The following is a 144,179-nucleotide window of genomic DNA, read 5'->3' on the forward strand; positions in this document are numbered from 1 at the left end:
GCTTTGCTTCATAATGTATCCACCAAATCCAAGTAAATACCTCAAGTTAGTCTGCAGTCTTTACAGCTCTGGATATAGTGAAAGCCTAGAAATTCTGTTAGAATACACCTTATTCTGAGTCTGTGCCTGCTCTGCATGGGGAATCAACTGAATTATGGTATACATGAACATGACCAGATATTCAATTTCGTGCCCTGGATAAACAACATACATTATAGATTAAAAGGACCACTGCTTTTCATTAAGCCCATCACTGGCTTTGAGGATATCCTCCAGGTTTATGTAGGCTGTATTGAGATCAAGAGACACAATATTTCTTTCCTTATTGGACTCGCAGGCACGTTGGAAATCCTGGATCTTGTTTCATAAACTCCGGTATTTTCATCGCTCTACACAAGTAAGTTGGGTTACTGTCTGTGTTTTTGTGCATGTTCCCATGTGAATTTCTTCTTGGATACGAGGTTTCTTCATACGAGGTGGAATCAAAAAGTTTCCAGACCAGCCGTTTACAAGAAAGTACTTTATCTACTGTTACATTTGCCTCTAGCATACCTCGTCTAGGCCTAGGAGAGTGTAGGCTCATTTAGATAACAATAATATGGAACCTGAGGTTAGAGTGGTTATTGCTTTAAATGGTTAATTGGAATAATTGTTAACAAACAAAATGGCACACAGTTCAAGGGTGACAAGAAGACTGGACTCATTGTCAGAAAAATACAAGGGGTGGCACCTGCCCTCTAACCTAGGGTGTTTAAACAATTATGAGACCATCATGGTACGTGCATGTACATCTCATTCTCTGTTCTCAAACCAAGTAATCTAGTATGTCAGTGAGCTAATATAATAGCAAATCTAGCGTAACCTTCTCGCCTTCCTCTTTCTTCCACTAGGACAGGTCTTCAGGTTGCTGCTTTTAGACCTTAGGTGCCGCCTCCTCTGGTCAGGTTCTTGCCCTTTTTTTCCAGCAACCACTTATACTTAACAGGTGACTCCACCTGTGACTCCAGCATAGACACGTAACACTACGTTTACACACTATTACATTCAAAATAGTCCACAGCAAAAAAAAGCGCTACCAGCATTCCTTACACTTTTGGAATATGTCCTGGAAGTCTTTTTTTCGAAGCACCTTCTGCAATTCGCACTGGATCCCCACAATGGTATCAAAACGGCGTCCTTTGAGGCAGATCTTCATCTTCGGGAAGAGGGCGAAGTCCGCAGGAGCCAAATCTGGCGATGAGAGTGGGGAGAGCTCAGTGACAGGGAGCACAAGTGACCAGAATAGCAGACGTGGTAACGAATGTGGTCAGAATAGGACCAGTTGCGTAGCTTCTGATGTACACAGGACAATGTCTTTTGGCACACTGACTTATGAAGGTCGGTGATCGCTGTGACTGTGCGTGCAGCCTTGTGCTGATATTTGTTGCCGTTTTACAAAACTGCTCTCAAAACATTTTGAAACCACATCGTACTTGCCCTGAACATGCCAGTAAGTGGATTAACCTTGGGGGCAAATGTGTTTTTTACTGTGTGGTAGGTTGCAATAGGGTGAGAAATTGTAGCTGGTGGTTGAGATATTCTGACTGGAGGATGTTCAAGTCTGCCAAGTGCTCTAAATGTAATGTAATTAAGTAATTGACCTCTATCAGACCAGCTGACATACGGCACTCTTTCAGGATTACTGAGCCTAAAGTACCTCTACTGGCAGCATTTCCACTGGTTCCAACTGTGGTTTCAGAGTTTCTGACTCAAGAGTGTCGTCATCAGCGTCATCATCATCATCATCATCATCATCACACTGGTGTTCCACTAGGCTTTATTTTGCGGTTTCTTCTTTTTTAGTTTAAAGCTGTTTGGGATTAAGAGGAAGTGAGTGCAATGTGGCACAGGTTTAAATACCTTCAGGTACAGGTCTCTGAGGTATTCCTGCCAGTGTGCCAGAAATGGCACATGGCTCTAATTCACACATTGGGTTCTAATACACAGACCAAGCAGTTAAAATTGAATAAAACATTAATGCATTCACTGAGTGAGCTGGTTTACCTGCTTGTCCAAGTCGTGCTGGCCAAGGTACACTTTGTGCTAGTTTGTGCTAACCCTAGATATGCCAAAGGCCTCTGTGAGGTATTATGTTATGCTAAAAGAGGCTTCCACAATTGGTGCTGTTATTTGACTTCTTTGTCAGACATGATGTCAGTTGTCTTTTTGCTCTACCCAGACTATAAACTGTGCTGCGTTGTTTTCTTGATTAGCATCAGCCACATGGTTACACATGATTAGCATCAGCCACAATTTTGTGCATAATTTCAGATCATATCAGAACTGGTATCTCGCAGGTTTAGACAAGTGTAAGCAACTTTTTACTTGCGTGGGGAGTCTGATACGAAGTTCTATTGTTAATTAATGGTCAATTTTACACTTTTCTTGTAACTAGTCTCATCATTTTTAGTTAGTTTGACGTCTTTTCCTTGTGTAGCCCTTGTCTTTATGTATCGTCTTTTTCTGAAGTCTTACATGTAAGAAGGAATGAAACAGGACACTAGTTATACATGTAACTGCTGTATGAATTTTCACTGACACCCAAGCTGTCATTCATGTTTTTTTCCAGGGGTTATTTTCTGAGTAAGTGGATTACTTGTACAATTCGCTCCATCATGTCATGTCAGTATGTGAATATTGATCCAAGGTCTCAAGTTATCCACAAAATTCTAAGTGTCCTCCAAGTAACCTCATCTGGAATTCATAGAACCACGTTTAATTGAATAACTACTGTTTAGCTTTCTAACATGTTCAGTCTGTTGGTGTAAAAGAACAGCTTGACATCGCTGAATTCACAGCTAGCTTGAAAGGGGTACAATACTTACAAAAGTTTAAACAATTTATTGTTTTATCTCGTTGATATCTAACGAGAATCCACACTTTCAATTTGTTTTGTTTTTTTGTTTACAAGATGTTCATGCTGCTTTTAGGACAAGAAGGGTTTTATGTGATTTGGCAGACTGAGGCCAGTAGCATCAACCAAGGTTTTCTTTTCTGTAGATGTATTCTGTTACCGCATCAACCAAAGTTACAGACATCCCGTAACTTAAGTGGGTTGCTCGAATGAGAAGAAAAAAAAAATCAATTTTTGTCCTCCTAATATTTTGAGTAGGATTTTTGCCTATGTTTTTTTGCTAAAGCTGTGGAATTACATGGTGAACAAAATAAATAGAAATGAAAAAGTAGAGGGTTTTTTTATTAGGGGTTTGGATGGAAGAGAAATTTCAATGTGGTGCAATTTAATGCAATTACTGATTTGGCAATAGTTAAAAACAAGTATTATGTGACTGAATATATTTTGAGGATATTAATCTAAAGTAGGCCAAGTTTCAATCTGAGCCTTTGAGGAACAAGTTAAGAAGAATTTACCCTTACAACTATTCACATGGGAAGTCATATGGGTGGTGCACAGGTTTGATAATAAGAAAAATATCTACACCTGCACATTCATGCAGCTCTCTAATCAGCAAACCGAGTGACTGGGGTTGGGGGGATACCAGTGCGGTTCTGCACCAGATGGGCTGCTTTGAGTATTTCAGTGACTGACGATCTTCCGTCTCTAAAGGTCTCTGAAGCTTGAAACAGAATGGCAAATCACTGAAAGTGACAGTTCTATGGGTGCGTCTTGTTGATAACATTTTAAAGGAAAATGACCAGATTGGTTCAAGTTACTGGGAAGCAGATAGTAACGTATATATAGTGGTGAACGAAGTGCAAAAACCATGTTCTTCAGTAGTAAAGATACCTCACCACACCTCGCACTGCACCACGCTGTCTGAGATCCTCCAGCACTGCTCAACTGGTACCACCTTCTCTCAGAATAAGAGGTAAGTATACTTCAAGGCTCTTTTCTGTTCTGGCACCGAGGTGGTGGAATGAACTTCCCCTAGATGTCCAAACAGCGGAGTCCCTGGATATCTTCAAGCGATGGTTGAAGACCTACCTCTTCCTGAAACACTTAAATTAACACTTAAAAGCACTTTCCAAATTTGCTTTGTAGAATTCAAGAGTTATATTTACATTAAGTTTGTAATCTAACGTACCAGTGTATATTTATTCATTGCTAGAGACTCGAAGCATTTTTGTACGTCGCTGTGGATAAGGGCGTCTGCTAAATGTCGCAAATGTAAATGTAAGATACACAAGGTAAAATATTAGTCTAGTAAAAGTGCTGCCTTTACACTTTCACTTAAGTATAAGTAAAAAAAAAAAGTATTTGCCTTTAAATGTATTCAAGTATCCAAAATACCCATGAGCCCAAAACCTTCTTTTCAAATACAAAAAACAAAAAACAAACACAGTGCGCAAATAAGGCCACGGGTGTTGTGGCAAGTTACATTCTGAACTGAACTGTGTGTTGGCGATAAGTAGATTCCAACATGCGGCAATCAAAACCAATTCAAAACAGAGCTCGCCCTCGACCCTGATTGGTGGCTTGCAGTGTGCTTGTCCAGTTATGTTTTTATTCACTCATAAATAAAAAGGAACGATGATTTCGCAAAATGTAGTTGAGTAAAAAGTCAGATATTTGACTTTAAAATGAAGTCAAGTTAAAGTAAAAATCTCCAGAAAATGGAAATATTTTAGTAAAGTACAGATACAAAAAAAGCTGCTTAAGTACAGCAACAAATTACATTTACTTCCTTACCGTCCACCACTGCTCATATACTCCCTTACTGCAATCGTGTTCAGCTGTGTAGTTTGGGTGAGTCAGTTAAATGAGATGATGGCCTCAGATTCCTCTTTTTGGCTGACAGGAGTTGAACCTGATGTGGTCTTCTGCTGTTGTATATAATCCAGCTAAAGGTTTGCTATTTTGTGCATGCTGAGATGCTTTTAAATCTCACCATGGTTGTAAAGAGTAATTACTTTAGTTACTGTATCCTTCCTGGCAACTCAAACCAACCTAGGCATAACAGCACATCCTGTTGTGTTTTATGGCAAAACATGTTAATTACTGTTCTTACTTATGCAGCTACTGCTGAGCAGTAAGTATTCCCTCACCAGTGACTTTTTTTCTGTCCTAAATTGTATTTTATTAAGTTCTACAATGTTAAACATACATGCTTTTCCTCTGTTATAAAGTATTAACGCTGCAGACTCCTTGGAAAAAAAATTCAATAAATGTCTCATGTTTCTGTGAGGGAATTGGTAGCTCAGTGGTTAAGAGGTTGATAAGATGGTCGGGAGTCAAATCACAGCACCACCAAGCTGGGCCCTTAAACAAAGGCCCTTAGCCATCAACTGCTCAGTTGTATAAATGAGATCATTATAAATTGCTTTGGATAAGGGAGTCTTGCGGTAAACAACTAGAAAATGAACAGAGCTTCTCAGTTCGAAGCACATTTGACGTATTTGCTAATTGTAATTATGAATACACTTTTTTACTTATTTAAGAATGAAATGCAGAAGAGATGATCCAAGATCGCTAAGATGGTCCATCCCATTACAAATGGTTAAATACATGTTTTATGGGATTAAAGAGATTATTTAGGAATGAAGTCCCTCGTTAACTTGCTCTCTGAGTACTTCCTGAAACATGGTGGTACAACACCCTGGCTTTGACTGTTCTAACAAATCAGTGCTGAAAGGGGCATCAGGGGCCTTAAAGAGGACTTGAGGACCAGGCTGGGGTTTGATTCTCTTGTTGTCCAGAGCGCAGACCATGGTTTCCAGGAACAATGCAGCTGATGAGCTGCTCTCCAAGGAAAATATGGGTCTGACATCATGGGTTCTTAAATCTCACAGCTGAGCCAACACACTCTTGCCACAATCAGCACTCAGTGAATTTCCACTGCTAAAGGGGAAAGAGGGACCGAAAAAGGGGAAAGGGGTGTGAATATTACCTTGGAACCTAATATCTGATTGTGTTATGTTGGGGGAAAAAAGATCTCATATAATCTCAAATATTAATCTGTAATTTCTGGTTGCAGTATAGAGGTCAGGATTTGAGGACGATTCTTATGAAGTGATATTAATGAATGTATAATTTGCAATGCATGCAATTTGTAGAAGTGCAAGTGAAGCTGTACATCTGCTCTCTGGCATTCAATAGCAATGAAAATATAACCTTGTTGGTGTAACACTAATTCTTTTCCCCTCCTAAAATGACTGTGGGGAAATGAGAGAGAGAGAAAGAGAAAGAGCACTGAAATAGACCACAAAGTTGTTTAAAAGACAAGAGTGCATGTAAGTAGTAGAGGCTTGGAGCTTCAGTTTCAGGGTTAGGTCCAGGAACAGTGTCCTCAAATGCACTCAATGCTCGCAGTACTACCCTAGACTGCCTCTGGAGAGGAACATGGGAGGCTGTTATATGAATCCTTTGTCTCCTGTATACACACTGCATTGCCCAAATTGCTGCTTCTAATCAGGGTTACCTGAATTTCAAAAGCAACAAATAACCACCATGATCGATTAGTAGTGAAGTGTAGTTCAAGATACAACCACAAATACTGAATTCAATTCCAGCTTTCAGGCTGTAATTTGCCTAATTGGAGCTAATAATTGATTTAGTAATAGTCACAGGAGAAGATGGATGAAATAAGATTCGGAATAGCTGGAGCGGGTTCCTGCCTGCTGCCTGCTCCACGTTTATAAACCATTATGTCTGCTGAAACCGAGCCAGGTGGCCAATTTATCTTTTAAAAAGGCTTGGTTGTTCCACTATATATCCATTAAAAAGTGCTGACAGCATACAAGAGCTTTGACCTGTCACTGTAGCCTTTTCTCCAAGTAGCTGAACGCGCACTTTTCTCCTCGGTAGACCCACATTCTGATTTGTTTGCTTTGGCGCAAAGCGCTCTGTTTTAGGAAGTATCACTTTGTCATGCCATGAAAGTTTGTGCATGATCACGGGATTCATAGCCAAATTAGGCGCAAAACAAACTCAGGGCTGTGTGCTTATAATGAATACATGTAGAAATGTTTGTCTCATTGTAAGTTACAGTGAGACGGAATCAGTTTACAACGATGCCTTAGAAAGCGGTTCTTGGTGCATCCCGCAGTAATACAATGCCACATTCGTTATCCGTGTTTAGCTTTCAACTCAAAAATGGCGTGGCATGAAACAGATGCTTTCAGATGAAATATAAATCATACAATGCCCCTAGAAGCAGCAGATAACACTAGGGGGAGAAGGGGGAGAAATTTCAGCATGGTGTATGAATTCTGGCTCTGACAGTTCCTCAACCTCAGCTACATCATTTCAGTTCATGCCCAGTCACAAATAAAGATGCGGGTTTAATTTTTTTTTTTTTTGCACAATTATTATCAAATTATTTTTTTTTTAAACCTGCCTGCAATATTTTATACGTATTAAATTTCTTCTATTTCCCAAAACATAAACAGATTAATTTCCCAAACAGGCAGGTACTAAAGATGAATGGGAAACACTATCAATGCACTATCACTACTCGTTTTATTAATGCGACCATTGGGTTTGTCTTGTAAGCTTCGAATCAGAACGTTTGCTTGTATCCAGTGGTTTTTTTGTTTCTTTTTTCCTCAGTCAATTTAGTCAATGACTAACCCTAAACCAACTGCTAATACTAGCCTTAATACTTTAGGTGCTCTGAAACAAAATGTCTTGGGAACCAGCTTTGACATTACAATTTTTATATGATTGGTATATTCCTGAATCCTTAATTTTGCTATAAGAGAGAGCTCTGGTTCAGTTCTTTATATGTTTAATTCAGAAAATCCTGAATACGCTGAGGAACTAGGTCAGCTTTTCAAAGTTATCTAGTTTCTAATGTAAACATGTAAATGTACAATGTAACCTTCCCTCAACTCCATCATCAAAGTAACTAACTCATTGAGAATTTTGAATATTGGCAAGTGGTTTATTCAGCAGGAATGGTGAACAATCTGTCAGTTATTTCCATATTGTCCAGATAAGATAACAAATCACCAGTCATAGAAGCGTTGCTACAAATGAAACACAAACAATTGTAAATGTGGGGGAAAAAAATTGATTTTACAAAAGTTTTAATATTAAGTGTTTCTTTTTTTCCTGTGGAGTGAAACAAACTATACAAACAACTATAACCTACTTACTGGTAACATGTGCAAAGTAAATTTATACACATTTATATAAACATTTGTATCAGTATATAGCAGGAGTGTTGGTGGTGGTTAGCATGAAATAATATAAATATAGCCTGGAAATGTCTAGGGCTGTAAAATAACTTTTTGAATGTCAGCATACGATTGATAAACGTGCACGTATTTACTTCTGTGATCTATCTGAGGTGGCACAACCCTTCATTTACATTAGCAATTCACTTAGCTTCACTTCAGCAACCACTGCTGCCTTTTTCGGGGCTTTTTTGTCTTGCAATCCAGTAAGAAATGGTAATGAATGAAATGTACAGCCTATAGCTAACAAATAACTGGTGTGACACCCTGAAATAAATGTTTATTTTAATGTGCTTAGCTTCATTGTAGCTCTCTTGGCAGATTTGTGAAGCAAGCTAACTGTACTGGCTGTGTAGACACTCACCAGAAGGAACAACAATCTCTTCACCTTTTCTTCCCAAGTTTTAAACATCCGTATACACTAAAGAAAACTCGTATGACTAATGGTAGGCAATAAGGAAGTATTTTTACAATGTACATTTTTATGTACCTGTCGTTTATCATGTTGGGGAAACTTTTACTTCAATGCTACTTTTTTCTCCACTACACTGAACTACTTTGAATTGGAGCCAAACACATAAACAGTGTTAAATGAAAAGCTGTGGCAAAAGCACAAGCATAACCCTACGGTTTTATGTGTGGACTAAGGGTTCTTTCACTGTAAAACTGTAACTTTATAAAATAAAAAATAAAATAAAAAACCTGTGCAGGAGAATGGAACACTGAACTGCATTCAGAGTTCTCATAGGTCACTATTTTCAAAATTCAAAAGCATGTCTACTTAAGTAGACGTGTAAGTAGTTTACTTTTGCTGGTTGCATATTAAAGCAAAGGATAAGTATTTTATTTTAAACTTTTATTTAAGAACAGGAGTGTTTATGTTGGTAGTGGGGTATCCAAAGGAGGTGGTAGCTCAGTGATTAAGATGTTGGACTTTGGATCAGAAGGTTGTGAGTTTAAATCCCAGCACCACCAAACTACCATTACTGCATCCTTAAGCAAGACCCTTAAACCTCAATTGTTTAATTGTATAAATAAGATAAATGTAAGTCACTTTGGGTTTCTGCCAAATGGTTTCTGCCTAATAATGTAAATAGTGGTTTTATTCTTTTTTTTTTTTAGACAGTAAACAGGAACTATTTGTGATCTGAAGAAATTGATGCCACCATAGGATTAGTAAAAAAAATGTTCAAGCCCAACTGTCTGGATTTGTACCAAATTTGCATACAAATCGTAAAATTCTGTCACAGTGTTGCTGAAATCGCGGGTTCTGTGTCACAAACTCACCCAGTGTGAACATAGGGTTACATTCTCAGCAGTTACATTATACATTTATACATCATAGTGCTGCATACAGTTCATGTGTAACTACACAGTTAGTTGACACTTAATATAAAACAGGACCCAAAAACATTCCATATATCGTAAAAAAAAAAAAAAAAGTTTGTGAGACGTGTTAAAGCATGATGATTAAAATAACCATGTAATGTCCAAGTCCATCACTGAGAATTTTCATCTAAAATAGCAACATTGGAAGTAACATTTCATCTTATCCAAACAGCTTGAAACATTTAATCAGCTTATTTTGTTTATATATTTAACATTTAAAAAATGTGGGATGAAATTCATTTGGTAACAAACCAGGATGCACAAGATCATTCCTGGCTGTTTAAAATCTTTGGTCTTTTGTTGCTCAACACATTTTCATTGTTTGTTTGTTTTTTTGTATGTAAGATATAGATATTGAAATAGATATTGTGATCGAGTTGAATTTTTGTGCTATGATTATTATTGGGGGAAAAAAATAACAATGGAAAAAAGAAACTAAATGTAATTTAAGTTCATACAGTTTGGTCTTTATACTAAATTATAATGGTAAGCCATTTTATTGCAAAACATTCAAAGTTCATTATTGTCAAATGTTTTCTAAAACATTTTCAAGCAGAGTTTTTAGCTTTTTCCCCAAAAATTCCCAAGCAAAATGCTGGCTGGAACCTACATTTCACTGCTTGGGTAATAAGGTTTTTATGAGCAAATAGAAACTGATTTGAGGAGATTAAAGTGAAATTCCAAAATGACGGAATTATCATTTGTTGCCATTTTTGCGAATCAGCGCCAAAACTATTATTCCTAACCTAAGAAATGGTTTCTGAATATTTTTGTCGACTTGGTCTTGACTTATTGGGCTTCGGACCCCATTTAAACCCTGTATTTGACTAGATCTCGGATTGTCATGGATTTGACAACAATGAGGTTAAATGCATCCCTCAATCAGGATTATTGCTTACAGACAAAAGACTACGTCTCCCATCAGCCACTGCGCCTCACCATGTCATGTGATTGATTGTGCACCTGATTAACACTCACTAGCAATTAACACTTGTATAGCCTTACATCTCACAGTACTCTCTTTCTTTGATTCTGTCATTTAACGCGGTGGAAGTGGACGCAGATCATATTTATTTAAATGGTGCAAAAGTACAAATGAAAGACATGAAAACATGAATTACAGAATGCATGAGCGAGAAAACCAGAAACAAGGGAAACCGTGGACTAAGTAAAACAAAGAGTGCAGTGAAAGTGATTATATACACCTGCCAATTACAAAGCGGTGAAGTGGTCATGTGACATCTCAGGATGTGAAGTGGCTCCTGGGAACCGTAATTCATATCCATAATCCTGGCATAAAAATTAATATTTTATTAATGACATTTAGATGACGTTTTAAAAGATGGAACTCGCTGAAAAAATTTTTTTGAGTAACACAATAGGAAAAATAGCCATTTCTTGATTGGGGTGGGAATTATCAGATGATGTAAATAGTGAAATAGTGAGAAAACAGGAGCGGAAGCTACTGATTCAAAAGATACATTTGGCATGTCTGTAACTTCGGATCAAACTGCATGCATACAAACGGAGATTGTCTACAAACCAGCCCATTCTAGGATACGTTAAAAACAGTTCATCTGGAAAATCGGAGTGAACTAGTGAAAGCCTTTGCAAGTAAACACAGCTGCTGTTTGGAACTTTAATAGGACCTGGAAGTTCATAGTTCACAGTGTTTTCTCTATAGTTATTTGGCATAGGGATCTCGGATTAAGTTCAAATATCAATAACTTAAAATGGTTAAAAGAAAAAACAAAACATAATAATAATAGCAATAATAATAATAAATTGCAGGACCGCAACATGTTTTTTTTCCCCATCCATGCATTTACAGATCTCACAATGCATTACCTTGCATACAGCGTTACCTTCCATTTTAAAAGAACATTATGAACAGATTGGTGCCCACAAGGCTGTGCAAAAAAAACAAAACAAAACAAGGAAGACCTCCACATCCAAAAAGTCTGGTTCATATTCCATGCCCCCAATCCCAATCACTCACAGCCCTGCTCCCAAATCACGTTTTGCCACAACTCTTACACTATACTACAAAATAGCACCAATATATAGTGGGTAGACTTCTTTTTATATTGTTCTGTTATAAGACATCATCACATATGACTGTAAAGTAAAGAAAAAAAAAGAAATGAGATGGTTAACATAAATTGGATGAGTGAATACAGAGAGTGGCTACACAGAGGACAGTGTGATTGTTAAATCTTGGATTTGGAAAGTGAATCAATAAAAAAAAAAAAAAAATGTCACAGTCCGGATTTTTTTCCCCAAAGCAGTCCATTGGATTAGAAGAATGCTCCAGAAGAATGTTGGGATCCATATGGAACCAGGTGGAGAAGTGGTCTTTTTTTATAGGGATGGACAAATCGTAGAAGTCTTTCAGTTTGCTTGTGATGAGCTTTCCAATCCCTACTTTAATGGATGTAATGCTTGAAAAAATGCAATGTGGGTTTCTTGCTCATTAAATTGCATTGATATAGACTAAGAATAACAGATTATTTTTGTCTTCGGTGAAAGGTCAGGTGGTACTGTAAACGTTCAGTGGGAGCTCATCGGTTAAAATGGTGGACTGATCAAAAGGTTGGCAGTGGAGGGATTTGAACTCAAAACCATCTGATCAGTCCACCATTTTAACCGCTGAGCTCCCAATGAGAATGGCCTTTAACAAGATCATTGTTAGTCGCTCTGGACAAATGCCGCAAATGTAAACTAGGGCCTCCTATTTATATATTGCATGTGTAAGATTTTAGTCTAACTAATGCGTTTTAAAAGCATGTACCAGCGATGAGAATTAAAATGGTTTTGGTTCAATTGTTTTTTGCTACACAAACATAAAAGCTACATGACTTGTTAAACACTGTATGTAGTGCAGGTGATTTTGGCATTTGCAAGCTTGTGCTAAAGTTACAGCATTGAAGTTTGTCTAAGTGGTAACTCAGTGATTAAGATGATGGACTTCTGGTTGGAAGGTTAGAAGTTTAAACCCCAACACCACCATGCTGCTGAGATCATAGGAAGTCGCGCTGGATAGGGGCATCTGCCAAATGCTGTAAATATAAATGTTGTCACATGATACACATTAAATTTAAGCATAGCTACATCCCAAATATTGAGCTTTTGTGGAAAAATTACTATGGAATATAAAAAAGAAAACAAGCTACAGATTTGTCCACCCCTGCATTTAGCAAAACATATTGGTTTGTGGGTAGTGTCATAATTATTGTTTTTTTAATATACAGTGAAAACACTTACTGTTGTATGTGGTGTACATGCTTTGGTGGTCATTTAAAAAAAAAAAAATTGTTTGAACCAATCATGCAGTCTGTTGTTATTACAATCGAAAGCAACAATGCTTCGTAAAGCTGAACACATCGATCTCGTGAGCCGCCTTAATCTCAGAGATTTCAGTCTCGTAGAACTTTTGCAGAAAAACAAACTAACAAGAAAAAGACTAAATAAGATCGTCCTATGTAGCCATGTTCTCGTTCCTTCATGTAACCGGATTCTGTCTGAAAAGGCTCCTGGCTCGCTCTGATAAAGCAAAATTGAAAAGAAAGACGTTCCTCGCCAGTGCTTGTGTAGCGTCTTTGACTTAAGCTTCATCGGAAACGGTGCTGAAATTCTCCCGAATTGCATTTCGCACTGGATTGCAGCAATCTGGAATTAATTGCCAAAGCATGGCTGAGTGTTTGTTTGTGTGTGTTTGTGTGTGTGGGAGGGACCGCTGCAACATTCACTTCACCCATGACACATAAAAACCTTCACCTCTCCTCCAGTGACCCGCTGCCTCCATCCCACCCATCAGGAAGTGGTGCATAGAAACAGTTTGGGTCAATTAAAGTTTCCAGTGGCTCTCTCTTCTACAGGAGGTTTCCCACTGCCATAATATGTAGCAGCAGCTATTATATTACCAGCTATATTAATGTTGCTGTTTGGACAGATGTTGTCCCTCCCCTGTCCAATATGGAATGGTGCAATGTCTCTAAAATAGCCAGTCGAAAGGGGTGTATGTACATAGAGATGGTCCATTATCCTTGCTTTTCTTTTATTATTATTATTATTACTTTTTTTGCTGTTAGAGTAAAACCCCTCCTCTTGACAACCAGGTTAAGGTTGTACAAGTTCTTGTGTCTCTTCTTGGCACTGTTCGTTAAATCCACTTGTCCTCCTAACTACATCCGGTAGTTCCTGCCCCCGGTGTTCCCCCGGCTTGAGTTCTTCTGGTGGACCTCCTGAAATGCAAAGAAAAGCAACTTAAGTAAAGGAATAAACCACTTGAGGGGAGTAGGCTCTTCTAGGAAAGTAATCAACAACGGAGTTACCGCGCTGAAATTATTTTCCTACAACGCTACCTCCCAAAGTGTTCTATTCCTCTTATACCGCACAAAATTCTCAATTTTATTTGATTAAAAACATTTTTTTGATCCATTTATAGATCCATTTTAGGTTGAAATGTAATGACACTATGGAATTACATGTGTGCCAAAAGAATTTAGTATAATGTTTCGAAATATGAACAAGAATATACAATTAGAGAGAAGATATGCAATCAAAAACCTGATATTTTTCCCGGTCTTCAAATAAAAAGCAATCGTGGTTACATTTTACTCCACGTTCTTGCACAAACCTTTGTTCTCTCATTGGCTATTCAGATTTGGATGGACTGCTTCCTGGAAACAGAGTGGCATGTAATGCAAGATAGCGGAGGGGAATGCAAGGGCAAAGTAAGAACGCTTGATTGTTATTATATAAACCGGCGAACAAATCCAAATTTGCTGATGGAATCAAAGTGTAAAACAGGCTAAGGTCAGGCACTTGGCAGACAACAGCGCAAGGACAAAAGGAGAAACAAGAAACCGAAGATCAGAACTGTGGAATCGAGAAACGTAAACCGATGACTGAAATGTCTGTACACTGAATGAGGTACTTTGCACAATAAACACAAACTAATCAACGCAGAAGTGGAAAAGGACCAATCATTAAAGGGCATTACATGAATGAAAATACAAAAACGTGACGATCACTTATGGTACATGAATCAAACCAGAAGAACATCGAGGAAAATTCCATATTCCATGCACATCGAGCCTCCAGTGAATTTTGCAGGACGTTCTCGATTTGGTTTATTTAATTGTCCATTCTTTGAGTAATTAATCATGAAACTCAAACATAAAAATAATATAAGTATACCATGTCCAAATACTATATAACTATATAATATAACTAATCAGAAAACCTCATCCAGAATGTTCTCCAAAAAATTCACTGCAGGCTCTACATTCCCAGGAGCGGTCCATACAAATCTCACTAGCCAATGAAAGTTAACGCGTTCCTAATCCCGGACTAATTCTTTCTTATTGTATGTTTTTGTTCAATTATTTGATGTATATTTTCAATATTTTTTTGCACAAATGTAATTCCATATGAAACCTCCACAAAGTTGGTTCCTGTTATCACTTACGTTTTAGCGGCTATAAACTGACGTTCCCTCATCATCCTCTTTCTTTTCTCTCTCTTAAAGACAAGAAAACGCAGCTTGTCATGTTACAGTTAAACCGCAAAAAAAATGTAAATCTTTACAAAAGAGAAGTAAAGCAAACACTGACACTGAAGACTCCTTTTATAAATGTTGATCATTTAAATAGGCATCCTCACTTTAAAAACAGATTTTCTCTTAATTTTATAGACAAAAATGATTCTGCGCTTTTTGAAATGTCAGGTTTGAGAAATGGACAGCGCCGAGCTGTGTAACGTGGCACGCGACGCACGTTTTCATTGAAAGAGTTACAGATTGTCATTTCCTCAAGGCGGAGAGGAGGAACAAAACCTAGTTCGGTATTTGATTTTGCAAACGGAGTGTCTCAGTGCTGAGAGATTAGGATGTAAAATTGATGAAGAAGAGGGAGGAGTGTGAGCCTCGGTGTACTTCCTGTTCACACACGGACAGTGAGAGGTCTACCGCAAAAACCACTTAGCCACGTCTCCTGCTAATGGTTTCCTTTTATATACCGAGCGCTATAAAGAAAGAACGCATTCTACATTTAAAGGGGAAAAGATTTCATTTTTTAGGAAAAGTAAGGCGTCAGAATTATTCACAATGGCAATAAAATAAACCTGGGGGTATTTAATCCTTTTTTCTTTGCCCCTGTGCGATTTTTTTGCATTCCATTGCAATTAGCTCAACAGTAAGCACTTTTTGGAGTTCAGTACTGGTTGATATGGTAACCAGCAGGGAAGAAGGTAGAAGTACACTCAGGATGGGAAACCAGTCCATCACAGGGACACACACATACACTTACAATCACACAAGGGGCAATTTACACTTATAAACCTACTAGAATGTTTTATGAGCTAAGAGGAACCTAAAGAACACAAAGAAAACCAGTGAAGGTAACCCCAGAGCTGTGAGGTGGCAACGATACCACTACATGCACCACCAGACCTCTCCTAAACACCGGACCACAAATTAAATGCGTTTTCCAGAAACAAAATCTGGCTATATGTGTTTGCGAATAAATTGCATAATATGCATGTAATTTAAAACGAAAAGCCTGGAAGCTTGGATGATTTTTTCAGGATAAATAAAACACTCGAAGTATGCAGCCAATTCACCAGCACCACAAATCACACCACATCTGGAACTACAGGAAGGAAACAATACGTGGCACAGGGGGAAACAAACTTACGTCGCAAGAAAATGTTCCAGAGATATCGCGAGCGATCGTAAAATACTTAACATCGTGATGTGTTCTGTTTAAAGGCAGTTAATCTAAAAAGATTTTTACCTTTAATATTGTAAAATGTTTGTTTATTATGTTTTAGTAGTGAAATTCTAACTTTTTAAAATAGTTTTTTTAGTTTAAAACGATTTTCTTTTTATAGACTGTGTTGGCATAAAAGTTTTTCATAATTTCTCTTTATTTATTTATTTATTTATTTAGTTGTTTAATTTTTTTTTTTATCAGTTTCAGTATAAATGTGTTTAATTTTTGTAATTTTTTTATTAATAATTAAAAAAATAAATTTTATTAATGAACTTTTTATTAATAGTTTTAATAGATTTATTTGTTTCCTTTAAAGTGATTTATCTGTCTATTTATCTATCCATCCATCTATACAGACTACAAACAAGAACTCATGGTGGACACCTGACCATAATATTTCGCTGTTTTAAAAACCTCCACTCTTCTGGGAAGATGTTCTAGATTTTGGAGTGTGCTTGTGAAGATTTGTGCTTATTTAGACACAAGGTGTTAGTAAAATCAGGTACTGATGTAGGTGAGAAGGGATGAGGTCAGAGCTCTACAGAGCAGGAAATCTTCCAATCCAATCCATGTAAACTCTCCCATCCAAGATGGAGCAGGTTTGTGTCTCAAGCTCCAGTGAAGCTCCTATACAATTGTGCGCCTTTAACTTTGTGGTAACAGTTTGGGAAGAACCTCATATGACTGAAAAGGTCAGGTGCCCCAGTACTTTGGTCCATATAGTATATATATCTATATATCACTTCAGCAGCTGGACAAAGAGAGAGCTAATTTTTTTTTATAAATGCTAGCAACTGAATGCTAGTTTTAAACTCCCTGTTGAGCTGAAGCCCAGTGAGGAGGCTAAAATATACATAGAGAGTGAGGTACAATCAATGATGAATAAAAAGACTTTCACACTGCAAATAAGAATGGGAGTTTCCAAATCAAAATTAATACTATGACCAATGTCAGCTGTAATAAATGTGAAAGCAGCTCAATTCTACATCTTTGCTACAATTTTTTTAATACCTCTACGATATTAGCTAATCTATTCTTAGCTTTTTTTTACATTGTCAAATATACGTTTACAATATTTAGGCTTTTGCCATAACCCGAGATTTTAGGAGTGAAACTAAACACACACTAAAAGTAGTGATTTGTCGAAAGATAAAACCGAAATCAATACTATTTATTTTGTTGATAAAACTAATGGAGATAAAAATCGTAACCGAAAATAAACTAGTAATATAAAACTAGTAATATTTAAAAACTACCTATAGTAACATTTTAAAACTAGAACAATCCTGAAGGAGAATGAAAGCTTTAATAAATACATTTTAATAATAATCATAATAAATCAAAAAAATGCTGAAGTCACATAGATCTTCACTGTTTGGACACTAAATTGAAATTAAAAAGTGTGTTGAAAAGTTAATTTATTTTGTTTTGAAATGCACTTTAATGTATATCAATGTATAACCCTGCAATTTTTAACATCACAAATTATCAATAATAAATAAAACAAAACCAACATACCTTACAAGATGTATGGCTGTGACCAGCTACAGGTTTCTGTGAAAAGCAAAGAAAATCACAAACATCTGGAACCAGTGACATCATCAAAACCTTTGATTTCATGAAATGTAGTTTATAGTGAGCTAGCTAGACAGGGTGTATTGATCCTGAAGGTGTGTGTACTGCATGTAAATATATATAAAACGGTTTTCCAGCAACTGCATAGCTAAAAAAAAAACATAAGCTAGCAGTAAATTGGTCATGTGACTTGTCAATTAATGAGCGAACCTCCGATTCCTGGAACCGGTAGAACTAAAGCTCACCTTTGGCGTTTTGGGCGTGTCTGTGTGCCGTTGCTCTCGTACCGATCGGGGTGCTTTGCCAGATTTGACTGGAGCGCAGTACATCTCGAGTCGTTTCAGCTCGCAGCTCTGGAAGCAGCATTCGTCTACGATGCCACGGTTGTGAGCGCGCCGTGAGTTGGGGCCGTAGCCTGTTGGCTTGCCTGTGGGGCAGAAAACAAATAAATATACAAATGAGTACATTTACAGCTTTTAGAAGACGCCCTTATCTAGAGCAACAAACAACTGAGCAGCTGAGCATTAAGGGACTTGCTTAAGGGCCCAGCAGTGGCAGCTTGCTGGTGCTGGGATTTGAACTTGTGACCTTTCAATCTAGAGTCCAATGCTTTTTTCTCTAAACCACCACAGAATGACCCTGAATCAAACAAGATGAACATCCCATTCACCAATAGCCTTGATAATGTATTGTATACTCTAAACCAGTTGCAGATGTAAGTTAATGGACAGGGGTTCGTTCTCCAGATTTTCATGGTGCGAAATTGGAGCGTCACGTGACGTGTTCTATGAGCCAGACAATAACAATCAGCATGACTACAGCAGCAATTCCTATGAGATTAGATATGAAGCTGGAAGGTCACAGTAAATGACAGAGGCACTACAAGTTTCTCAGCCAGGTTTTGCAAAAGGTCATAGGTGCAACAAGACGGCAGCCTGATTCGAGACAAGTAGTGCCCTGTATTCGTGCATTTCGATGAGTGAATCTGATCTAACAATGATCGGTCTGAGGATCAGATGCTACTGGATGCTAATGATACACTCATACAATGAAAGAGCTTAGTCATTAAATATTCATGGATATCAAATTGACAAGGGAATAGAATTTACGAGCGCAGCCAACATGTTAAGTGATTGTGAACATCAGCTTGTGCTGCTAAGAACCGCCCAAAGATGCTGAAAGATACCTCAGATGACTGGGCATGGTAATCACTTAGAAACCATGAGGACGGCTTTACGGACAGTTGATACAGACAGTTTTGCTTTCAAGTCTCCATTATTTGTTGTGTATTGTATATACATATGTATATTTATGTTATTAGATTTATTTCTTTATACCAGTGTGCTGAGAGTCACATTAGAATCTTTTCACATAAACAAAATTATAAGAACATTATAGCCATAGTAAATCATAGTACTTGGGATACTTTAATGTTTATAGGACGGTGGTGAGACCTGCGATGTTGTATGTTTTAGAGACAGTGGCATTGAGTAAAAGACAGGAGGTGGAGCTGGAGGTAGCAGAGCTGAAGATGTTGAGGTTTTCGTTGGGAGTGATGATGATGGACAGGATTAGAAATGAGTTTATTAGAGGGACAGCACGTGTAAGACAAGGTGAGGGAGGCGAGATTGAGATGGTTTGGACATGTGCAGAGGAGGGACATGGGGTATATCGGTAGGAGAATGCTGAGTATGGAGCCGCCAGGAAGAAGGAAAAAGAGGAAGACCAAGGAGGAGGTTTATGGATGTGGTGAAGGAAGACATGCAGGTAGTTGGTTTGAAAGAGGCAGATGTAGAGGACAGGGAGTATGGAGACGGATGATCCGCTGTGGCGCCCCCTAATGGGAGAAGCTGAAAGAAGAAGAAGACAAGACTTTGGATACATTAGTACATTTGAAGACAAATACTTTTGTACTTTGACTCATGTGCAAATTTACAGTTAGCGCTTTTACTTGAGTAATATTTTACAGTGTGTATCTCTGAAATACATGGTCCACCACTGTCCATCACTGTCCACAATCTAATAATATCAGGACTTGATGAACTATAATGAATTTGCAGGATATGCAATTAGCACCGCATACTACACAGTTGTAGAGGGGAATTATTTACAATCTGCTGTCTACATGAGGATGGGCTGGTTCCTCTCCAGGTTTCCTCCTGGGAGTTTTTCCTCACCAACGTCACCACTGGCTTGCTCATTAGGGATCAGTGTATTCATTTAAAACCTATATATCCTGGTAGTTCTAAAAAGCTGCTTTATGACAAGGTCCATCTGTCTTGAACTGAATTGAGAGACAGAATTGTGCAGACTATGTAGAAATGGTAGCAAAAGAAAGCGAATCTTTTTAATTACTGTTATGTATGAGGTCCCGTAAGGCATCTGAGTGACGCAGGAGCTATTTCTTCTCCGGTCTTCTCTTTCCAAGACACACACACACACACACACACACACACACACACACACACACACACACACACACACAGGCAAACACACTCTGTATCCCAATCTCCCCCTTCCGGTGGCCTTTATAAAGTCTCCCAGTCTCCACTAACTATTCCCTGCTCACATAGAGCAAGGCAGCTCTGATAGGCTTTTTCCCTGTTACCAAATAAAATAATAATTTAATATGGCATTTACAAGAAGGAAATGCCTTTCCCTTTCAGAGTTAATAGCTCTTGGCTCGCCGGGGTTGCCAGTGCTGACAGAGTGCATTAACTTCTGCTCTGGATTTGCTCCACACTGACAATGGTGCTTTGGGGAAGAGAGGGGGGGCTCTCATTAGGAAACACGTGTGTCCCTGAAGATCTCCGAGCCCACGGGTACACCAACATTGCGTCCACGATGAATCAGACGATGAAAAAAATTGTTTGGGGAGAAAAATTAAAAACATAAAGACAAAATTCATGTGGTTTATCATTAACTTGTAGTTGAACGCAAAGGTTTTATACGCCCTTGCTGTTAAAAAAAATGTAAAATGTCCTAGAAAAATGTATAAAAGTTTGTTTTCTGGATATGATTTAAATGTGTAATAATGCTGCTCAATTCTGATTGGGCAGAAGGTGTTCATTCGTTTGCTGACAGTCGTGCAGCTTCAAATCACAGGGTATATGAATATATACAGACCCTTCCCACTTTACGAACATTCACTTTCCGCAGATACGAACAAATCTGTCCTCAAAGTGAAATTTGTTTGGATTCGAAGAAAAAAAAAACAGAGGAAAGCTTTATTCATTTTTTTATTGCTTAATACAAAATATTAGAGTATTTTGATTATTTCGATTTGTTTTAGTATATTTTGTTTATTTTATAGTATTTATAGCTCTTACATCGGAGATATGTGTAGTCAATAACAAACACAGTAACAACTTACGAACAAATTCATGGTACGAACGGTCGTTCGGAACGTAACTCGTTCGTAAGGTGGGGGGGGAGTGTCTGTATTAAGTTCAAGAGAAAGTCAAAGATGATCATTTTCTAGCTGCTGTAATGTAAGTGACAATAGGAACTAACTAAAAATTTAGTTATAAATGGATAAAAAAAAAGCTCTGATGTCCAACTTCAATAAATAAAAATGATAGTAACAAGTAAATTACAGTGAAATTTAAAAATAAATAAGTAAATAAATAAATGTGACATAACTGCGACTTCGTTGTTGATTATTTTCCTATAAAAACTCGACACCACATTCTTTATCCCTTACGTATTTGTAGTGAAATGTGCAAGATATTTATCTTCCGATTTACTCGGAAAAACAGCAGGGACGCAAACTTTTGTACTCAACGCTCCTAGCTCATCCTCTTTCATTGGTCGTCTGCCCTGGCTCCACCCCCCTGCTGCTTGTAGTCATATTCGTTTGCGTATGTGTTTACTTGCAGCGCGTAGCTACGTTTCCGTTCCCCTGAAAGACTAAAGCGACTGAGGTCATAAAAATTGTATAACCGTTCGCCGTACCGCCCTAAATGTCCCAATGCGTCAGACGTGTTTTTACACTAGCGTACGCTCGGGGATTACAAATAAAAGTTCTCTGTTTTTGCTGAAGATGCCGTTCGCGTGCGAAAGAAAGAGACTTTAAGCCCAAGTTTGTGATTACACATTCGCACAGGTTGTCAGAAGACAGCGGATTTGCTTTCTGGATGATTTTCCAAACATTAAAAAGAAAAAAAAGAAAAAAAAAAGAAATGAAGGCCTCCCAAATTAACATCCGCTGTTTTTCCCTGCCATTGCCTAAGCATCATAAACAAAAACGAGTAAACAACCTTTTATGCTTATAATCATAGTCAATTGTAGTAATGACACACAGTATGGTTGGATGGAGCTGTTTTGATGTTTTTCTTGTTTTCAGTTGCCGACATGTGGCCCACATTAGACTTCTTTTTGTGTGTTCCTTTCACTTGTGTTTTTCTTTTTTTTTCTTTTTTTTTTTTTTTATTGACCCAAGATTTAAATTTCTTTTTAGGTGGATCCTCGTATGGATTGCATGCTGCTTGATTGAATAAGTCTGGGACATAAACTTGGCTGTACATGGAATCAGTTGTTCTGTAAACCCTAAGTTAAGGTAGAACATATACTCTAAGAAAACAAGAAGGTTCTTCAAAGGTTATACGGGTTCACTGAATACTTTAAGGTTCTACTAGAAAATGCTAACACCTTTACTGTTTTCCTATTTTCTCTTAAATTTTCATACCCTGCAGTTAAGGGTTCTTGAGTTGTTTCTTTGAGGAACCCCCTCCAGACATGTCTTTGGCTGCTAAGAACCACTAATTATACATTAAACCCTTCAAGAACCCTTGAATAGTGTAGGCATTAAGAGGAAAAATGTTTAGATAGGAGATAAAAACTCCTAAGTCTTCCATTCTACAACACTTAGAATCTGTTTAAGAAGCTAATCCATGTATGTACTGTGATGATCTCTTCAAATGTTCTCGAAAGATTCACCAGATAATCCTAAACACATACTATAGTGTTTTCCTGTTAAAAAGTCTTTTTTTAAGGCTAAAATCCAAGAATTGGCAATTGATCCCATATTGAACCTATAAAAACCATTGTGGCATGTGGTAAAAAGAGCAAGTTATTGCTAATTACTTTCTTCTTAATACTCTATCTCTTGGTTTTGGTCGTTGAAACTTTTCCTGTCAGAAAGCATGCAGCGATTCCAAAACCCTTGAGGAAGAATTGGGGTACATGGAAGAAATGCTAAGTTGTTGCATCCTAAAGGTTGACCAAGAAGGACAACAAATGCACCCTTAAGATTATACTGGCTAGGACTAGTTCGAACTGTTCAAAAGTTATTTTGTTATAGCAACAGCTCTGACTGCAGTAAAGCTTCAAAACACAAGTGCTCGTTCTAATTTGTTATTGTTACTATAGTAACAACCTTTTTAAAGGGGCTACTGCATAAACTTGTATAATCCACATTAGGTGGCTAACTGATTCCTTCTCTTGTTCCGATTAGTTAGATTAATCAGTTTAGTTTTAAGCATCCAGCATAGTAAAACTGGCTTTCTTGTCATTTGCGCCTTGAAACTTTTTAACATTTGATCATTAAGATCATTGAGGCTCAATCGTGGTCCAGGATGACCATCGCCTTACACACTCTTGTGTAACTCATCCGATCTAATCTTCTTAATTAGCTGAATCAGTAAGCTAGGATCAAGAAAAACACCACAGTGTGAGACTGCTGTAGATGAAGCCCTTCTGCATAAGAGAGCTGGAACGCCACAACTGGGATCCACACCAGAGGTCCAGATGTGTTGTATGGCGTCAGGTTTGCTGATTCATTGTAACCAGTGTAGCAGTCAATCAAGGGCATCTGTTACTGAGGCGGTTTGTGTTCCACTCCAAGAACACAGAGCAGTTCGAGAAGACATGTGCAGCCTTTCAGTCTTCCAGATTTGCGGTGCTCGCGTGCAGCCGACCTACAACGGCATTTAGCTTCAGGGTGACCTCGGCAGTATGATTTGTGAAACTCGCTCCAACGCCAAAACATTTCATACGATCGCTTTCCTGGTCGAGTCATTTCACGCTCCTAACATGGCTGGTGGCCACCGTGCAGTAGCCTTAGCGTTCAGCTGACTGTGCATAACTCCCACTGCTCCAGGGGGCCGGCAAAGAGCAGCGTCTTCCAGAGTGGCACGTTTGGGACCTGACTTTTACTGCCTCACTGTGGTTATTAATAATAATAAGGAGAACAACATTCTAGACTCCAGAAAAAGTCATGAGCACAGTGATTGAGTAGTGTCAGAGTGTTTACCGAGCACTGGGGACCGCAAAAAGCAGCTCAAACCCTGGAAACAACCTCATCACCAGCATGACAAATGCTCGCAGCCAAACCAAATTCTTTACACTTTCTGTTGGCTGAGCTTTCCTTATGCAATTCAGAGCTTAGACACGCTTAAAGAACCACTCAGCACGTGAATCAGAGAAGACGTGAAGCTTTCCGAGAAAAGCCAAGAATACCACTGAATGGTGATTGTCTTATCTGTAAAGTAGCAAAGACATAGCTAATTAGCTGAAAGTTGCCTCTGTAGGTTGACGTATTTTCTTCTGAATAAGGGGTTTCCATAGATGGAGAGTGGATTTTTTTTTTTACTGATACCACACCAACCAATCTAAAACACAACAGGATCTTAGCTATCTAGTTAAATATGGAGAACAACAGAGATTAATGAACACCTGTCGACTAAGGCATGCCTCCATGGGTTAGACTTGCTATACACCCTAGAGAGCATTTAATTGGACAATCACAAGTAATAACACTAAAGAAACAAGTACCAAAACCATTAGTGACTTTAGTGGCTTGTTTATTGTTATTCAACTACTATCTTCTACAACCTGGGTACAATTTGGTGCTTGAGTCAAGTCTGATGACCCGTGTGTTCGCTTTTCATTTTGTTCATTACTGAAAAACCAACAGCTTTCATCATGGCACTGAAATACACCCAGGAGGCCTTTATGTGCGCATTTGGCATGGGTCCAGGGAGGGAGAACATCCTAATCATCCTGTAATCCCTCGTAATCCTTTGCTGCTCTGGGATCAGATCTGTGTGTGTGTGTGTGTGTGTGTGTGTGTGTGTGTGTGTGTGTGTGTGTGTGTGTGTGTGAACTGTGTTGATTTGGTACTGCTACAGCTGCTTACAACAATTAGCATGCAAGCTTAAAGAAATGATGTGTATTCGCATCTCAACAATAGCATAGCTCAGTGGTGATGATTATGAATGGGGGGATGCATCATTAGCCATGTACAATAAGATCAGTAAGGGAAATATCATGGATGTATTATGCATTATGAATCATTTTCCTTTCGGAGGAAATATTTCATACTTGGAAATGCAAAATGGACTTTTGGCGCTTGCTTCATTATTATTGTCTTGGCAATAGACACGAACACCCTGGAGCATTTGTCTAGCACTCACAGTCTCTAACTTATGCTAATCTAACCTTGTTTTTGTCCCATTTTTGTGTACATTTTGCCATTACTAATTTCAGACTATATACTCTTTAAAAGTTAGAAAGCATCCATGACAGCGTTGTTTGCAAAACAAAACGGGTTTTGTGGAAGCTGGGAATTCTCATGAAACCTTCGTGGAGGTGTGTAAAATTTAGAACGTGTAAATTGTTTAAAGAGCTAAATGGCCTTAGTACTTAATACTCTCTTTACTGGTTCTGCAAGGGTTTACTGGATAATGCTAATATACCCATATGAAATGGTGTCCTGTCAAAAAATGAGCAATTATCCAATGCCCCCCCCCTATAGAACCCTTAAACAACGATTGCTAATTACTATTTTTTGTCTGTTCTGGTCTTGGGTTTGTAGGTTCAAGGCTTCTTGGTCCCCTAAAAGTGTTCTGTTTGAAGAGTTTACTTGTTTTGGGGTTCTACTGTACATAGTACTTTTAAGGGTTTCTGCAGACTATTACCACTAATGTGGTTGCCTTCTTGATAGCTGTGAATTGAGACTTAGGCTAATCTGATTAAACAAGTGGTATAAGGTGGAAGATCCTGTAGCCACATCAGTCCTTTGTGGTTAAAATAAAAGACCCATGATTTAAGGGTTTGCCCAGAGGGAACCTTTGAATTGTGAACCAAATACGAATATCATTCATACACTTTAAACTACTGACAGGTATTAGATTTAAAAAAAATGAAAATAGTATTAATTTGGATGGAGTTCTGTACCACAAATGCTTAAAGGATATCTAAGCGTCTTGGTATTTGGCGCACTCTTGAAGGGTTCTTGCATTTACGGCATTTGGCAGATAACATTATCCAGGGCAACTTACAATTATCTTATTTATTCAACTGGCAAATGAGGGTTATTGGCCTTGCTCAAGGACCCAGCAGTGGCAGCTTGGCAGAGCTGGGATTTAAACTCATGACTATTGGTTCAGAGTCTTAACCACTGAGCAACCACTTTCCTTCTTCAAGCTTCTTAAAAGGTTTACTAGATAAAGGGCTCTTAGCCTCTGGAAATGGTTGTACCGAAGGGGGTGAGTTTACACCCTGGGCACATCAAGCTGCCCCCTTCTGGGCACATCAAGCTGCCCCCTTCTGGGCACATCAAGCTGCCCCCTCCTGGGCCCCATAAGCTGCTCCGTTGTATGAATGACATTAATGTAAATCACTTGGATTAGAACGTCTACCAAATGCTGTAAATGTAAATGTTGCTATATTGTCAAGATAAGGACATCTTCACAATTGCTCAATTGGTGGTTGGCTCATTATCGCAGATTTGATTTGCTTTTGCAGCACATAACTTTTACACTGTTTGCAACATGGTCTGTTTATAGCAAGCCCCAAACCAGCATTTTGAAAAGGAACAGGGAACGGTTCTCTGGACTACTTTTTGAGCTAGAAAGTAGCTTTTACACTTCATCAAACGAATCAAACTCTTATACGCAAATTAGAAAAAATGACAGGAAACTTAACTCTGGATGAGAAAATTTAGTTTTAGAGAGCCTAACTGTAACAAAAACAAGAAAAAGATCTGATAATGCGAGTCGTTAGCGGCGACGTGGCACTAGTATATAAGCTGGCTGATTATTTGTTGAGATAGCTGTGGTAACTCCGTGGTTATGGCTCTGCGGTAGTGACCAGAAGGTTATGAGTTCAGAACCCACTATTGCCAGAAATTCTCTGTCGGTTCACTTTGGGTAAAGGCACCTGATGAAAGAAAAACGAAGTCTACTGTATAATCTAACATCCAGATTAGCTGATTACTAAAATATTCTTCCCTGTGTAATAAAAGTGGACATGCAGTGTCCTAATAATTTCCACTTAACAACTCAAACCTCTGAGTATATATGCACTGTACCCGGCCAGTCCTATTCCACTTTCAGCATGCGGTAATGATGCAACAGTTTCACAGAAAGTTCATATTACCGTAAATGTGTTTGCTTTGGACTCGGTTCAGAGAAAAAACAAACCCTCGGTCACCAAAAGGCCATAAAGGATCTGGCCAACTCCTCTCTTTTTGACCACTGAACAGCCTCGTGGCTGTTGACAGGAAAAGTAACTTTCCGTCTCAGTTTGAGCTTCATTCAGGTTCGACTTACTTTTTACACAACGTGTGTGAAATGAATCTTTTCAGTGCCAGCATACATCCACTCGTCAGAGCTCAATGCCTTATGTCAGTGCAGGCAGCCCAAGACGTTCACACCTCCTTGAATCATTCAGCGAAGAAATTTCTCATCAGTACTTAACGACTTTTCTAGAAAACGTTAGCATTTGTTTTTTCTTATTACCAAGCTAACTGAGAGGCTTTACGGGTTCAGGTTTTGTTCAGTTTGTAAAATATTTGCTCAAACAAAGATCAGCTTCGAAAGTGTTTACTAGCAAGCTATCAAACTCCTTTACGGTATTATTTACTTTGATTTTTAACGAACCCAATCTATGGGATTAACTGCATTGCAAATTACGAAAATGACAAAAATGAATATGCAAATTGCATTTGGAAAAACTTCAACAACAAAAAAATGTATAGGGAGCATTATTTCATTTTCTAAAACGTACTTGGTGCAGGACGTGCACAGAAAATTATTCGCCTTCTGAGATTTCAACCTCCTAGAACATTGATCCTAGCGAGTGATAAGGTTCTCCTCTCATTTGTTGTTCCTCTGTTGTGGGTGTGGCCTGCGTAGTGTTGATGTTTAGCTAAGTAGTTTGTGTGATTTACATGTATGCAATGTAGGATCACCAGAGGTACCACCGATCTCTTGTATTTTTTGTTTGGTCTGAGGAATCACTCAAGTGAGTTGTTTGGATTTCTCACTGAATTCGCATTGTACTGAGAAAAGCCAGATTAATAATCGTTGTTATATTGTTTTACATTGCTGTAATCACAGGTCTGACAGTAAATCGTTGTTTAGTGTTTCGCTGCTTGCTAACGTTGATTTCACTATGTTGACTTTTTCTCTTTCACTCATTGAAACCATTTCCGAATGGTTTTCGTTGCTAAGTGTGTTTGTATCAGTCATTAAATCATTATCATTAAAACAAAGAAGCCATTGTAGAAACTTTTGGAGGGCCTTCTAACGGTCCCTAATGGTGCCTTCTAGTAAATAACAAAAGTTGATCAAGTGGCCAAAGTTGATCTATTAATCAGTATTACTATCTTGAGCTTTTACTAAAGTAATCCTAAATTGTCACTTTCACTGCAAATCATGATTAGATTTCCTGTAGTCTGTTAGAAAGTGTTATTTAACGTCAGAACGCAGCTTTCGCATCTCTTCACAACACAAATTATTTATGGCCGTCTTACTTTATAAGGCTCTCAAGGCTGCAGAGTATCTCTTTTAACAGGAGAACACCTTGTGCCTTGGTTCATTTCAGCGCATGATTTAAGTATCACAGGGGAAGGAAAAAACGGATTTACTAGGGTGCTCCGTGTTCTCAATCAGAAAAATGTTCAGCACTATGGTGGTTTCCTCTGTCTTTTCTCTTTCACTAAACTGCAGCCAAACTCTGGAGCGATGTCGTACTGTAAACAGATCAGGGATGCACTTCATTTCTCTGTCAGCATTCATCTCTGCTCCTGATAGATCGTCCAGACCACTGGAGCTCGAGTTTCTCCAGAGCGCTGTGGTGTCCGGTTAGCTTGACATGCTCACACAAAGGTCAGCACTTTTTCAATAAGACAATAAGATTACATTGAGCTCATTCACACATTTGATTCTTCACATGCTCATTCACACATTCATTCATTCATACACTCATTTACTTGCTCATTGATTCAACACTTATTCACACGCTCATTTAATCACTCATTTACACATTCACAGATTCTCATTCCTTTACATGCTCTTTCACACGTTCACTCAATCACACCCTTTTTTACACGCTCATTCATTCACACAGTCATTCCTACGCGTATTCGCATTCTCATTAATTCATGCATTCATTCATTCATCCATTCATTCATCCATTCATTCACAAACTCAATTACATGGTCTTTTATTTACACAGTCATTCCCAAACTCATTCTTTCACACACTCATTCAGTCAAACACTCGTTGACATGCCCATTATTCACACATTCATTAATTCACATTGATTTACCCACTCATTCATTCACACACTTATTCCCCTACTCATTTACATGCTCAATATTCACACACACTAATTAATTGGGCTGAAACGATTCCTGAGGTAACTCGAATAATCCGAATACAAAAATGCATCGATTCAGATTATTTCCCTCGATGCTTCGTTTAGTCCATTTAACTACACGCAGAGAACTGTTTCCCCACGGACTATTATTACTGACGCACCACCCGCTTCAATTCTGGAGCGCTCTGGACAGGTAAACACTACGCAAGCCCGTTTCCGCCACATAAAAAAAAGGCTGCCTAATTCTGATTTTATTTCTCGCAATCACGAGAATATTTGAATGAAAGATGGAGGAACGCGGAGAAAACAGCGAGGGGCGAGGAGAAGATTCAGGTAAAAGAAGAAAAGTTTCCAAATTTCAGGATCATTTCGAACTGGAACATAACGAAATCTCTGTACAGAGCGTTTAACCTTTTAAAAGTATATTTTTATTTAGGGATTTTTTGTATTTATATATGTTTGTATTTACTTTGACTTGTAATATGGCAATTAAATGCACTAAATAGTTTAGTTTTCACAGATATTCTTGTGTGCAATTTCAGCAATAGAAATTTAAATTTTTTAACAAAGGAACTAAATTACTTATTCAATTTTAGCGACCCATCTTATTTTCTCTCGTATATTTAGTGTTGCTCTTTAATAAAGAAAAAAGTGCTTCTTACCTGATTACTCGAATAATCGATGGAATAATCGGTAGAAAACTTAATTACTAAAACACGCCCTAATTCATTAAAATCCTAATTTATTCAAACAGTCATTTACATGCTCATTATTTACACATTCATTCACGGTCATTCATTCACACACTTATTCACTCGTGTGCATTCATTCACACTCATGTACATGCTCATTCATCTACATTCAATTCTTCTCTCTCTCTCTCTCTCTCTCTCTCTCTCACTCATTCAAATTCACACACTGATTTATTCACACACATTCACATGCCTATTTATAGACATTCTTCAACTCATTTATTCACTCGTTTGCATGCTCATTATACACACACGTTTTCACACTCATTCATTCATACTTATTCATTCAAACGCTCATTTGCATGATCATTATTCACACACTCATTCATACACTCATTCATAACCACACTCATTCCCACTTTCATTCACATACTTATTAATACATACATTCGCACACTTATTCACATACACTCATGCATTCATTAATTCATTCATTCATTTATTCAACACGTTCATATACACATGCGCATTCATTTACGCACTCCCGTATTGCTCATTTATATGCTTATTCATTCACACTTGTTCACACACTTATTCACACATTCATTCACACACTCATTCATATGACTTTCACATTATCATTCATTCACACACACATTCACATTTATTCACATCCATGTGCTCATTCACACACTTATTTACACATTCATTCACATACCTATTCACACACACACTGATTCACACACATTCACATGCTCATTAGTTCACCCACTCATGTACATGCTTATTCACACACTCATTTGTTCACAAGCTCATTCATTCACTCACACACACACACACACACACACACACACACACACACACACACATCCATGTGCTCATTCACACATTCATTCATACACTCATTTATTTACACACTCATGTACACTCACTCACACACTGGTTTGTTCACACACTCATTCACAGATTAATTCATACATTTACATATTCAAATAAATTCACATCCATGTACTTATTCACACACTCATTTACAAACGTAGTGTTTTTTCGGGAGACTGGAGAAAACTGGAGAACCCAGAGATAAAACCTGGACAGAAATTCATCACAAATTTGAGCGCAGTCTCTGTGACCTTCTACCTATAATTTATGTATTTAATAAATAAATAAATAATAAATAAATGAACGATTCACTTATTTTGTTTGTTTGTTTATTTATTTGTAGCTATTATTATAAAAAATAGACACCAGGTGGTACTCGGTATCGGTATCGGAGTCCTACAATAGTATTGAACCAGCCCTACACACAACACACGTCCCATGGAGCATTTGAAGTGAACTGAAAGAGAAGCTTGTGCGTTTTTTTTTTTATTATTCATTTATTTATGAGGAGCACATTAGCACTTTCTTCTGTCAGCAATGTGAAAGAAAGAAAGAAAGAAGAGCAGCCGCAGCAAAGGAAGGCTTTATGAATAAATCAAAAAGTTGCACTTACTGAAATAAAAGCCGCGGTCCCCGCACACAAACTGCAGCGTGTCCACCAGCTCCGCCCCGCACAGGGTCTCCGGCCCCGCCCTCGCCGTCACCGGCGTCAACGCGAACGCGCACAGCAGCAGCAGCAGCCGGGCGAGCGCGCGGCCGCGGTAAACACAGCGCATGGTCCACTGCATCCGGGAGAGAGAGAGAGAGAGAGAGAGAGAGAGAGAGAGATATTCAAAGTGAAACCGATCCCGAGACTGCACGCGTTTTATCACTTCATTATCACATGCAAGACATCTACCTCCATCAAATAACCGGGGCTCGTGCGTCCTAACAAGTGGAATGATGTCATAAATTACAGAAAACTTTTATTTGTTGGTTTCTTTGTCCATCCATCCATCCATCCATCTATCACAGATGGATCCATCCATCCATCCATCCATCCATCCATTCATTCATTCATGTGCCCCATGAATTAAGACTGCTGGACCGCGCGTGCACTGGGACCAGTAGCAAAAATTGCATCTTTTTTTATCTTAGTAATAAACACGATCTCTATGAAATCTAAATGTAAAACCCTGATCCTGTCTCCTCCATGATTCTTTCAGTCTTCCCTTTCTGTCCTTCCTTTCCTTTGCTTTATTTGATCTACCAGCGATGGAGATCCGCGCCCGGATACAGAGCAAACAAACAAACAAACAAACAAACAAACGAACAAATTGTGTGACAGGAAAAGCTGAAAATGAACTCGAGTTGGGGTCTGGTGTGGAGCTGCGTTCTCCAGACATGTGCGCACTCAGCAATACGGGATTCCCGCACAACTTGCGCGCTCGAGCGGAGCGATGCGCGTTCCGTGCGTTTTTGCGCGTGTCTGCGCCTTTTTTACAACACTTTAAATCTAATCCCAAATAACGATTAAATAAAATGTAAAAAAAAAAATGTGCACAAAGTTTGTCAGGACGCAAGGTTTAATAAATGATGCAAAAAGCAAGAAGGATCACAGTGAATTAATGAAGCATCTTTTCCACATCCAATGAAACAGATGCACGCTTTAAAGTTCAATTTAAAGGATGCAAAATATTTTTGTTGTTGTTTAAAAATAAAAAATAAACAAATGAATATAACTTATGTATAAAAGATGAGAAGTTACCTTTAGGACATCACCCAAATGTCTAGACATCCCAGCGTCTGTCCGGTGAAAACACTCGTTCCAAAGTCATTAAAATATTAAGAGAAAAAAAATAGAAATAATAATATTAATAGTAATAATAATAAATTAAATGAAAGAAGCCGTGAGGAGGAAATGCACACGGTGCCGATGTCACGTCTCGATATTCCGACTTTGTTCCATTGCGCAGGCTCGGTTCGGACGCGGAGACGTGTGGTTTCGCGGACAGGAGACGGTTTTCAGTGGAGAAAATCCCTCACATTTATCTACATTACGAAGACATTTTCAACAGGAAACAGCTGGGGCAGCACTCGCACCGCTACCTCGTGTGCGCTAAATTATTCGCTGAGGATTTTTGGGCCCGAGTTCAAATTACGTCATCCCTCCCACCAAACCACCCTCCTCTCTTCCAATCCCTCGTTTTCTTAGAACATGACTGAATTTTGATCTGTCCTCTGCGTGGAAGAATATTTATGCGACGTGCGCTTTTACGCGTCCTTTTTCTCTCCAGCCTGGTTTACGCACTTTATATATCATTCAGCACTTTCTTATTGTCTAATTCACATTAAGACTCGTGGGCATTTACACTGCTAAGAAATAAAACTGCTATTAATATTTGAAATATATTTGTCGTTTTATGTATCCTTGTTGATGTGCCATGCACCTTCTGTACACCTTATAGTATCCATGTTTACACCTTTTTTGGTACCTAAATGTATCTCTGATGTACCTTCAAATCTTCACAGATATCTAAGATCCATATCAGCACCTCAGATCCTACAGAAGAAGTACAGTCTGGTACCTTGGAGTGTACTGGTGAGAACAATGTAGGTGTTACCTTCATCACAGGTGTTAATGTGATGGTGGAGACAGAGATGCTTCTCTTCTGTGCATGTAACCTGGATGAAAAGGAAAGAGAGAGAGAGAGAGAGAGAGAGAGAGAGAGAGAGAGAGAGGATTTATTTGCATGGGATCATCTGCTCGTGAGTGATGGATGCTTTGTCTGGCTGCACTACTGACTTTTGTTCATGTCGGTCTGGCTGACCGTGGTGGAATGAGCTCTCTCTTTTTTTGTCTCTCTCTTTTTCTCGGCTCTCTCACGGAACACACAGCACATTCAGGAGAGCTAGAGATGGTTCCTAGAAAGGTTTTGCTCCGCTGGCGCACACTGGAGCGGAGTGAGGCATGACTCAAAGCCACAGCGAGGGGAAAAAGGGCCACCGTGTACATTTCATAGATGAGAGAGAGAGAGAGAGAGAGAGAGAGAGAGAGGTGGTCAGGCTTTGAGTCATGAATACATTTCACATTTACTCACAGTTTACTCTCTCTGAAGAAAACATCAACCTGTTTCAAATAAACAACTAATTAAAAACAAATTTTAAACAAACTGCAACACATTTACCCACTCCAACTCACTGTAAATGCTCCCATCTCACTGTAACTGCACCCCATATAAACATAACTGTACCTTATCTCACTGTAAATGTGACCCATTTCACTGTGATGGCATCTCATCTCTATGTAACTGCACCACATCTTACTAAACTGCATCTCATTTCACTGTAACTGCACCTCATTTCACTGTAACTGCACCTCGGCTTACTGTAACTGCACCTCGGCTCACGGTAACTGCACCTCTGCCCACAATAACTGCACCTCAGCTCACTGTAACTGCCCCAATTTACTGTAATGGCGACACATCTAACTGTAACAGCCCATATCTCGCTGTAACTGCACCCCATATCACTATACAGTAACTGCACCTTATGTCACTATAACTGGAAATTATCTTACTGTATCTGTACCAAAGTTTACAGTAACTTCCACATCTTGCTGTAACGGCACCCCATCTCACTGTAACTGCACCCAAACCACAGTAAATGCAACCCATCTCACTGTAACTGCATCTCATCTCACTGTACCTGCCCCATTACACTGTAACATGCTCCTAATTTCACTTTAACCGCACCCCAGCTGACTATAACTGCATGTCATCTCACTGTAAATGTGACTCATCTCCATGTAACTGCCCCATCTCCCTCCATCCCACTGTAATTGCACCCCATCTGACGATAACTGCCCAATTTCACGAAACTGCACCCATCTCACTGTACCTTCACTCTATCCCACTGTAATTGCACCCCATCTGACTATAACTGCCCCAACTCACTTTAACTACCCCATCTAACTGTAATTGCACTTATATCACTATAACTGCACCTCATCTTTCTATAACTGCACCTCATCTCACTGTAACTGTATCATTTCACTATAACTGCAACTATCCTCACTGTAAAGGTGACTCATCTAACTGCAACTGCCCCATTTCACTGTACCAGCCCTACATCCAAATGTAACTGCACTTATATGACTATAACTGTCCCCATCTCACTATAACCGCATCTTATTTCACTGTAATTGCCCCCATTTTACAATAACTGCACCTGTTCTCACTATACTGTAACTGCACCTTATATCACTGTAACTGCACCTTATATCACTGTAACTGCCCCATCTGACTGTTACTGCACCTCATCTTATTATAACTACAAAAGAACCCTTTGAAGAACCCTTGAATTTTTGCTATTTTTTTTGAGAATGTAGGCAAATGTTATATTCTTTTAGGAAAACTGGTTCAAGCTTTGTAACGGGACCTTAGCCACCACTGTATGGTTTGGAATATTCCAGCAGGAAGTTGCATCATCATCAAGATTTACAGAAAATTCTGAGAATATCAGAATGAGTTCTCTGATTCTTCTTTCTCTCTTTTTCAATGATGTTGTGATGCTGATATTGAAAGTGACACCATTTTGGAGATTTTTTATTAGAGGAGTCTCCAGTTTCTTTCTTTCTTTCTTTCTTTCTTTCTTTCTTTCTTTCTTTCTTTCTTTCTTTCTTTCTTTCTTTCTTTCTTTCTTCTTGCTGTCCTTTTCTTTTTTGACCTTCACACCATCTTGCCATTCCTGCTTTCTTCCTATTTCTTTTTCAATTTTTTTCTAAAAATAAACAGACAAACAAGAAGAACAAACAAACAGATGAAAGACTTTACTAGAAGTGGGTCAGTGTGACTTTCTCTCCTTCAGCACATGAGCGGATGAAAGGATGCATGCGATGGATCTTCACAGCGGTGTCAAAACGGTGACCTTTGAGCTGGATCTTCATCTTCAGGAAGAGGGTGAAGTCCACATGAGCCAAATCTGGCAAGTAGGTTGGGTGTGGAAGTGAGATCATGTGGATTGAGCTCAGGGTAGAGCTCGCTGAAGGTCTTCCTGATCCCATCATCTTCCAGTAATGTTATTCTGCTCTTGCGTGCGTGACACTCAAAACACAACTCAACTCATTGCAACTCATTGCAGCATCGCTGTATGTCAAACATATGTCATGTCAAACGTCTCTGTGGCGTTTTGCCCAGTTTCACGCAGAGTTACACGTTTGCTCTTTGCTCTAACACGCTGTCCATGAAGAAATCGCAAACACGGTAATGCAAAGAGTCAGAACAGCAACAGTTAGCACTATTAGTCTCTTCATGTATTTGTACTTTCAGTGGATTTGAATTTTTTTCCTGAAACGTTTACTTCGATACATTTCAATGTGTAAAATGTTTCTTTTTACTTCAGAATGTTTGAAAAACATGCCGTTCCTCGCCACTTTGAATTTAAAGTGTAGCATAAAGAGCATTAAATGAAAAACTGTGGTGAGAGCACATGCGTAACCCTACGTTTCTGCTGAGAATGTGTATGGAATAAGGGTTTCTCTAATGATGTGTCCTTGAAAAGAGTTTCCAACAGATCACTACTTTCACTTTTCGTACTTGAGAAGTTTTGTTCTTTTTCTTAAGTTAATATGAAAAAGGAGTCATATATAAGCTGGGATAAGTACTTTTCCTCGAGTACAGGAAGTACTTTGTGCACCACTGGTATTATGATATTGAGATGCAGTCTTGCTGCAGTATTTTCCTTATGAATTTAAAGCAGTAGCAGATTCTCAGGTTCTTACAGGTGCCTGGCGCCCGAAGCGTGCATTAAATCCGGGCAGTAGTCTAGTCGGCGACTTGAGTCGAGTGTCTGTCTGTGTTCGATCGACATGTGTGACCTGACCTTCCTTGCTCCGCTGTGCGCTAGCCGTCTCTCTGCCAGCAATGTGTTCTCCCTCCCACGGGAGGCTCTCGCTGACCGCTGTGAACCCACTGACCAGGAGGAGAGGCTTCTCTCTCTCTCTCTCTCTCTCTCTCTCTCTCTCTTTCTCTTTTCCTCTCTTTCCAGAAGCCAGACAGGCGAGACTAGACTGCTGAGCACAGGGTGAGGCTGAGGGTGAGGGTAAGCCAGAGGTTCTTGCATCATTTCAGACCTTGTGATATGCTTCAGTGTGAAATCTTTCCAGGGAAAGCCTGTAACAGATCCCCCCCGAACACGCCAGACACACACATGTCAGTTCATGGTGAACTATAATTGCTCACGTTCTCCTCACATCACGATACAAAACCAGTGACTTCTACAGCGGTAGCTTCCAGACCGTTCTTTCCTCTTCATAAATCTTGCATAGACATTTGAAACCCATTAAACACATGTTTAATATTGGACACTGTACTGAGCTCATCACGTCGATACTGCACGGACACTTAGTTTTCCGGTGCAAATCCGGGAATCGGAAGCTTTAACTTGCGTGCTTGTGTTATTCGTCTCAAGTCGCTGTAGCTTAACTGGAAATTGGTAAAAGAGTAGGTTACATTAGACACACAAACTCCGGATCCCATTTCAGTGTGTGTATTGTGTGTTGCTGAGGCACCAGCCAGACCCTGGTGCAAAAGGTTCATCCAGGGTTAATTTTATTGCGATTCTTGCATCAATAAACAGCTAATAATTTTTCTAGAATTTTTTTTTTTTTTTCAAAAGAAACATACAGGTTCAAGGCCAAAAGATTTATACATTTTATGGATATAAGTACACCTGACTTTTCCAGCCATATGTGGTCCTTCCCCACCACAAAGTTGAAGCACACAAATGTATAGGATGTCTTTGGTTGTGCTTGCATTATATTTTCCCTTCACTTGAACTAGGAGAGCCAAACCTGTTCCAGCATGACAATGCTCAGATACACAAAACCAGCTCCATGATCTTCAGCAACCTGCTTTAGAGCTTTGACCTCAACTCTATCAAACACCTTTGGGATGAATAGGAATGGTGATTGCACCTCATCTCTCCTCACCTTACATCAGAACCCACAATTTTATCTAAAATCACTTGTTTATTCCATATTTAATAAAAGCCAGACTTTGAAATAATATTTGATGATAATAAAACAAATGAAAAGGGCAAGAGAGAGGTATTTAGAGCTCAGTGAAAGCTACTGATAATGCTTGTTTGAGGTGATTGCATCTAAAGGTTTCATTCATGCCATTTTCATTTGGTTTATTATTTAAAATATTCTGTTGAATCAAAAAGCAAAAGCAAAGTCAGATTTTTTTGTAAATATGGAATAAACAGTGATGGATGCCAATTTTCCTGAGTTTAAAGCTATTTCAGAGAAAACTGTGGAGGGGTACCAGTATATATATATATCGTATATTAGGACAATATTACACGTCAACGCAAATTCATTTTAACGGCACTAATTTTATTGACGCGTGATTATTGTATCGCTAATTTCTGTTTGACCATTTAAAAAAATATATATAAACAAATAAATAAACATAAAAGAGGCAAAATGAAAACCTTCAAACACAACTCATATTTATTGCTTTCTTTACTCAGATAAAAATTAGGCAAAAAAAATATAATTCGACCATGATCCACACATCCAGTAATTAACCCTCTAGGGTCGACAAATGCACCGGCGTGTTTTGTGGCATTTTTTCCTCATAATGCAGAAACAAACTTTTTTGATCATACAGATAAGAACAATACATTATTCGAATCTGTAAAGGGTCTACTTTTATATTTGTATAAACTCATAATAACAACAAAATGCTTTTGTAAAATAAAGAAAACCTACATGGTGCGCTTTCTGCAGTCTCTGTCATCTCTCTTCACAGACATAAATAAAACAACCTGAATACTCAGTGAAGACAAGTTGGTCGTTCCAAATCTGTGATTTCAAGAATATTAAATCTTTACAACATCACAAACTCATTCAAGTCCGCCAAGAAGGCTGGTCGTCCTCGGAAGACAAATACAAGAGAGGACAGGATACTGCGGAGGATCTCAATGGGAAATCGTTTCCACACTGCAGCTGGAATTGCTCACCAGTTCAGCGCTGAACAGGGTAAGGATCTGTCTCGTCATACAGTGTCTCGACGTTTAAGAGCAAAGTTATTTAAGACAAAGTTATGGCCAAGAAACCCACTACAGTCACCGAACTGTGGAGAAGACTGGAAGAAGAGTGGACCAAAATCACACCAAAGCAGTGTAAGAGACTAGTGCTGTCCTGTGGCTGCAGATGTGCTGAAGTCATTCAGAGCAGAGGCCTGTACACTTCCTACTAATTGCTGACTGTTGTAACCTTCAGAAAATTTTGTTGTAATATTTTTCCATGCTACAGTCATTGTTGTTCTTTAATTTTGATCAGTGTGTTTTCCGCAAAATATTGTTTTTTTTAAACGCCTTAGTTATTTTGTGGAAAAGGTGTTCTGGTAGCATGGTATAGACAGGACAAAAACTCCTTCAACTGTTGAGCAGTGAGAATGACATTATTTCAGAATTGTTCAATTGTTTATCAATTGTTCTCTAATTTTGATCTTCAGTGTATATATAGAATATATAGAGAGAAATAACAGAATTATCTATAAAGAATGGAGAACAACTGCATATGCATCATCTTCAATCCTAATGGTGTAGTGTAAAGTGCAGTGGGGTGATGGATTTGGGGAAGAAGCTGGCCCTAAACCTGCTGGTCCTGCTGGTCCAACAGGAGGACAACCATGCAGGTGGAAGACATGTTGGAGCAGGAGCTGGGCAGTTTCTTTGGCAAATGGAAGTTTGGGTAGGGGAATAAAGTGACCCATCTCAGAGAACCTATCGACTATGGTGAGGATGGCTGTATAACCGGCGGAGGGGGGAAGACCGGTGATGAAATCAACCGCAATGTCCGACCAAGGGCGTCGGGGTACGGTAAGTGGATGAAGGAGACCTTCAGGGCGCCCCTTCTGGTTCTTGTGTTGGTTACACTTGGGGCAGGCTGCAACAAACTCGCGAACGTCCATGCGGACAGATGGCCACCAAGAAGCACGGCCAATGTACGAGGAGCGCCTGGGTGACAAAAAAAGGAAAACTGTGGCACCACTGGAGGACCTCAGACCAGAGGTAAGTAGGCACATAAAGCCCCTGAGGCAGGCAGCCCTCAGGGACAGGGTGGCCAACAGTGGCCCACTGGACATTCTTCTCGATTCAGGGAGAATGGAATCAGGTGGTGGCTCTTTCTCGTTGAGGGATTGCAAGTAGGACAAGGCGTCAGGATCCTCATTTCGAGACCTGGCCAGTAGGTCAGGGAGAAGTTGAACCGTCCAAAGAACAGTCCCCGATGTGCTTGACGTGGGTTTAGGTGCTTGGCTGTCCGCAAATATTCCAAATTCCGATGATCGGTCCAAACAAGGAATGGAACTTCGGACCTCTCCATCTAGTGATGCCACTCCTTCAGGGCCAACTTGACCGCCAAGAGCTCTTGCTCCCCAGATCAGAGGCATCCACCTCCATCATGAATTGGCGGGTTGGATCCAGAAGAGCCAGTACTGGGGCTGAGGTGAAGAGACTCTTAAGTTTGGTAAAGGCCTGTTCAGCCTCTGGGATTCAGTTCCTCAATATATTCCTCCATGACCTTGGTTACAGTTGCAGAGAGGGGATATACTCGTCATCAAGGAGGCACTATGTTGGGAAGAAGTTAAATAGCACAATCCCATGGTCAGTGAGGACATATTTTTGTAGCTCTTGCTTTGTTCAAGCTTTGTCAGGTCCTTATATTCCACAGGAACCTAGGTAGGTGTGGTGCATTCGGAACTTTCGACCGATATAGAACAGCAACGTAGTTTGATATGATTGTATATGCATTATGTGATACAATTCGGCGCCCACTGACATAGTTCATTGTGGAACCATGAGATCACAGGGTAATGCTTTTGGAGCCAGAGAAATCCAAGTATAATAATAAAAGTAGCTCCTCCTCATGAATGATGAGTGATGTAGCTGCTGCTTATAGGGCTATTGTACTGATTGCTACTGCAGTGATCCTTATTGGCATGGTGCATGGTTTGATAGGGAGCTCAAGATCTTTGATCACCTGGCTGTGGATGAGGTTGACGGCAGATCCAGAATCCATGATTGTGCAGTCCATTAAGAAGTTGTAATTGCACTGATACCATGAGACTAAGTGAGCACCTTAGCAATTCGGAAACTAGGTTTTTCTGGGCAGTAATTAAAAAAAATTGTCTGGAAATGTCCAGCCCAAGTGCCAGGCACTTGAATACTGCCAGATACTCGAAATGCAATGTATTATGCCTTCTAATGCTAGATTAATTTATTATTTTGTTATGCACTTTACAGACAAATAAGCATAAGAGATATATTGCTCTATATATTTAAAGAGCATTATTACTATCGTAATGACATTTTTCCATATTCATTACTATTGAAATCAAAACATTTACATTTGCGTTAAATGTAAATTATGTTGGTAGATTAGGTTGAATGTACCTTTCTGTTGGTTGGTGGGTGTATCTGACAAATAATTAGGCTATGTTAATAATTAAGAGTAATTTTTATTTTAACTTTATCAAATACAGATATGATATGAGTAAAAAAAATGACATTTTCAACATATGTCCCTGGCATCGTTCTGAGAGCGGGCGGCCATATTCTGCCTGCGGGTCATAGTTTGGGGACCCCTGATCTGGACTATTTTAAAATAGAGTGGCAGACAGGGACCAATTGTTTTCTTAGATTTTGTTGCTAGCTGAGATTAAACAGTAGACACTATTTTAAATAATTTGATGAACATTACAGGACTGTGTTCAAATCAAATGGCTAATCACACAAATATATAGCAAGGATAGACAGAGTAGATTTAAGTACTTCAGTTAGCTTTTTCAGGTGCCAATCATGCCTTGTTCCATTACTTTTCAGCTTAGCTCAATGTAACCAAAAATCTACTGATCCACATGGGCAATAAGCCTTTAGGGGGCCAAGCATTTCAATTCATGGCCAAAGGTGTACTCAGATGGAAGCACTCAAGATATGCTATGACTCATATTACTAGAGAGCGAGTTTGCGTGTTAATATTCAATGTTGCCCCAGTAACAGTGGGACAATACAGTAAGCAAACACACACACAAAGACACCCGCTCCTGATTGATGATCATGCTCGCTTTCCGCATTAGAAGGTCGCCAAATTAACTTGGTTCTGATTCATCCTAATGAAGCCTGACTGGAAACTGGTGTAAGAGTTACATAAGAGACACAAAGACTGACTGTGGATCCCATTTTGGTGAATCACGGTGTTAAATGTTAAATAGTTTCAAGACCCCAAGGCTAAACTGCAGTTATGTTCAAAACAGCTGCCTGCTTCTTTTATAGGCAGTCGGGAATCTTGAAGACTAGAGTTAAAGCCAGGAGATAAATAATGTAGTTTGAGATTCGAAATAAAAAAATCAAACAGCTTGACCTGTTCACAGAGACCGAGGCAATGCCAATGTCAACTTGTATGGCCCAAAAAAGGATTTAAGCAGGCTTTTGCTGGGGTTTCACAGATATCTTATGAGAAATGATTGTTTTCAATTGCTGTATGTATGGAAAACTGAAAAGAGAGAGGAACATTTGGGAATTCTGACCTGCTAAAAGTGCAAATCACAGATGAATCAAAGCTTTGTGTGAAAGGTTGGGCTAATACTGATTTGTGGCAAGAATGGATGCTAAATGTCAAAGTGACACAAACGAAGTTAAAGCAACAAATGTGCAGAATAGAACCGTAGTGTTGTGATGATAAGGTGCCAAAAGCATGCGCCTCAATTGTGTTTCGAATTTTTAAGTAAAATAACAAGGATCATAAAAATGTCAGGACTGGCTAGTACTGTGCACGTCACCACCGCATCTTCAGCCACATGAGCGTTTGAAGTTCAGTCATTTCCAAAGCCGGTGATGGGATCGGGGGTTCTTCTCCCCGCTGCCTGGCACGAGGTAAGTGGGTGGGGTGCCTCTCTCTACCCACTGTCTGGCTGTGTCCAAGGAGCCACGCTTTTGCCAGGCCTCAATTATGGGGGAGTCATCCAGAACACGCTGAAGCAATTACGGCCCCATATAAATCAATAAACTGCTGCTGCTGCTGCTTTAAAAACGTGATCCGATCCCTGCACGAGTAGAATTCAGCCACATTCAGGTTCAGATTTGATTTCTTTTCTCTCCCTTTTTTCTTGGGGTGAATCTGCAAAGTTCGTAATTATATTTATTAGCTGCATTATTACATATAGTCAAAATATACCTTTCAAAAATCATTTTACGTAACGAAGCATACGTTGATTAAGGACAAATATAACTCAAAGACTACAGGCTAAAGTAGGTGAAATTCGATTTGTTTATTAAGCCTCCAATTTGAAGTCTATTGAAAGGCTCAAAGAACAGGGAAATCAGAATGGGTTCTGCAGTAAAGAATGAGCTTCAATCCTTTATAAGGATAACTAAAAACAAGTATGTTTACTCCTATAAGTATGTTTACTCCTATGTAAGACCTATATGCTTCATATATATATATATATATATATATATATATATATATATATATATATATATATATATATATATATATACACACACACACACACACACACACACACACACACACACACACACACTTTAAAAATTGCATTCATGTGGATGCTACTCTGACACATATCACCTACCAAAAAATTATTAAAAATGGTTGCAGACCAGTTTACACCTGTCATGGCAGTGGATGTGAAGGAAGCTTTCACCAGGTTGATGCTCCCTTTTTACATCCACCCTGTAATATTGTTCACAAAGGGTTTGAGGAGCAAAAATATTAACTTGACCTTTAAATTCCTTGCATCTCAATCCGGTTAAACATCAGTATGATGTGCTGGACAGATAAGTCCAACCCATATTGTAGTACTTAAAGGATCTTGTGGAATTAAGGCCTCAAAGGGTCAGAGCTGATTTGATGCCACAAACTGGAATCTACACAATATTAGGCAGGTGGATTTAATGTCTATCCTTCACAATTTAGCTCTCACAATCCTCACGCTTGCCCATTTTCCACTCATATCAACTTCAAATACTGACTGTGTACTTGCTGTGTAATACATCCCACCTCTTGACAGATAGCTAGATAATCAGAGCCATTCATTTCACCTGTTAGTAGATGTATTGTCATGGCAGATGAGTTTATGTTTCAATCGCATGCTTCATATTACAAACTTGAGGATTGGGTTTAAAGCACACTGATGAGAATGTAAAGAAGCTTCACAATGCCTTCGAAGGACAAACAGACCACAACTCACTACAAGCAAGAAGTTAATCACAAGAATTGATGTATGGCAACAAAAGTTGTGTAATAATACTCAATTAAATTGAATTTACATTTATTTGTATAGCACTTTTACCAATGAGAATTGTACCAAAGAAGCTTTACAGAAATAAATAGATTGCAATTAGACATTTGAATCCGACTTTTATCCCAATGAATGTGCCAATGGTGAAGGTGGCAAGGAAAACCTCCCTGAGACAGTATGAGGACAAAAGCTTGAAAGAAACCGGGCTCAGAAGAGAACCCATCCTTCTCTGGCTGACAGCGAACATCCATTTATATGAGATTTATGAATGTTAAGGGGAAATTAACGGTTCATTGATGGAGACTTGAGTGTGAAACTCTTCATGGTGTTTGCAGTCATATGCCATTGTAGCAATCTGTTTATATTAATTACAGTCCAAATCCATTTTCTTGTTTAAACATTCTTGTTAATAGCACATGCAGATTTAAATAACATTGGTAGGACCATGGGGAACTGGATATGTAGTGCTGATGCCCTACAGAACCTGAGCTCATGCTCCAGTTTGTGTAAAGCTTTGCATGTTCTCTCTGTGTCAATGAGGGCTTCCAAAACATCTCATAAGTGGACTGGATGCACTGAGCAGATACAATAAGTGCCCTTTGTGTGTCTGATGGATTCATTTCCAGGGCCAAGATGAGACGTTGACTGAAGATAAACAATGAAGCAAATGAAACAGTCCATCTCATCGCTCTTCACCTGCTACACGGTGCATGATCATGTATTAACTATTAGACGTCGCCATCTTGTGTTTAAAACAAAATAATGCCAGAGCACCATGTTGCCAGATGCAATAAATCTCCATCTTTTAATTTTGCATTGGTGCTCAAATAACGTAGGGTTGAAAATGTGGCACAAATTTGAGTATTATATTTAAAAATAAATTAAATTAATTACTAACTTGCCAGTTAAACAGTTCATTGTTTGTATGGCAATCGACAAGTTTTCAAAAATTAAGTAATGTCCAAAACTACATTGAATTAAGCAAAATAAAATGATACAAAACTAATAGAGTAATAAAGGAAAGCACAGGATGATAAAAACAAAAACAAAAGACAGAGTGAAGAACAATTTGGTAAGTACAGAAAATGACGTCTTATGTTCGCAAGTGAAGATTCGAATATACCAACCTGGCAACCCGGACGAGTGGGCGTTTACTGTGCCGCAATGTTCCCATAGCAACAAGACGCAAACTTGGACTGACGCTGTAATCGGAAACATGGTAAGGAAGTAAGGCTAGTAAATATAATGAAATACATTGAGATTATTGTTGATAATTAATTAAGTTAAATTAGCAGTAATGCCACAGAGTATAATAATGACTTTTTTAACTTATTTTTTGTAGGTCACAATTTTAGATTTGTACAATAGTATGCTAAAAGAAATGAGCCAAATAAAAAATGTAAAAGTAATCAATAAATAAATAAATAAATACAAATAATAATAATAATAATAATAATAATAATAATAATAATAATAATAATCATCATCATCATCATCATCATCATCAAACAAAATAGTTTTTTTAACAATCCATCAAAAATAATCAGGGAACAAATATTAGACAACATTTAAATTAAATTAAATACATTTTTATTTGTATAGCACTTTTAACAATGAACATTGTCTCGAAGCAGCTTTACACAGATAATGTGGTGATAAAAAATAAATAAGACGTTCTTTATAAGTGTAAGTTTGTCTCTGATGAGCGAGCCGGTGGCGACTGTGGCAAGGAAAAACTCCCTGAGATGGCATAAGGAAGAAACCTTGAGAGGAACCAGATTCAAGAGGAAACCCATCCTCATCTGGGTTGCACCGAATGTCCATTTATTGCCGATAAACAATGTTGCGGGGTGCAGTGATGATGATCAGAAGCAACCTGTAGTCCTGAGTCCTGACATTAACTACAGTCCAAATGCATCCTCCTCTGTTACTGCGTAATTTCATGGATCCCCAGGGCGTTGATGAGAAACCGTCCCCAGCTGCACAGAGTGGCCTCCAATCGAAGAGTACACTATCCAAAGGCAGGCCTGGACGAAGTGGGAAGATCCGAGGAGGGATGAGGGGCAGGAACAGTGGTCACTGGAACCTCAGGAGCATGTTTAACGAGAGAGAGAGAGAGAGAGAGAGAGAGAGAGAGAGAGAGAGAAGAGGGGTGACAGGAAGAGACGGATATATATTATTATGTGTCCTTATTGTTGTATGAAAGTTAAGGTCACTGTACAGTTGGGACTCCTGAAAGACTTGCTATGGCAGTGTAACTAAAAGAGAGAAACATTTAAACATTTACTACACACAGGGGATTCTTATCATTTCCTAATGACGAGCCCTGAAAAGTAAAGCTGCATAACATGACTCTGAATACCAAGAACTTTTACTGTCAATTACAGGCATTAGTGACTAGCAACATAATTACCTGGAAGTAAAAAATGTTTATGAACAAAATAAGTGAGAATGAAACGCTTGTAAATATTATAGAAATATTATTTCCAAACCCGAGTTTAAAGTCAGTCCATTTTTCTGGTCTTTACTGGTGTACTTTTTTCTTTGCTATGTCTGAGAATGATTTAACAGATCTTCATTCATACTATCACTGTGAACTTATGACAAATCTGATTGTGTTTTCCTATAACATCTCCTCCTGTGGATGAAGCCTGCCAAGAAGAAACAAAGCAAGATCAGTAAAGCTGAGAAAGCGAGGTTGAAGAAAGAGGAAGAAGAACGGAGACTCAAGGAGGAAGGTATAACTGTATTTTTATTGCTTCCATTTATTTTATAAAAGATTAATTTTCAGGGTTCCTACACAATTTGAAAAAGTATATATATTGTGACATATATTACAGTTGGAATTTATCATCGTCATTATTTCAGATGTTAAATATGGTCTTAAAAATTAAGAAAGTCTGCATAATTGAGTCTGAGGAACGTATGGATTTTTGAAATGGAAAAATTTTAAACAGCCTGTCAGGTCAATACAACTTAAGCTTTATTTCCAAACCAGACCTTCAAAAATGGCCATCCTGGACTACAACCTCCAATACACACTTGCACATTCACAGTCACCCTTACACTAATCATTTCCACCTATTTACTGACTAATAACAGCTACAGGAGGACTTTCAAAAGGACTTTCACTCGTTAAGATCACTGCGAAATAATTCATTCAGCTGGCTCAGGCTACGTCTACACTAATCACAGATAGATTTTAAAACTTGGTTTTAAAAGATGGTTTAACAGGATTTTGGAAGGTGAGAGGATGCCTGAGGAATGAAGGAAGAGTGTGCTGGTATGGATTTATAGGAATAAGGGAGATGTGCAGACCTGCAGTAACTACAGGGGAATAAAGTTGATCAGTCACGCAATGAAGTTATGGGAAAGAGTAGTGGAAGCCAGGCTGAGAGAAGAAGTGACCATCTGTGAGCAACAGTATGGTTACATGCGAGGAAGAGCACAATGGACGCATTATTTGCTTTGAGAATGTTGATAGAGAAGTATAGAGAACGTCAGAAGGAGTTGCATTGTGTGTTTGTGGATTTAGAGAAAGCGTACGACAGGGTGGAAAGAGGAGTTGTGGTATTGTATGAGGAAGTCAGGTGTATCAGAGAAGTATGTGGGGGTGCTGCAGGACATTGAGGACATTATGAGGACAGTGTGACAGCAGTGAAGTGTGCAGTATGAACAACAGACTGGTTCTAGGTAAAGGTTGGTCAAGGATCGGCCTTGAGCCCTTTCCTGTTTGCAGTAGTAATGGACAGGTTGACAGACAAGGTCAGACAAGAGTCTCCATGGACTATGATCTTTCCGGATGATATTGTGACTTGTTTTGAGAGTAGGGAGAAGGTTGAGAAAAGCCTGGAGAGGAAGATGATTTTAGGTCACCTGGGGTCAACAGTGCAAAGTAATAAGGAATGTGTTAGAGAAGTGAAGAGAAAAGTGCAGGCAGGGTGGAGTGGGTGGAGAAGAGTGATAGCAGAAGTGATTTGTGATGGAAGATTATCTGCAGGAGTGTAGGGGAAAGTTTATTGGACTGTGGTGTGACCTGCGATGTAGTATGGTTTAGAGAATAATAATTATTAATATAATAAATCATACTTTTGTACTTGTACTCAAGTAAAAGTTTAAAGGGAGCATTTTTGCTTACACTTTTACCTAGTAACACTCTACTTAACTCAATTACCTGTTTTGTGTACTTGTGTACCGTGTACCACTGATTAGGGTGAAGACGGGCTTAGTTCTCTTCTTGTTCTTATATCTGGTTTTGGCTCCACAGCCTCGTTCGCATGCATTCCTATTTTGCCCAGTTTATGCTGCCCTGCTGATCGATTGACCCATGCCTCTTCTATGTTAATGGCTTTGGATCAAGATTTGGATTTATCGGCCTGTTTATTTAATAAACGTCAACTTAATCTGCATTTGCATCCCCTTCCTGCTTCATTCACACAGCTCAATATCTCTGTATCAACTTTCCCATCTTTTTTTCCATTCAGGAAAACTGTAATATGATATTCTGCAGTGCTAGCTTGTGAAAGACGATCCAAAATCAAAACAAACCCCTTCCCCCTTGTTAGCTCATATTCTTGATAAATAAATTATCCATACACTAGGGACTCTATATATTACCAGATAGAACATTTAATGTCCATCTTTGATGCATGTTAATCAATGTATGTATCCGTGTGGCAGAGGAAGCTCGGCTGATTGCTGAGAAAGAAGATCAGGAGAGGCTGGAGAGAGAACAAAGGGAAGAGGAAGAACGACTGAGGCTCGAATTAAAGGTCTGGTTATGTTGTCAAATTTTATTAGTGAAAAACAAAACTGCAAACCTTTACATCATGGTATGGGATAACTGAGTTAATGTATTATCTGTAACAGGACAGGGAACGCAGAGAAGATGAGTTGAATGAACTGCGCCACATACTGGAAAGAAACCTGAAGAAAGTGAACATGTGGAAAGATGCAGTCAGGGAGAAAGTAGAAGTATGATGGTTTCCTTAAATGTTTGTTTTATTTACCACATTGAGAATTAATGTGGTGGGCCTCAGGGCTCCACTCTTAGTTTTATTTCCTCAAATAAAATAAATTAGGTTCTTCCAATTTAAGTAGTTAGGAACAACTTTCAGCCTGAAATGCACCACCATGCTACCTTTCCTGTAATTCTGTAAAATATGACAAAGCAATAATATTTGAACTAACAAGCCCCGCCTCATCCCAAACATTTCTAATATTTCTATTTGTTCATATAATAGATATAACATCATAAAGTGCCCTCTAGGCTGTCTGTATGGTAGACATAATGTGCCCTTTAGGGTCTTCCAGTCATAAATATAATGCGACAAAGTGTCCTTTAAGGTGTCTCAAATATATGTATTATGTGATAAAGAGCCCTCTAGGGTGACCCTGTGATAAACATAATGTGATATAGTGCCCTTTAGGGTGACCCTGTGATAGACAAAGTGATAATATGCTCTCTAGAGTGCCCTAATGGTAAAAATGTCCTTTAGACCAGCAGTCCCCAACCTTTATTGCGCCGCAGACCGGTTTAATGTTAGACAATATTTTCACGGACCAGCCTTTAAGGTGTGGCGGATAAATACAACAAAATAAAATGATACGATGGGCATAAAAACTGGTATTTTCTAAATATAATAATAAACGTGAATCCACTGTGTTGTTTTTTGTTCTTTTTGCTAGCATGGGGGTTTGAATTTAGCGGTAATGTATTATGTGTTAGCGGCCGGGGCCCCTTTAAGAAGGTAGCGGATGGAGGTGAGACATGTGACCGAGGCATCATGACATGCATCAAGACTGAGTCATAGACAGATGTGGCGGAGAGAATCCAGTAATTTTCCAAATAAAAAACGTTCAGAATCAGAGAATAAATAAAACGGAAATAATGTAAGTTATGTATTCTTTCTGTGCGGCCCGGTACCAATTGACCCACGGACCGGTGACCCCCCGGTCCCCCACTGCTTTAGACTGCCACTGAAGTGCTTGTGCAATGCCCTATAAGCTTCTTGTATGTGCGAGGAAACATGATAAAGTGCCATAAGACGTGCATTTCACTGGAGATATCAAGATGCTGTGCACTATAGGCTTCCCATGTCTAATTGTTTTGTTCCTATTTTTAGTCTCTTTTTGTCATCTAAACAGTGTTAGACATACGACAAACACCAGCTCTTTATCTCTGTAGTGGGAACGGTACATGATTTGCGATGGCAGTCCAAACCCTGCAGTTCAACCAGAGCTCAATACCTTCATCACTCTGTGGAAAGAGGACCCAGAAGTGGACATTCAGGTCGTCTTAGAACAATGCGCTTTGGCCTTGCGAGTATGAACTATGACCATTTGGCTTGAGACAAAGTACACTATACTGGGGTGGAGTGGGGTGGGGGGATGGTATATATTTAATTTCTGTGTTTAGCTTACAGAAGATCTGGAGCTTCTTTTGAGCATTGTGACCGAACCTGAGGTTATAAAGGTGTATCAGGATATACTCCAGTCTCTGCAGAGTCTCATGCACACCAAACACCAGATGGCTGCTGAGGAGATCCTAAGGGTAAAAGTGCAGTATTCAATAATAATAATTAATATATATATATATAATAATATTTTACAAAAATAAAAAAGAATCAACCTAATTCATGCAATACACTTTTTATTATATTAATTGAATTTAGTAATCAATTAAAATGGGTCAAATTATATTGATTAAATTATATTAAATAAATGGAAAAATTGTATTATATAGTTTACATTTGTTAGACCTCGTTTGGGTAATACAGCTGTGTATATAGGTGTGTGTGTGCTTTACATTTAATATAACATTTTCTAAAGATATGATCTAAACTGTTCTACTTATTTCACCATACTTGGATACTATGGATTCTGCTGGCTGTGAAACAAATTGCCCCTCGGGGATAATAAAGTTGACCTAACCTAACCTAACCTAACCTACTTAAACAAATGTCTTCATTTTTTCCATCCTTCATTCATTCACTCCCTCGACATGGGAAGTTGTCAGGAGTTTATTCTTTTAAGAGAAAACAACAAATGAAAAGGAAATAGTGCTAGCGTTAGCCGCTAGCCACTTTCTGGTTAGCGGCTAGCGTAATGGATTCGTAAGCATTTATATGCATGCGCAAAACAAACCTTATTTCCAGGATGGAGTGAGTAGCCACAGTGACACTGTGCTAACTCTAGTTTCTTTTTTATACCCCTGGCATTGTTCTGCATGTTTTCAAGTTTAATGATTAATAAATTGCACTCAAAGTGCGAGTCTGAAACTAAACAAACTTGCAATCCGCCACTTAATATGTTCATGAGGGAATTCAGATTTTAACTATGTTCCGCAGGTAGTTGCATTCGGTAAACGTGTATGGTACATTTTGGTACAAGATTTTTCGGTACAGGGCTTCGGTTCGGTACACATGTTGCAATCCTTTTTACTTGCGGAAAATAGTTACAGTCTGAGTTACTACAGGATCGTATTAAGTGGCAGACTTTGCATTTTTTTTCCATACTGGATATAAAATCTGTGGCTAGCGGCTAATAGATTATGGATTCGTTAGAGTTTTATGTCCAGCTTCAAGAATTTCTCTTAAAAGGAGAAAATACTGACAATTCCAAATATTGAGGGAGTGATTAAATGGAGGAAGGAAGGAATGACTGATGTCTTCTCATTCTCATATGCTGAAATAAGATCATGTATTAAGAAATGTAAATATCACACACCCACATACACATCTGTATGACCCAAATGGGGTCTCACAAATGTAAACGATTTAATTTCTTTAAATATTTGTTCAATTTTATTAAAACAATTTAATTTGTGCTAATTTAATTCATTTCCTAATTGATTCAATATAATAAAAAGTGTATTGAATGAATTGTATTTATTTTTATTTTATCTTCTATTTAAATTTTATTAAATCTTATTTTATATATTATTTATATTTATATGTAAGTAGGCATTTTATTTAAAACATTTGTAAATTTTTAAAACTATTTTAAATTAAAAAAAAAAAAATATATATATATATATATATATATATATATATATATATATATATATATATATATATATATATATATATATCATTATTATTATTATTATTATTTATTTGTGTATGTATGTTTTCAGTCCGCTAAGAAATGTGCAGACATTGACACAGGGAACATGCAGATGATAAAACGAGATGATAACATCACACTGTGCTTGTGGGCCAACCTCAACAAAAATCCCAGGTTAGTGTGTCTTTGCTTCTAATTGATTTTATTTATTTCATTTTCTTACATTTTTGTCTTTCTAAACGTGATTGTGAAAATGTGCAAGATGTTTGGCTTCTTTTCTTGTGCTTGAGTGTGTATTCCATGTTGATTTTCATTGTAGATTTAAAGGCTTCCATTTCGAAGAGGTGGGGATGAGCTTCGAGCTTCCTAAACAGCTGGCTTTGAGTGACATTAGTGTGCGGATCCTTCATACCCGCTACGACCACCTGAGCCACCTGAGCCTCCGGACGCAAACTCAGAATAAAAGACGTGCCGCAGCTGAAGAAGCTGAAGAAGCTGAAGCGGCCGCTAAGGCTTTAATTGAGATGAAGGATAGAGAGGTGGAGGATGAGGAGCTGAAAAAAGAAGACGATGGGGGAGAAAGCGCACAGCAAGAAAAGGAGGATCTTCAGTCACAAAAATCATCTGAAGGCAAGAAGGTGAAGAGATAATGACGTACTTAAGGACCTTTACTGGAAAGTTGTTGATACTGATATTAGTGTGTATGTGCTTGCATGTGTGTGTTTAAGAGAAGGGTTAGTGTGCGTTCAGCTAAAAAGCGGAAGCAAAGATCTTCAATGAAGAAGGAGCTAGGGGATCATTCAGAAAGCCATTTGGAAGGAGTGATCTCGTCTGAAGAAGCAGAAGGTCAGAAATTCACCGAATTGTTCAAAAAGACATAAACAATCTTTTGGTTGTAGCTTATTTTATATTAATTTTAAAAAATGCACAAGGTTCTTTTTGGATTAAAATGCTACCCTCATGATATTGGGGATGTTTTCATACTTTAAGATACAAGGAGATCCCAGGTCTTGTTTGGGGCTGAAGGTACCCCTTCTTTCAAAAAAGGTCTATTAAATGTGTGGTATGTTTTGAAACTAGTTCTGTTTACAAGAAAGTACTTTGCGGCAGTGGAATGGATGATTGGGCAACTACTGCAGAAGTGATGAGGGAGACAGCTGGAAGGATTCTTGGTGTAACATCTGGAAATAGAAAGGAAGACAAGGAGACGTGGTGGTGGAATGAGGAAGTGCAGGAGAGCAGAAGGAGAAAGAGGTTGACAAAACAGAATTGGGATTGACAGAGTGATGAGAAAAGTAGGCAGGAGTACAAGGAGATGCGGCAGCAGGTAAAAAGGGATGTGGCGAAGGCCAAGGAAAAGGCATATGAGGAGCTGTATGAGAAGTTGGACACTAAGTAAGGAGAAAAGGTTGGCCAGGCAGAGGGACCGAGCTGGGAAGGATGTGCTGCAAGTTAGAGCAATAAAGGATGGAGATGGAAATTAGTTGACTAGTGAGGAGAGTGTGTTGAGAAGATGGAGGGAGTATTTTGAGCAGCTGATGAATGAGGAAAATGAGAGAGAGGGAAGGTTGGATGATGTGGAGATGGTGAAGCAGGAATTGAATAGGATTAGTAAGGAGGAAGTGAGAGCAGCGATTAAGAGGATGAAGAGTGGAAAGTCGGTGATGACATACCGGTAGAAGTACAGAGATGTTTAACTTCCTGATCTCTTGTCGTCTTCCAGTGATGTTCTTCCGTTCTTGAAGCAGGTGTGCTACTCGAACCACCTCAAACAACTCATTGCAGCATCGCAATATGTCAAACGTATGCCATGTCAAACTCTTTGAGGCAGATTTGGCCAGTTTCACACAGAATTTCACGTTTGCTCTTTGTTCTAACTTGCTGTCCATGATGAAATCACAGATGTGGTAACCATTAGTCTCGAAACGTTTCATTTCCACAATAACAATACAAGCATGAAAAATACATAATTTGCTTTTCTTCTGTATTACTTTTATTTATTATTTTTTATAGAATTAATCTATGATCTTTTTTTGTATCTTTGGCATCTATATTTTATGCATAAAGTTTGTGGACACCTGACCATACGAACATCTTATTACACATTGACTCCCAAATTGCTCTTATAAAAACCTCCACTCCTTTGGGAAGATGTTTCACTAGATTTTGGAGTGTGCTTGTGGAGATTTTTGTTCATTCAGACACAATGGTGTTAGCAAAGTCAGTAACGGATGTAGGTGAGGTGAGAAGGGTTTAGGTGCAGTCGGTGTCTATCCCTAAGATGTTCAACAGGGTTGAGCTCTATTGCTGGCCACTCAAGATTTTCCACTTCAACCCATGTAAAGCAGATCTTCATAGAGCTGGCTTTGTGCACAGGGGCATTGTCATCCTAGAGCAGGTTTAGGTCTCCAAGTTGAAATGAAGGGAATTTTTAATCCTACTGCATCCAAAGACATCCTCTATACATACTCTCAAAAAATATGGTGTACCAATATTTTTGTCCATATAATGTACATTAAAAACTTATACTAAAATATTCTCTCTAAAAGATCTTGCCGTAGAGGAGCCATCGGCCGAAAGCTACATCGTGGATCTGCATCAGTACACACCCCTGGGTGGAGTCTACTACTTTGACGTGTTCCGACTAACACCCCAGTCTCTTACCATCAATGGCTGGGATTTGACAGAGGTGCCAGATGTTCAAAATGACCTCCTTGAACATATAAGACATCCGGGGAATACATTTGTTTATCTGTTTGTGTGCTTGTGTTGTCACAGATTTTGGATACAGGTCTCCAGGACTTCCCGTATCCCTCAGAGCAGCCTCAGAGCTCCGAGTCAGACAAGCAGGAGGACACCAGTACATACTCTTCCCCTCCAGTAGGGGTCACTGTGGTTTTGCCCGAGTCTGTGAACTTCATTCAAGAGCCACAGGTGGCACGATGGGACCCTGTTGGTAATTTGATACTATACATAATTAAACCGCTCTTAAATTCTGATTGGTCAGAAGGTGTTGATTGAAGAGCCACTCTAACAAGTTCGAAAAATCTAGCATTTTCGTTAATAACAACTTACACAATGGACTTCATGATAAATGATAATGTATGGAAGGAGGCTTCAGTGTCTGTACTTTTTTTTATTTATAAGATAGAGAATAAGGAGCTCTTGTACAAGAATTAATATTTAAAACTGCTATAACATGAGAAAAGGAAATAAATTGTTTCACAACATTAAGTGAAACCATATACAGGTCAAAAGTATGATGCATTGCTATTTAATAAATGTTGGCAAAATCTCTATAAAATCTGTTGTAGGAAAATAATTATTTACAGATTTGAGTTTGATTTACTCCACATACAGAAACCCAACAGTGTTCTGAATAATCAATTTTAATACTCCATTTGTTCATGCTGACTGAAAATGTCTAATAGATCAATTATAACATTCACATTTATGCCGTTTACATTTACGACATTCAGCAGACGCACTTATCCAGAGTGACGTACAAAAGTGCTTCAAGTCTCTGTCAATGAATAAATTAAGATATGGCATTTTCCAGACTCCAGAGCAACTTACAGTTATTTCATTTATACAACTGAGCAATTGAGAGCTTTGCTCAAGTGCCGTGGCAGTTTGGTGGTGGATTTGAACTCCTCACCTTCTGAGCCAAAGTCTAACACTACCAATATTTAACAACATATTTATTTCTCTTAAATACATATTTCTTTCTTGCTACTCCATCATGTAATCTGGTCACAGAGCAGCACTGGAGGACAGACTGCATCACAGAGACTTCATACAACAGCGAGACTCGCAGCATCTCCATCAAGATGGACTCTTTCTATGCCTTCACTTTGCTACAGGAGACGCACCTCCATATGCCGTTTCAGTCCTGGGAGCTTCTACCTCGGGGTTTGAACTCAGCAACGCTTACCATCACTACACCGTTCACTCAAGTCAGCATCAGTGTTCAGGTAAGTGTGCAGGGATTGGCTACATCATTGGTCCTCAACCCCTGGGCGGCAAAATATATATAAATATATTTAAAATTCAGCCTGTTTTGAAATGATTGCCACCTTTCAAGATTAGAGGTAATTTGAGTAACACGTTTTAAAATTTCCATTAAAAAACTGAAAATGACTCAACAATAACAAAAAACCCCACTAATAAAATAGAATAAATATATACTAAAAATAAAAGTATAAAAATTATCTAATGTTAAAACCAATAAAAATACGAACAATGTGACAAAAATGTTTTCATTAAAATTAAAATATATTAAAGATATGTAGCAAAATTATTGGCACCCTGTAAGAATACAATGCAAATAACTTACCATCCTATTGGGAAATAAAATGAAAAAATGTATGGATATCATAAAAATAGATGAATGATTGTTGAGTCCTGACGCTGATGGTCATGTAGCAAATAAATGCATTTAAAATGTATTTTAAAAACATATTCGAATTGGTGTATATTGCATTTTTTGATAACTGGTGCCAATACTTCTGGAGTTGCAAATATTTTGCTAATATCCTTTAATAACATTTGTGTTTAGCTTGTAAATGAGTGAGATGGGGATATTTTGTTTCAGGGGAATCTGTGTATGCTTCATATGGACCAGACTCCTGGCCTGAACCATGTGCTGGATAAATGGATGAGTCTTCCTGTGCTACAGATTGCCATGAGACGTGCTGGGGTTAACATATTTGTTAACGAGTATTCTGATAAGTACGTCGCAGTCAGTGCCAAGGTAAAGACACTAACTTGTTTGTATTCACAAATATGTTCCTGTACTGAAAGTCTAGTCATGAAGAATTCCTGTGATGGTACTGAGAGGCTTTGAATTGTTTAGGATCTGCTGGTAGAGCATGCAGTGTACGAGCAGATGGCCTTGGTGTCCTCAACTTTTGCTTTTTCTCGAAGTCAGTGGAACGCCAAGTGCGGACAGGAGCATATCGTCTTTCAGGTATATACACACACTAAAGAAGATTTTCAGAAGACATGTATGAGGTGGTATCAAAAAGTTTTGAGACTAGCTCTGTTTACAGGAAACTACTTCATTTACATATATTTACACACGATCACCTTTAAAATAGTCCCCTTGCACAGCGCTACAGCGCTCCCAGCATTCCTGCCACTTCTGTAATATGTCCTGGAAGTCTTTTTTCTAAGCGTGTCAAACTCCTTTTGTGATTCGCTCTGGATCACTGCAATGGTGTCAAAACAGCAACCTTTAAAGTTTATCTTCGAGAAGAGGGTGAAGTCCGCAGGAACCAAATCTGGCGAGTAGGGCGGGTGTGGAAGTGAGATTATGTGGATTGTTCTCTCCGACGATCATCATGCACAAGTTGTCGAAGGTCTTCCTGATCGCTCATCTTCCGCTCTTGAAGCATGCGTGCCGTTAAAAACACCTCGAACGACTCATTGCATCATCGCCGTATATCAAACATCTCTGTGGCAGATTTGCCCAGTTTCACACAGAATTTTTACATTTGCTTATTGTTCTAAATTGCTGTCCATGATGAAATCGCAGACAGTGGTAACACACATGGTCAGAATAGCACCAGTTAGCACCATTAGTCTCCAAACTTTGTGATACCATCTCATAATCAGCAATAAATCTCCTCCTGTATGATATTGTTATCCAGCTAGTTAACATGGTCATGTTGGAATTTAGGAGGTTTCTGAAAGCCCTGATTTCCAAATCCAAACCAAGAAGTGAGGCGAATGTGTACATAAGCTTGGTCTCAGTAGAATAGTATCTACAGGTAAAAAATTATTCAACTAATACTACCACTATCTACTATTAAGCAAAGATCGTAAAGTGGTAATGTTCAACAGGAACACTGCTAATGCTAGTTAATGATGGATTTGAAAAAAGTCAACGTGATAGTCATGATTGTAACTGAACCATGGCATATTGGCTAGAAATTTACTCTAGGTACCCTTAGACTTCAAAAATTTGTGGCAGCAGAGGTAAAATTCCTGCAAGTAGGACAAGAACACTATTATTATTAGCTAATAGATGCTAATGTTAGCTTGTTAGCTGAAAGAATAAACGTTCTTTGAAGCCACTTGCCTGTGAATCGGCCTCCTAGATACATTAGATCATCTCTAGATTACCGCATTTTTCGGACTATAAGCCGCTACTTTTTTCCCCACGTTTTGAACCCCGCGGCTTAAACAACAAAGCGGCTTATTTATGAATTTTTCCTGGGTTTTTCCTGGTTTCACAAACTTTAAGCCAAAAAACTGAACCCCATAACATTAGACCAATGACATTTCCGAACGGAAACGAAAAAAAAAAAAAAAAACGCACCTCACCTGTGCTCTGAGCTGCATGGCATCGGGAGAAAAAACGTTTTTTTTTAAACGCACAACGATGCGGAAAGATAAACTCCCGAGAGAAATAGCTGTGAAAGGAAGGAGGAAGACAGTGAACAATGACATACTTGGTCGGCTACTGTTCACTGTACTACTCCACCAATCTTTCCGAAGCTTTGTCTTTAACCCATACACACCATCCATTTTAAAATGACTTCTGTCCAAAGTGAATTAGTAAGGACTCTACAGCAATACTAACATGTATTTCCTCATTAATAGGCATGTGAACACCCGGAGGAGGGGCCTGTGCCGGAGGAGGCGTGGTCTCTTTACTTGCTTGGTGCTCAGAGGAGCCAGCGTTTGAAAATGACCGAAACAAGTGACACATTCTCACCAGAGCTGGCCGAGAATTCTGAGTTCCACTCCACTTTTCTGCACATGCTCAGAGACGTAGTCAGCCCGACAGGAAAGGCCAGACTAGACCACGACCACTACCTTCTTGCTGATACAGTGCAGACACTGCTGTGTTCCACCCGCTTACTAACATTCTCCTGATCACACACTCACACAGAAATAGTTTACCGAATTAATCACACATCTATTTATTTTTTTTTAGCGTAATCATTGTTGAGTAATTTTCCAACTAGTTTGTGAGACTTCTTCCTATTATCTTTCCCTGCATACTGTAATGATGTTGCAACTGTCAAATCTTTATGAAAGATGCCTACGTATGTACAGAGAACTGTACAAAAAAACTACGGCCTTCAGCAATGTTTTTGTACATCATGGACTGATGTGCAACGCCACGGTCTCATAGTCGTCACGGAGGTCTATACATGCAGTCTATCTGTCCAATAAATCTTTCATGCAGCTCTTGGTGTCTATGTGATTAATATCCCCAGGCCTGCAAAAGTGAGTAAGAACGAGTGAAACAAGACTTTAAACGTGCTAGCTCCGAGATCCAAACAGTTATTTACAGTAAATATTAAATATAAGAAATCCTGTCACATTAACAACTATTTCAATGTGAAAAAAAAAAAAAATTATAAACACACACACACACACACACACCTGTAACCAGACAAAGCTCAACATTTCACGGTGGCACACAAGCAAGGGTTTTTTTTACAGGTGTGTTTATACTAAATAGGTACAGGACAGAGTTAAAAACAGCTACAGAGCTCCTTAACAAATGAAAAGGAATACACTATTTAATAATGAAATTATTTGCATTTACTTAAAACCTTACTTGGGGCTTTTGATATCAAATGCTAACAATTTTAAATTGCATGTACAGCTCATCATGCCAATATGAAGTGGTATCAAAAAGGTTTCAAAACTAGTTTTGTAACATGCCAATAGATGGCAGCACAAGGGTGCACACACAGTCAAAGGGAGCACAGACTCCCATTAATCAGTGGGTCAAAAGACATCGTCCTGTGCACATCGGGATCTACTAGTGCTATTGCGACAACGTGCGTTACCACGTGACATTCTCAACACAATATTCTGGTCACCGAGTTCTCCTCACATGGGAGTTTCTCCCCGGAAACAGCATAATTGTCTCTAGGTTACGACCGTAACCCCAGTTCCCCCCGAAGGGAACGAGACGCAACTCGAGTTCCCAAAGGGGAACTCATTTCCACACCCACCCCACTTAACAGATATGAACTGTGAACTTTACCCTCTTCCTGAAAATGAAGATCTGACATGTGTGAGGGAGATAGTTTTGACAACATTGTGGAGATCCGGTGCGAATTGCAGAAGGAGCAAAAAGTAGACGTCCAGAAGTGGCGGTTTATTAACACGCCTTTAATCAAAAAGCGTCACTCTTCGGCAAACAGCTAATTTGCTTGACTTGTTTTTAATCCCGCCTGAAAGATACTAGCGAGTGCAAAAATGTACATCCCTCCAATACTTCTGTTTTCTCAAAAATATAAACCTCAATGTAATATGGGCGCATCCTGCAACATATGTAGTATGTAGGTAGCATCATCTGAAAATAGTCATTAAAAGAAAACAAGGTAAAGTATTTATATTGGCATCAGAGAAGATTTTTTTTTATAATTATTGTCACTTGTGATAATCTAGAAAACATGAACATAAATTTAATTAGTCTATGGTCTTTAGGGTGTGCAAACTTCTGCACTCAAGCAAAAGTTTTTTTGTAAAAAACATTTTGAAGATAAATATATATATATTTTTATATTTAACACAAATCTCTCAAAGTTAGGAACATTGCTACTAGTAATATTGAAACATTAAGGTTATTAACAAGTATTTCCTAAATGATGCACTTCTAGAACTGAAGAAATTGGGATTATTTAATTCAAGATCCCTCACCATCCAGGTTTAAACCCACATCTGGATAAAACTGAGGAACTTGGTCCTATTTTAGGCTTTCAGAAAAATTCTAATTTACTTGTTTGAATTTATCCCGAAAACAAAAACACTGAGTAAATAGAAAGAAACGTGTAGCTGAAAATGGGTGGAAAAGTAACAACAAAATCCAGTACATATAATATTCCCAGTTGAGGATGTGATAGCAATCGGGTTAGTAACTTTATTGTGTCAAAGCTTGTTTTTCCTCCCAATCTTTGGAACATCTGAAAGTGTATAAATCCATAACAGTGCACACAAAATGTAATATTAATAAAAAAACACGTGTCTGAAACTCTAATGATGAATAAAAACCTATCTGCTTGGATAGTATTTACACCCCACACTCAGGCTAAAGCTATAAACATTAAAATAATAAGTTATAATTTCATACGTGTCTTTAAAAAGAAAAATGGCTGTTCGTTATTCCTTCACATATCAGTAAAATCATGAAAATCAGCAGGCTGTTAAAAACAAAGCCCCTTCAATCTGCGTCCAGAGACTCTGCACTGAAAGCCGGATGTAAAGCAGAGAGTTTGATGTCCTGTTTAATTAAAAACAGAACAATGGTGTTCAAGGTTTCAATAAAAAAAAAAGTGTACTTGGTCATACCATTCCTCAATGCTGTTTGTTTAAAAAAAAAAAAAAAAAAAAAAAAAAAAGAGAAAAAAGTGCTTCATAATCTCCGATTGCTGCGCCCAGCTTTCCCACCTCTAGGGGGCGAAATCAAACAGGAGGCTGTCCGTTGTGCCGAAGCCCAGTGTAGGGCCACAGAATCTGCTGGATGGCCATCCAGGAGTCCCCGGTACCCACAGGGGCCGCGTCCGCAGCTGGTTGGATCAGCATCTTTCCCAGCACCGCTACGAAGGCGGCCAGCACCACCATCAACGCCGCCCAGGTGCAGACGCCCTTAGGAGCTTCAGGGAGCTCAGAGGGTTGTGCTTTCGCTGCAAAGGGTGAGGCCAGTTCTGTCGTAGGACTCGTATTGTTGCTTGGTGTGGGACTTGGATTGCTGTTTTGGAAATAAATAAATGGCGTTAAAAAATTATACTATTTACGCCGTTTCTTTATAACCAATCGCATGATGTTTAGTGTTCATCCAACAGTTTTTGCTCTATGTAGTCTTCACTGTAATGCAATGAACTAATACTAATACCTCATCAATGGTTGATTCAAGAAATGTTCAGTATATCTTAAAATACAATTTACCTACAATTGTTTTTTGTGGGTGTGTCAGAACAGGTAGTGATTGACGATAGTTTTTCCCCCCAAGCGACAAACAACTTTTAAAATGCTAGTGCTGGAAAAACATGTAGGAAGGCTAGAAAAGAAAAGCTGTTTAACACCGTATACACAGGGTTTTGAGTGAGATTGCACCTCTTAGGGGAGGAGCCACTCGCATATTTGCAGCAGCGGTCCCTCGGCCCCGCCCAATTCTCTCACGTTTTTGCTATGGGTCGTCCTTGAGTTACGATGGTTCAGCTTAAAATTTTTCGATCTTACGATGACTATAGTTGTTAGGAAGGTTTCCTATCTAGCTCGAAAAACTAATTGTAAGGGATTTCTCGATCAGTAAAAACACGGTAGCATTTGCAGACGTTTCAAGTGTGTATGAGCAACTTTTGGGAAAAGATTGAAAACAAGTGTGGAGGCGGAGCATATAACAAAAAAAGTTTTCCAAATTCGTCCATAATAGTGTAGAAGTAGCTTAAAACACAGAATTACAATTTCTGAAAGAAGTTTGAACACCCAGGAACACTCGTACAGTAAAAGTGTCCGGTCTCTTTCAATCAATATCCCACAACATACAGTGACGTCTACATTTGTGCTGTTGAAGAAATTCAGCCAAATGCACTACTGAACAACATACTGCATACTGCTACTGTGAGAACTAAACAGCATTCTTTTTGAAAATAGTTTAAGCTGTTGGTCATTAATACACAAATATATCTAAATTAACTACAATACATAATATCGTTGTACATGTATATTTATACAAATGCTTTGATTCATTAAAAGAGCCTAAAAGAGTCATTTGTTTGTGATCAGACTGGTTGCATTCTGTGTTTGAGTCACTAAAACAAAGTGAATCACCCCTGTATAATCTGGCAAATGCTACAGGAGCGTGTCAGGAACCACGGTCACACTAGCAGCATCAAGAAAGGTTTCTTTCCATCAACCCTCAGCCTACTAAAATCCAAAACCAGACACTGATGAGTACCTATTCATCATGAGACTATACATTTCCACTCTGTCCTATGTTTAAAAAAAAAATACAAATACTATAAATGAATGCTGTTGGCACTACTGTCATACATACGGTACATAAACATGCGCACACGCAAACACACCGTGCTTTGCAAAATGTTCAAAACCAATTATCGTGCATTAAATTGCACGATAATTGTTCAGTATTTTATTTTAAAAACACTGGGACTCAACATCAGTACCTGTAAGGTGACTGTTGTCTGGAAATGTATGTGTGAAATAAAAATATTGCACAAGTATTTAACCCGCACACACAAATATTTGGTTGAACCACCTTTTACTGATCAAAAGCTGGTAGTGTTATTGTTTGTTTCTTTGATTGTTTATTAAGCTTTCACATCATGTTAGCTTCAAGGCGATAAACATGATAGACATGGGTAATCATCAAATCCATTACATTTCAATTGGTTCTTCTGTTGTCTTTTGGGGTGCATATGAAAACGCTTTACACAGAAGGGTAAAGCGGATTCTGGCCTATTCTTCTCTGCAAAAAAGTAACCGATTGAACTGATTGAGTTCCAGTGTTTTAAAAAGAAATGCTGAACAGAAGGACATTTTCAAGCACCTTTTTTCATTTAGTAGAAACAAGACAATTGGTCAGGGTTCTGAAAACCTTTGCAGGGCACTGTATATGCTTGTGTGGGTGTGTGAGAGACGATGTGAGATGAATGTATTGAAGCATGTTGGAAGATGATCGGGTTCAGCAGAGTGTACAGATGAGGAAATGAGAGAGCTGGAAAGACTAAAGCGATGCTGCTGTGTTCTCCGTATGGATAGAGCTGAAGGTGGCTGTGAAATCCCACAGCACCACAGAAGGAAATCAAATGGCAATAAAATGAATGTAAGAAATTAATAGAAATCACATTTTAAATATAAATACAGATTTGCAAGCTGTTCAGGATGAATATTTGCTCAAAACACACAAAGATGAGGGCTCTGTAGTGTTTCTGTGGCCTTCAAGTGTTTTTACATGTAGCATCCTGCAGGGGGTGCCAACACTTCCACTATATACTGTAATCAATTTTTTAAATCATTATAATAATAATTATTATTATTATTAGTTTGGAGAAGAAACACACATGGCTTGAAAAGTCAGCTGTCCCAATATTTACTTCATATAGTGTATGTTACATATCAGCAATCAGGCATAACATTATAACAGGTGAGTGAATAACACTGCTTATCTCTTCATCATGGCACCTGTTACTGGGTGGGATATATTAAGCAGCAACAGTTTGTCCTCCAAGTTGATGTGTTAGATGCAGGAAAAATGGGGTTTGAGGGCCAAATTTTGATGCTAGATGACTGGATCAGAGCATCTCCAACACTGCAGCTCTTGTGGGATGTTCCTGGTCTGCTGTGCTCAGTATGTATTAAAAGGTGTTCAGGGTCATGGGCAGCCAACGTTCATTGAAGCATGTGAGGAGCGAAAGCCGGTCCGACCCAACAGACGAGCTCGTGTAGATCAAATTGCTGAAGAATAAGCTGTAAATGCTTGATTGGTCAGGACTGTTTTGGCAGCAAAAGTGGGACCAGCACGATATTAGGCAGGTGTTTATAATATGCCTGATCGGTGTGTATGTATACATATATATGGAAACTAATGTATACTACAGCGTTAATATAAAGTGAAAATTCAACAGCAGTGTGATATAATAAACCTTAAAACGGTGTGATAAGTATTGTATTTCTTAAGGTAAAAGACTCGTATTACATAACACTTGAAAGTCACAGATCCACAGATTAACAACACGTTCCTGTGTTTTCATTTCATTCTATGTTGATTGGTTTTCTCTCAAAGTTGGCAGAAAGTTTTAGAAGCGAAGCGAAATTAAAGACAGGGTCTGCGTCCTGCTTGTACCTGCGTGCAGGTCAAAACAAAACCCAAGGCTCTGTTAGTTCGATGATTCAAAACCAATGCATTTCCAGGAAAAAATGTCTCAAAAACACCAGCAGTTTGAAGATGAATTTTCTCACGACTGCGGAGGAGACGGCGGAGACGTGCCGGGACCTTTCTTACCTATTCCTAAGAGCAGAAGCCTCTGTCTCAGTGCAACTAATAAAACGCTTTAGAGGCGCCCGCTGTGTGCTCTTTCCAAGCATGTTCCTGTGAAGCATCACACACATATACACACACACATTCGGTCTCAAAGTGCTTAGATGAAACACAGCGTGTATGTAAGTCGGATCAGCGTTTCCATTCTTATAAGAAAAGGCATAAACCTGAAATTAGTTTAGCGCCAGATGTTCCTCTGATCACATATGGTCTGCAGAGATGGTCTTACTGATAACTACGTTTTGTTCACTTCCTGAATCATAAAGCATTAGAACCCTACAGAGCCGCATTCCTGCCTGCTACATACCTGGGTAACTTGTGTCCCAGCGCCCCCACCTCCGTGACTTCTTTAGCCTGTGCAGTTAAAACACACTGGTTACTTTCACTTTCATTTCAGCTGGATGTTTTCTCAAAGCGCTTTATATCGTACGCAAGATTTCTCACCTTGTCCCCGTGTGCTGATGCTCCAACGCTCCGAGGGATGGCGGCTATGCTGACACGACGGGCCGCAACCTAGACACACACACACACACACACACACACCATGCAGAACACAGCTTTATTAACCTTGTAAAAGTTCAACTATAGATTTTGGGATTTTGAATGTTCGACTGGTATATTTTGTTGAGCACAGAAGCATCTGTATTCGCTCCCATAGTAAAGGTGCTTTTTACTTGTCACATGTATGACACACACATATACACACATACATATATACACACACACACACACACACACAACTATCTGAACTTCTGTCGAATCAAAACTAAAAATTTAACACCATTTTCGGAAAATGAAATACAATTGGGTTCATTATACTGCAGGGGAGAGTAAAATCTTTTTCAGGACTGTACATTTCTTTAGTGTGCTGCTATGCCATGCTTTCTGCCACCCACCTTGTAGAATTCAGAGCTGGTCTTTATCTTCCTGATTTCATCTACAGAGAAAATCAGAAACAAAGATATGATTATTTAGAAGGAGAAAAACCAGAGGCACAGCCATTTTATTGAGCAAGAGCAAATCTATAAGAGCAGCCAGAAGAAAGGCTGTGTGGTGAAAACGAGGCTGTGAAACATGCAAGTGAACACACCTTTTAAACATAAGCATGCGCATAGTGTGTGTGTGTGTGCGTTACCCGTGCGGGAGGTGAAGGACCTGTCTTTTTGCAAATGGTTCTCTCTGAGCTCTAGCAGCTCAGTGTGCTCTTTAGTGTAGGTCCTCCTCAAGTTCTCGACATGCTGAATCATCACCTCCACCGCTTTCCCCATGCGAGACTCCTACACACATAGGCAGCATGAGTAATCCGTACAAGTTAACAAAGCTGGGCCTGAAGAACGCATCCGTTACTGCTTCACCGCTACCAAGTAAAGGAGAACGCTGAGGATTTTGAGGATTTGATAGTCACGCACGAAGTCTCAAATTCGTTTTTAAACATTTAAACGTTATAGGTTTTATAACCCCGTGACTGGGAAAACCTGCCGGAAGTCAGATGAAAAATCCGATTTTAGTTTTTCTAATTTACATATGCAAATATATATTGTTTAAACATTGTAGAAACAAATGTATTCCGGTAATGTATTTATTTATTTATTTTTAACCTCCATTCAACAAACTGGTTTACCAAGCAGCAGTAAATTCAGCCAAACCAGAAGTCATGCTCAGAGAGATCGGATCAGGTGTCAAATAATTATGTATGAAATTGAAACTGTTGAGTGTGTAATCAGATTACAGTCGGAATATCGGTTGTAGAAATGTCACGTCTTCATCAAAGCAACGCATCAGAACGTTTCATAAAAGACCTTAATAGTAAACAAAATGATTAGTACAGGTAAACAAATTCTCCAACGACAATAAGGCTCGGGTCAAAAAATCGTGACTCCACTAGATCTCTGGAGGTGCGTTTGTGGTCTCTGGCACCACATGCATTCAAGTACTGAAATAAGTGGCAAGGTGAAGCTTTAAAAGATGGGACTAATTTGTGCAGCACATCCCCACTGACACTCGACACTGCGATACACACAGACCTGGTGAATGGAGCCGAGCATTTCGGAACGACTGGCCACCCGGGTCACGGACTGGAGCAGGATCTCCAGGTTCTTCTGCAGCCGCTGGATGATCTCCAGGGATGGGTTATCATCTCCACACAGAGGGATCAGAGCCTGAAGGAATAAAGCCACCAAGCAAATTCAAAACACAGTGTATCTACGCGTTCCCTTCTTCCTTCCGTCATCCTTTCATTATTCCTTATTTCATTCTGTGAGTCACTTTTCTCCCACATTCTTACACCCTTATTTTCTTTCTCAGTACTTCCTTTTCTCCCCTTTCTCATTTTCATTCTTAGTGCCTTCTTTCCTTCTGCCCTTTGTCCTTCATTCTCTTCATTTTCACTGAATGCCTCTCTTCTTTCACTTACTTTATTTAAGTTTTTTTTCCTTTCTCACTCCATTTCTTCTTTCACACTACTTTTTTACCTTTTCACTTTCCTTGCTCCCTTCTTTCTGAAAAGAAAAAAAAAAGCCCCCCCACACACAAATACTCTGCTTTCCTTCCTTCCCTCATTCCTTCCTACACATCTTTTTCCTTCCTTCCTGCTCATTCCTCAAAAGAATTGGGATTATTTGATGGTCATGATGCCGAAAAAAAACCATACAACCGAACAAACGAACCTCCTTCCTTTCTTTTCACTTCCTTTCTTCTCAATTCATTCTGCAGAACTGACTTTATTCTACTTATTTTGTTTTCTCCTTTCTTTCTCACCATTTTTCTTAATCCTCTCATCCATTTCCTTTCGTCATTCTTTTTTTGCGCTCATTTCCCTTACTTATTTAATTTTTCCTTCAATATTCTTCATCCTTTTCCCTTCATTTGGCTCTCTTACTTTTTTCTTTGCCTTTGAGTTCCTTCTTTACCATTTTATTTCCTTTTTATTAATCCATTTTTAAGTTTTTGACTTTTTTTTTTTTAATTAGAAATAGATTACACACCTGGAGCAGACCCTGACAGCTGGACACTTCTCGGCGTACGTTCTCCTCAGCAAGGTTCCGAGATCTCTCCTCCAGACGAAGTCTCTTGTCCAAAGTGAACAGGTCACAGCGGTGACTCAATGAGAGACGGAGGAACTCGGACTGTTACCAAACACACAAACACACTGTTATAACACACTCCATTCTTCAGCCCTGAGATGAGCAGCTGTACTGCAGTACTGAATGAAACTCACCTCAATGTCTTTTTCACTCTGAGTCAGTCTGAATGGAGGACAGAAGAAAACGCACCGTTTATTCACTATCTTTGCATCTGCTAAAAGGTTTATACACCCTGACTACAAATTTCAATTTGAGCTCAATTCAATTTTTTTTTTGGCTTTTTTTTTTTTTTTTATAATTGTATTACTTATACTTTTTTTCCCCTTTTCCAGTTTCTTATATTTAATCATTCCTTTTTGCAGATTACCTTTGTCTTTCCTTCACTTTCCCTCAGGTTTACACTTCCTGTTTTCCCTCTCCCTCCTTTCCACACTTTTTAGTCTCTCATTATCGTTTTCAATTAATCCTTTTCACAAATCTTCATTTTCACACATTACATATCCACCATTTCCTCCTTTTTCCAACTTTATCTCTCTCCTTTTATCAGAACCTTCCTTTCCCACATTTTCCACACATTTACTTCCTCACACACCTTTCTTCTCTTTTCCCACTTCCCCTCTTTCCTCTTTTCCTCTTTCCTTTTTCCCTTTCCTTCATACATGTTCCACACATTTCCTCCATCAGGCACTGTTTTTTCCTCCAGGAAATAGAAATCTAGTTAAATCTGTTGAATCATGGACAATAAACAGCTGGAACCAATTTACTTAGCAAATAAAACTGATTGTAATTCTGTTTAATTCTAATACAGTTAGCATTCACATAAAACTCACCCATCTTCCCTTACTGTTTCACCCTCTTCAGAAATTCCTCCTGAGAGAGAGAGAGAGAGAGAGAGAAAAAAAAGATATTACCACATTTAATATGCCAATGATAATTGTGTAGTGACATGCTAACTTTAGACCTTACATGCTAGCTAGCTTTAAAGCAAATGCTGGTGAAGCATAAAAAAAAAAAGGCTAGAGGGAACAAATCATTTTCAGCAAGCTTATTTATTATTTAGCTTCATTATATAACTGGTTTACCATTTTTATCTGAATTTACTGAGGCTTCACTGTCTTCCTGGGATCTCTGCTCTCCAATGGCCTCCATACTGCTGCTGGGTGTCTCCTGAGGGGCATCCATGATTAAGACAAGAGAAAAAACAAAATTTTACCAATTGAGACAGTCAGCCTTAAAAAGAGAGACAGTTAGAATGACTGCCAGCTGTGCTGAAAGAAAGAGAGAGGGAGAAAGAGAAGGAGAGAGAGAAAGACAGCTGAGGTGATACAAAATATGGAGAGTGCAAAAGTTAGCAGGTAAAGTGAAAGATGCTGCAGGAAAGGAAGCAAGCAAGCAAAACAAAAGGTAGATAGATACACTAAATTGCCAAAAGTATTGGGTCACCTGGTAGGGTATGAGACTTTTTGAGCATTACGTTCCACATTTAGTCCCAATTTGCTTTTATAATTCCCTCCACTCTTCTGGGAAGATGTTCCACTAGATTCTGGAGTATACTTATGAATATTCTTGTTCATCAGCCAAAAGAGTGTTATGAAAGGCAGGTACTGATGTAGGTGAGGAGGCCTGGGGTGCAGTCAGCGTTTACATTCATCCCAAAGATGTTTAGTAGGGATGAGATCAGAGCTCTTTACTAGGAGAATATAGATCTGAAGATCAGGATCTTCCTCTCCAAAGCATGTAAACCAGATCTTCAAGGAGCTCACTTTGTGCACAATCTTATTATTATATTGCCTCTAATGTACAATTGAGCGCCTCCAGCTTGAAAAAGAACCACATATAGCAAGAAAAGGTCAGGTGACCCAATACTTTTGGCAATATAGTGTTGATAGATAGATAGATAGATAGATAGATAGATAGATAGATAGATAGATAGATAGATAGATAGATAGATAGATAGATAGATAGATAGATAGATAGATAGATAGATAGAACAGTAGCTATTGAGCAAGATGAGTACTGAAAAAGTTGGACAATGAGAAATCTGCTGAAGTCTGATATTAAAACTTCTTTCCTTCAGAAATTAGTCATATTGACTGCTCTAGAGAGAGGAAGAAAACTGCATCAACACTATACCTAATAGATCTACAGTTCCACTTTTCAGAAACCTGAATCACTAGAGCTCACCAGGTCTTTTTTAATTCTACTCCTAATGTTTGAAGGAGAGACAGACGAGGCGCTCTCCTTCACCACACTCGGCCCTGTTGCTCCCACCTTGGAATTAACTGAAGAAAAGAAAGGGGGAAAAAAAAGTAAAAAAAAAAAATTTAAAACAAAGCACACAAAAAGGAGTAAAAAAAAAAAAAAAAGTTAGCAAATTCACGTCAATAATATCCGACCTGTCGTGGCACCCTTCTGACTCGCCTCAGACATCGGTTCCTCTTTCTCGGCTACGGGTAACAGACCGCTCCTGAGCATGTGCAGGACAATATCATTAATAAAAGAAAGCTAAAATCAAAATAAAATTTCCCACTTCTCAGATCAGGGTGAGTGATGTAAATGCCTGGAATGACAGGAATGCAGTCCTGCACTCACTGAGAACTTCACAGACCAGATTCTTATAAAATACCAGAGAAATCAGATAATTTCAGAGAAGCGTCTTACCTCTCCAGTACAGTAGGCACGTTACAAATCTGCTCCTGTGTCAGCTTCTGTAAGAGGGAAGTAACAGCATGAATGACCAGCTGATGCCGTCAACCACACAGACACACGTCTGCCTCACGTCTGACACATGGCTTTCGGTCAAGTCCAGTCACACGAGAATTTGTAATGTGCTGATACACTACAATCTTCTGCCTCAGAGAGACTGAGAGAAGCAAACATTTCTTACATAATGTTAATAGAAGCTACTGCTCAGAGAGAGAGAGAGAAAGAGAGAGAGAGAGAGGTGTGGGAGGGAGATAGCAGCAGAATGAGTCAGAGTAGGTAGAAAAAAAAAGATGGATAAGGAAAGGTGTGAAACTGTTAAGAAAGCAAGAGAGACCATTAAGGAATGGAGAGAGACAGACAAAAAAAAGATAAAGAGTTAAAGGAAAGAAGCAGGGGACACAACAGAAAGTAAGAGAAAGGTAAAGAAAGGAGAGATACAGCTAAGGCAAGAAGAGAGGCAGCTAAGGAAAGGAGAGACACGTCTGAGGCAAGGAGAGAGACCGCTAAGGCAATAACAGAGGCAGCTAAAGCAAGAAGATAGACAGTTGAGGAAACGCCAGAGACTGCTAAGGCAAGGAAAGAGACTTAATAAAAATAAATAAAGTTGATTAGAAAAAGAGACAGACAGCTAAAGAGAGACATCTCAAGAGACAGACAACTAGAGCGAGACAAACAGATTTTGTGTTTGTAATCATGTAACGACATGAGGATCATATTTTTAGTTTGAACTGTTGGCATGAGCCAAACACAATCTTATTTTTGTACAATTGTGATGTACATTTCTAGAAAAAGAAAAAAAAATCATATACTTAAGTACAAATATTTTCCTCCATTCCAGAAACCATCCTTGCAGAGGAAGCCCTCCACACTGACAGTGATGCATAAACAATTAGTTTTATCTATCAACACCCACTCACTCACTGACTCAGTGAAAAGCCAGGAACATTGGACATTTCTACAGTGTATTATTTACATAAAAAGTCCTAAGAAAGCCATGAGTCAGAACATTACCATACAGAGGAAAGCGCTTCCGGCTCCTTGTTGCCATTGAAGAGCATAAAGTGCAGTGTACAGTGCAGGAGAACCAAATCTGCTGAAAACACACCAATAGACATCTTATACCTGCTGCCTATAGAAACTACAGCGATAAACTACAGAAACTGTCACATGTACCCAAAACTATGGCAATAAGGTAAGCTCTGACTGCAACCCTGAGGTTAATATATTAAAAGCCAAAAGTCCAATTGTGATTCTGAAGAATCAGAAACACCACAGTTTGGCGATTTTCCAGCTCGAAACACACCTGAGGGGCATTTTCAGGGTCATTAGGCATGTTAGAGCAGGCAAATCACTAACCTGTGCCTGGGTCTGGCAATCACTGAAGAGTAAAAATAACACTAATGCTAACTCAAAGAGCGGAGAAGTCAAACCTCACACTACTATACACTAAAAGTGGACAGACAGACGTCAACCAAGCAGGCAAAAGCAGATGGATGGACAGACACGGAGACAGAAAGAACCAGACAGACTAAGAGAAAGAAAAAAAAAACAGTCAAGACAGAAACAGCCACACCAGACAGATACATCCAGACATGACAAAACAGACACAACCAGACAGGCAGACATAACCAAAAAGAACCACACAGACTTGACAGACACAACCAGAGTCACAGTAAACGATCACCACCAGGTAGCAAGACCAGGCAAACAGACACTACAAAATCAACCAGAAAGACCACTATTTGGAGATCATAAGACAAAGAGAGACAGCAATATACAACCCCAACTCTAAAGAAGTTGGGACACAGTTTAAAATGTAAATAAAAAAAGGATGTGGTGATTTGCAAATCTCATACATCCAAATTATATTCAAAATAAAAAACTAAATAAGAGCAAATGTGCCATTTTAAATAAAAAATATGGTAGTTTTTAATTTGATGGCTGCAACAAATCTTTAAAAAGTTGGGACACGGTCATGTTTACTACTGTGTAGCATCAGGTCTTCTGTCTGTATACATCTGGGAACTGAAGACACCAGTTGCTGAAGTTTTGTGAGAGGAATGTTGTCCCATATGTGTCTGATACAGGATTCTAGCTGCTCAACAGTTCTGGGTGTTCTTTGTTGTATTTTTCATTTTATGATGTGGCAAACGTTTTCAAATAGTGAAAGGTCTAGACTGCAGGCAGGCCGGTTCAGCAGCAGGACACTTCTACTACTAAGTCATGCTATTTTTTTTCCCACTTAAAATGGTCAAATTCCTTCGTTCCAACAGCTGATATGTTTTCTATGTTCGATTGGGATAAAATACGGGATTTAGAATTTTGCAAATCATTCCATTCTGTTTTTATGTACAATTTACCCAGTGTCCCAACTTTTTTGGAATTAGGATTGTTAACTATAGATAGAAACACATCTAGCTAAAAAAACAAACAAAAAAAACTAAACAAAACGCATACTCAGCATAACCCAATGGACCATTGTGAACAAAACTATATAAACTGCCCGATAGAGACAGACAGCAGCCGCGTGAACAGACGCAATCATCAGTATGTAAATACAGAGATAGACAGACAGATAGAAAGGACAGACAGAGGGGTAGCTCTCTATTATATGGCAAAAAAGGAGAAAGAGACTGGCAGCTGAAGATCCAAACAGGTAAACAAAGAGATAGAGACAGAGATCAAGGATGTACTCATGATTGCAATGCTATAAATTAGTAAAGGGAAATAGTTCATCAAACTCGCTGTGAAATAATGTACCTATATCATAGAGCAACGCTAGCAAAGAGGAAATTCGATGACATCATTAATACTGAAGTAAAAAAATAAATAAATGTATAATACATTATAAAATTATAAAATGTTATAATCACCCTTCATTCATAAATAAATCTGCTTATACAGCTACACCCACATACATACAAACCTAAAAAAAAAAAATAAATAAATAAATTAAAAAAAAAAAAAACACAGCTAATTTTGCTACCCAATAAGTGTCAAACACAGCCCATGTTTTTTTTTTAAGCAGCTCAGCTAGACTAAAAGATATCAGCATTCTCTATAGAACCACTGAAGCAAATCACTAAGTTAATGACAGGAAATTTTAAGCTACAAAATAATGAAAAGGAAAAAAGAGGAAGTAGTGAAAGTAAAAAGAAAAAAAAAAAAAAAAGTTATTTGTAGTTTATAAGTTTTCTTTAACTGACCTGCAAACTGCTCATGCTATCTGAGATGTCCTGTGTTCCTTCAGGTCCTGGTTCTTCCTCAGGAGAGCTGAAACAGGACAGAAGGGGTGGAATGTAGAAATCAAAGAAGATGAAAACTCATTTGTGAGTTTAAAAAAAACTATTTTTGTCAGAGCTGTGCGAATCAGTCAGGATGCAGCTGGTCCTATTAAACTATGATGTGTGTGTGTGTGTGTGTGTGTGTGTGTGTGTGAGAGAGAGTGTGTGTTTTAACCGCCTGACACACAGGTGCATGGTGGCCATGCAAAGCGAGGCTACAGCCACCAGTGACTAACCACTTAGTCCGAATGAAGATACCATACACAGGCAGGAAAGAGAAAAAAAATTATTTTGCATAGCAAATGAGCGCTTAGGGTGTGGAAACAGTCTCTCTACAGGCATCCAATTCAGGCGCTTATGGTGCTTAAAGAAAGTTTGTCTCACATACACAATCAATAACATTAGTGAACATGTAAATGAAATGTCTCACCTGGGGGTTACAGGGAAAGGCTCCCAAACTGCAGGCCTGTCAGCTGGCAAAGATCCCAGGTCAGTGGTGTGAGGGGGGGAGAGCTCAGAATGGCTCAGAGGCTCTTTATCTGGAGGTCAGAAATGCATGTTATTTTATCATGTGGGTATGAAATAAGGCCCATAGAACTGCACACGAGCACTTTTTCTGTATTTAATAGGAAACAGAGAATGAACAGACCACAACTCTGACCAAGGAGGAAGAACAGAATTTATTTTGGTTGTGGTATATGAGAGAGAGAGAGAGAGAGAGAGAGAGAGAGAGAGAGAGAGTAAGAGACAGACCAACAAAATGGCCAACAGACAGATGAGAAACAAGTGGAGAAAGAGGGCAAAAACAAAAGATATACAGACAGAAAGGGAGAAGTTAAATTAGATAGATAGATAGATAGATAGATAGATAGATAGATAGATAGATAGATAGATAGATAGATAGATAGATAGATAGATAGATAGATAGATAGATAGATAGATAGATAGATAGATAGATAGATAGATAGATAGATAGATAGATAGATAGATAGATAGATAGATAGTACTCCACAGTGCATGTTCTATCTTTCTCTTTAATGCCAGTGACAATGATATTTATGAATTCATGAAAAAGAGAGAGTGAGAGAGAGAGCGAGAGATATCTCACCAGTACACTGAGGGTGGGAGTGTGAAAGAGAAGCACTGCAGCACACAGCTTGCTCGTGGGTGTCCTCTGGTTCGGTGCATGCTGAGAATCTGGCTTCCTGCTTTAGGGGTCAGAGAAAGAACAAGTGAGATATCGTTTATTTTCGACAATGTGCTTCGGCTAGCCAGGAGTTCACACTTCATGTGATTCATCAGAGGTCTCGGTATTACTTGGATTACTTTATAAGGGCATCTGAATCATCCTGTATTAATGTCTGAATTAACGGGAAGATCATGAACTAAGGGCGATTTAACACTTACTATTCGGCTAACCTTAACTACAGCTCGAGTCATGATAATTTACACCGATCAGGCACAACATTATGATCTCCTGCCTATCTGTTGGATTAGAATAACTTTCTGACAAAGGCTCTGAATCTTGATCTTGAGGTGGTCTGGGGTTCAGTCTGTGTTTCATTTCATAAAAGAGGCGTTCAATGGGGTTGAGGTCGAGGCTCGGTGGACACATGTTCATCCACTCCAACCTTAATACATTATGTTCATGGAGCTTGCTTTACATACTGAGGAATTTTAATGGCAGAATAGATTAAATAGTTTGATCAAATCTTTTTAATCTTGTTTAAAAAATATTTGAAATGAAATAAAAGTGTTGGCACCGTAGAGCCCGTGGTGGCTCAGTGTTCTATTTCTTTAATAAAGGTCACACTTTTCTGCTTTATTTGTTTTAACTTATTTTTGACTAAGTAATAGGTTTGCTATACTTCCAAACACTTGAAACAAAACCTGATCCCACTTATCGAAGCTATAAACGGAAATACCAAAAAATAATAATAAAATATAATCTTTGTGCACCATTTATGCAGGAATAATGTTTGTCTCTCTTGAAATTCAAACAATACATCATACAAAGACTTTCTATAAAACCGTGTGCTTCTACAGTACCTCTGCAGCAAAACCACATATCCAGTCAAATGGATGCGATGCTCAGGGGTGCACATACTTAAGACCATATAGTGTAACTCTGGTATTTAAAAACAGTGTACACAATAGAATACCTGTTGTGGTTGAGAGAGATCCTTGAGTCGATTCTCAAGTAGAGTTTCTGAAATGTAAAAGGATTCAAAAACAGTTATATGAATTTATGTGCAGACAAACACACGTGACCCCTAGTGCAGTGATAGAAACATTAACTGATTAAAGCTGCACAGTGCAGGTCTGACAGTTGTGTTGTGTTGTGAAGACACGTTAAAGTCCTTCAGAACCCTAAACCTAAAGCCTGGTATACATTGTTCTATTCTTGGCTGTTCCAGAGAGAAGATGGTGATTTTATGGGTCAAGGCTCCGAAATGGAAGTCCTACATTGTACCGTAAGAGCGGTATGTGGCATTTTGATTCCAAAAATATAGAAAATCTTTTTTTTGCTAGTACAACGTGTTCTCTTGCCGTTACCATGACCACGTTAACGAGGACATTGCAGGGAAGTGAACAGGATGAATTGCAGCTCCCAGGTGAGAAGCGAGCAAACTTCAAATATAGCATAAGTGTTCTAATAGAGAACAGTACAGTATATTACATTTAATCCAGATAGACAGATACATACATCACCTGTTCTCCATCAGAACTCTGGAAAGAAGTTGTGTAGAGGATGTGAGATGACTAATGATTAGGGGTGTAACGGTACATGTATACATACCGCAATTTTTCAATACAGGGCTTTCGGGTTAATTCTATTTTGCGTGCGGAACACGGTTAAAATCTGGAGCGTATTAAGTTGGCGGACCGCGATTTTGTTTAGTCTGCACCTTGCACTTTGACTTTTAATTATTATTAAACTTGAAAACATACACAATAATTTGATTGGTATGAAAAAGAAACAAGAGTTAGCGCAGTGTCACTGTGACTACTCACTCCGTACTCGAAATAAAATTTTGTTTTGCGCATACATTTATGAATCCTCATCGCTAGCGTTAGCCGCTAACCACTAAGTGACAAATGGCTAACGCTATGGATTTTTTTTTTTGCGTTTTATGTCAAGTTTCAAGAATTTCCCCTAAAAGGAGCTACCACGTCACTTATTTAATTAATTTACTTTGTGCCAATTTAATTGATTACACAATTTACTGAAGTGAATTGAATTAATTGGATTTAATCTATTTCATTTTTATAAAATATCAAAATGTTTTATATTATTCATAAAAGCGGACATTTTATTTAAGATTGTTTTAAATATGTAAACTGTTTAAATGTTGATAATCAAAAATGTTAATATAATAAACTGCGTTAATAAAAAAAACGACAAAATTTTATGTGGTGCATTCTTTCCCCCCGAACTATAACAAAATTGGACCAAACCGTGAATTTGTGCAACATTACACCCCTAATAATGATGTATGTAAACATCTGATTTACGTTTAATTGTGCATTCTCAACATGTTTAGTGGAACTATATAAACATTTGGTTTGGTCATGAGCTGACATGCATGCAAACTAACACAGACTTTAAAAATGTCCTTTTTGACTGATTTAATTGTTAGTATAAATTTTGTTGCACACCAACTTACAGCACAAGGATGTTTTAAACATGAATGTATGTAATATTTATGTGATTCACGCAAATACTCGCCAAGATGGACATTTCTGGACATTATTTTGTCTGCAGGATTGAGGAAATGATCCTTGTAGCCCTGTACCAAGGGTGCAGTGTGCATGTGTTTGATGAAAGTGTAGAATAGAAAATTCTAATGAAATGGCATTAATTCTGGTTGTTTAAACCCAAGATTATCCTGCGGGATTTTTTTTACACTACGAATAAGTTTTCTCATTAATTGCCATGGAAAGATTCCAGTTTTAAAAATTCCCATGATTTTGCAGCCCTACAAAAAACACACAATTTGCCTTTATTTCAAAACCCCAGGAAAAACATAATGCACAGGGGAAAAAAAAATCCACAGGGTCATTTTATGAGGGTAATATTGATGCTTCTGCAGGCAGTGCAGCATTTGACTTGTTAAATTGGGTGTCTTGATTTAGTAATTACATTCATTCTCACTATATGAGTTTCCTGTCTGTGATGCAGTTATACTGTGTTTCTGTAGAATATTAATGGTTCCTATAGATATTGCATTATAATGACGTTACTAAGAGGTGGACTGATTCAGGTAGGACACTGTTGAAGACCCAGGTGTCAAAAAAAAAAAAAACATGGCCTGCCATTGATATATACTACAGGCCCACAATTGACACGCGTGAGATTCTTTACTCACCGGAAGTTCCACCATCCTTGATGTCCTCTGGCTGACTCTCCTGGGACACTGTGTAACCTCCAAGCTCCTCGACCTCAACATCAGAATCATGTGTTGTCTCTCTCCGTGTATTCAGGTCCTGTTTCCCGTGCTCTACACAATGCATCTCCTGCAAGATCTCAGGTTTGCTCAGGTCTTCCTGTAAATCTTTATCAGCAGCATTTGGAACTTCAGGTTGATTGTCCTCCTGCGAGTTTGTCACCAACTCATCTTCAGAAGGAGAGTCCAGTAGTGGATAAATTCTGTCCCACTCCGGGGATGAGTTCTCATCATCTACAGCCTGCACACACACACACATTTTACTGAAACCAACTACATGTGAGTAAAATCAAGAAAAAGGATGTATACTACAAATTAGATCTAAGATAAAGATAAGATCTGCATTTCATGCTCGCTGTCGGAATATACCATCCCCTGAGATACCAGTGATCTGCACCTCTTCTGCTCTCCAGACCTGCCTGTTGGAGTTCTCATCAGTTGGAAACCACACGTTGATTCTGGGATTTCTTTATTTAACTTTTAAAGGACAGAACCTCCAGCATTAGCAGTAAAGCTCTAACTGTTTCACTTGAGTCCTTTAGTTTACACATTATGGTTTCTCTGGTACGTGACAAACAGCATTATTCTGTGCACATGCATAGATGCTCTGCAGATATTGCTTTGAGGACGTTCCTCAATGTTAAATGCAGTGGTGGATGAAGTCGACAGCTCCTGTACAAAATGGTATTGAAAAGTTGCGAGACTTGTGGTGTGTAACACACAGTCACAGGGAGCACCAAGCTGCATAAATCAGTGTGCCAGAAGACATCATCCGGTCATCTTGAGCTGTGCAACTGGTGCTATTCTGACCACGTGCACACCCTTTCGTTGAGCTCTCCTTACACGCGAGTATCTCGCCGGAAACAACACTCTCTCAGTTCTGCACCTGCCCTAATCGCCAGATTTGGCTCCTGTAACTTCGCCCTCTACCAGAAGATGAACATCCGGTTTAAAGGTCTCAGTTTTGACATTACTGCGGAGATCCGGCGCAAATCGCAAAAGCAGGATCTTGACACGCTGGACATATTGTAGAAGTGTCAGGAACGCTGGGAACGCTCTACTGCTGTGCAAGGGGACTATTTTGAAGGTGATAGTGTGTAAACGTAGATAAATAAAGTACTAAACTTTATAATAAACAGAGCTCATCTTGAAACTTTTTGATACCACCTTGTATTTGGGTAAAGGTTTTAATCCCATGACCTAATAGACCAACAAATATATTCAACAAGGAATATTTAAAAAATATGAATTGTCTGCAATTTGCTGTAGTACATAAGAAAAATAAACTCACTTCTCACACATGCTTTTAAAGACAAAGCGTCTACTTCCATGTGCTAAGAGTAAGTGAGCTTGTTGATAATAATCCTAAAACCTATTTTCCTAGGGTCGGGTAGTTCGGGTTGCGTAGCCTACCTGTGGCAGGTCAGTCTGAGTGCTGGCGTCCCTGTAATCCTGACGAATCTTTAACTGGTGGTCCAGCTCCTCACGTAACAGCAGCTTGTGATTTTCCTGTTCCTGCAGCCTACAAAGACACACACGTGTATTGAATTCGCACACAAACATCTATATTGTTTAATAAACGAGTACGTTCTTCTCACATCTCAGAAACCCACCAGTCATTATGATGTAAAATTTGCTGACCAGCTTCTAAAACTCATCCAACTATCTGCTGAGGTTTAGCCCTTGCACATTAGTTCTAACTAAACTGAGCAGATTAGTAGCACCTTAGTGCTGAAAAGCTGCATTGCATTCTGGGACTTTTGAACTGGAAACGTCCAGACCTCCATCAGTTCTCTTCTATTAATGCAAACAAACACCTTTTCGGATGATACATCTCCACCCAGCACACGGCAGGCACCAGAATCACTAAACCCCACACAAATATTTTAGTATAAACAAATTTTTATGTGTTTCAGGGTGGAGTTAAAATGGAAGTTCTCACTCTAATGACAGTAACAGTCTCCACCTGGCTTTATCTCCAGGTCTGCTTTTTTTTACTGTAAACATTTCGTATGTGTCTCAACGGCCATGAACTCTAAATGAACTAAAAACTCCCTGAATAGAAATTAGAAGAAGAATCAGAGGAAAGGGGGCAACTAGAAAATATAAATGTGCACATGGAGCTCTGACCTACGAAGGAAGACCATCACTATAGAGCAGAATGAACTGAATCAAGCGGCTCTTTACACCATGACATGATTGAAGATCCTGCAGAACAATACGTCAAATAAAAATCTTGAACCTTATATAAAAGAAAACACATGTTCTGATAAACCGTTTCCCACCATGACCATGACCGTTTTCTCACTATCTGGAGAATTCCACTTACCTGACGGACAGGTGCAGGATCTCGGTGCGTGAGCGCCTCATGTTGCTGGACATCTTCAGCAGCTCCTTCTCCAGCGAGCCTGTGTACTGCTTCAGCTGCTCGAGGCCGTGAGTCCACTCGCTACGCCTCTGCTCCAGCTGAACCCGCAGGCCCTGTGACCCCGAGTGACCCCGAGTTTCATTAATACAAACCCAAAATCAAAACAATCACTAAACAAACAAAACCAGATTCAGATGTTTGCTTACTGCAGCATCAGTGACTCAGAATGAAGTGAGGGAGATGGAGCTGTATGATTAAGATCAGTGTGAACGTGTGCGAGTGTGTCCGAGTGCGTGCGAGTGTGTGCGCGCTCGCACACATGCGTAGGCTGGCTCTGATATGTAATGTGAAGGAGAGCAGCATTGGAGCGTTGGGAGTTTGGAAGTTCAACAAAACCTGGCTTCATTAACTATGTATTCAGGTTTGTGCAATTTTTACACAAAGAAATCTCTGTACATGGTGGATCAAAGTGAGGTACAATTAAATATAAAAAAAATCAAGATATAAAATTAAAAGTAATAGAAAAGAACACACAAGCATAGAAAACGTTTTGGAGACACAAGTACAAAAATTACAATTGGGGAAAAAAAATTAGTAATTAAAGACTAAACCTGAAAAAAAAAAAATTGACTTAATTGTTAATGTTAGAATTGTAGATTTTTTTTATTTAATAATTACAATTTTATGCAAATAAATAAAAAAAAAATTATTGCTTTACTTTTACTAAACAGTAAAAACAAAAGAATTTAGAATACATTTTTTTTTTTATTGTAGCACCTACCTTTTTATTAATTAGTTAACTTCTAGCAGCACATTAAGGCATTATCTCAAATGTTGTATCTTTTTTTACACAATTGCATAGGATTTGTATAGTCTAAAGATGAGGTATAATAAAATGTTGCGTTCACTTGAACCTCCTCCAGTATTACAATGCCCCAGTGCACAAAGTGAGCTCCTTTAAGATATGGTTTGCATGATTTGGAGAAAAAGATCTCAAATGGCCTGCTATAGAGCTCTGATCTCAGCCTACATAAGTACCTGACTTCACTAGCACCCTTGTGGCTAATGAACACAAACGCCTGTAAGCACACTCCAAAATCTAGTGGAGCTTCTCATAAGAGTGGAGGGAATTACAAGAGCAAATTGAGACTCAATGTGGAACGCGATGCTTTAAAGCAGTGTCTTAAACCTGATGCAGGAGGTTAAAGATTTTATGAAAGATGATGTAATGGAACCGATTAAATGACTTGTGAAGCATGGTGGTGGAGGCACACAGGTTTTATATCCTTCTTAATGATTTTCCTTTACTGCCATCAACACCTCTGTGAATGAAACCTAATTTCATATCACAGCACTGTTGGGTTTTCGACTCGATTCTCGACTGAGCCAAACACAGATTTTCCTGAGTTGAATCCTAAATATTAATTACTTATGCTCTATAAAATGTTTTTCTAATTTGCAATACATTCTTAAAAACATTTTGCAGCCTTCGATATTTATGCATTTATACAGTATCAGATACATGATTTCATTTTATATTAAATTTTCTTAAAAAATTTTTTTCTTAATATTTTATTTTTATTTTAAAATCACATTGTAAAGCATGGTGAACTACATTTGGGAAAAAAAAGAAATCATAGTTTTTAAAATATTAAATGAAATACCGTACAATACGATAAAACAATATAATCACGGAAAACTAGGTCTTTTTTAGGTTATGATGCTTAAAATAATGGATTGTACATTTATCATATATGGTGTTATGATTGATATGTGCTGCACAAGGGCTCATATAACAAAAGTTTAACATGCAAATATATAGCGAAAAAAACTTTTTTTTTGTTAAAAGTTTGAACTTTTTAAAAAGATAGACATCAAGGTGGCATCCGTTTCTGCACAAAAAATTTAAACATGGATGAGGAGAAACACCTGCTTCAGTCGAATCAATACAACGTTTATACGACAACGACACTCTGCACTGCACCTCTGACTCGCGAGAATCCAACCATGAGCTGTGTGGGCGACTTCAGGACAAGATTGTTAACTAGTAGGAAAAAAATGTGCATGTCGTTCCGCTCCATGTTTCTTTTTTCCCCCCACACACACACACTCGAGCCGGGCAAGCACTCAGTTACGTAAAGTCGTCAGAGAGGAAAGCGGAGAGAATGGCGATCTTATATAATCTTCAAAGCGTTTTCTATCCTTCTCCTGGTTCTTTCTTGTCCATTAATAGCTCTTTAAATTAATCCTAGTTATATACAATGCAATTGGATGTGCTTATTGTTACTATAGTAACAGGTTTTTCACACAGACTTGGAAGTACTGGGAGGATCAGCAGCGGTGGTTCATTATTAATGCTGTTTGCACTCTGTTGTCTCTTGTTGATTGCAAGGTTTCTTGTCCTAACCTTCATTATCTATGCGCATTTCTCTGACTAACACACCTTCATATTTAGGCACTGTTTACTTGCACTGAACTGGTCTCTACTCTCTTATCTACGCTTTTTATGGAACTCAAAGTTAAATCTAACCACCATCAATTCATCATGCTTTACAGATTTTTTCTAGTTCATCTGCAGCAGTAATACATTTAAACAAACTGACTACTACACCTTTAAAGTGTAAGGAATGATAAAGTCTCCATAAACTAACCAAGGTTTTCATACAGATTATTGTGGTTACCTGGAGCTTGGGGTCAGTGTTGGTGTCCTGTTCTTCTTGATTTTTCTGAAAGTCTGGAAGTGCCGTGAGAACCTCAAGCATGTGCTCTTTTATCTCTTGGCTCTGAAACACCAACACAAACATTTATTTAGCATTCTGTATTCTCCAAACTATTCTGCATCATCATTCGCAATAATACTGATTGCATTTCGAGATTTGATTATAATCTATAACCAGGTAGGATAGGAAATGTTGTAGTTACAGTGTGAATGTTGCACTTTTTCTACCCTAAAATAAGTGAAAAAGTGTGAAAGGTTTGGCCAAATTGGAGATTTAAGAACGCTAGAATTACTACTAAATAGATGAGAGATGAACATCTGTTCCCCTTTCAGACTTGTACTAAATACTGCAAAATATAGATATAAAAATTACTGATATTGTAACTGTTTGATATGTATGGCAGTGAAGCATGGTGGTGGGTGCTTTGTGTTAACACACAGCCACATTCTACACATTATTTCATAACATATTTGATGACCATCAAAAGGGGAAATCTTCCAACATCAACACTGACAGTTCCGGAACTTTTTTTTTTATCTGTGTATTACTGCAGTTTGACATACAAAACATTACCAGTCTGTCTATCAGCATTTTAAACTCCACAGACATCTGCTCAGGTGTTGGACCCTGCAGAAGGAGAAGAACCTCACGGTCCAAAGTCTCGTCTAGGGGTGAGGCCATGCAGATGGAGGATAAATGCTCTGCCCCCTACATATGCAGGGTGTAAATGAAAAGAAAATTGGCCCATAAATGATCAATACACTTTTTAAAGAAGGGACTGCATTAACATTTATTAAAAAACACAACAAAAAAAACTTAATGTTGGTATTAATCACGCTTTTCATCTGTGCTCAGTATTCAATAGATGTTTTAATTGTGCTGTTTTGGGAGCAGATGGAGATTAAGTGTGTGTGGGAGTTGAGTGTGTTTCAGCCACTCAAAATCACAGACAGATAATCTTTTGCTCGCTCACACACCTCGGGTAGATTCTGTTGCGCCAGGGCCAGCTCTGTCTCCAGGGAACCTGAACTCGTCTGATTCAGTCTGTATGCCACCGAGAGGGACAGACCAGGACTACACACACATGCACACACACACACATGCACTTTGACCACCGATCAGTTCTTTAAAACCAAGCAAATCGCACTTGTGGGTCCAAGAGCACCTCGGCAATGGTGTCTGTCTTCATCTAAGAATGAGCAACTATCAGAAAGTGAATTGATTCTACATCGACTCCACAACTGAATCGAATGTTTTTGTTTTTTTATGTTAGGTTTAATAAAAATGTGTGAAGGAACAAATGATTTCATTGTTCACACAATTAAAGCAGAAAAAATCTGAAGAATTTCTTTTGAAGATTATTTGGTGTATCTGAGTTTATCTGTTCTTCACAGCCTGAATAGTTTGTTATTCTGGCAAGTCATCCTAAAGGTAAATCATCATCTTCACAGGCCACTGATAAAGCTATTCAAGAGCCAATCATTTTGAAACCCGTGTTTTCGGCAGGTTCGGAATAAACCCGTCCTGCCCCCAAACCCGTCCAATGCTCTCTAATAGACGAACGCGTTTTCTTCACTGTGTGTATGCTCTTACATGGCCATGTCTGGCTGCAGCAGCTGCATCTGTCTCTCCAGCTTGTTCTTCTCTGCTCTCAGTAACTAAAAGAAGAACCCATGAATTTAACAATTAATTTACACAAGACAGAATCACAATGTGTGTGCGCGTGTGTGTTTTACTTCAGTGACTGATGAATACTCCATAACTGCAGCCTTCAGCTCCTCAATCTGCCTCATTTTCTGGAAAGTACAAGACAAGCACAAGAAGCTGTGATGTCCAGAATAGCAAATATCTGATATTAGCAACCGGTTTATTAGGAAAATCATAAAATCACAAAAATACACTTCTTGGATACGAAAGGCAAAATAACATCCAGTTTTTGCCAGACACATACACCCTGCTGAAAAAGAGACCAGACAAGGACACTTACACTAGTTCAAGTCAACAGCTAAATTTGGTGTGCAATGAGCAGATAGCATCTCAACATGTCATACCCTGAAGTAGATGATCTTATACAGCAGAAGACCATATCAGGTATCACTCCTGAGGCTACACTGGGCACAGACTCGGCCAAAGTGGAGTGAGAATTAGTCATGTTTTTTTTTTTTTTTTTCGGTTAAGGTAAATCTGTGCTTACTTCAGCCTTGGATTAAAAAAATCACACAAACACTAATTTCCTGTATACAAATTAAGAAGTAAAGATGTAGGGAGACTGACATTAAATGTTTGTTTACAAATTTGTTCATTTTTTTTTTAATGGAGTAAAAATAGTGGCGTCTAGTGGTCATTAGAGGTACTGCGTCCATCATACTATGGAGGGAAAAAAGGTTACGTGATTCCTGCTGATCCAAACCAAGATGAATGGATGCACGGATAGAAGAGAAAAGTTAGAACAAACAAAACAAGAAGAAAGAAACAATCCCAGGAGCAGACTGACCTCCTGAATTAAGGTGTGCTTCTCACTCATGGCAGCGTCAAAGGAATGAGTCTGGGCCTAAGAGAAACACAGACAGATGTGCTGTTCATAGGGAAAAGTTGTGTTCTTACAGAATAGAAGTGAATAGACAGAATAAGCTGAAGTGATATATCAGTGAATGAAAAGCACCTGCAAGTCAGCATTGAGCTCATAAAGCATCTTTATCTTCTTCTGAAGCTCATCCAACTCCACAGACACCTTCATGTTCTTATTACCAGGGGATTGAAGCAAAGGAAAGCATCTGAGTCTTGTATTTTGTACAGAACGATATAACGAAATAATCCTTATAAAAAATGTTTCGAAATATAATTTTATCTTGATTAATAATTAGAAAGATTGGAATAGTTTTGTCCTAAAACTGTTAGTATTAAGTAGTATTTGTCAAGTATTTATTAATTTTTAAAATACGGCAAGCTAATTAATATAAAATATTTAGCATTTCTTATAGGTAAAACAAAGTATGAATAAAAGTTATTATTATCGTTAATGTGATTTATTTTGGTGATTAACAACAGGAGAAACAACAACTTTTTATTTAAAAAAATATTTAATTGTCTAGTTACACACACACACACACACACACACACACACACACACACACACACACATACATATACATAAGTCCATAAGATAAATAATTTTGAAATCCAAACTTTTTACCAAAACGTCATCATATAATAAGTTATAGTTTTAGTACAGGGATTAAAAACATTTTAGCTCAAGTTTATTTGAGAGACTCTACCTCATCCTGCAGAGAAGCAATCTTCAAGATCAGAGTCAGGTTCTCTCGTTCCTGCAAACATACATACATACATATACACACGCACACACACACACACATAAATGCACACAGAATATACTTTTTGTGTGTTTATCATTCCTGTCATGTGGCAGCATTTTTCAACCTTTCCAGTTTGTCTTCATTTATTAAATTAAACCAAAAAAAAAAAGATACAGTAGTTCCTTCTCTTGCTTACACTATACCAGTTATAAACAGTTGTTCCTTTATCAACCCCTTCACTTTCTTTATGTCAGAAAACAAATTTACAGCTTTTCAAAGCTCTGACACTGGAGACTCCTTCCATAAATGTTACAGAAACAAACACAGAAAAAAAAAGAAACTTGCTAAATAACACAAAAACACTGATTATTCTGTGAAGAAGTGGTTGCTATAGAAACAGCATTAGAATAAGAGCATTAATGGAAACCTGTGATTGGGCAAGTAAATAAAGCAGCACCTGTTGACCAATCAGAAGCTGAGAATCAGACTGTGGAATCCACTGCTGACTGTGTTGTTTTTTTAATATTCTACAATTATGTGCGACTCTCACCATCTGTTTACTTTGAGCCGAGGCTCGAGCTCGATTCTCCTCTGAAGAGCTTATTGTCAGCTTCATCTCCTCCACTTCCTCCTTCAGCATGCGCTCCTTCTGTAGAAGCTGCTGCCCCCTGCAGGGGGAAAAACCCCAACGCACACAAACAACAAATGCACCACATCAACAAGAGCACAGCAAGCATAACACATACGCCCAGTACCACATCAACATAACACACTTCCCCCAACATATCAACACAACATATGCACACAAGCAATAAAAAAAAGAAACGTGAGAAAATGACAGAGGGAATATAATGTGAAGAGGTAGTACATTTTAGCCTGAGTCTTCAGCTCCTCATTTTCCTCAATGAGTCTCTGGTTGGTTTCTTCCATTGTCTCTGCCGCCTGCTTTAGCTTCCGAACTTCCTCCTGAAGTTTCTGGTTATTAAACTGCAAATCGGCCACGCAGAACACCAAATCTGACGTCTCTGCACAACAACAGCACACAGAATTATATCCTCCAAACAAAGCACAATAGGCTGAGAATCAATAAGCTGGTGCTTCAGTGACATTTATAGCTCCTGTAACACAAGCAAATACAGGAAGTAACTGGTTTTCGGTGTCACATTCGTTTTTTGGGACAAACAAAAACATTACATTCTGTCCTTTAAAAAATAAATTGCAAAATTTCTGTGGAACAAAAGCAATAAAACACTTTGCGATGTCCATCTATTCATTCAACATGTTCTTTCCCCAAACTGTTCTCAATAAGTTTGATGTCTTTGGATGTGGCAACCTAGGAGACCCAAACTTGTTCCAGCATGACAATACTTCTGTGCAAAAAGCAAGCTCCATGTCTATATGCTTTACATGGGTTGGAGTGGAAGATCTCCTGCTATAAAGCTCTGACCCTCAACCCTATTGAACACTTTTGGAATGAATGAACACTGACTGCACCCCAGGCCTCCTCACCTCACATACAACAGTATGAGCGCAAATCTCCATACACACACTCCAAAATCTAATGAAACATCTTCCCAGAAAAGTGGAGATTTTAATAACAGCAACTCGTTTGGGGGTCAACACCTCTTTCAGGTGCCCACAAACTTTTTTCCATACACGTACACATATATAAATAAATACATAAATAAACACACATTACATATACTTCTACTTTTCTACTGCCCACCCCTGTATAGTGAGAGAGACAGAGAGAGAACACATACAGCTCAGCTCTAGAAGCTTCTCCTCCAAAAGCCTCCAGGCTTCCTGAAGTCATATTCAGCATAAATGATCTCTTAGCTACAAAAAGAAAAGAAAATAAACACACACACAAAATATTAAATGAGCACACTGAAGAAAAAAAACAACATTAAGTAAAAATAATTTAATCAAATATAGAAATTCATTGGAAACTCTGAGATCTGAGTTACCAGCAAAACTATCTGGCAGTTTGACTGATTCCTGATTGACATCATCTTTACTGTTCTTCCTGAGAGAAATAAAAGGAAATCACGTGAAAAAAAACGCACATACACACACACTATCACAACCAACACACACACACACACACACACACACACACAGTCATACCCGATACATTCTCCAATAAAAAAAAAAGAAAAGTATGACCGTGTCTCCTCATGCTATGTGAGGAATTTGCACGTACACCTGGTTGCGGCAGTCTTCAATCCACTCCTTCATAATAGCATGGTAGGTGTCCAGGTCAATGGAGATGTCCTTATGTTCAGGGTCCAGCATGTTACACAGCTCCTCCAGGCCGCTGTCCTCAGAGCTACGACTCGTTGTGTGTCTCAGATAGTCCACGATGTGAGACACATACACTTTACCTACAAACAAAATAATATAAACGTGTCTAAAGCATGTCAATGACCTACCAAAAGGTATTATTTAAGCCTAACAGGCTAACAGATTTCATAGCATGGCCAGGAAACAAAAATGTTATTAGCATAAAGAAAATGCTCAGGTTTTATTCAGTATAATGCATCTGAGCGCAGTAAAACCATGTGCCTTCATTTATTTTTTTGCTTTATTATTTAGTAGTTTAGAAAAAGGATCTCAAAACTGTCTGAAATGATGCTAGCTACTTAGCCAAAACTACGCTAGCTAATCAGTTTGCAAGAAATGAGATTTATACACTCATAGTAGAAGCCCGGTGGTGTATTTGAGTAGTGTTTATTGCCTACCTTCTGGTTTCAAAGATATAAGCAACTTTTCCTCTCTACTCAACTACATTTATTATTCAACACAAGTACATTTTACAAATACATTTTTGCACCTCATAAAGAAGTCATTAGGCTGAACACTCCCCTGTGCAAACCTGCTGCCAATGAGCGACTTTTTGAACGCAGACGGCCTCATTTTCAGTCTAAAAAGAGCTGGAATTAATTCTAAAAACTTTGAGAGCCAGCTTTTGTTAAAGTTGAATACAAAATATTGCCTCTCTCCGAGACTGAGATTGGCGCTAATCAGTCATCTGATTTTACTTTTATATTATTCACTTTCATTTTACTTGTCCATTGAATTCTAATTGTTTGTGACATGATAGTCATTTTATTAGTTTTTTTTATTTGAAGATCTGTTTATGGAAGATTGCATTGCTACGCTCGCTTTTTTTTTTTTGAGCGACTTGTTTGTTCTTTGTTTAATTCTGCATTTCGAGGAGTTGATCTTGGTTTATGCAGCGTTGAAGGTGTACAATGTGATACGTAATTTAGGAAATAAAATCTCACAAACCTTTGGCTTTTCACTAATATATCTTGCTATTGAGGACTAGTGCATATTTGAGCCTAGGTTTAATATGAGTCAGAAACTCAAATGCTGTTCAAATCAGACACATTAAGACTTTTATTTAAGTCATATTGGAATCAAAGTCTTTCAACTTGTGATGGAGTACGTTTTGCAGTAAGGTATCTGTACTTTTACTCAAGTAGGATTCTCAGGTATTCTGTACTCAGGTACACCTCTGGAGAAGTCACCTATCAACACTATGTTTAGCGCTAGGAATAAGATTGCTAGCTTAACAATAAAGTTGATCCAAAAACGATAACATTAACCCCTACGAGTACTGCAAGTGGAACCACGTGGGTTTTTAGAAACAGCACCAAGTTAAAATATTTCAGCATTTATTGTTACACTGAAAATGGTAAAGACATTGTTCACAACTGCAAAGGGTCTACTTTTTATTCCCATCCACTTACATTATATTATAAACCAAATACATTATATAAACCATATATGATTTTCTAAATTTTAGAAAACAGGGTGTACTTTACACAACCTCTAGCTGTGTGAACTTTTATCTGGAAAGAAGGAGTTTTGAAACTGTGACAAGAGGCAGGAATAGTGTGTGTGTGTGTGTGTGTGTGTGTGTGTGTAATACCTTTGCACTGGGTATCACAGGCCTGGAAAATGGTATCGAGCAGGTCCTCTTCACAAATCAGACTCACTTCAGACAAACTCTCTTTCTTGGATTCATATGGCAAAGCAGCACCTGATGAAACAAACCACCAAGCCAACAATCACGATTTAATCAAGACACATCAGTAAGGATTACTTCAGCAAATCTTAAAAGTAGTACTTTAGGGCTCACAAGCTTATCTACATCAACAGTAGAGCAGCGATTACAGGTTTTGATCTTCTACACATTTGCTTGGAATTATCACAAAGAAAACCTCACATATTATAGAAGTCCAAGGAGGAACCAAGGAGGAACCACCTTATTTAATTTTTTTTTTTAATTAGCTTACATACCATCTCCCATTGAGAGTCTCTTGACCACCAGGGCTGGATAAGGCAGCTCACAGTCTAAGATGGTGGACGCATCTGAGGAGCAGAAGTTGAGGTTATAGGAGAGCAGGCCATGCGCCTGGGCTGTGTTCCTGTCCTTGTCTCTGGGGGTTGGAGTGAAGCTAAAGCGAGTATCACTGTTCTGGGTTGCAGGTGTGAAGCTGAAGCGAGCATCACCGCTCTGTATTGCTGGTGTTGAGCAGCTAAGATGCCAGGCTCGGCTGTGCCCGGGTGCTACGCTGTTGTTCTCCGCCAGCTTTCCCAACGTACTCGTGACAGTGTAAGTTGCATTAACAGGACTGAGGGGTGTCACAGGGACACAAAGGGTCCTTCCTGAGACACGGGGTGCACTAGGAGTGAGCACAAGAGGCGAGCTGTTCTGCTCAGCCTCACTTTTGCGCTTCTTCAGGATGGTGTCCAGGTTGTGTCGCAGGCCCGTGTGGGGGCTGTCGTAGCTGCTCGACTGCAGTTTGGGGATCTGGAAAGGGGAGTTGGGTTCCTGGTCACGCCGCTGAATTGTCTGCAGCTTGCGGCAGATGCTGTCGACGGGGTTGTGTCGCCTTGGGGTCACGCCAAACTCCATGATGGAAGAATCCTCGATCTGGAGCAAACACAAAGTTAGACAGATTTGATATTTCTGCATGGACCACATATGCTGTAGACCTCGTTCAGATTTTTGAAAGACCTTTAAAGGTTCTAAAAAGCATCTGATAACTGCCCATCTGTCTCACATCAATGTGACTTCCTGTCTGAAGTTATAGGAACCCTCTTTTAGTCCAGAATTCATGTGCACAAAGAAAATGCCAGATAAAGAATAATCAATGAAGTCCAGATTAAAAAAAATTACTAGCTTTTGCAGGAATACAAAAAATGTATTAAACACAGGACAGAAACTATCTACAAGGACATTTCTTGGGCCATGTCATATGAAGGAGGGTCAGTCCTGGCTTTGATGCCTGTGCAAATTAAAAGGCTTTAATACAAACCCCAAAAAATACAACCAAGTAAACAGAATCTCATGTCCTTTCTGCAACTTGTTAAAAAATAAATGAAATAAAACATTTAGCCTATAATAGAAAAAAATGGAATAGAGGAGGAAAATCTGATGTGTCACTCTAGAGACAGACAGGCCTTGTAATGCAAACCAAAACTCCAAACCCAGTGATTAAAAAAAAAAAAAAAAGAAAGAACCAAGCTATAAAAAAAAAGAGACCTCAAATGATAGGTGAAAGCCACTTGAGAGAAGATCAGGAAATAAAACTGCAGTTTGGCTACACTACACTCAAATTAACCACTCTTTATCCTCATGCAGCTTCAGAAGCTGAACCCAGAACGTGCTCTATGTACTTGCCTTTTCTTTTTAATGCTCTTGATGAGTCTTTATTATAAACCTCAGATCAGATTTATTTAACTAATCTTAGGCCAGACATCAAACCAAAGGAGCTCAAACTCCTCCAAACAAACACATGCGCATATTGCACGCCATAAGAAGTTCACGTGCATTTAGAAAAAAAAGAGAAACGTGTCACGACTGAAAATGATTCACAAAAGAGTCGGTTCTTTGTATGGAAGTGTCGTTTAGAGTGCCGACTCACCGGTGAATACGGTTTTTTTATTATTATTATTAAAGTTTTATTTATTTCATTTCATTTCTGATATCTATCTATCTATCTATCTATCTATCTATCTATCTATCTATCTATCTATCTATCTATCTATCTATCTATCATCACCAAACATCAGAGAACCGTGCTAGTTCATTAATGTTCATAATCATATTTTATTGGCTTGCAGATGAAATTGCCCTCATATAGAGCAAATGACAATAATCTCATTTATACAAAGCAGTTCAGGATAAGGGCCTTGCTCAGGGACCCCAGTCTGGTGCTTAATTGCATTTAATTAAATGAATTTTAAATGGACTTTGTTACAAAGCAGTTTGGCGATGGTGAAAGTGTTTGAATCGTTCATATATAAATACATTCATAAATACATTTATAAAATTGTTTTATATATTATATATACACCCTCTGCACTGACCCCAACCCCCCCCCTCCAAAATTACATATTACTGTTGCAAACTGTTACAAAAAAGGAATCAATATCCTTGTAGCTGTCTATCCAGAAGTTATGAGTGCATGCAGAGTGAAGGAATGGCGGATGATGCAATAGAAGTGTGTAATTGTTTGCACATGAAGGGGAAAATGCCGCCTCTTTTTTTCCAAAAGAAAAAAAGAAAAAGAAAAAAAAGGACAGTGGTGTGTGTGTGTGGGGGGCGCGCTGAATAGATCCCAAAAGCTTAGGAAATACACGTCTGGTTTTAGGATTGCTTCACGTGGATGCACGACGCTCGCGTGTGTTAGAGGGAGCATACAGTAGGAGCAGTGTGTGTGTGTGTGTGTGTGTGTGTTAAGCGGTCCGAGCACGCGCCTCCATTGCGCTCCTAATCACCATCATCTTCATCATGGCGAGCGACTCGGCGCGATCTCCTCAGGTAAATATTAATGATAGGGGGAAAAAAAACCTTCTTATCGTTATCACCGTGCACGCCGTGCAAAACGCCTCGACCTCGCGCACGCGCCGCTGCCGCGCGCTCGCGCGTTTACAGAATAGCGGATTATAGTGAGCTGCATTCCGTCTCAGTCGGAGAGCGTTTGCGCGTGCGTTAAGAGTCGGGGTTTTTTTTTATATGCATTTGCATAAATAATCCGGGTTTTGATCGATGCATTGATCCTTGCATGTTTGTGATAGACATTGGGCCACATTTGAATGCTTTCTAATAATAATTCAGCAGGGGAGAGATGGAGACATGGATAGCCTGTTATAAATAGACACGTGGACTACAGTATACTACCATACTCACCAGCAAGTCAGGAGACCATAAGGTTACACCCCTTTACTAAGCTGTGCTCTGACGTATAACGTTAGACTGGTAATGTATATGTATATATAGTAGTCCATATGATATATCTGGCCACCTAACAACAAGATTGGCAACACATTTAGTCCCCATTTGCTGTAATCTTTCACTCTTCTGGAAGGATGTTCCACAATATTTTGTGCTCATTCAGCCATAAGGTGTTTGTAAAGTCAGGACTGATATAGGTCAATACATTTAAGGTCAGAGCAGAGCTCTATAGCAGGAGATCTTCAAGTGCAACTCGTTCACCATACGCTCATGGCAATTTTGATATCAATGAGATTATGAGATTATTTTTTCTTCCTTTGTTAACTATCATTAATGCAAAGGGCCTTTTTTTTACTTGTCACACGTACAGCATAGGAAAATTCTTTTTTTGCATAAACCGGTGATGTTAGGAAGTTGGGGTCAGAGCACAGGGTCAGCCATGATACAGCGATACCCATCAGTCAGTAACCCAGAGCCTTAACCACTGAGCCAGTTCCATTGAAAGCACTGTATATTGGTTTAGTTTATTTCCCTTGTCATTTTTTCATTTTTTTGCTAATTGTAACATATTATAAGTGTTCATCCTCCATGTCACCCTGTTTTGTATACATTGTCTACTCTATTATGAACAACCCTGCTCATTTATGGAGTCAAAATATAGTATATAAAAAATGGCATCTTTGTTTAGACAGAATGATTCTGCAGAGACAAACACCTTGTCAGTGAGAAAGGTCAGATTAGGAAGGCTAGACTTGTGTGAGCTGTCTAGTAACCACTCTTTACAACTGTGGCCATCTGAAAAGCATCTCTAAATGCATGATATGTCGAAATTTGAGGTGAATTTGCTACAACTGGGTTCAACGACCCTGAGTTCCTCTGAGAAGAACAGGAATCTGAGGCTACAGGTTAATGAACAGATTGCAAACAAAATTATTGAATCTTTTTTCAGCTGTAGTCAAGATTCAACAGATTTAAGAGTGTATTGTCAAATGTACAGGAAGCGGTGTGTTACACAATATAATACAATTCCTATTCTGTGACAGGACATAATTTAGATAGGACATAAGTAAAAATAAAAATTGTAAACAAACAATAGAAATAGATTAAAAAAATGCTAGAGAGAAATAAAGAAAAGCATATGCATACTTGTGTGCATGTGTGATGTATACAAAATGGATAATATACAGTGGTGTGAAAAAGTGTTGGCCCGATTTCTTCTTTTTTTGCATGTTTGTCACACTTTAATGTTCCAGATCATCAAACTATTTGAAATATTAGTAAAAGATAATACAAGTGAACACAACATGCAATTTTTTAAATTAATGTTTTTATTATTGAGGGAAAACAAAATCCAAAACTAGATGGCCCTGTGTGAAAAAGTGTTAAAACGGTGGTTTATCACACCTGAGTTTTTTACACCACTGTACATAATATACAGTACATAATCCACACAACGTATGAAATAGATCTGAATTTATTTTATTCCTTGGAAACTTATCATTTTTACTACGTAAAATCCAGGAAGTACTTCAGCAAAATGATAGATTCACCATTTTTCTGAGGTCTGTAGGAGCTGAACAATTTTGCTGTACTATTTGTGTTTTGTGTTTAGTTCGGATATAGCCACATTCCAAGAATAACTGTTTAAGTAGGCCTCAGTATGTAAGGAAGCCGACGCATGTGACACGGTTTATTTTTATTTTCCCTCAAGCCTCTGTTGTGGTTCAATCTTCTCGTTCCTTACAGGAAAAGTATGTGGTGTTCAGACTTTGCATGTGTTGAATGATATATGATATTTCTTATCCATGCGTTTATTTTCATGTATGATTCACTGTTAATACATCTCATGGATTCTCATGGAATTATAACAGAGCCTAATAATTAAATGAAGTACTGTAGTAAAGATATGGCAGTACTATAGTGAGAATGAAGTACTGTAGTAAAGATATGGCAGTACTATAGTAAGAATGAAGTACTGTAGTAAAGATATGGCAGTGTTATAGTGAGAATGAAGTACTGTAGTAAAGATATGGCACTACTATAGTGAGAATGGTGTACAGTAGTAAAGATATGGCAGTGTTATAGTGAGAATGATGTACTGTAGTAAAGATATGGCAATACTATAGTGAGAATGATGTACTGTAGTAAAGATATGGCAGTGTTATAGTGAGAATGATGTACTGTAGTAAAGATATGGCAATACTATAGTGAGAATGATGTACTGTAGTAAAGATATGGCAGTACTATAGTGAGACTGATGTACTGTAGTAAAGATATGGCAGTGTTATAGTGAGAATGAAGTACTGTAGTAAAGATATGGCAATACTATAGTGAGAATGATGTACTGTAGTAAAGATATGGCAGTACTATAGTGAGAATGAAGTACTGTAGTAAAGATATGGCAGTGTTATAGTGAGAATGAAGTACTGTAGTAAAGATATGGCAGTGTTATAGTGAGAATGATGTACTGTAGTAAAGATATGGCAGTGTTATAGTGAGAATGAAGTACTGTAGTAAAGATATGGCAGTGTTATAGTGAGAATGATGTACTGTAGTAAAGATATGGCAATACTATAGTGAGAATGATGTACTGTAGTAAAGATATGGCAGTACTATAGTGAGACTGATGTACTGTAGTAAAGATATGGCAGTGTTATAGTGAGAATGATGTACTGTAGTAAAGATATGGCAGTACTATAGTGAGCATGATGTACTGTAGTAAAGATATGGCAGTACTATAGTGAGAATGAAGTACTGTAGTAAAGATATGGCAGTACTATAGTGAGAATGATGTACTGTAGTAAAGATATGGCAGTACTATAGTGAGAATGATGTACTGTAGTAAAGATATGGCAGTACTATAGTGAGAATGAAGTACTGTAGTAAAGATATGGCAGTACTATAGTGAGAATGAAGTACTGTAGTAAAGATATGGCAGTACTATAGTGAGAATGAAGTACTGTAGTAAAGATATGGCAGTGTTATAGTGAGAATGATGTACTGTAGTAAAGATATGGCAGTACTATAGTGAGAATGATGTACTGTAGTAAAGATATGGCAGTACTATAGTGAGAATGAAGTACTGTAGTAAAGATATGGCAGTACTATAGTGAGAATGAAGTACTGTAGTAAAGATATGGCAGTACTATAGTAAGAATGATGTACTGTAGTAAAGATATGGCAGTGTTATAGTGAGAATGAAGTACTGTAGTAAAGATATGGCAGTGTTATAGTGAGAATGAAGTACTGTAGTAAAGATATGGCAGTACTATAGTGAGAATGAAGTACTGTAGTAAAGATATGGCAGTGTTATAGTGAGAATGAAGTACTGTAGTAAAGATATGGCAGTGTTATAGTGAGAATGAAGTACTGTAGTAAAGATATGGCAGTACTATAGTGAGAATGAAGTACTGTAGTAAAGATATGGCAGTGTTATAGTGAGAATGAAGTACTGTAGTAAAGATATGGCAGTACTATAGTGAGAATGTTGTACTGTAGTAAAGATATGGCAGTACTATAGTGAGAATGAAGTACTGTAGTAAAGATATGGCAGTACTATAGTAAGAATGAAGTAATGTAGTAAAGATATGGCAGTGTTATAGTGAGAATGATGTACTGTAGTAAAGATATGGCACTACTATAGTGAGAATGAAGTACTGTAGTAAAGATATGGCAGTACTATAGTGAGAATGAAGTACTGTAGTAAAGATATGGCAGTACTATAGTGAGAATGATGAACTGTAGTAGGTGAGTCAGGTGGGTCAGATTTTATATCCAATGGACAAAGAGCCTATACGCTGCCCGTTTTGATTGTTAAAATAGTGTATAGGTTTATTATAATTAGGGCGGCCCCGCCTTCAAGCCCAAGGTCCTCTGCCTATACATTTCCTTGTACGTTTTCAATTAGATAACGTGCACATTCAACCAATTGGTGAGAGACGGCTTATACACTGCAACGGTTCATTTACTCTTACGATTAAAAAATGTCATAATTATAGCAACTCGAGGATATTTACTTTTATCCAAAACCAACAACACATCATGAATTAGAATTGAATGATTTGGATAAATGAAGACACGTTAGCCAGCATCGTATTGCATGCACCTTCTTGTTTATTCGTGAGCACACACGGGGCTGTAATGATGGGAAGATCTAGTCATTTTAGTGACTTGGTTCTTTGAATAAAAATTGAAAGAATCTTTTTTTTTTTGATGATTCAGTTCATTTCGTACCTTCAATCGAAATTAAATAAAATGTTACATTTTCAATAAGCAGATCCCCCAACACGTATACATACACAAATTTTAACTATAGTTCCAGTCATTTATATAAGTATATATAACTATTATTTCCAGATCTTATTTAAAGTTGTAGAACATGATTTATAACCTTACATTTCCCTCCCTGCAATTTCATAGAGTTGTGATTTATTATTAGCATCGACATACAAGACATACCCGGACACGCAAATGCAATGCGGCAACCAATAATCACCCCGGTTACCATAGCAACGATCTAAAGATGGCATTTTTAACAGTGTGTTGTGACGCTCCAAACCCTCAACAACCGCAAGATAAACATTGTCCACATTGTCTGACTACATTTTTCTACAGTCTTCGTTGAGGAAGTAATTGTAGGCATCCAGACTACGATATGTCTTTACCGCGTCTCCCGTGTAGACGCACTCGGCCACAAACAGATCATGAAATACATCTGGATACGGTACAGTAGGTCAACTTTTACGTTTAATGTTCAGAGTGAAAAGTTGTCACCTCAATGTTGTATTTAATTGCTATGGTATTTTCATAAATTTGTATAAATACCTTATTGTTATGTTTTAGCTCAACTTATATTCGCTACTTATTTTTTTTTGACAGCAAAAAAAATTATAATAAAATGGCGCCAAACACTTTGAGACCATACATGCGCAGTATCATCACAACTCATTTGTTATTGTTTACATCCTTGAAAATGTGAGCTTGAAGTAATAGAAGGACTGTGGTAAAGTGATGGCAGGTTTATAGTAACTATCTTCAATATATACAGTACGTTGTTTATTAAAAAAAAAAAATATTCTCACATAAATAAATTTCTTTTGTATATGTGCACATTTGGCAATAAAAACCTTTTTGATTCTATTAAATACTATATTTTAATCAAGGCAAAAAAAGGGCAATGGTAGTATTATCGTAACTGTGGAATACTATAGTGAATACATGGTAGTATTTCTGTGAGCATGAAGCGGTATAGTAAAATGATGGCATTATTATGGATATTATATATAATATAATAAAACTGTTGTTTTATAGACAGAATTAACTGATGTAGTAAAACCATGGCAATATTATAACTAAAAAAGTACTATCAAAAAATCAGTGGCAGTAAAGTTTAGATGTTATTTCTTACACATTTACACAGGATGTGATTCTAGTGTTGATCTTTTGTAAACCAGTTTCCAGTATCAACCTGTACATGAACAATGACAATGCCTGCTTACCTGTGCTTCTTGATTAATTCATGAAGGGGAATGTGAGAGGTGTGAGGGCCTCACCCAGGTGATTAGGGTAAATAAAGAAAGAGCTTCACGCATTAGCCATCTCTGAAAACCCAAGCCGCATTCCTGTAAACAAATCTTGATTGCGAATAGAGATTCAAGACCTTTCCTAAACAAACAAAGGTTTAAAATTTTGGGTCTGGTGAAAGAGTTATATTTACAGAAGCACTGTTCTGAGGAAATTATCTACACTAGCAGAGATAACTAAAAATTCAATATTAGATATTGCAAATCATGTTATCAGTCAGTCTGTAAATAAAATTCAAACATTTAGTCATTTCATTGAAACTTGACTGGCTCGGTTTACTAGTCTCAATATGTTTGTTTTACAGCATGGCAGTAAGTGCAGAGGTGTCCATGCTAATGTGCTAATTAACATTTTAATGAACAGTTTTCCATTGTTTACCTAGTTGACCCCAATGGTCGTAATTTTAATACAGTTAAAAGTTTGTTTTTAGAGATGTATTTCATCTGACAATGATGCCATAGTATTGCCATTGATTTAATATAGTACCTCATGGTCATAATCGTCATTCGTAGCATGAATGACGATTATGACCATGAGGTACTGTATTAAAATTACGGCCATTGTGGTCAACTAGGTAGACAACGGAAAACTGTTTTATATATATAAAAACTGTTATATAACCAAACCATGGTTATAATGTGTTTTTCTTTGTTACTATGGCACTACTTTTGTTATAATATGGTGCTCCATAGTCTCTATAATACCATCATGGTTATTCTATGGTATGTATAAGGTATAAGTTGATTTACCACTATCTAATGGAAGTATCATTGCCTGTGATTTCACTACTGCACTTCATGCCCTCTTTAATACTCACAGTTTTATTGTAGTTTATATGGTAACGGTTATATAACCATAGCTTTACTGAGGTACTATTTTAATACTGCTGTTAGTTAATGTGTTTCTTAACTTTTGGCCTCTTTTTTTTTCAGGTCCAAGACGAAAATCCCTCATGCAACAGTGTGGCTAGCTTTAAGGTAATGTCTTTAATCTAATCCATGTGTGCTTTTGTAACAGCATTGTGTTTCAGAGGAACTGCAATCACCCCGGGAACACAGTGTGTGGATTGTGGGTTGGACATTCTTTCCATTTGTGCACAAGATATCATGAAAATAAAACATATTTCAGCACTTGCCTGCAGTGAGAAGTCCAGTGACAACGGTTCTCTAGTGTTATTCTCCTCTTCACTGAGAACACAGCAGCCTCCGTTTGTCATCTGGCTTTGGTTTAGTCCAACTATGAGCCTGTCAAGCCACTTCCACCACCATAATGTCATAGGGCCTCTCAGAGTTTCTTTAAGATGCTGGTATTTTGGGTGCTAAAGCTGGAATGTATACACACCCCCCATGTTTCTTTCTACTAGTAATATAAGTATCCTGGGGAGCCTGTCACTCGCTGGATCAAAGTGCTGTGCTAAGGGAATCCACTTTCTCAGCTTCAGCTCTCCATAAGCCCTGTCAATCAAGCTTCACCCTGTTCTTTTTTTTTTCAGTGCCTCTCGGGCTCAGATAGATGATTACAAGGCAGGCAGTTGAAATACCAACAACTCCATAGTCTCAGTATTTCCTAAGCAATGTGTCAATATGACTCTCACATCTGTTTTAGTTTTTTAAATGGTTGATGAATTGACCTAGAAATATTTTAGTCACGAAGTAGTGCATGTTAGATGTACAATCAGCTGAAGTAAGTATTCAGACACTTTGCGTAATATACTTCTAGTGCATATTTCCACTTCAGATTTACATTCATAATGTTTTCGAATCCAGCAGTCACTTGAAAAGAGTTGCAGGATGACCTGAAAGCCGCAGAAACAACAGTTAAATTAAGAACAATAAACCTTAATCGCATCTGTTGTCTAATTTATAGTGAGCTAGTGATGCAAATGGAGTACTTTGGAGAATATTAGAGTTTTTCGAGTGGTAAATATTTAACATATTAAGCTGATTTAATGGTTCGGTTAACCTTCATTCAGCTACTGACTCTTTAAGGCAATTCTACCTGTCCTTGACGTGTGAAAACACTTTGCATAACTAAAATACTCCAAACTCAGGGAACAAACACAGTAGCTCTGTTTTCTTAATATAAGTCTGCCTGTATTCTGGCTTTTCTGCTTCATTGGTGAGCCAAAGAAGATTATGAGCCATGACACACTAGAGTATTTATGGCAAGACAGGTAAAGACTAAATAGCCTTAGGGTTTAGAGCTTAAAAGTAGCAATTTTAGGTTTATTTTAGATTACAAACGAGACAGAGCACCCAGAGTCTATTGGACGACCATTTTCTCAATTTCACCTTAATATCTTTTGGTATATATTCAGTATTTTACTCAATGTGTCAGTCTGATGTTTTAGTAAAGATATAATAATGCATTTGCATAAGAATCGTTTGTTTCATGGCCGAATTGTATCAGTGAGCTTCAAGGTCCGAGAGTTCAGATAGTTTCTATGCTACATGATTTATGTTAACATTGGAAGAAAACAAGACCAGGATACTGTAGAGATGAAAAATGAAATTGAAGGAGAAATATTCGAATGAAAACAAGAGGGGTAGTGGCCAGTGACCCTTTAATAATTGTATTTTTCAATGATTTGCAGCTGAAAATGATTTACAGCCAAGTTGTTACAGTAATGATTTCTTTCTGCTATAAAAAGATATTTTATGAACTTATACTATTACTAATATGTCACAAATATTTTGTATTGTATCTTATTTATTCAGTATTATTCCGCTCTAGTACAAAGTGCTGACCACCAGATTTTGTTGTACACATATTAAAATGATACTTTTCATTGGCACGTTTCTTTCAGTCAGCAGACACAGCGGTCCAGCTGTGTGAAAGGCGTAAACCTAAACCCGAGTCTGAGAACCTTTCCTTCGGCACTGTGTTCACAGACCACATGCTGCTCATTGAGTGGAGCAGTGAAGGAGGCTGGGAAAAACCTCGGATTCAGCCATTTGGAAACCTGAGCCTTCATCCTGCCTGTTCCGCCCTGCATTACGCCGTGCAGGTTGGTGATCCAACAACAACACCCACTCACACAAACTGTATATAAAATACACTCCAGTCTAAAAGGATGACAACAGTAAGGATGATCCTTTTGTTTTTGCTGTTTGTGTTGCAACTTAACAGGACACAAACAGGTTTCAACTTAACAGGACACATTCTGGTAAACATAAACTTTAGGCAATCAAAAATGTTTCAATATATTTGATCTCTTGATTTAACAAAATCAAGATGCTAATACCCGGAAATATAAGCGACAATTCTTGTCTATGGTCCCATTTCTTATTTCAAACCCAAATGTCTTCAGTATTTTTACAAAAAATACTTACAATACAATATTTTTACACAAAAACATGAGTATACACTTATTCCACTTGTATGCAAAGCTACATAATTAGAATGCATGTGGATTGATAGGACCCCTTCCTGATATCTTTTTTCTCAGGGAAATACAAATATAGACACTCAAATAGACCTTGGCTTTAATGGCTCATCTTCTTGCTAATACATGGAATGTTTTTCTAAATGTTTAGTTAAAATTGGTTGATTCATTTATTATTACGTTCGAACTGGCCATTTCGGGAAATATACCCTTGAATAAAATGAGTATTTTTCTTTTACACTGTAAATTATACGCATTTTATATAAATAAAAAAATTACAACATATACAAGTAAAAAAACTAAAAAAAAAAAAAAATTGGTGAAAAAAAGAAAGGTTAAAAAAGTATGCATAATAAATAAATATAAATAAATACCCAATAATAATAAAAATAATAGTAACAATTATAAAATTATAAAATAAAAAATAGAGGTGAAAATTTCAGCTTGTGGATTAAAAAATCTGCTTTGTGAGCTAATAAAAAATCTGATGGCAAGGCTATGAGATGGCTCATAACTCGAAATTATTAAGTGGAGCTAGGATTTTATCAACAATATCAACATTGCCGATTTTGTATACTGTATACCATATAGTCCATTTTAAAAATAAGTCTTCTCTATGTTTCATATTATAAATCTTTCATTATTGCACGCTTATTAGCACCACTTTGTAAAATTGACACATGTACTTTGACCCCACCCCCCTTTCAACCCCCAGTTGTCCTTGAATTCGGTGTTTGTCCACACACGTTATGACGTGAGTACTTGGTTTTGTTTGTAGCTTTTCGAGGGCATGAAGGCGTACCGGGGGCAGGATGACCGGGTTCGTCTCTTCAGGCCAATGCTGAACATGGATCGCATGCTAAAGTCTGCACACCGAGCCTGTCTACCTGTGAGTGGCTTCCTGATCAATTTCTGGGTCCTGATTGGTCTGAAAACGATGACAGTATTATATCAACTATCATGCCACATTTCTATGTTTCTTTTCTTACTCTTGCTTAGTCATCCTGATCCGTAACACATTCATTGTGCAATAAAGAGACGCCTGTTTATTCACCTCGGATCGCCTCTATTACGCAGTATAACGATCGAACTTGTAAATCCTGATTTGCATATTTATTCCATTTTGCACACTTCAATAGCCTTGATCCTTGATTCTAGTTCCTACAGCAGAACACTATCTAGGATCCTGTAAACCCAAGCCAACATTCTCTAAAACAAACACCTCTTTCGAGTGTATACTTTCGTTTATCTTGTACACTACGTTAAATATTGTATATGATGCATTCTGTTATTGTGTATTGTGTTTTATTTTCTTCTCCTCAGAGTTTTGATGGTGCTGAATTTCTGGAGTGTATAAGGAAACTGGTGGAAATCGATCAGGACTGGGTTCCTCGCTCCGACTCGGCGAGTCTCTACATTCGGCCGACGTTCCTGGGCACTGAGGTGAGAGAAAAATCTTTCACCATGATCCCACAAATCTGGTTTTGGTTGATGTGAACATTGCTGCTATTTTTTTTATATACAGTGCATTTGGAAATATTCAGACCCCCCTTTTCTTTTTTTTCATACACATATTTCTAAAATTTCTGTTTTCACTCCACAGGTTACTGAGTGTAGATTAATGAGGTCGGAAAAATCCATTTAAACGATTGTAGTATGATGCTACAACATACTCAGCTTCCAAATACGTGTGCGGAGTTTCCCTGGAGACAAGTGAAGCCGGCCACAAAAGATTTTTACATTTGTTTTTACACTTTTCATATGAAAGTGCTATCTGCTCTCTTCCGTATATTTGAGCTCTCTGTGTTTCGAGTGATGGAGGAGACAGAATTTGTCCTTTCACCTTGGGTTCAGGGTCAGTTTATGCTTTTTTTGGCTCTTGGCCATGGATGACTAGCAATATTCTGTGGATTGAAGCATTTTCTGTTTCACACGCAACGATTTGGACTGCGTGTGGAATGAAGTGCAATGCTTTTCAGTGATCATGTGCCCATCAAAACTGGCTTAGACATTAAACTTAGACCAATAATGAGTGTCTGTGAGCGTATGTATGTAGAAGAAGGCAGATATTATGTCTCTCATGTGTCCTAGAGGCCTGGATGAAAAATAGTGTCACAAATTGGGATTATTCTCATTCTAGTCTTATCATTGCTTAACCCCTTTCTGCACTCCTTAAACCAGTAAGTTCATGTGGCAAGTTACATTTTTATCGTGAATGACCTTGTCCCAGTTCAATCTTTTTTTTTCTTTTCAAGGACTAGTTCCTTGAGTTCCTACTGAACCACCTAACCCATTTCGGGTAGAATGAGTACCGCTCTTGTTCTTATTCAGTTCTTTCCTACCAATGACATGCTCCTTCACAGCTACTGAAGTAGTCACGGGTTTTATACGGGTGTGACTTTACATGAGTCAGTATATGGAAGTGTATGAGAATGATTTAATAACTTAAAAGATATTTCAAAAATATTAAATTTGTGTTTTAGCTGTAAAATTTTATCTTGTGCATGTGTGTGTGTGTGTGTGTGTGTGTGTGTGTGTGTGTGTGTATTTAGTCTTCATTAGGTGTAAAGAAGACCTCCAAAGCCTTGCTGTTTGTGATCCTCAGTCCCGTTGGCTCCTACTTCAGCACAGGAAATAAGTCTGTGTCTCTGTGGGCCGACACTAAATACATCAGGGCCTGGAAGGGAGGTACTGGAGACTGCAAAATGGGAGGGTGAGAGCAACACACACACACACACACACACACACACAAAAAAAGCTCTGAACACAATATTTGCATACGCTTCGTCATTTCTGGTAACTATACAGGGCAGTATTGAAGCTGGAAATTTTTACCCATGACTCAGGATTAGAATACTGTTGAAAGATGGGCAAAGAATTGAATTAGCAGTCAACTCTGATGTATTGAAATACACATTGGGTCTAATTGATTTCCACCACATCACTTTTTTCATATCAGAAGGTTTATACTTTTTAAAGCTAAAAAAAAAAAAAAGGTAATTATTAGAAACTTGAACGAATAACAGTAAGAAATGAAGAATGAATGAGAGAAAGAAGGAAGTAGGAAAGAGGATTGAAAGAAATTAAGATATGTGTTTGCGTGTGTGTGTGTGTGTGTGTGTTTGCGTGTGTGTGTGTGTGTATTCATGTGGGTTTGTGAATGTGTTTTAAAGTGTATGTGCATGTGTGTAAAAGTGTCTCTTTGGTATGCGAGTTTGTAAATGCCTGTGTATGAATATTTATGTGTATATTTGAATATTAGACAACAATACACCTCTCACACACACTTTCTTTTCTTTTAGGAATTACGGCGCTTCTATCTTCGCTCAGAATGTGGCGATGGAGTTCGGTTGTCAGCAGGTTCTGTGGTTGTACGGAGAAGATCACCAGATCACCGAGGTCGGCACAATGAACCTCTTTCTGTACTGGATCAACGAGAAAGGAGGTAATAATGCAAAAAAAATAGTATTGTTATTTGAAGTTATTAATTCATAAACAGCTCTCCCTTTTATCGTTTGATTTGCAGCTGTAATTTATTTCGTCTTTTCAGCCACGTCACTGACATTATTCTGCAAACTTTTGCACCCAGTTGTTAAATTGCCCACTTGGAGGCAAAAAAAAGGTGTATCAACTGTATCAACATTACACGTGGATAGAAATGGTTTTATTTGTACAGTAGTGACCTCTAGTGGATTAGAGATGCATGTACACTTCATTCTTACAAGCCGAACCGTGTAGACGTGATCTCAAATGTTCATGACGTGTGTGTATGCAAATAGGTGTGTGTGTGAATGGGTGTGACTGTGCATATTTGTGTAGGTGTACGTATGTATTCGAATGTGTATGTGAAAGTGTATGTTTGTGTGCGTTTGTGTATGTGAATGTTTGTATTTGTATGTAAAAGTGTGTATGTGTGTTAGTGTGTGCGCATCACATGCAATTTTTTTATTAATTACAGAACAATATTTTGGTGTGTGTGTGTGTGTGTGTGTGTGTGTGTGTGTATGTTTTGATTTTTAGAGGAAGAGCTGGCCACACCCCCTCTGGATGGAATCATTTTGCCCGGCATCACGCGCCGAAGCATCTTGGACCTCACACGTAAATGGGTAAGACCTGACACTTATTGCATAATCACACCTTCATCTTCATGGACATCTGAACAGAACTAAGCAGCTCATACAAAGTCTTTAAGCCATTTAATGGATGATTATGTCTGTTTATTTGATTTGGTTTTTACTTCACACTGCCTTCATTTGATTATAAATCAATTCTTTATACCGTAAAACTTGTAAAACTTAATACTGTAATACTTTTGTCCAAATAGTGCATAAGTTTTTCCTTTATGTAATCAGAACACATTACATTTAGGGGGGATTAATTGATTTTAAAGAGATTTAAATATTAGCACTTAGTTATTTTTAATAATATAAACGATATTATATACAAGAGAGCGTTATTTTGCGAAATACCGACCTCTAGTGGACATTAAGTGAAAATAAACCCTGCAATAACTCCCTGAAAAAAAGAAATACTACTCAAATGCATGAAGTGAAACATAAAAAAACAAAATTTAATTATTATATAAACGGTGAGTAATGTGGCCACGAAATTATCTTTCCTTTATTTGAGCCAGGACACTTAAAGATCTAATATTAATATTTATTTTGGACCCAAATGATTTGATTCTCATTAACAAACGTACAAACATCTAAACATTTATTTCCAGGTTGGTAAAAATAATAAATAATCTTTAAATAAAGTCTAAATTTTTTCATACATATCAGTCAAATTAAAATCGTTTAATACTTATTTTTTTATTTCACACATTCAATACTTAAACACATTAAAGAAATGCAAATAAAATGGTCATGTGAGGTCGAAATGCTTCAAATGTTAAATTTATTTAATTATAAAAAACAACAACAAAAAAAAAAACAACAACAAAAAAAGTTTATCGGTTCAGGTCAGGAAGATTTTTGGACACCCCTACTCTGGATCGTACCATTTTATAAGTGCACTGACACCTGCTTAGTTCTGCTATTTAACCTGAAGTGTGTTTAATGATATGAATCATTCTCACACACACACACACACACACACACACACACAGGGCGAGTTTAAAGTGTCGGAGCGTTACCTGACCATGGCGGACCTGTGTGCGGCTCTGGAAGAGAAGCGTGTGAAGGAGATGTTCGGCTCGGGGACGGCGTGTGTGGTCAGTCATGTGGGCAGAGTTCTGTATCAGGGGCAGGTGAGAGACACACAGGTGAGACAAAACATGAAGGACAAAAGAATGGAGACTTTACTTACCTTTCTGTCTCATTTCCACTCACAGAATCTGCAGATCCCCTGTGCTGACGCTGGAAACTCGCTCACCTCTCGACTGCTGAAGGAGCTTACAGATATCCAGGTTAGACATACACACACACACACATATACACACACATATACACACACACACACACACACACACGCACGCACACAGTTATTTTTCCTTTACAACCCTCTCATACACATTTTTCTTTTGTTTATCTTTCTTGTTTGTTTCCTTCTTTTATTTCTTTCTTTAGTCTTTACTTCTCTTTTCATTTCCTCCTTTTCTCCCTTCATTCTTCCTTTCTCTCATCTTTCCTTCTTTTCTCACATTTTTCTTCTTTACTTTTCATTTTCTTGCTTTTTTTCTGTATCAATTCTTTTTTCTGTCAATCATTTTTCTTCTCTTCTTTCTTTCTTTCTTTCTTTCTTTCTTTCTTTCTTTCTTTCTTTCTTTCTTACTTTCTCACTTTTTCTCTTTATCCTTTTCCTTCCTCCCATTTATTTTCCATCTTTCATCATTTCCACTGATTTGCTTTATTTCATTCCTTCCTTTCTTCCTTCTTTTATTTCTCAATTTTCAAATTGTTTTCTTTTACTCTCCATCTTTCTTCCACCCTCTTTCTGTTTACGTTCTGTCCATCTTCCTACCCTCCTTCCTCATTTTTCTTTTTCTGAATTGATTTCTTGCTTTCTTTTCTATCCATCCTTTGTTCCTCTCTCTTTCCTCGCTCCTTTCTGTTCATTGTTTTTAAACGTTGTCCTTTTCCGTATTAACTGCGTTCTTGCTTTCTTTTTTCTCCATCTCCATCTGTCTCCATCTTTGTTCCTCCCTCTTTCCATTTAATCTATCTGTCCATCTTCCATCCTTCCTTCCTCTTTTCATTAATCCTTCCTTCCTGATTTAGTTAGTAATTGACTGAGTCTGATAGATTGTTTTCTCTGCCACTTTTTTGTCTTGAAACAGCTATTACAAGTGTGTGTGTGTGTGTGTGTGTGTGTGTGCGCGCGTGTGTATGCGAATGTCTGCAAACGCACGTGAGTTTCCTGTCAGTAGATTTTAGACTCTCTGTGTTTTTTCTGTTTGCACTTCATCATGATATACTTTCGTTTTTTTCTTTCACGAGAACTTCTCTTTCTCCTAAATCCTCTCCTCAAAATTGGATCCGGTTCAAAAAAATTAAATAGCGCGCACACACACACACACACACACACACACACACACACACACACACACACACACACACACACACACACACACACACACACACACACACACACACACACACACACACACACACACACACACACACCAGAAGTCTCAAAGAATATATATATATAGATCTTTGTGAATGTTTGGGAAGAGGTTTTGATAAGCGTGTGTTTAAGGCACCTGTTCCTCAGGAAACATGCTGTCACACACACACACACACACACACACACACACATGTATACACACACACACACACACACACACACACATCGTCCTGTCAGCAGCAGATTTGTAGAAAGCTGTTGGAATGCGATCCAGGGAACAGGTGGAGGGTTTAAGGCCAGGTTTTTATTTGATTTTTTTACACACATCTCGCTTTCATTAATTTGACAAAACTCCGAGTTGGAGTAATTGGGCTCATTTCCACACAACGAGCTGCCAAAGAAGTTTGTCAGGGATTTTACTACCGACGTCGCTGCCCTTAATGCTGTCGCACATGTGTGTGTGTGTGCGTGTGTGTGTGCAAGTGACTCGCGCACAAACTTTTTCAAGGATTTTAAAAACATAAAAGTGCAGTGTGCTTGTCTTCGTGCGTGCAAGTGTGTGTGCGTGCGTGCGTGTGCGTGTGCGTACGTGTGTGTGTGTGTGTGTGTGTGTGTGTGTGTGTGTGTGTAGAAAAGTGTTCAGCTCTAAGGCGAGTCGTTCAGAGACTTTTGTAGCTACGAAGCGTGTTTTATTTCGCGGAGGCACGCTGCCATCACATAGCAACACATTTTATCACTCCATCTGTGAAAAAAGGAGGAGAAGAAGAAAAGGAGGAGGAACAAAAAGAAGAAGAAGAAGAAGAAGAGCACTGCGATGGGGAGCAGGCTGACTGAGTGTGGACGATCTCCACATAGCAGTTTCTACTCACCTCGCTCACTGCTGTCAGTCTCGTTTATTTTCTTCTTTCTTTACCTCTTTTCCTTCTTTTCTCATTTTTTCCTTTCCTACTTTCTTCGTTTCTTCTTTCTTCCTGTTGTCCTTCTTTTCATTTCTTGGTTCTTGTTTCTTTTGTTTATTTAGACTTTTTTAATGTTTTACCATACCACTCCCCCTCTCTCTATCTATCTATCTATCTATCTATCTATCTATCTATCTATCTATCTATCTATCTATCTATCTATCTATCTATCTCTCTCTCTCTCTCTCTCTCTCTTTCTCTCTCTCTATCTCCCTCTCTTTAACCCTCTTTTTCTTTCTTTCTTTCTTTCTTTCTTTCTTTCTTTCTTTCTTTCTTTCTTTCTTTCTTTCTTTCTTTCTTTCTATTCTATTCTATTCTATTCTATTCTATTCTTCCTTTCCCCAGTTTTCTTTCTTTCATTCTTTAACTCTTTTCTAACTCTTTATCTCATTCTTTCTGTCTCCCTTTATCGCTTGTCTTCTTCTCTCTCTCCCACTTTCTCTCGATGCTTATTTTCCCCTCTCCATGTCCCTCTGTTTTTCTTCATATCTCTCTCCCTGTCTCTCTCTCTGCACATCTCTCTCTCTCTCTCTCTCTCTCTCTCTCTCTCTCTCTCTCTCTCTCTCTCTCCGGCCACACGTTTGAGAGAGCGAGGCGAGGCTAATGTGGGATTAATAGTTACAGACGGCGAGGCAGTGAGCAGATAGAGACAGACACGTCTCCTGAAAGCACTCATTACACTCTGGCTGTAATTACACCAAACCTAATTATCGTTTCAGCCTTTTGTGATCTTCAGCGCTGGAAAGAAACAAATAAAGTTGCTTAAGTGTCGCGTGACGCAGGAACGAACCCTCGCCGAACAATCAAGTCGAGGAATGAAAAAAAAATATCCTGATGTTAAATCTGTTGACATTTAATTTGCGGCTGCGGCAGACGCGTATTTCCCTCGCCGCAACACACAAAAACAAAGGCAAACAAACACAGGGATGAAAGATGGGTTTACTGACACGTCCCTCCGTTTCTCTCTCGATGTAATTAAAAATCCTGTCTTTTTTGTTTTCCTCACGCTGACGCTTATTTATTATTTCCATTCCGGCCATTAGAACAAATTTGCAACATGAGACGCAAATAATTGGATTTGTCTCTTGTGGACGCGGGAAGCATTCGAGTTGAAATGTCTCAGAGTTGAGTTTGATGATTTGCTCAGAGGTGTTTGGGATGTTCAGGCAGCTTTGGAACATACCAGGGTGGAACATCACAAAAGCACGGAACATGACTCCTGTCACAACCTTTAGAATGTGACAGAAGAGAAAATCGCACGGTGGAACATAACAGGGTCGACCATCAACCATCACAGTGTGGAACATGAAAGAGTGGAACATAAGAAGGTGGAACATGAAAGAGTGGAACATGGCAGAGTGGAACATCAACTAGTGGAACATAAGAAGATGGAACATGAAAGATTGGAAAATCATGATTTCAACTATCACAGTGTGGAACAGTAAAAAGTGAAACATAAGAAGGTGGAACATTACAGAGTAGAACATACGAATATTGAACATGGCAGAGTGGAACATAAGAAGATGTAACAAGACAGAGTAGAACATCATGAGTTGGAACATAACATGGTAGAATATAAAATGAAGATGACAGAATGGAAGATGACAGAGTGGGACATCCTAAGTTTGAACATCATGAGTTGGAAAATGACATTGTGGAACAAAATGAATTTGACCATCCAAGTGTGGAACAGTAAAGTGTGGAGAATAACAGGGTGGACCATCATGAATTGAAACTTTTTGAAGTTGGTACATAATAGCAAAATGTGACATCAGGAGTTAAAACATGACCGAGTAGAACAGGGTAGAACATGACAGAATGGAGCATGACAGAGTGGAACATGACAGTGTAGAACAGTGTAGAACATGACAGAGTGGAACATGACAGTGTAGAACATGACCGAGTAGAACAGTGTAAAACATGACAGGGTAGAACATGACAATTTTAAACAAAACAGAACAGAATATTACAGAAACTACAGTGTAGAACATTACAGGGAGGAACAGTACAGGGGAACAGTACAGGGGAACAGCACAGGGGAACAGTACAGGGGAACAGTACAGGGGAACAGTACAGGGGAACAGTACAGGGGAACAGTACAGGGGAACAGTACAGGGGAACAGTACAGGGGAACAGTACAGGGGAACAGTACAGGGGGGAACAGTACAGGGTGGATTACCCTAAGTAGTAGCATAACAGGGTGGATCTTAAAGAGTGGAACATCCCAAAACAGAATGGAAGAGAGTGGAACATATGGCATGTGAGACTGACATCATATTTCTTTTTCTCTTTTTTTGCAGTATGGGTGGACTGAGAGTGACTGGACCTTCTTCGTGTAGACAAGTGTTGACTCAAGAAAGCAAATTGTACACACACACACACACACACACACACACACACACACACACACACCAGCTTGTCAGTGCTTATTTTTAGCTTCTTTAATTGGATATGGTAATACAGTAGAGAGAAACAGATTTAGGTCTTAAGGCAAATTCACACCGGATGTGTCACGTGAAGCGTCACGTCAGTTCCATTTTAAAAAGCGGTTTCAGTTCACACCGGCCACGTTTGAGGTACGTTAGAGGTGCGTTTGAGGTGCTGTACTTCTCCCGTTTAATGCAACGTGCTTCCGATCTCTTCACTCTCAGACACGAGGGAAACGTAACAAATTCTATAGAAATTGAAATCACAACACTTTCTTTTCACTGCACACTTTATTAAAAATCAGTCACAATCTACAAAGACTCTGAGCTGCAAAGAAAAGTGTTGTAGGCATCAGCTCAAGGCCATGTTCAAAAAATGTATAATAATTAATAAAACCTATATTAGTGTGGTAATCCAAACAATAGTTAAAAAACCCTGTAAAGAAATTCCAGAGGCATCAGCTCAAGGCCACGTTCAAGGTCATTGTTGAAAAAATATAACAATATATATTAAAAACAACCTGTAAAATAAAATCTCTAATTATTCTGTATATAAAAAACACGTAATAATTACATTTAATTAGGTAAATACATGTTTTAATTCAATAAAATTGCAGAAACATCTGTAATAATGAAATGTAATCTAATGGAGGTCTTAATTAATAGTTAAAAATAGTTTTTAATTGTAAAGGAAGGGGGTGTGGTTGAGAGGGGGCGTGGCCAATAGAGGTGTGATGAAAGACGGTGTATAGCATTGGATCGGATACAGGAGTTGTCTCTTCCCACGTGTCTGGAGTGGATCGACCGAGTCAGTCAGGTTACAGTCAGGTGCAAAAGTTTGCACACCCTTAGGACATACAAACATTTCTTCATGGTCACAAGCAACAACAAAAAATCTGAACATTAAAAAAATGTTTTATGCTAAAAGCAAAAATATGAACAATGATGCCTTCTAGCACAGAATAAGTGCTGGGTGCAAATGTTTGCACACCCTTATGACAAATGTACAAATGTTAGTTTAGCACATGTAAGAAAATGCTCAAATGATTTGTTGGGAAAAATAAAAAAAATCAATGTCATAATAATATACTAGCTTCTTGATGTAATCAGCGGTAGTTTGCACCCCCTAGGGGTGTAATAAAGAACTGATATTCCTCTAAGGCAGTAACAAAGTAACAATGGTCAGATGTTGCGTTTTATTATTAGTGAAAAACTTTTGCGCTGCCATTTTTTTAGCATATAATACAAATACGTAAAAGAACTGCATTGATTTTTTTCACTTAAAGTATATAAGGGGTGGTGCAAAAGTTTGCACACCCTCAGAACGAAAGAAGACTATGGTTCTACATTTTTAACACCCAACAAATAATCTAAACCTATTAGCGAAGGCATTACAAAGGAAAGTTCCATCAAGTACAAACTTCCTCTTGTGTATTTCGTCCTTTAATATGGAACAATTTGTCAGTTCTGTATGTGATTAAATGTGTCGGTCATTTCCACGTTAAAAGCATGGAGGGGGGGCACAAACATTTACACTTATACAAAATAAGGTTGAAATTTATGCAATAATTCTTGTAGTAATGTAGGATTTCTTTTTTAATTACAGCAATGATGATTTTGTATTTATGGCGATTGAAGTACATTTTTGTGTTCGCAAGGAGGTCGGAGAAAATAATAAAATGCAAACACACACACACACACACACACACACACACACACACACACACACACACACACACACACACACACCCCAGAACGAGTACTAGATAGAGATGAAATGAGGAAACACTTTTGTTTGGAGAAAACGATGCTGTAAAGGTTCTGAGGGGAAAATTCCAACTTGAAATGCATTAAGGTATTTTTGTATTAAATGTCAGATTCATGAATCATCTTTTAGCTTGTACGGCATTAAGTGATTAGACAATTATGAATAAATCATAGTACTTTCTTGTTTTTTTATCTCATGTAGAAACCTTTATATTGTTAATCACTGTTGAATTGTAAAACATTAAAGGAGGAGGTGTAATAAATGTCCTAAGCAACACTTTCTGTGTGATGGTCATGATGGATACGATGAGGCAAAATGTGTGTGTGTGTGTGTGTGTGTGTTACTTGTGAGAGAGAGAGAAGGGGGACTGGGTATTGTAATGATGTATGAGTAGGTTCGTTTGGGAGATTTAGGGGATTGGGATGGTTCCAGCCCTCAGGGCTAAAGGCTTCCCCCTATTCTTTGCTCGTCCCAAACTTATTCATCATTTTACCATGGCCTACTTACACTAAACATCATTAATACATTCATGTCTCACACACACACATACACACATCCATGTATTTTATTAGCCATCAGCCACAGATAAATCCTCTCGAAACAAAGCACCTAAAAAAAAAAAATCGGACAGGTGTGAACATTTGGAATTCAGATCAGGTGCGACTGAGTGACAAAGTGTCGGCGCTCAGCTGCAGGTGACGCCATTCGACTGCCAGGACTCTCTCGTTCGCTACTTCCTTTTCTCTCTCTCCCTCTCTCTGGGAGTGCGAACGCAACCAACCGTCCTGGATCGGAGTCAAAGCCCCGTGAGCATAATGGACCAGATTAAAGCTGCGAACACTTGGCAGCTCTGAGTCTGTGGCTGTCACGGTCACAAACGCTGCTTCACGTCTTTCTCTTTCAACAACGTGGCAAAAAAAAGCTCAAATTTGAGTTAAGTACTTAATTGACTCTTAGCTGGTTTACCTTTGACCTTTTATATATATATATATATATATATATATATATATATATATATATATATATATATATATATATATATAAATATATATCTCAAAACAGCTTTACAGAAATAAAGCAGCTACGAAGTTATAAAAAAATACATATAAGTACATATAAGTTTGTTCCTTACGCTTTTGAACTTATCCCTAATAAATGAGCCAATGGTGACAGTGGCAAAAAAACTCCCTGAGATGGTATGAGAAAGAAACCTTGAGAAGAACCAGACTCCAATAGGGAACCCTTCCTCATCTGGGTGGCACCAAATGCACATTCATTACAGTCCCATCATTGTTAAGGTTTACAGGTTATTGTGTTGGTTGTTTTTGTTGTGGTTGTTGCAGTTGTCGTGTTTGGTGTCGTTGATGTGGTTGTTGGTGTTGTCATAGTTGTATTTTTTGTTGGTTGTGTTGCAGTTATTGATGTCATAGTGTTGTGGATATTGTTAGGGGTGTTTATGTGGTTGTTGTTGTAGTTGTTGTGGTTGTTGGTAGTGTGATTGATATTGTCATGCTTGTTTGTGTTGTCATAGTTCGTATTGTTGTGGTTGTTCGTGTCACAGTCGGTGTTGTTAGCAGTGGTGTTGTCATTGTTCTTGATTTTGTTGTTGTGTTTGTTGCTGCTGCTTTTGCCTTTGTTGGGGAAACCTGCAACTTCTATAAATGTTATATCTATATTGAAATATATAAAGGCGCTTATTAAAAAATATTCTATCAGCTGAAAGATCGGCATAATGGTGGCAACACTTTAGGGTTTGGGAGAGATACATTTTCCATGAAAAAATGTTTTGGCGGTTTAAATATTTTACATTTGAAATATAGCTTCATAAAAACACACACACAAAAAAATATATATATACGTTTTACAGAAATGCAGCTTGTCCCCAAACGCAAGCTCATTTACCTTATAGGCCTTAGCCCAAAACTCATTTATGTAAATCCAACTCGTGTGCTAGCACACTAGCGTCTTGCTATCCCATAATATTATAAGTCAAATAATGTCAGTGATTATTAAGCTGGTCGAGACGTGGCAGGATGCGCTGTCCAATTTGCATATTCATAAATATTCATGAAACTTTTTTTTTTTAATGGAGGAAGGTTTCGAGCAGGTCAGGACCCATTTCTTAGCATGTTTGCTATTGTATTTTTTTTTTACCATAGTTTGACAATCATCATTAGATAATGCCTAGCATGAACAGTTTCAGCGCTAAGGCTCGAATAATGTCTAAGTGCCATCCTCAGGTATCTCAATTCTTCTTTCCATCTTATTCATCACCCTGTCAGCACTTTTGTTACTCTTTTGCATTACCGATGAGGGCAATTCTTTCAGAGAAGCATCCAGTCAGCTCGTATCTTAGGAGGCGTGTTGTTGGCTTTGTGTGTGTCTGCCTCGAGAGCATGTTTTGTCACGTCGTATTTAGCAAGAGAGTGACATTATTGGGTGGGCCGTGGTATTTAGACACGACGAAGTGCTGCGATTGTCCTGTATGGCGTCTTTGAGCTCGAGGGAGCACGTTTTCTGGTGCACGATCTGATTTGACAAGCACGCGGCTGTCTTCTTCATTTTGTCCGATTTGAAATTCGAATTACATCCACTTTGGGTTGCGCGTTGTGTAGTTTCCCACTTTCAAGCCTCGTTTTCTGCTTGTTCTTTCTTTATCGTCCTGTTCATATTCCTTTAAGCACTCTCCTGCACACCACAGAGGAGATTTTATCTCAGTAAGTTGATGCTATGCTACACTTTTTTTGTAATTAAACCTTTCTAATGGGATGCAGAGGCGTAATGACCTGAGATGGTAATTGCCGATTGCTTTGATAGAGTGTGAAAATTGAAGATATGATCACTTAATTATCGTACCTTACCCTTTTAAACACATTATCAGGATTGGAAACTCAGGTCCTGTCTGATCCCCTTTTTTTAAATATTCACTTATCTACCAGCAGGTGGCAGTAGCAGCCTTAATCCAAGCCCTAAACTTCGTCCGCTCCGTCTGTCAGTCCTGTCTCGCTGTCTCTCCTTTTCCTACTTTCTTCATCTCTCCGTCTCTGAGCATTTTGGATCCCTACCAGTCACTACGGCTAATCTATTTCCATGGACGTCTTAATCCCCAAATACAGTGATGAAATCGTTTAATCGCAAATCATAAAAACTTCGTCCTCGTTGTCTCCTTCCTCCTCCGTCTCCGCTGTTGTGTTTAACGTTTCGACGAACAGGGTATGATTAAGAGCAGCTTAGCGTGGGCTGACAGACAAGTCCCTCAGCACGGCTTTCTTCACAAGACGTCCGTTTAGCCTCCTCCCGCTCGTGATATCTGTCTCAGCTGAGTTTCCAGGCCTGCGTTTTGTCCTTTTTTTCGAGCACTTAAAGGCTTAACAAGCTGATGATAACATAGGAACGGGAATCATACATCGCTCACATCCAGTGAACTCTCTCGGGGGACAGAGGATCAAGCGCAAAGACTTGGAAAAGGCTGCGACATGAAAAAAAATTAGCGCGTTTAAAAACTCATCAACCCGTGCATGCGTTTGTGTGTGTGTGTGTTGTCTGGGGGGCTGTAAAATCCTTACTGTGCTGTTTAGAATCTGTGATTCCCAGAGGTACTAACTGTTCAACTGCAAGTACTCTATACCTAATAAACTGACCAGTTCGGATCTAGGCCTTGATCCAGCCCCCGTGCATTAAATTGTATGGTGTTGGATTCTGATTGGTTGATTGGTTTTCTATAACAGCAGCTCTGACAGTATTGCAGATCAAGTCAAGTCAAGGAGACTTTTACTGTCATTCAAGCCATATACAGTACAGTACACAGTGAAACCAAACAACGTTCCCCCCAGGACTAAAGTGCTACAAAACCAGAAACCCCCAGAGGTTGTATCAGAGGTCAGAGCTGTAAATTGAAGACTTTTAGGCGTTGAGGTTGCTACATAAAATTACAAGATGCCTTTGTTTTATTTCTTTTTGTTTGTGTTTGTCTGTCTTATTAACGTTGCGGAAAAAAAAAGAGATGCTGGTGAAGAAACGTGTTTAATGGTTCTATATTGTATAACTGCGAACACGGGATTTAGTTCAATTCAAATCAATTCAATTGCACTTTATTATTGTATTTGTTAATGCAGGATTTAAAAAATATATAAATATGAGATGAATAAGAGGAGAATAAAATAAAATATATAATATACCTTAATATTTTTATTTTTTTTGTTCATACTGTTCATTCAATTCAATTCCATTTTATTTATATGGCGATTTTTAACAATGGACATTGTCCCGAAGCAGCTTTTTCAGAAATAAATAAACTACAATTTACTGATTTTTGCATCATAAATTAGTCCTTTTGATTTCATCCTTAATGAGTAAGTCAGTGGAAAGAATAAACTCCCTGAGATGGTGTTAGTAAGAAACCTTGAGAGGAACCAGACTCAAAAGGAACCCATCCTCACCTGGGTGCTACTGAATGTCCGTTCATTACAGTTCCATCATTGTTGAGGTGTGCAGTGATGGGCACTTTAATGCAGAACTGCATTTGCATCATGCAGCTTGCAGTCCAGCACCATTGTAGTAAACTTTTGATACTAATTACAGTCCAAATCCGTCCTCAAAGTTCTTGATATTTCATGGATCGTTAGGCTGTTCATGTAGAACCATCCGCAGAATGGCCTCTGATTGAAGAGAACTCCATGCGTTATTGCTGTAATTCCCAAAGGGTATATGAATCTTATGGTCAGGTGTTCATCAACTAGTTTCTATATTATTTCTATAGAAATTTTTTTTTATTCTGAATAAAAACAACATATTCGGTATAGATACTGTATGTGGAATTTGAGATCAACCCAAATTAATATATTTAATTGTTCTAATTGGATGTCAAGTGGGTGAATAAAAAGCTGTACCAATAAAACGACAAAAAAATTTACAACATTCTGATATTTATATATTATTTATACTTTCTAATCTAACTTTCAAATCCAGACAGGTTTTTTTAAGTGTCACGATTTTCATGCCAAATCTACGATCAAAGAAGAGAGAGTGAGAGAGAGAGAGAGAGAGAGAGAGAGAGAGAGAGAGAGAGAGAGAGAGAGAGAGAGTGAGTGAGGAGAGAGAGAGAGAGAGAGAGAGAGAGAGAGAGAGAGAGAGAGAAAAGATTGTTAAGCAATGTCCATTCATAATAAGCCATTTTAGCAGACTGTTTATATTAATTACAGTCCAAATCCATCCTCATGGTTCTTGAGTTTATTACAGTTAGTCTTTTAATGATCAAACAAATCTATATACACTGATCAGTTATGACTTTATGACCACCTGCCTAATATTTTCTTGGTCCCCCTTTTGCTGCCAAAACAGTCCAAATTGTCAAGCATTAAAAGCATTAACTTCTTCAGCAATTTGAGCTACAGTTGCTCGTCTGTTGGTCTGTTGGATGGGACCACACGGGAAGGGTTGCCAATTTCAGCAAAGGAAAATAAGGGACAACCTTTGTTCTTCATAGGGAAATAAGCGACAATATAAGGGACACTCCGAATATTTGCACTGTGTATGTCATTTCAGTGTATGCAATTAAATGTATAACAAGTCTGTATTTTTGCTTGAATTCAATTCTAATACGAATCTCTAATATAAACACGTTTCTCTTAACATATTTATGTACAACTTTATTCTAAACAGAATTCTAATGTCATTAAAATGTGACACGCCGTACACATAAACCACCCGGATGAGCAAATTGTACCACCGTAAAATTGCGACTGCGACAATGAGAAACAGATGAAGTTCTTTCAAATGCAAGATTTTCACGTCATTTTTCATTGTAATGTGCTTTAATCTTAACATCATTCTCTTAAAATAATTCGGAATTCCGATTTTTATTAACCTTTGCCCTCTCAAAAAAAGAAAAACAATCATTAGCCCTCACAGAAGACATGCTTTCTGATTGCACTTCGGTGCAAATCCGGAGAAAAAAAAAATACTGTTAAGTCTCCTAGGGCTTTCTCCTAGACGTGTTGGCACCTCGGCCCTCTCCTGCTCCTGTATTAAACACGTGCTAAGTGGCATCTTTAGCTCGCAGGCGCCAACAATGCTTATTGTCTTTAAAAGGCAGCAGGCAAACTGGCACGGAGAGGATGACGGTCAGCCTGGAAGCTTCTCTATTTAGATTTCTGCCTAGCCTGTGTATTAGCGATGTATATTTACATACGAAGCAAAAGAAAGACAGACAGCATCTGGAGACGTAGCTCGCGCCATTTCCATAATAAACGAATAAAGTGTGTCAGTGCAGCGAGAGACAGAGAGACAGCGAGGCCTGGAAGAGACACAGGGTGACATTCTGAATCAACACCAACCTGCTTCAAAGCTATAAAAAGGACACTGCTTGTGAAAGACGCCCAGCGGCGGTGCGAGAGGTGACTGCTTCCACCGGTGTGAACGCGCCATGTGCTGCACATTCGATGCCATGTTACACATGCTCAGGAGAAGCGGTTTGTCAAGTGCGAGGAAGTTCTAGAGCTTCTCAAGCAACGCAGGAAGTGCTGTCGGGTGTAGATTTAGCAAACAAGCTCCTGGTGGAACGTTGGCGAATTGGGTCACCTTGAAAAAGACCTTTTAGTCTCAGGCTAGAATAGCTGGGAAGATACACACAAACACTACACAAATTAAGGACCTTATTGTAATTTTCCTTTTATCAGATTACTTTTTTAAATCAGACTTACCATGTGATCCATGTCCTTGGAATATGTGCAATCAATACACTTTTTTTCACAGACACATGTGCTTCTTCAACAAACTGTTACTACAAAGCTAGAAGCACACAATCGTATAGGATGTCTTTGAAGGCAGGAGTATTAAATCTTTCCTTCACTTGAAGTAGGAGATCCAATCCTGAAGGACAATGCCCCCTGTGCACAAAGCCTGCTCCATGAAGATATGCTTTACATGGGTTGGACTAGAAGATCTTGAGTGGCTTGCTACATTAGCACAAATTTCCACAAGCACACTCCAAGTTCTGGAGGAAAATCTTCCCAAAAGGATGGAGGTTATTATAACAGCAAATGTGAACTAAACTTTTGTCCATACAGTCTAGATACATTTGTGGAAATGGGTAGTTCCTGTTTTCATGTTACAGCATCTACAAACTGTTTTTTCCGGTACATTCTTTTGAAGTAAATGAGATGTAAATGCATTTTGATATAGACTCCGAATAGTAAAATCATCTGCCTTGAAGACTTTCCCCAACACTGGAAACTCCTTCTGTGGAAACATTGCTTTATAATATGCCTTCAATCTGCTTATTATTGTTAGGGTTATCCTACGTTAATCCCGAAAGATTTTGAAAACAGCGTTTGCGTTTAAAACGCTCTCATCGTTTATACCGACGTTTGCGAACATTTTCCATTTGCATTTACATTGAAGGCAAAACAAGGTATTAAACAAAGAGTGAAAATAAGTGCTCTATCAAATCTTTCCTGAAGAGAGGTTTTCACCCGACGCGTGCGATTTTTCCAAAAAACGCTCGCTCACACAAAATTTTGTACACATCCCCTAAACTGTGCATGCACACAGTCAAAACGGAGAAAGCTCTGGCTTGCGTCTTTTTTGAAATGATCCTACAATGCCAAAGAAGTCTCGAAACTTTTGGAAAAGGACAGTTGAAGTCATTGCTGTGGGTGACCCCAGACCGTCCAATCTTTTCCACAAAGAGCCGGTGTGGGTGCAGGTTTCTTTGAATCCACTCAAACAAATGCCACAAATGATGGTCCATTGAAAATGAAGATCTAAACAAGATCCTGAATGGAATGAAAACCTGCACCCACAACGGCACGGGGAAAAGATTGGACACCCCTGTCCTAGAGTATCTTCCTGTTTGTTTCCAGGAGAACAAGGTCATTTTTTTTTGGACAGAAAGGTCATTATAGTGTGAACACAATTCCAAAACTTTGGGGGAAAAAATTAGTTTTTATGTTTCTAATCTAGATTAATGTGGACGTAGCCTTAGATTTGGCACATTTGTCGTTAATCCCTGTGTTACTATAGAAACAATAATGTATTACAAGGACCACATTAATTTGCATTATTTTTATAGCTTTAATGCCAAATGTCGTTGCATTTTTCAGATCCATTGCTCTATTGATTATCTGATATTGATTGATCTGAGATTAGATTTCAGGACATTAGCATGTACATCAAATATTTTTATTACGTTTTAACAATGTAAATTACGCACAACTGTCCGTTCAACACATCTGACCAACTGACTCTTAATATATATTGTAGAAATGGGTCGATGTGTGTGTGTGTGTGTGTGTGTGGGAGAACGACTGTAAGTGTGTTCACTAAAGAAAGTGTGTTCTTAGATTGGACTTCCAGCCCCAGGTTGTGTGTGGGTGTCTGTAAGGTCTCTCATCTGTCCCATCAATATTGCACTGTGCCCCGGGGCAGCCGAGGGACTTTTTCTCCACTCTCTTGTTCCCTTTTCTCCTCAGTCTTCCACCATGTCCTCTTTCAACCTCTCATCTATCTTTCTTCTTTGTTTTTTTTCCCACTCTGCGCTTCCTTCGCGGCCTCTTCTTCGACAATAATTGACCCGTGAACCCCGACGCCACGACGTTTTGGTACACAAGCTCGCAGCACACAGTGTTTGTGGGCGTTGGATAAAAAGGTAAATTCCCTGCTATACATCCACAACTTGAGAGAGTGCGCTGAACCGTCGGCCCGGTGGCCTAACAGACCCTGTGAACGTGGACGCGATCCTTTTTGGCTGCGGCTTTGATTACGGAATGCTCAAGATGTTGCGACCTCGTCTGAAGAAGCTTGCACTCGTACAACGGTCCTCGTTTGTTGTTTCTGTCTTTCTTTTTTTTTTTCAATTCACCACAGGGGGAAAAAGAGAGGCGCTTTTTATTCACTTTAGAAGATGGTGCTGCATGTGATGGAGTCAAGGGTCAGTTTTGCTGCTTTTGTTTTTTTTTTTTTTCCCTCGCTGTCCTACAAGGGTCGAGTCCTGACATCTTTTTTTTTTTATTTTGCTTTGAAAAAAATCTTTCAATTATTTCTCCTGTTTCGCTCATTTCTCGCCATTTTTTCCGGTTTCCTCTGTATGTCTGGATTGACTCTCACTTAATTCTGCGGAATTAATCACTACTCCAGGATCCTAAAATGTTTCACTTTTTATATTTTTCTTTAAGCCTCCCTCAATGTTCTCTGATGTTTAAATCAAGCTTGCATACCTACCTACCTACATACCTACTTACCATGTCACTAAAACAACAGGCTGGATTTATGAATAGGGGCGCCCATGGAAAAAAAAAAGCCAGAGAAGAAAGAGAGCATAAACGAGTCCATTGTGTGTCTCTGTTTGACTAAACCATAGGTCCTAGGTTAACTGCTCCACTCTGCTCTTTTCATTCTTTTTTCCTTCTGTCTGTCTTTCTTTCTTTCCTTCCTTCTTTTTCTCTCTCTCTCCCTCTCCTGCTTTTTCGTGTCTCCGCTGAGTTTGATTAGGTGATCACAGCTTCATATTCCCCACTGGAGCAGAAAGAGCCAGTCATTTCCTGTGAAAACAGAGCAGGACACAAAGGACCCTATTCAGGACTCCTCCTCCCCCCGGCTGACTCACAGAGACCAGGCTAAACGCCGAGGCTTCGGCTCAAAAACACAACATTTCTTCATTGAGGCTGAAGCAAAGATGTACCGCTTGTACGAGTCCTCGCTGAACCAACACTTACACCATTTGTCGGGCTCCGTTATTCGGAGCAACTTACATTTAAAATATTCATACAACTGAGCAACTATGTGGTTAAGGGCCTAACTTAGGGGCCTAGGAGACCACTAAGCTACCACCTTCCCACTTAATAATCACAAATAATCACAAATAATCATCCACAACAGACTTTTCGATAACGGCATGTTCTGATGTGTTTTATTTCCCAATACATGTCTGTACCGGTGTTCTTGCAAATACATGTTTCAGAAAATCCATCTACTCATTTTGACCAATCAGAATCAGAATTTCACTCAGTGGTATAAATATTGTTCACACAATATTTATACCACTGAGTGAAATTCTGGATTCTGATGTCCAAAATCCAGATCTTGCTTACATCCAGTGCGAATTACAACTGAGCACATAAGGGCCTTGCTCAAGGGCCCAGCAGCAGCAGCTTGGTGATGCTGGGATTTGAACTCATTACTTTCCAATTCAAGTCCAGACGTTTAACCACTGAGCTACTGCCTCACATCCGCTCGCAAACTAATTGATACATGAATACAATCTAGAGTTATGGTAACACAAACCCTGTGTTATTTCATTTCCCGCATTTGGCGCAGTTCCCGAAGCCAGAGCGAGGACTGCGTATTACAAAAGTGCTCTCACCGCATTTACACTGAGGTATGACAAACAAACCCGGTGGATGTTTACTCTCGGATAAAGTCAGACGGAATACTATATATAGTAAAAGCTGACTCACAGCTAATCGACAGATGTGGACTGTTAGGCCATTAATTACGCCAATCTTTCTGTCAAATGAATCAGCTGAAGGATTATTTCGAGATGCTTTATAGGCCCACACAGTGGCAACACTTCATGAACAGATTATTCTTTTTTTTTTCTGGAGGTGGTGTTGGGAAGAATCGCACACAATCTGAGACCAGACTAATGTACATGTTTATCAAAAACCTAGCAATTGGCTTGACTCAATACACTCACGCTTTTTGTTTCAGACTCGTGACTTGACTTCGAATATTATGTCTAGTGAATCAAATCAGAGTTTATAGCTTATGATTCATAAAGCTCAAGGAAATCAGAGGAATTAGAAATCCTGCTTGACGAAACAGTAAATATCCTATGAACTTGAATGTGCACGGAATTCATCGCGGTATCGATGAATGTCAAATAAGAAATACAATATTGTTCAAATATTCCAACATTTTAATTGGGTTAGTTAAGGGTTAGTGTTAGTGGTACAATAAGTGGTAGTGTTAAGGGTTAGGGATTAGGGTTGGGGTTAGGTCTTATAGAAAATAAGTGGTGGTGTTAAGGGTTAGGTATTAGGGTTGGGGTTAGGGAAAGTTTGGGATTATTGAACAATTACTAATAGATTTAAGGGTTGGGTTTAGGGAAAGCTTGGAGATATTGAACAATTATTGGTAGAGTTAAGGGTTGTTGTGAGGGTTGGGGTTAGGGATTAATGAATATTTATTGGAAGAGTTAAGGGTTAGGGGTAAGGGTTGGGGTTTGGGGTTAAATTTAGGGTTAGTGAGAGAATATTTAGGGTTATGGTTGGGGTAAGTTAAGGAATGGTTATGTTTAGGGGGTAGCTGTTAGTGGTTATGGTTTAGGTTAAGGGTAAGGAAAGATTAAGATTTAGTTAGGGTTTAGAGTTAGGGTTAAGGTTGAGGGTTTGGGTTAGGTTAGGGGAAGACTCACCCAGACACTCACTGGTGTGAAAGAAGTGTGTGAACAGACCTTCTTTGCCCTATGGATTTGGGATTAGGTTTGAGGGCTAGGATCTGGTGTTAGGGTTAGGAGTTGGAGAGCGGTTATGGTCAGGGGTTATAGTTGGGTTTACTGTTAGAGAATGTTTAGGAAAAGTTTAGCGAATGGCTAGCATTAAGGTTTCGGGTTATGTTTAGGGGTTAATGTTAGTGTGAGGGAGGGATTAGTGTTAGGAAATGATTAAAATAAAATCAACATGGGTAGGGATTGTTTTGGCTTGGACCCACCCTCTAGTGATGTTTATTTTTGTTGTTCTTTTTAGAGGTCACCACAGCGAATCATCGTCTTTTTACCACCCTGTTTTCTACATCTAACTCTTTCAAACCAACCACCTGCATATCTTCTCTTAACATATACATGAACCTCCTCTTTTTTTGCCTGGCAGCTCCATCCTCTACTGATATACCCCATTTCCCTCCTCTGCATATGACCAAACCATCTAGATCTAGCCTCTCTCACACTGACACAAGCCCTCTAGTGATTGTCTTTTAATACAACATATATATGAAAATATATACTACTGCATCTAGACAGCATTTACTGCATAACTGTTTTTAGACTGCTAGTGTAAGACACTAAGACCAGCACCTCTCTGACTTCTAGCATACAGGTTAGGCGAGTAATACAAATCCCAAGAAGTTAGCATGCTTTGTCCTCAATATATAACACTAACAGTCTGCACATCTGTTGCTTGTTATTAACATCAATCCTGTTCCTTCTAATAGGTTAATAGAAATCTTCCTTCCACAAAAGGCACTGTTTCAAAGTGCCGATGGCTTCCACAAGCTTTGCAGTGGAAATGAAGGTAAAAATGTCTTCAAGGCCCTATTATATCCCCTCCGGGATGGCTGCAGACTGAGAGGTTATTTGGGAAAATTCCTGGGCATTTGTTCTCCAGTGGCTCCGCCAAAGAGCCACATGTTTTCAGCTAATGTTGGTGTGAAAGCCTACAATCTGCCAAGAAAAGCCTGTTTTTGTGCGTATATGTGTGTGTGTGTGTGTATGTGTGTGGGGGTCAGAAAGCCTGTCAGTATTATAACCGTGTGCTGCTTTAAAGGCCACAAGGCCACCAGCACCGAGGGAAGCTTCGAATTACAGGTAAAAACCCGGTGAATGCAGGAATTGCTTTGAAAGGAATGATCAAAAGTTGTTATTATCCCATTCAGCCGGATGTGTGATAGGAAAATGATTGCATGGCTGCATGTAAACACAGACACACAACAACAAAAAAAAGAAGTGGCAAAGCTCGTGACAAAATGTGAATAGTTGAGGAGAAAAATAACAGTCTACCCAAGACTGGTGTGTAAACAGAGGTCACGTTTAGTGTACCCATGTGAGTCAGCGAATGAAATGAACCAGTGTGTGTGTGTGTGTGTGTGTGTGTGTGTGTTTGTAAATGCACATGCTATTTAAAGTCACACACGCAGACTGCTCGACTAGCTTAGTTCCGACAGCTCCATGTTCAGCTCTATATTAAGTACACAACACTGGAGCCTTTTGTCGGAAAAACATGAGATCCCACGAGACGGACAAAGCTGCCGAGCTCTACCTGGAACAATGTCCACGCCCGCCTCAGTCCATCGTATCAGCTGCAGGAAGTCCCACACAGCCACTTCCTGTTGAGCTCAGGAACAATATTCATTGTCGCTAGCTGATACGGAGTGACCTCAGCTCCGGTCGTTGAGTCGTATCGCCCCATAAATCGTCCACCTTTTGGCAGTTTGCATGATGAAAGATTAACAACGCTACGGCGCCCTCGACCAAAACAAAAACAATAGCAAAAAAATGTACAGAGAAAAACAACAAGCTCACTGGAGCCGCAAACAAAGCTATTTTCTCCCACTAGCTTTATCTGATGTGTACGGCTCATGTTTCAACTTCAGTTTAAAAAATATTGGCACCCGACATCTAAAATTAACGAAAACATCAAATATGTGATAAATACAATATATTTAGACATTCATTGTTATTGTTTAGGCATCTAATGTTCTCTATCATCTATCTATCTATCTATCTATCTATCTATCTATCTATCTATCTATCTATCTATCTATCTATCTATCTATCTATCTATCTATCTATCTATCTATCTATCTATCTATCTATACTGACTTTTTGTCAAATATCGAATGCAGTACAAGATTCTGCTTCTCACTGTTGAAGCTCTTCATGATCTTGCACTCTCATATCTTTCTGACTTGATTTATACTTACATCCTAAAGCGTATTCTCAGATCTTCCTCATCTGTTTCCCTCGTCGTACCTTCTGTTTGCTTAGTCACTAGGGCATTTAGCTGGGCTGCTCCTCATCTTTGGAATTCTCTTCCACAATCTAAACGAGAAAGTGACTGTCTGACCATTTTTAAATCATGCTTTAAAACTCCTCTTTTCCAATTTTTCCGATTCCGATCAATTTTAACAGGTAAACAGCTGTTGTTTGTCTTGATTTTATGATTATCGCTCAATCGTGCGGCGTCCTTGAGTGTTTTGAAAGGTGCCTATTAACAAAATGTATTATTATTATTTATTATTATTATTTAAAAAGTATTGGCACCTCTAATTTATATTGGTGTTAGGGAGTACAAACAAAGATGTTAAGCAAATGTTAAGCAAAAAAGATGCTTAACATTGGTTCAAGTAGCAGATCTCCTGCCATACTGCTCGGACCTCAACCCTATTGAACACTTTGGGATAAATTTGGATGCTGACTGCACCCCAGGCCTCCTCATCTCACCTACATCAGTAATTGACTTTGCTAACACTCTTTTGGCTGAATGAGCACAAATCTCCATAAAATCTAGTGGAACATCTTTCCAGAAGAGTGGAGGTTATTACAGCAAATGGGAAAAAAATGTGGAATGGGATGTTCGAAAAACAGGTCAGGTGTCCACAAACTATAATAAAGTGCATCTAGATTAGATATAATAACAGCACTGAGGAGCTTCCTGTTACTCAGAGACACTTGTAAAGAAGACGTTTGTAGAGAATCCTGATTTGCTCCAACGATGTTGCAGGAGATTAAACTAGCAATAAGCAAACTAGATCAAGCATTCAAGCTTGCTCATGCTACATACTCATGAAGCCTTTTGGTGCGTTCAGCCAGATGTTTGATAAATTGTCCATTTTAGCTCCAGAGATGATCCAGATCAGATCCTCCAATGCACCAGAACAATCACTCACCTGTTTCTTATTACCTCTTCATTTAAACACCTGTATAACAAGTTATTCATTGTTACTAAAGATTGCACACAGCAACATCTAACTGCATCCCAGTTCATGTCAGGGATGAGTGTCATACCATGTAAACTGCCTTTATTATATTCATATCATATCCATATATTTCTAACAGGCATACTGTATAATACCAACACACAAAGTCACACATTCTTATACAGTATGTGTTGGTTTTCTGTTTCTAGATTACATTCAGATTTTTTACACAATTATACAACTGAAAGAAATATATTTTTTTGAATGAAAAATGTTCAATCTTTCATATAATATCTACAGTTCTTTACTTTTACACGTTTTTTTATATTAAGCTAGCCAGGTACTATAAAATAAAATCAGCTAATAGACACACACGTGTTTTACAACATCTTGTAAAATGTTTTGTGGACATTTTTTTAGTGAAAATAAAAAATTGCATTCAAATAAATAAATGAGTCGAAAATGATTTGTTGGTATGTCACATGATGGTGTATTAAAGCATAAATTAAAGTAATACGTTTATTATGCAGGTAGTGAAGTAATAATGTAATAAAAAATAAGAAAACTATGAAAAACTATAAAAAAATGAATCTAATGATATAAAGAATTTTCCACACAGGCATTTACATGATGCAAAACGTTAAGAATTATTATAGATTATAATATTATTATAGACAGACAGACAAGACACGTGATTAAACCATCTCGATCGCACCACCTTGTCTTCAAAACGTCCAACCAGCGCAGTCCCTCTATTAAACTCATTTCTCATTCTGTCTATCCTCACCACTCCCAATAAAAATCACAGCATCTTCGCTTCATGTCTTTTTGTCAAATTATTACAGAAAGATGACAAGAGATTATATGTATATATACACAGTACATACGGTGTGAAGATTCCCGAGTAAGAACGGGCGCTTTGAGGATGGATTAGACTGTAGTTAATGTCAACAGTCTCCTACATTGACTCAGGACTACTTTTCGCTTCTGATCATCATCACTGCACCCCACAACATCGTATATCTGTTACAAATGGACATTCGGTGCAACCTAGATGAGGATGAGGTTTCCCTCTTGAGTCTGGTTTCTCTTAAGGTTTCTTTCTTATGCCATCTCAGGGAGTTTTTCCTTCACCACAGTCGCCACCGGCTCACTCATCAGGGACAAACTTACACTTATAAAGAACATATTGACTTTTAATCACCACATTATCTGTGTAAAGCTGCTTTGAGACAATGTTCACTGTTAAAAGCGCTATACAAATAAAAATGAATTGAATTGGATTGAAGATGTGATGTGGTAGTGCAGTTGAGTTTGGAGTAACATACAAGAGCTGATACACAGCAGCATTGAGGTGAATTAAAATGACAGAGTGAACAGAGTCAAGGTGAACACTGTAAATGGTGTAACAGCAGAAGAGTGAAGTAAATGGCATTAAAGGGAGAGTTTATATGATTGTGAACAGTGGATGTTGAGCAAATACTCAATGCACAGAGAAATCGTGGTCTCCCAAAACACAAATGTGTGAATAATAATAATAACTTACGTGTGCCATTTTCTTTTTATCCCCGACCAACAATTCTGATCAAATCTTCACAGAAAAGAAAGAACATTTTGTTAAGATTAAGACGAAAATCTGCATATACACAATAATAATATTTTTGTGGGAGTAGTAGCTCAGTGGTTAAGATGTTTGGCGCCTGGTCAAAAGGGCATCTGCCAAATTCTGTAAATGTAATATGGAATTGAATTTACCCAATAATTATCTAAAATTGATCTAGAATCTAAAATGTTGTGCTAATGCAGTATTCCAGCAGGAGTGCTGACAAAATAGTCTTCCATTTCAGTTTTAATGTTTTTCATTTGTTTGTATTAAATGCCTGTGAGAGATAAAGTGTGTGTGTGTGTGTGTGTGTGTGTGTGTGTGGTGTCACATTTTGACATCTCTGTTATTAGGCATAGAACTGTCTTGGCAGCTTGCTGTGTGTGTGTGTGTGTGTGTGTGTGTGTGTGTGTGTGTGTGTGTTCCTGTTAATGTAAGCTTGTGCACGAGCATGTTTGCATTCGCTGTCGGCTTTACTTATTATTCCCTCGCTCTATCGAGAGATGTGTTTTTTTCCCCCTCTTAAGTAATAAAGCTTTAAGCAGACAGATGTAAGCTGGGGACGGAACACGCACGTATTAAACATTTCACACACTGTTGGATAAGTGCTGATGAGCCACGGACTGCTTTTGCATCCTCTTTTAACCCAATCCCTGTCCAACGTTCATCAGTAATCACACTTTCTCCTGCGAGAATGCAGAGAACAGAGACACTTCTGTCTGCACACAGGCGTCGCAATGAACTTCTCGTATCTGGGTGTGAGACGTACAGGAGCTTGCGTGGAGCCGTGGGGGAATTATGATGTCAAAATAGATCAGATTTGACAGAACAGAAATGGTTAGATGTGGAAATGGTAACAATACAGGGGGATAACGTTTGAGTTTATTACATCACACACACAACAATGTTCAAATGTAATGCTGGACCTTCAAGTGATTCATTCATTAAATGAAGTGTCTGGGTTTTATATATATATATATATATAGATAGTTTTCTTTTCACATTTTATATGTTAGTTCTGATCGATGAAGGTCTAAAAACAGTATAAATCTATCGGAGAGGAATTAATATGAACAATATAAATATGAAAAGTCATTTACTATAAAATTATGTGAACATTTGCAGAATTTTAGGATTGGTGTAAGAGTATACTGTACTGTACAATTTGTTTGTTTATTTATGTTAGTATGGTAGTATGATGTGGAGTTTTTTGTAATACTGACCTGCTGTTTAGTCTCCAGGTAGTATAGTAGTGTATTGCACTAGTGTACAAATGGACAAAAATGTATATTAGTATTAGTATTAATAGTAATCAGTTTTTGATATAATTGTATTATATTATATTGATCTGTATAATAGGGTAGTATGATGTGGAGTATAATTCTGGTTAGTATAATTGTGTACTGATCTGACACACTTTATATTAATATGGACATAAACTAATGTTCAGTATGTTGTGATGTCTTTTGATAATCAGTGTCATAAATTTGTTTGGTATAGTAGTATGCTAAAAGTAATTATTATATAAAGTAATTATGTAGATATGCTGTTTAATGGTGCAGTGTAAATGTGTATAAATGTAAATGTAGTGTTCTGTGTTGTAGTAGTTCGATGCGGAGTATGCAATTAAATATAAAATTATTATATTACGTTTTGCGTTATAGATGCTGTTCAATGGTGCATTGTACTAAATTATTTTGACCTGCTCATCAACACAGGACTGTATAGTTTGATAGTATGATGTGGACACTGAAATGCTATTTAGTACAAGTCTAGGTATAATATTGTCCCGTACTGTGTAAACTGACTTTTGTATAGTATTATGATGTGGAGTTTACTATCTTACAGTACTACATACATGCTGCAACAATGCTTTGTTGTTGCGTTGTAATGTAAAATGTAATGTATAATATAATGTATACTGTATATTGTGATCTTTTAACAGCCTGTTTGATGAATTGTTGTTTGATGAATATAGTAGTACTGCAGTGCTGTAATCTTTTCTGTGTAATGAACTAAACTGGGCATGCTGTGAAAAAATTACAGAATGCTATGTAAAATTGTGAAATGATCAGATTAGAGTTGGCAAAAAGCCACTTTCTTCCCCCAGTACTGCTATTAAAACCTTGAGGGATATAAATCTGATTATTTGTCTTTTACATATTTTTTTATTATATTATATATTTTTTATTTTTTACATTTTACCTAATTATTTTTAAGCCAAAAGGCAGTTTACGAACAAATTTCAGAACCAAACGTATCTGAAATTAATCTTCTCCAAAACCAAAATCTAATCTTTTCCAAAAAATACAATTACTAAAATGTCAAATTAAGTTTTAAACCACTTAAAAAAAAAAAAACAGTTTAGCATCACTCGGCGTTTCCCGCTTCCTTCCTGTTTGCAGTATTCTCGGTTCACGTGCTTCCTCGATGCACATGTTCCTGACGTTAATGAACACTGCACCAAAAAAAACCAACATACGGAAAGCGGCATGTTGTTACTGTAATAGTATGATGAAGGACCTGAGCTATTAATATACACATTTGCCGTGTTTAGTGGACAGCCTTATACAGAGTGACTTACAGAAATTAGCTCTGTAGTTAAGTTGTTGGCCTTCTGATCAGATGATTGTGAGTTCAAGCCCTCACTCCTGGGCCCTTGAACAAGACCTTTAACCCTCAACTGCTCCGTTATATAAATAAAATAATTGATCATCGGTCTAGTGAACTCTATTGGAGTATGCCAAATTGCCATAAATGTAGTGTTGAACAAGTGGGGCTTTATGGTGTTTGATGAATTGCTGTTTAGTATAGTAGTATTGAGTATAAGACCAGTGGCAACAGTGGTGTGGAAAAACTCCATGAGATGGCATCAAGAAAAAACTTGGAAAACCAAATTCAAAAGGACCTCGAATTTCCTTTTATTATAGTTCCACCTAGAAGTAATCAAGTTCACTGACATCAATTCGAGTGTAAAACGTAATCTTGGTCATTGTGGCCCAAAAAATTGTAGTATTTGATATATTAATTTTAATTACAGTCCATGTTTATAGCTCTCGAATCTAAACGTTCACTATGATCTTAGTCATCTTCATGTTGAGCCATCCTCAGCAGCAGTGAGGGGTTTCCAACTGAAGAGAACTCCACTTAGAAGTAGGGCTTCAGGGTGGATAGGGCAGGTCCACAGAGCAGATAGGTTCACTGGCTCTTCAGAAGCACAGATTATTCGGTGTATTTTGTCATGTAATGGTAAAGACTCCGGCAAGTCTACCTATTACAGTATAACTGAAAGGGAGAACAAGGTAATGGAGACGTGAGGGATCTCTGGGATATAAGGAAGCCCCTTCCAATATCAACAAAATTGAGTGAACATATTGAAGTTGGGAAGTGATAGCATTCAAAAACTGTCTATAACCATTGTTAAGCCTTTTTTCAGACTTGATTAAACAAATATGTTTTTAACCTAGACCTAGTCTAGTCGAGTCCCCAGCACAAACCGGAAAAGTGCTCCATAACTGTGGGGCTTTGTAGGAGAACCTCTGACCCTGCAATTAATATAGCAATCGACTGTGATATATATTTATTCGCTGTAGCTGTTCTAACAGGGGCATTTGGTAAAGATTGAGACTACTTACAAACCCATAACATACGTACTGCTTAGTACAGTAATAACTTTGATATACTGTTTACTACAGTGTCCTAGGTTAGTGTGATTTATGTTTGGACCTACAATCCATAATATCTTGACATAATATAATATAAATTAAAATAAATAAATAAAATAACACATTTTCCTGCAATTGTACCTCAGAGCTGTCTTGTAGTAGCAGACATTTGCCGCTAGAGGGCGAATCTGTCCGTTTTCTTCATCTTTGCAGTCTGAAGGAGCACATGATGTTTGAAAAGACACTTCAGCTCCACACACACACACACACACACACTCACTGAGTGCATTTTGTGATTGAACACATCACATGTCAGATTGTACATGTATGTAATAAGCTAAGTCTGGCACCTGGATGGTGCGTGGCGCGGTGAATGATGGGTAAACCGGGCCGTTTAGCTCATTGACAGCCTTTCAGATGTTCCTGTGAGGAAAGGAGATGAGAAACATGTGTCCCAGTCACTTGACTCACATTTCTTTAACAGACTCATGAGGGGGGGAAATGAATCTACATGTAGCCTGTGTATGGGTGGCTTTGTGTTGTTGCGGTTGTTGTTGATGTTGTTGTTTTTTCTCATCAGATGTGATATTTTGAGGTATTTTTGTGAGGAACAAAGCGTCGACAAATCCTCATGAGTAGAACAAAATATCAGAAAAACATCAGGTCTGAGGCTTATGCAGAATCCAAGTGATCAAAGTGCAGTTCTGCTCTTTTTTTCATCCATGTTTTAGATCTTAAATGTGCACAATTTCACCTGGAACTCTTAAGAATGTAAGATATAGAGAAAATCCATAACTGTGCATCCTGATTACATATTTAATCCAGCAGTGAGGGACGATTTGGTACAGTATGATATCTAATATGCAGAGTATGTGTTTTATAAAGCTTCAATTTAACTTTGGATTAAATTAAGCCATATAGATTAAACCCTGTAGATTTATTGATGTCAGGCCACAGATTGATCTCGTGAATGCCAAGAGATTTACTTCCCTAATCGATTGTGTTTAACAAATCCGAGCTTTAATTACCATCCAGCTTGAACTGTTCCAATTGTTGACATTTAGCTTTGTTCTGTTTTCACCCTGTAATGTGAAACTTCGGTCAGATGAATGATGACCTTCTAGTTTACGAGCATGAAAATGAAAACACTAATGAATCTAGTACAGGTTGCATTTTGTATAAGGGTGCGATTTAATAGAAAATATATTATATTCGCATTAGGAATAAATGTCTATAAATATATATTATTCAAGAATATCTTATGTGATATATTTTGTATCACATATAACTACAATTTTGATTTTATTTGTATAGCATTTTCAATAATTGACATTGTCATTGTCAAAGAAGCTTTACAGTGATAAAATAGATTACAAATATACTTTTATAAATAAGTCTTAATGTTGATTCCTAGTGAACAATCAGCATGACCAGTGGAAAAACTTTGTGCATATATATATATATATATATATATATATATATATATATATATATATATATATATATATATACTTTTTTTTATAAATATGCACAAAAGGCCATTGAGAGTTTTTTTATTATATATGCTATATAATTATATGCAAAGTATTTTATTAAAAAATTAATGTATTAATTAGAAATGAAATAAAAGTATGTCTAATAATAATAGTGATGCTTTTCTGCACGTTGCAGGTGGATTCGGGAAAACGCAGACAGCGCGCGCACTTGCGCTCGAACGCACCGGTTGCTGGCACCTGCGCGGCACAGGTAGAGACACACACACACACACACACACACACACAGAGAGAGAGAGAGAGAGAGAGAGAGAGAGAGGTGTAAATAAAGACAGATATGCACAAACTATTTAAACGTGGAAAAAGACCAAAAGCGTGACAGATGTATGAAAATGAGAAAGAAGCGCGTTCACGCTCGATGTGTTAGTCTTTCCGTGAAATATTCTCTCCATCTCTCTTTCTCTATGTAGTTGTATCTCCAACCCCACCCCCTATCTATCTAACCATCCATCCATCCATCCATCCATCCATCTATGCACGCGGACTAACTCTCTTTTGTCCTTTGGAGAGTTTAGGAAAAGAAAAACGAAAGGAAAAAAAGGAAGAAAGGGATGAGAGTTCCGGTGTGTTTGGTGCACTTCTTGTTCGGATATTTTTCCGGTGATATCCTGAGCTGTCTGAGCTTCTGTCCATCTTCACTCCTCCTCTAGACCTTGCAGGTAACCAGGGCTCGACTCCTGCACACGAGTGCGCGCGCGTCACACCGATGACAATCCTCCTTCTCCTCCTCCTCCCTCAGGAGACCTTCCCTTCGCCTTGTGTAATTTGCTCTCTCTCTCTCTCTTTCCGTGTGTGTGTGTGTGCGCGCGCGCATATGTGTGTGTGAGTGAAGCAGCCCTGATGACCAGTCCGGAGATTTCACCCCATCCCTGAGCGCGCGCAGACAAACAAACAAACAAAAAAATAATTTCTCCACTCCACATCCAGAGATTCTTCTCGTGCAGCTGTTCGGTAAGTGGCTGAGTGACACCGCACTGAACTTCACGCACATGCACCGACTCAAACCGCGCGTGTGGGTTTGCGTGCGTGCGTGAGCGCGTGCGCGTTTTTGGAGCGCTTACGCGTTCCCGAGAACATGCCGATGGTCTTTCTCTCTCTCTCTCTCTCTTTCTCTCTCTTTCACTCTCCTCTCTCTCTCCTCTCTCTCTCTCTTTCTCGTTCTGTGTGTGTGTTTCTGTATTTGAAGTGTACAATTGTTTGCATTTCTTTTTCACATGTTCTGAAAGTCATATTTATTTATTGATTTATTGATTTATTTAGAGCATTAATCATTCTGGGTTTTTATTGGCACTTTTTCGTGATGATGCAACAAAAAAGTTAATAAATATGAATGTATTGATGATTATCTTACACAATACCTGCCATCATTCCTCAGTTTTGATCTTTATGAAAGAGTGGTGCGGTTGCAGGGAGAAGAGGTGGAGAAGGTGGAGGAGTTCAGGTACCTGGTGGTCAACAGGGGAAAGTAATGGAGAGTGTGTTAGTGAAGTGAAGAAAAGAGTGCAGGCAGGGTGGAGTGGGTGGAGAAGAGTGATAGCAGGAGTGATTTGTGATAGAAGAGTATCTGTGAGAATGAAAGGGAAAGTTTATAGGACTGTGGTGAGACCTGAGATGTTGTATGGATTAGAGACAGTGGCATTGAGTAAAAGACAGGAGGTGGAGCTGGAGGTAGCAGAGCTGAAGATGTTGAGGTTTTCGTTGGGAGTGACGAGGATGGACGGGATTAGAAATGAGTTTATTAGAGAGACAGCTCATGTAGGACGTTTTGGAGACAAGGTGAGGGAGGGCCGCCAGGAAGGAGGAAAAGAGGAAGACCAAGGAGGAGGTTTAGGGATGTGGTGAGGGAAGACATGTAGTTGGGTTGAAAGAGGCAGCTGTAGAGGACAGGGGGGTATGGAGACGGATGATCCGCTGTGGTGTAATTTTATTACTTGTGGCCGAACAAAAAACTCTACATTGTCTTCTGTAACACTCTTAACATTGTAACTTTTCCAGGTTTCAACCTGTCAGGCATTATTTATTTTTGTTAGCAAAGCATGTAAGTGTATATCAGATCATCTCTAAATAAAATAAATTTTGTTCCAGCATGCAGAGTTTATCCAGTAAAATGTTTTTAAAATTGATTTCAATCTGAATATTTGCATCAGGTTTGTTTTTGGGTTCACCAATAAGCAGAAAAAAATCATGTATTGTTAAATAAGTAAAAATGTGACTTTCCCCAATATAGGTACAAAAAACAAATGTAATAAATGTAACTTCAGCGATTTTTTTTTTAATTGTATTTTTTTAACACTATTACTTTTTTGTATTGATTGTGTACAAAGGATATTTCTGTGTTTAGTTGTTCTGATTTTAGTTGCAAAATATAGCTTTCATTTCAAGTTTTTTCTGATCGCTCTCATATCAACTCTCGACTCCACAAAAACCAAAGATTGAGTATTTATTCATCTGTGTCTTGAGTTACTTTTCTGTGCTTCAACTCCGCTCGAGAAGTGTTTCTTTTGTAGAAATGTTTCAGTAGGAGTAATTTAGGCAGCGCTGCCGGTGTGGTGTTTATCTCAAGCTCAAATCAGGGATTGGTTTCCGAGAGAAGGGAAAGAGAAATACTTGGACTCTTTTTCTCTTTCTCTGTGTGTGTGTTTGTCGTTATCTCTCACTCACTTTGCTCCACTCGCTCTTATCAGACTACTGTCCAGTTTTTACATTGAATCCTGGACGAGTGTAAACTGTAATGATGGCCGCTTTAGACCAGCAAGGCTTCATACACACTGGATATTCCCCCCTCGCCTTCTCATTTATTACCCGTGTCCTGACACATGTTCATTTATTTGCTCGAGCAACAGCCCTGACAGAGTTACATTAATACGCTTGTTTGAATATCTTATCATTTCTACAGCATGACATCAAAAATCACCAAGGGATTCTCCTGCTCATGATATAACAGAACAATGCACCACCCTGTAGTTTATTCACATAAATCTAAGTGATTTGCATTGCAGTGCTTCCAATGATTCCTGGCCTAACTAATGCTATGCTGGGAGTGGTTTGGTATTCCTTCAGTTTCCAAGTTTGCAAATTTAATCCCTTCCAGAAGTTAGTTCCCATTTGCTTGCAAATAAGTGGCCAGTCACTCCACTATCAATAAACCTGAGTGAGCACATAAAGATTAGGGGAAATCAACAGCATCCAAGCATCTCAGTTTACCAGAACACTCTATAACCATTAACCCTCCAGGTATGCCCCTTTACCAAATAAAAATGTATTACAAAATGCATGTCAAAAGTTGTTTAACCTAGACTTATGTTCTGAGGCATCATAACTGTTTTAAAGCTGTTTCAACTGTAGGGCTTTGTAGGAGAAAGCATTGCCTCGATATACAGGTAGTCTTCACTTTTCTAGGTACTAACAAAGAGCCTGTACCTTCTGATCAAAGCTGTTAAATTGGATTAAAAGAAAAAGAATCTGTAATGTGGTCATATCCTGGTATGTACATTAGATACACTTATTTGTTTCTTTGCATATTCCAGAATTTTCTGAAGCTAGGTTAAGAGCACAGGGTAAGCCATTATACACACCCCTGAAGCAGAAAAGGTTTAGAGCTTTGCTCAAGGGCCCAACAGTGGCATTGCTGGGGCTTGAATCCCTGACTTTTGGATCAGTACACAGATCTTAAGCTGTTGAGCAACCCCTTAAATACACTTACTACAGGAATTGGGCCCAACTGGAGTTTATTAAAGCATTTACTACAACATACAGACATCCTAAGAAAAAAGCTAGTGGTAACAAAAGCATGAACTGTTTCTTCATGCATCATATTGTGACTTTTTTTTTAAATCTTAGCAATAGTTTTTAGCAATCTAATTTATTTTTATCTCAGCAATATTTAAAATAAAGTGAGACTGTTCAAGTCAAATTATGAATGATTTTCAAATGAAAAACTGGAGTCAATATTCACACAATCTTTTTCCTGCTTCACATAATGTAACTGAAAGACCATGTATTATTACTGTGGTGGCAGAAAGTTTGCGTTTCGTTGCCTGTGGTCCAATTGAAAGTACTTCTGTCTTGTCATAATTAAGTAGAAAGAATTGACTCAGCATTTAGGATTCTAGTGGCTGTTACACGTCCCTCACCCTGGCTGCCTGCTATACGGCTTTGCAAGTTACACTGTACCTTGTTCATAAATAATTGCCCTTGGAGATAGTGTGTATAAACTGTATATATATACATATACACACACACACTACCTCTACTACTACATGGAGGTAGGAGGGATATTTATGCGGTTAAGATGTTGAACTTCTAATCAGAGGGTTGTCAATTGTATAAAATTTGATAACTGGATGAGGGTGTCTGCCAAATGTCATAAATGTAAATATAAAGAAAGAGAAAGATAGTGAGAGTGAAACAGAGAAAAGAGCAGTGGGCCTAAAAAGTTGTGGGCCATTAAACATTACCTTAAAATGCCAAGTATCACTTCCAAATACTGTAAACATTTGGGCAAAAAATAGTGATTTTTATTCATTTTAATTGTTTATACTCTGTCTAGAAGATTATTTAGGTGCTTTGGTGATGCCAGTAGTGTGTGTGTGTGTGTGTGTGTGTGTGTGTGTGTGTGTGTGTGTGTGTTTATAAGTGGGCTAGGGTTAGGATGTTCTTCTGTGATGTCCCTCCTGCCATCTATTCTAACTGGGTTTTGATCACAGGACAGGAAACAGTAAACAAATTCCTGAACATGTGGCGGCTTGCTGGGGTGTATCTTCCCTCTCTCTCTCTCTCTCTCTCTCTCTCTCTCTCTCTCTCTCTCTCTCTCTCTCTCTCGCACTTGCTTGTTTGCTCGCTCGCTCTCCCTACTCAGCGAGCCAGCTTGCAGATCTCTTGGACTGTGCTGAATAGCGTTCTCCAAACCGTATGAATTATAAGGCTAATGGGCTTAAGAGGCTTGTCCTAACATCGTCTCTGCTTAGCCGCACACAAGCTGGCTTAGACAAAGGCAAAAAATAGATTGTGAAAACCAAAATACGCCCATTTCGAGGTCAGGATTAGGATAGATGAAAGGCTCTAACTTTCTTTAAGAAGCCATAAAATATTCAATTGTTGGCAAATTGATAGATTTTTTTTCTCTCTTTCTCACCACTTGCCAAGTGTGTGTGTGTGTGTTTGTGTGTGTGTGTGCGTTTGTGTGTGTGTGTATTTTGATCACATTTTGGCATTTAAGTCATATGTGCACATTCATAAGCACAAAACTGGGGCAGGACGTCATTATCACCCAAAATAAAAAACAGAATGAGAACAAAGTGAGTGATATATATATATATTTTTTGGGGGGGTTGTGTGTGTTGTGTTTGTAGTGTACACTCACTGCCCTAATTTAGCCACTAACACACTAATCGGACAGTAATACAATATACAGTATGGACGAGCACAGGTTACGTTCGAACATTTCCAAAATCTTTATTGAATTGTCAAAATATATACTGAACTGAGATTTGTCACCGGCTCAGTTACAACAACTCTGAATTATTTAGGATGTTTTACATAAAAAAAAAAAAAACAATAAATAAATAAAAAAAGAGAGAAAAATCTAAAAGCAAATAAAAAAGTCCACCCGGTGTTCACGGTAAGTTCCCTGACATCCTGTCATTTGCAGACTGTTGCTACCATTTTCGTGTTTGTGGGCGTGGCCTATCACATTGTAACAAATAAAACATTTGTAGTGGTCCAACTGTTTGTGTTATATAAAAAAATTTATCCCATATAGTTTGCAAACATTATAAAGAGATGTTTTTAAGAAGTAAAAAAAAAATGAAAGGAAAAAAGAGAAAGAGATAAATGTACTAAAAAAGAAGGGTAAACAAATAAATACAATTATAAATAAATACATGAAAATCAAATATTACAATAAACTCTAGTAAAGGGGGGAGGATAAAGGAAAAAGATAAGATAAAAAAAGAGGGGTTTAATTAATAGTTACAAAAAACAGAATTATTGAATCTTATACTATATAAAGTATTATATATTATCAGATCTTACAATATGTAATTTATTATATAGGTAATAAAATTATAAATATTCCAACAGCCAAACTGTAATACATCTTCCTCCCTTTCTTTCTATCATCCTGCAGAAATAATATAAACTTTTGAAAGACATGAAGGGGGAAAAAGGAAATTAAAAATATGTAGAATGATGCAAAAATAATAAAAAATACGACGAAGCAAGAAAAAAAAAACCTAGAAAAAAATGACAAAAGAGGGCATGAAAACAAGAATTTAGGGAAGGAAGAATTGAAGGAAATTAAGGATAGAAGAATGTAAGGAAGAAGGTGTGGAAGGAGAAAATGAAGGATTGTAGGACAAAAGAAAGAAAGGCGAAAGTTTAGGATAAAATGAAGAAAAAGTACAGAAGAAAGAAAGAAAAAAAGAGGCTGCAGGGGAGAAAACAAAAGCAAAAGCAAACTGGTACCACAAAATTGAACCAGAAGATCCAAATGTGTTTCAGTATAACAATACTCCTGTGCACAAAGCCTGCTCCTTGTAGATCCGCTTTACGTGGGTTGGAGTGGAAGATCTTGAGTGGCCTGTTATTGAGCTCTCAACACTTTAGAACACCATTGGAATGAATGTGAATGCTGATATCACCCCAGAACTTCTCACCTCACCTTCATCAGTACCTGACTTTACTAATACCCTTGTGGCTGAAAGAGCACAAATCTCAAAGGACACACTCCAAAAAAGTGGGGGAAACATCTTTCCAAAAGAGTGGAGGTTATTATAAGACCAAATAGGGACTAATTGTCCTATCTTATGGTCAAGTGTCCACAAACATTTGACCCTATATTATAGATAGGACCCAGAGAAATGAACTGGGTATGAGTGATGCATGATGGAGGGTTTTAAAGGTTTATCATATAGCTAAAAGGCCTAGTGTTTGTGTGTGTATATGTGTGTGTGTGTGTGTGTGTGTGTGTGTGTGTGTGTGTGTGTGTGTGTGTGTGTGTGTTTGTGTCTGTTAACACTTTGATCAGTTAAAGATGAATGACACTCAGAGGCTTTTTATCGCTCGGGACAATGATGAGCATTTGTCATCTGAGAGATGGGGAGGTACGGGAGCGTTCACATTAATAGAGCTCCGTAGTATTTGTTCTTCTTCTGTCATCTAAACATCAAACAAGACGAGTGAAATGAAAAATGGAAGAGTGAAGAGAAACTGATTCATCAGCTTGTTTTTGTATGTTTTGAAGTTTTGAAGAGGTTCAGCATTAAAAGGCATTGTATGAGATCGGAACTGGGACT

The 144,179-nt window shown here is 38.4% G+C and overlaps 5 protein-coding genes across 17 annotated transcripts in view; 3 read left to right on the plus strand and 2 right to left on the minus strand.

Annotated features, from left to right (window-relative positions):
• Window positions 1-11,626: 11,626 nt before the first annotated feature.
• On the minus strand, window positions 11,627-33,177 carry igf1 (insulin-like growth factor 1). Of its 4 annotated transcripts, none has more exons than XM_046873832.1 (6): window positions 32,841-33,177; window positions 31,707-31,875; window positions 18,203-18,342; window positions 17,859-17,894; window positions 15,038-15,090; window positions 11,627-13,808 (listed from the first exon to the last, which is right to left on the minus strand). In XM_046873832.1, the coding sequence occupies exons 1-6, from the start codon at window positions 32,868-32,870 to the stop codon at window positions 13,745-13,747; spliced, it is 492 nt and encodes a 163-aa protein (XP_046729788.1). In that variant the 5' UTR covers window positions 32,871-33,177; the 3' UTR covers window positions 11,627-13,744. The 4 variants fall into 4 exon arrangements, with proteins under 4 accessions (XP_046729788.1, XP_046729787.1, XP_046729790.1 ...); XM_046873831.1 differs by having other exon boundaries at window positions 18,161-18,342; window positions 32,841-33,156; XM_046873834.1 differs by lacking the exon at window positions 15,038-15,090 and having other exon boundaries at window positions 32,841-33,169.
• Window positions 33,178-45,574: 12,397 nt separating this feature from the next.
• Window positions 45,575-59,670, plus strand: dnai7 (dynein axonemal intermediate chain 7). Of its 2 annotated transcripts, XM_046872915.1 has the most exons (15): window positions 45,575-45,625; window positions 47,057-47,144; window positions 49,087-49,178; window positions 49,276-49,380; window positions 50,594-50,731; window positions 50,825-50,959; window positions 52,544-52,647; window positions 52,793-53,111; window positions 53,202-53,319; window positions 55,023-55,162; window positions 55,252-55,429; window positions 56,233-56,447; window positions 57,068-57,226; window positions 57,329-57,442; window positions 59,080-59,670. In XM_046872915.1, exons 1-15 carry the CDS (start codon window positions 45,623-45,625, stop codon window positions 59,353-59,355), a joined length of 2,184 nt encoding a protein of 727 aa, XP_046728871.1. In that variant the 5' UTR covers window positions 45,575-45,622; the 3' UTR covers window positions 59,356-59,670. The 2 variants fall into 2 exon arrangements, with proteins under 2 accessions (XP_046728871.1, XP_046728870.1); XM_046872914.1 differs by lacking the exon at window positions 45,575-45,625 and having other exon boundaries at window positions 47,051-47,144.
• Window positions 59,671-61,331: 1,661 nt separating this feature from the next.
• Window positions 61,332-101,646, minus strand: LOC124401020 (lymphoid-restricted membrane protein). Of its 4 annotated transcripts, none has more exons than XM_046872910.1 (37): window positions 101,400-101,646; window positions 91,738-92,374; window positions 91,367-91,477; window positions 89,633-89,813; window positions 89,397-89,455; window positions 89,190-89,265; window positions 88,295-88,453; window positions 87,977-88,094; window positions 87,388-87,438; window positions 86,775-86,852; window positions 86,607-86,663; window positions 85,849-85,908; window positions 85,706-85,770; window positions 85,090-85,186; window positions 84,686-84,820; window positions 84,074-84,175; window positions 81,354-81,505; window positions 80,438-80,546; window positions 78,947-79,265; window positions 76,739-76,785; window positions 75,685-75,784; window positions 75,007-75,115; window positions 74,499-74,565; window positions 71,248-71,294; window positions 70,983-71,053; window positions 70,771-70,868; window positions 69,669-69,753; window positions 69,417-69,456; window positions 68,721-68,748; window positions 68,488-68,628; window positions 67,528-67,662; window positions 66,639-66,780; window positions 66,400-66,440; window positions 65,948-66,016; window positions 65,811-65,857; window positions 65,468-65,554; window positions 61,332-62,191 (listed from the first exon to the last, which is right to left on the minus strand). In XM_046872910.1, the coding sequence occupies exons 1-37, from the start codon at window positions 101,538-101,540 to the stop codon at window positions 61,906-61,908; spliced, it is 4,347 nt and encodes a 1,448-aa protein (XP_046728866.1). In that variant the 5' UTR covers window positions 101,541-101,646; the 3' UTR covers window positions 61,332-61,905. The 4 variants fall into 4 exon arrangements, with proteins under 4 accessions (XP_046728866.1, XP_046728869.1, XP_046728868.1 ...); XM_046872913.1 differs by lacking the exon at window positions 101,400-101,646 and adding an exon at window positions 100,180-100,325 and having other exon boundaries at window positions 88,295-88,452; window positions 89,189-89,265; XM_046872912.1 differs by lacking the exon at window positions 101,400-101,646 and adding an exon at window positions 93,125-93,251 and having other exon boundaries at window positions 88,295-88,452; window positions 89,189-89,265.
• bcat1 (branched chain amino-acid transaminase 1, cytosolic) lies at window positions 94,004-115,648 on the plus strand. Of its 3 annotated transcripts, XM_046872917.1 has the most exons (12): window positions 94,004-94,267; window positions 101,197-101,241; window positions 103,071-103,271; window positions 104,428-104,538; window positions 104,973-105,092; window positions 106,202-106,362; window positions 106,952-107,094; window positions 107,670-107,755; window positions 108,760-108,900; window positions 108,985-109,059; window positions 113,479-113,544; window positions 115,211-115,648. In XM_046872917.1, the coding sequence occupies exons 1-11, from the start codon at window positions 94,238-94,240 to the stop codon at window positions 113,515-113,517; spliced, it is 1,152 nt and encodes a 383-aa protein (XP_046728873.1). In that variant the 5' UTR covers window positions 94,004-94,237; the 3' UTR covers window positions 113,518-113,544; window positions 115,211-115,648. The 3 variants fall into 3 exon arrangements, with proteins under 3 accessions (XP_046728873.1, XP_046728872.1, XP_046728874.1); XM_046872916.1 differs by having other exon boundaries at window positions 113,479-115,648; XM_046872918.1 differs by having other exon boundaries at window positions 103,156-103,271; window positions 113,479-115,648.
• A 22,059-nt stretch (window positions 115,649-137,707) lies between these two features.
• Window positions 137,708-144,179, plus strand: part of sox5 (SRY-box transcription factor 5) — a 236,306-nt gene continuing 229,834 nt past the window's right edge. For 2 of the 4 annotated variants that reach the window (XM_046872985.1, XM_046872987.1), the window contains exon 1: window positions 137,708-137,835. The gene's annotated coding sequence lies outside the window, so the exon portion shown is untranslated. The remainder of the gene's footprint in view (window positions 137,836-144,179) is intronic. The other 2 variants (XM_046872986.1, XM_046872989.1) reach the window with 1 other exon arrangement.

This window comes from Silurus meridionalis, chromosome 18, assembly GCF_014805685.1.
Source record: "Silurus meridionalis isolate SWU-2019-XX chromosome 18, ASM1480568v1, whole genome shotgun sequence".
In the NCBI taxonomy this organism is placed as follows: domain Eukaryota; kingdom Metazoa; phylum Chordata; class Actinopteri; order Siluriformes; family Siluridae; genus Silurus; species Silurus meridionalis.

Coding starts and splice junctions, on each gene's coding strand:
- igf1 (XM_046873831.1), bottom strand. CDS start 32,870: ATGTCTAGACATTTGGGTGATGTCCTAAAG. Junction 18,343..31,706: donor GGACCGCGGCTTTTATTTCA/GTAAGTGCAACT, acceptor TCTGCCCCACAG/GCAAGCCAACAGGCTACGGC. Junction 17,895..18,160: donor ACACGCCCAAAACGCCAAAG/GTGAGCTTTAGT, acceptor TGCTTTTCACAG/AAACCTGTAGCTGGTCACAG.
- dnai7 (XM_046872914.1), top strand. CDS start 47,051: ATGAAGCCTGCCAAGAAGAAACAAAGCAAGATCAGTAAAGCTGAGAAA. Junction 50,960..52,543: donor CTGCTGAGGAGATCCTAAGG/GTAAAAGTGCAG, acceptor GTATGTTTTCAG/TCCGCTAAGAAATGTGCAGA. Junction 57,227..57,328: donor ACGTCGCAGTCAGTGCCAAG/GTAAAGACACTA, acceptor TGAATTGTTTAG/GATCTGCTGGTAGAGCATGC.
- bcat1 (XM_046872916.1), top strand. CDS start 94,238: ATGGCGAGCGACTCGGCGCGATCTCCTCAG. Junction 106,363..106,951: donor GGAGACTGCAAAATGGGAGG/GTGAGAGCAACA, acceptor CTTTTCTTTTAG/GAATTACGGCGCTTCTATCT. Junction 107,756..108,759: donor TGGACCTCACACGTAAATGG/GTAAGACCTGAC, acceptor ACACACACACAG/GGCGAGTTTAAAGTGTCGGA.
- LOC124401020 (XM_046872910.1), bottom strand. CDS start 101,540: ATGACATTATGGTGGTGGAAGTGGCTTGACAGGCTCATAGTTGGACTA. Junction 85,771..85,848: donor AGTATTCATCAGTCACTGAA/GTAAAACACACA, acceptor TTCTTCTTTTAG/TTACTGAGAGCAGAGAAGAA. Junction 84,176..84,685: donor AAATGCTGATAGACAGACTG/GTAATGTTTTGT, acceptor TTGGTGTTTCAG/AGCCAAGAGATAAAAGAGCA.